This window comes from Sander vitreus, chromosome 1 (genome assembly GCF_031162955.1).
Source record: "Sander vitreus isolate 19-12246 chromosome 1, sanVit1, whole genome shotgun sequence".
Lineage (NCBI taxonomy): Eukaryota > Metazoa > Chordata > Actinopteri > Perciformes > Percidae > Sander > Sander vitreus.
The window spans coordinates 33,067,686-33,187,966 of NC_135855.1; the positions used below are offsets into that span (position 1 = coordinate 33,067,686).

The 120,281-nt window shown below is 40.7% G+C and overlaps 3 protein-coding genes across 15 annotated transcripts; all 3 read left to right on the top strand.

The window, feature by feature from the left end:
* The first annotated feature begins 1,769 nt into the window (after window positions 1–1,769).
* On the top strand, window positions 1,770–10,953 carry aktip (akt interacting protein). Its single transcript, XM_078252817.1, has 10 exons — window positions 1,770–1,920; window positions 2,875–2,999; window positions 4,179–4,387; window positions 4,636–4,700; window positions 4,823–4,923; window positions 5,251–5,339; window positions 6,570–6,668; window positions 8,931–9,038; window positions 9,172–9,232; window positions 9,422–10,953. Exons 2-10 carry the CDS (start codon window positions 2,952–2,954, stop codon window positions 9,527–9,529), a joined length of 888 nt encoding a protein of 295 aa, XP_078108943.1. The 5' UTR covers window positions 1,770–1,920; window positions 2,875–2,951; the 3' UTR covers window positions 9,530–10,953.
* Window positions 10,954–11,878: 925 nt separating this feature from the next.
* Window positions 11,879–88,531, top strand: chd9 (chromodomain helicase DNA binding protein 9). Of its 11 annotated transcripts, none has more exons than XM_078252882.1 (39): window positions 11,879–11,993; window positions 16,361–17,987; window positions 35,763–36,169; window positions 49,199–49,304; window positions 51,620–51,766; window positions 52,622–52,693; window positions 52,940–52,995; window positions 53,698–53,815; window positions 54,167–54,253; window positions 54,549–54,686; window positions 56,589–56,710; window positions 58,233–58,476; window positions 60,399–60,575; window positions 60,685–60,828; window positions 62,936–63,191; window positions 63,956–64,166; window positions 67,944–68,139; window positions 68,478–68,660; window positions 71,046–71,234; window positions 71,439–71,549; window positions 71,731–71,930; window positions 72,261–72,460; window positions 72,574–72,733; window positions 75,572–75,661; window positions 76,315–76,418; window positions 76,834–76,951; window positions 77,075–77,132; window positions 77,232–77,280; window positions 77,470–77,716; window positions 77,818–78,023; window positions 78,501–79,376; window positions 80,401–80,600; window positions 80,870–81,049; window positions 82,053–82,230; window positions 82,624–82,772; window positions 82,974–83,204; window positions 83,543–83,692; window positions 83,971–84,075; window positions 84,575–88,531. In XM_078252882.1, the coding sequence occupies exons 2-39, from the start codon at window positions 16,464–16,466 to the stop codon at window positions 85,541–85,543; spliced, it is 8,958 nt and encodes a 2,985-aa protein (XP_078109008.1). In that variant the 5' UTR covers window positions 11,879–11,993; window positions 16,361–16,463; the 3' UTR covers window positions 85,544–88,531. The 11 variants fall into 11 exon arrangements, with proteins under 11 accessions (XP_078109008.1, XP_078109017.1, XP_078108957.1 ...); XM_078252891.1 differs by having other exon boundaries at window positions 82,056–82,230; XM_078252831.1 differs by having other exon boundaries at window positions 11,880–11,993; window positions 80,870–81,100.
* A 1,319-nt stretch (window positions 88,532–89,850) lies between these two features.
* LOC144519640 (retinoblastoma-like protein 2) lies at window positions 89,851–102,793 on the top strand. Of its 3 annotated transcripts, XM_078252929.1 has the most exons (14): window positions 89,852–90,024; window positions 93,534–93,656; window positions 94,134–94,240; window positions 94,618–94,721; window positions 94,927–95,064; window positions 95,433–95,597; window positions 95,827–95,896; window positions 95,990–96,099; window positions 96,486–96,662; window positions 97,456–97,527; window positions 97,810–97,870; window positions 98,479–98,636; window positions 99,364–99,528; window positions 99,746–102,793. In XM_078252929.1, the coding sequence occupies exons 2-14, from the start codon at window positions 93,583–93,585 to the stop codon at window positions 99,995–99,997; spliced, it is 1,653 nt and encodes a 550-aa protein (XP_078109055.1). In that variant the 5' UTR covers window positions 89,852–90,024; window positions 93,534–93,582; the 3' UTR covers window positions 99,998–102,793. The 3 variants fall into 3 exon arrangements, with proteins under 3 accessions (XP_078109072.1, XP_078109055.1, XP_078109064.1); XM_078252946.1 differs by lacking the exon at window positions 98,479–98,636 and having other exon boundaries at window positions 89,851–90,024; window positions 99,746–99,839; XM_078252938.1 differs by lacking the exon at window positions 89,852–90,024 and having other exon boundaries at window positions 93,591–93,656; window positions 94,134–94,158.
* The last annotated feature ends 17,488 nt before the right edge of the window (window positions 102,794–120,281 follow it).

Here is a 120,281-nt window from a genome sequence, read left to right on the forward strand (position 1 = left end):
GGGCAATTAGCAGATTATCTGTATCTGTGTTTTATTTTACCGATTTACCGAAAGTTAATTAATTAAAAAGTGTGCAACATTGGCTCTGTAAGCAGTCTGCAACACCTGCAAACAAACTGTTAGCATGTTAAAACTTCAAGAAGCTATTTTTGTTTTTATGTTTAAAGTTTCAGTTTTATAAAATAATTGCTTAAAGCATTTAAACAAACTTCCAAAATGTTAATTTTGACTAAAAGATTTTATATTTTACTGTAAATACATATCTGTTCCAAATATCGGTTATCAGTTTCATTAACTACTATTATACAATGGTCTGGTAGATAGATAGATAGATAGATAGATAGATAGATAGATAGATAGATAGATAGATAGATAGATAGATAGATAGATAGGTTTTGATTGTAAAGCAAATTAAAATATAAATTAATGTTTTAAAAATATGTTATTTGGCAAGTGACCATGGTATAAGCGGGTCAATGCCCTTCGAGTGCATTGTCAGGTATTAATGGACGACAGTGAAGCGTGAACCGTCCGACGTGCAGCCTCCGCCGAAGTCCATTAATACCTGACAATGGACACCTCGTCGGGCATTAACCCTTACATAATCGGTATACGTCCAGAAAAAACAGTAGGCTATCGGTCAACCCCAAGTAGGCCTATATTTTTAAAAAATAATTCAACATTAAAAAAACACTCTGTACATTAAAGGTGCAGTAGTTAAGACTTATAAACTAACGTTCTGTCATATTTGCTGAAACTGACCCTATGTTCCAGTAGAACTACATAAAGCCGGTTAATTAAAAAAAAAGATCCGGCTCCTCTGGCACCACTTACAGCCTGATTTGCAAAAATCCACAGCTTCCTGTTCAGATGCTCCAATCAGGGCCAGGGGAGGGTGTCCCTAACTGCGTGTCAATCACTGCTCATGCACACACATTCATTCTCCCTTGTGGGGGGAGGGGCTTAGGAGACCGTTTTGGGCTTTAGCAGAAAGGGGGGGACTGAGAAGTTGTCACTGTTCAAATTCTTTGGCTAAGTCCTGGATCTTCACAATCCTACCTACAGCACCTTTAACATAAACTTTAAAAATAAAAGTTTTGAATGGCTCTATACTAACCATATTTCTTCAACCTTTAATGTAGCCCATACATAGGCTATGATAGACGGTAACATATGTATAGCCTAACATTAACCATTCCAAAGAAACAGCGAAGTAGGAATATTTTTTAAAGAAACGAGTCAATGCGATTTTGGGTATAATTAGCTAAAGACTTTGAATTACAACTTAACTTTTTATGAGCCAATTCATTAAAACATGTTAAACATGGGTGGCCACGGGGTGATAGACAACAAAAAGCCATCTTGACATGTGTATGAAAAGAACAGGTGTAATCAATAATATCAAAAACAACTGCATTCCATTTAAATTAGCTATCTGTAGTTCCAAGGCCCCTATATTTTGCATTCTGGCTTGATGTTATGGCTTACTGGGAAAATAAAATAAATATTTTCTTCTTTTTATTTTCTTTCTTTTTTTTCTCAAAAGAAAAACAGAGCAATGATATACTTTTTCTTTTCTTTTTCTTTTCTTTTTTGAGCAATGATGTACTTACCGTTTAGCTAATTGACAGTGAACCGTACAAGGACGCTTTCCCTTTCAAGTGACAGAAGCGCCAGCAAATCAAATGCGAGGACGTTTATCCCGTAGACCAATGACAATCCGTTCTCTTACACCGAAACGCCCTTCATTGAACTCTAGTTTCTGTGTCTGTCAAATTATTTAGCTAACCAATGTTAGCAAGTTAGCCGGGATGACACTCAAAGGAATGGCGAGCAGCTGAGCAGTTTCAGCCAAAATTATACCGGGACACACGTTAACATCTCTGTTAAAGGGACTTCTACAGCTCTTTAGCAAATACGGTGAGTTACTTCACTAAGGTGTTTTACTTGCAAGGGCTAACATAAAAGGAATAGTCAATTGACAGCCCCAAAGGTAACATTAGCATTGTAAGCTATGTTATATATAACGTTAACCTTAAATGAGTTCAGGAAAGCAGGCGAGTCAACGTCAGTGTGTGGACATTTAACATGAACTAGTCTTACGCTTCGAAAGAGTATTTAGTCACATTTCATGCTGTCAGCTAACGTGAGTTAGCTAGCTAGCTAGCTAGTTAGTTAGTTTTACGTTAACTAGCTAACGTAAGGGTAACAGTGCTAACGTTAGCACTGTTGGGGCGAAAGACGAGGTACTTCGATATCCTGTTCGAAATACCACGATATTAATAGCAGAATGTATTAAAATTAAAACACGGGTCTCTAGTGTTGCCACCCTACGACAGCCTACATTAGTTACACATCAGACTTTTAAAACGTCGACCACTGCTAGCATACTTCATCAAACAGCCAAGTCAACACCAAGCTAACCTAACGTTATCCCAAACAATCATTTCAGATCTTCGGACGGAGTTGCAGCTTTTACCGTTTTTCACTTTGTAGTCCGTCAGCACATTAGGAGATTTTAATGTGAACTGTCAAGTTGCAACGATCGATTGCTATAGTGTTAGGTAGGTGACATTAGATCAGTACTAGCTACGTACTTGATGGTGTGTTTGTTTACATGTCGTGTGATAGATAATTTATTTATCCACGGAGAAAAAAATGAACAAAGAATAGTGCAGGGAATTAATCAAATATCAATCAAAAATACAAGTACTAATATAATATAAGAGTTAAAAGTAAAAGAGTAAAATATGCCCTTTAAACGTGCATGCATACAATATGCAGATTAGATGTGCATTTGGATGTTTGTGTGTGTGTATTTGACCTCAAGTGCAGCCCCAGTCACTTGTTTCATGTGTCTATATTCCATTACAGCAGCGGATGGCCCGGACAGCACTTGTCGTGGGGCCTACATAGAAAGAGGGACATCAATCTGAACCTCTGAATGAGTAATGAACCTTAACCCCTTCTGGAGCATGTCTGCCAATACAAGTCGTAAGGTAAAGTAGAACACTTAAACTATAATACTACACATTCAACTTATTTTCATTATTAAGAATATAGTTATGATAGTTTTGCATCATAGGGCCTATGGCATCATATGTTAAATGTGTAGGTTTGTTGAAAAACCAGGGGAGATTAACCTGGTTGACATATGCCATGGAGTTTTGACTTTCTCTCTCAATGATTCGGAATACTATATCAGCATCACCAATGTGTGTGTATGTGTCTGTACTCAGCAGTCACAACTTTGTTTCAAGTTCTAGACAACAGTCATTTGATTTTGGAGACAGCTGGCAAATGGTTTCCAGTGTAAAACTTTGTTCTGTTAACAGTGTTTGTTTTGAGCAAGTCCAGTCTTTTGTTTGATATCTTCATTCCTGCACCTGTGTATTCATTTTCCTAGGAATCTCGGTAAACCGGAATTGTTAATCCTTAAATTAAAGGTGTGGTCCGCTACTCCCTTTTTTGGAAAATTCTGCCTCCTTCAAATCATTCATAATTATGACCAAAAACTATCTATTAATGCTAGAATACCAGTAAGCGTTAGCCTACTTAGGCTAGACTGAATTTCCACATACAAACAGGAAGGGAGGTACATTTTAGCATGTTGGTGCAACCCGGGTGAGGTAGGGAGGAGGCAAACGGTGTACCTTGAGAATGGGTGTGAGTTAATACTTTTCTGCCTAGTCAGAGGAACATTTTAAACATCATTTAGTGAAGTCTGACTTCAGTGAACATGCAGGCTAAATCTGTTACATTAGCACACTATTCACTGCAAACATTCCTGGAATACTTGTAGTAGTCATCAGCGGAGTGCGTTGTGGCTTCCTGATGCCTTCCTGGCATCATGCTGCTTTGTGTTCGATGTGTACAGTGACACTTATCATTCTGAACAGCATCAGTAAGATACAATGATAGTTGTACTTGAAAGTGCTTGCTCTTGTCTAGACACTTCTTCCTGATAAACTGCAAACAAATGAACAGTGTAACCTGAGAGGTCGGTCACAGCACATGGTTACTACCCTGGGCCATTTTGAGTGTGCATAATAGCTCGTAAACAGTAGCCTTCTCTAATCTGGTTCTCAAGACTTGCCTTCCGCCTGCTTTTTTTAAAACTTTTTTTTTCACAGCTGAAATGTTGAGATTCCTGTTATATTTCTCATACATAATAACAGAGATCTGACATCGAGGAACAGAGTGGGCACAGGGAGCAGAGAGCCAGCCCGGCCCGACTGCCCTTTGGCAAAAAGCAGCTTCCCCCCATTCCTAAGAATGCAGCCCCCATTACCAAGCCTGCATCAACGGGCACCCCAGCCCAGTCAGCCAATGGCACACACGCCTCCTATGGCCCTTTTTACTTGGAGTACTCTCTGCTGGCTGAGTTGTGAGTATTGGACCACTGTCAGAATTCAAAGTTCATTGTGTTTGTTCTTATAACCTTGGCACTTGTGCTTTTATTTGGAGTTCCTTTTTAAAATCTTTTGGTAGCACCTGCTTTTAAAACACAAAGCCATAGTCTGTATTAAATTGGGTTCAAAGTATCCCTTTGTTTGGTACACAAGAAATAAATTCGCTCCATGCATGTTTTTCTCTCTTTTGTATTGATCTGACTTCTTGTCATGTGACCTCCAGCACACTAGTGATTAAGCAGAAACTCCCTGGAATTTATGTGCAGCCATCTTACAAATCGGCGCTAAGTAAGGATGCCCTTTTTGAAGTTCATGCCTGTTTCATATATACACTGCTTGGTTCAGCATGATTCATACCTGTGTTGCTGGAAGTAAAAATTCTGAACTACCATATGTCTCCAACTATTTAGTGTGGTTTGGGGTCATATTCATCAGACATGGCTTGTACCAGGATGGAGTCTTCAAATTCACAGTGTATATTCCAGATAACTATCCAGATGGAGAGTGTCCTGTAAGTATAGTGTACTTATTTGTTTGTTTACAAAAAGATAAACCATGAAGTGTATTTTCTAGCAGGAAATGTTTTTGGGCATCCAATCATAGTCTGATTTTTGTGCTTAAGGTGATGATTTTTTCCAGGTCTGCTAAGATTTGGAAATGTTAACATTTAACAGTTGAACTACATTATTTTTTTTTCAAGAGACGTTAATGGGTTGACTGTCTAAAGAGAGAAATTATCTTGAAAATGACCCTTTTTGTTACAGAACACTCATAACATTTTGTTAAGCAAAATGTTGAAGCAAACCTTCAACCATCTCTTCCCTATGCTTTATCTCAGAAATTAGTGTTTGACATCCCAGTCTTCCATCCTCTTGTTGACCCTGTGTCTGGAGAGCTTGATGTCAGAAGAGCTTTCAACAAATGGAGGTAATGCTTTCTGCCTTTATGCTTATGCAATTTACTCTCCTATTTCTCTTTCAAACATGAATATTTAAGTGAAAATTAAATGATTCATATTAGGGCTGAACGATTAATTGCATTTGCGATAATAGCGCGATATGTTAAGATGCGATTTCCTAATTGCAAAGGCTGCGATTTGGTCACGTGACTCGCACGAGCAAATCAGTCTGCACTCTGCAGAGAAAGCATCAACTTAGCACGCTAACGCTACGCCGCACCTTGGGCAGATCTCTGTCATTCAAACAACTCTGAGTTGTAGTTTAAAAGTTTTACAGCCATTTTAATAAAATGAAGGGTTTTATTCGGGCTCGAGTCCATACATGCAGTTAATGGATACAGGCGCGCAGAACTGAAGGCTCGGTTAGCAACGATTAGCTGTGGTTAGCGGTTAGCTCCTGTTAGCTAGCTCCGTTATAAAGATATGGAGCGGAGGAGACTGCCACGGGGAGGGGTAACAACCAGACTCTGATAAATGACGTTCGGGGAGCTTTCACAGCAGCGTGGCCGCGTCGTTTCAACGGTTTTATTAGTACAGTTAATCCCACAGCAAGAGCACCAGCAGCATGCTACTGCTAACGTAACGATAGCCTCTCTGTCTCTGAGTGTGAGTGCAATGTTGACGCTGTCATGCACGCAGCACGCAACTTCATGAGGGGAGGGAGGGGCTGGAGACAGAGAGCTTAAATAATCGCATATTGAATCGCAATCGCAATATTTTTGAAAAAAATCGCAATTGGATTATTTTCAAAAATCGTTCAGCCCTAATTCATACTGTGTACTAAATGCCACCCCATCTACCCCCCCTGAGCCAATCTGGCTTGGCCAGTGCTTCTCTTGGACAGTCACTCAGCTGGACATTGTCTGCAAAGTCATCTTTTGGACCAAACCAAATTTTTCAAACCTATTTTTAAGTAGAACAAAATTGTCAAAACAAATTCAGTATGGTGTTTATTCAAATCAGAGTAAGAATAACTTGGAATATCTACCTAATTTAATATTTTAACATATTTCTTCACTTAGAACAAGGTCATGGAATGTAACTCCAATTCTATGATCGTATGGTGTCTTTTTTTTTTTTTTTTACATTTTCAGCCTTCTTGGTTTTCTCACATCAAACATAACGAGATTGTATGCACCCATATTCCTGGCCAAAAAGGTTTAATGATGTTGTCAACTCCTTATGTTGTGTTCTTGTAGACGAAATCACAACCACATCTGGCAAGTCTTGATGTATGCGCGTACAGTTTTCTACAAGATCAATACCACGGAACCACTCAACCCAGAGGCGGCTGTGCTGTGAGTGTCAAGGCCTCCTTTCAGTTGTTTCTATCCTGAAGTAAGAGATGAACCATGAGAAAACAGCACTTGCTCTCTAATGCTGCGATGTTGTTGAAGAATAAGAATATTTTTTTTATTCACGTTTATGTTGTGTTTAAACCCCCTACCGCTAGATGGCTATGCTGAGACGCACCACTAGTGTCCTTGCCTAACAGTGCCTAGCAGTGCCTGACTTTTTGCTAGACGCTAACAATGTAGCTATGGCTGAAATTTGGCCTACTTTAGCATATAAACATTTGCTCACTAAGGACCTGTGAAACAAAATCCCAAACTGGCAGTTTGTTTTTCTGTGTACTGAATTGTTTACCTAAAGTAAACTTCTTTGACTTTTATGAACATCATGTCTTTTTTTTAAATATTAGTTTTTCTAAAATTATACTTTTAAAACAAATCCCAATATATCTCCTTACGCACAGTATCAAAATATATTGCAATATATTGATGTATCGTGATACGTATCGTATCGCCAGATACTTGCCTATACACAGCCCTACAATATACATTAGCATTTTTTCTGAAATGCTTTTTTTATTTTACAATCGGAAGACAAACAAAATAATATATATGATAATATGATGTCTATAGACCAGTAGTTATTTTGTCTGACTATTATTACGAAATTTATATATATATATATATATATATATTTTTTTTTTTTTTTTTAGGCTAAATAGAATTAAAATGCAAATCTAGATATATTGGTTCTTCAGTCACTGACGTAACTGAGTATAAAGCAGAATTGTATGCAACCAAGTTCTGACTAAACGGCTGCATGGCGCAAGAAAGTAGTGTTACAACACTCAACTCATGGAAGTAAGTTGTTAATCAAAACATGGAGCATATCTATGAACTTGTTTTGTTTTCCTGCTTCCTCTCAAGACCTTTTTCATGGCATGACATTTTGACTTGTCATAGCAGGGAAAGCCCACGACAGATGATGGCTCAGTTAAATCAAGTGTCCCAGTGCCAGCGTGCATCAATACCAGTACCCTTGAACTAGCTCACCTAAATGGAATTTAGTCCTTTTTTATGTTCTCAATTACCCCTATTTTCCACGCGAGCGATCGCTGCCATTCAAGTCAATGCTTGATATTCCACGGCGCGTCCCAGAAGCGCGCGTGAAGCGGATCCCCGTTCCGCTAAAGATACGCCCCAGGGTCTGTTTTCACGAGAGCCATGGGCTGTTCAGACAGCCGGGCAGGAAGTGAAACAGCGAGAGTATCCAGTCAGTTTACCAAAAGACCCCACCCAATACCGTATATGTCTCCTTTACAACACCACGGACAACGAGAGATTCATCCTGGAGGTGGAAAAACATAATGGACATCACAGATCTTTTTTTATAAAGACAACGCCAGAAAAGAGAAGGTGTGGAGTTTAACTGTTGGAGTGCTTGGAATGGAAGGTAGATACTAGCTAGTAAACACCTGGTTGTTCTGTAAAGTACTTGTAGAGACAATTAATCTGCGAGTCGGGCAGCAAGATGCTCCGCTTCTGAGACGCTCCCGGTGTGGTATGGCACGTGGCAGAGGACGGAACAAAACCGGAACGCAGCACAGACATGCCCAGTGGAAAATCGGTGTTACACCTGCCAAAAATGTCTGCTGTGAAATACACTCAGTTGCCAGTTTATTAGGTACACCTAGCTCAAATTTAATGCAGTCTTATACAACACTTGTCTAATAAATTGTGCCTTCATGACCGTAATAACTGTCAGCTTTTGCTGAAACTGTTTTAGAAAGATGTTGATTCAACTGTACAGTCGTCACGGAGGCTGCAGTTTCTGTTATTTAGTTTAGCCTCATTGATATGAATGGAATGGACAATATTAGTAACACCTGTTAGTAAATGCAATACAATTCAACAGCAACATCACCATTTTATTTGTCATTGCTTTTCACCATAGAATGTGATATAAACCAGAAATATGATGGATATTGTTTACAGGCCTTTGAAACATGACATTATAAAAACATAAAATAAATGTAATATCTGTAAATTAAAAAGGAACCAGGAACTCCAATCTTTGTGTTCCTATCCAGCTGCCTGCTGTAGCTTTCTACATGTAGCTCTTTTTTCTCTTGGCAGTTATTATTGCAGAGCCATATGCAGGTCTTTTAACCTCCTCCACAATAAAAAAAGGTTTGGATTTGCTTTAGGATTTAGTTATAACCCCTGTCTCACATGTGTCATAAAGCATAACTGTTTTTTTGCTTTCAGATATGAAAAGGATGTGCAGTTGTTCAAAAGCAAAGTGGTGGATAGTGTGAAACTATGCAACAGTCATCTTTTTGACCAGCCCAAGATAGATGATCCCTATGCAATAAGGTTGGTAAACTGTCCCCATTGTTAACATTCCACAACCCTAGCCACTAGAAGTAAACAAACTGTAATTCTTTCTAAACTGTGAAGGGAAAAAAGTTGACTTGTGCTCACATTGCCACTCTTATCCATTTGATAGTTTTTCGCCATGGAACCCAGCTGTTCACGAGGAAGCAAAAGAGCGGATGTTCACATACAAAGTACGTTCTTGTGTGTGTAAATAAAACTACAGAAGTCAAACATCTGAGTTTTTTGATTGTATATGGGCAGGATAGTGCAGTCTACTGCCAAACCAAAGGGTTTGGTTAAGCTAGGGTGTGAGCTATAAGCATTTTTATTGGTTGAGCAGTTCCTGTTATGTAGCTGCTAATTTGCCTTTGTTGCTCTAGAGGCGGCCTGAGGATCACCACAAGGGAACGCAGGTGTCAGGGCTGTCTTGGGTGAAGCCTGGTTCGACGCAGCCCTTCAGCAAAGATGACAGTCCTCCCCAGAGCTGAACCTGCGCTGTTGCCGCAGCAGCCACTAGAGGGAGGCACAGCTGTTTCGTTGAACTGGATCTTTGAAACAGTTGGGAGAACTCTTATGTTAAATCTCCACCTTATTGCTCAGCTTTAAAAGCTTTGTAGGCATTTCCTCAAGCAGCTTTAGAATAAGGAAAACGTTTGTATTATATGTAAATCGACGATGACAAATGGATGTCTGCGCAACATCATTTAGGCTGTGATGCAATCAAAGAGCTTTCTCATTTAGATTTTCAGATCCATGCACATGTTGGGCTAGTTGATACATTCTGTCCCAAAAGGAGCTGAAAAGTATCAGTAAAGCATTCATACGGTAAGTATAGTGGACTACATGATCTCTACCACTTGTTAAAATTGGCTCAGGACTGTTTATTTGTCAGACTTGGAATGTTGTCAGTCCCAGCTGTGTGAATGAACCCACCCCTGCCATCACCTAATTAGCTTGACATATGTTTTATATTGGCTTCTTATTGGACAATGATTTATTTTTAATCCCAGCGTGTAAACTATTGTCTTACATAGTTCCTAAAAAATAAAATATATATATATATATATATATATATATACACATACATACACATACATACGCGCACGCAAAGCAGGCAAGGTTTTAAATGAGATGCTAAATAAGTAAGCTCGTATTTTATTTTGTCGGATTTTAAATAATTTTTGAATATTTTATGTACCTTTTGGCTGTTGGTTATTAAAGGTTTGATGTGTAAATAACTGATGCTGTGCTAAGCTTTGACTATTAGAGACCTGTCTGCATTGACGCTTGGATTTTCTAAATGATTTTTTTTTGGGGGGGGTTTTCTTTGCAAATGTTAAGTTTTCTTACAGATTTTTTATTTTTATTTTTTTTTTTTTAGACACAAGTCAAAGAAGTTACTGCAGGATTCCCTCATTAGTCTGAAGGAAAATCAGGAATGTATTTATTAAGATTCAGTTAACTAGTTTCTGACAGCACAAAATGAAATGTTGTCCAGCAACAAGAACACACCTTTTTTGGTTGTGCCAGACAAAATGTTGCGTTTTATGTAATGTCTTCATCTGAAGAGGGCTCTGGCTAATTTTAAGTAATATTGCCCAGCCACTTTCAATATTGTTAAACTAAGGGTGTGGAAAAATGTGTGGGAACCCAATAAGGAAAATACTATTTTGGAGTAGTAGAAATGGTGCTGAAACCCGTTAGATCTATTTCTAGCTACTGTGATAGGCAAGGACATAACAAAATCCCAGTGTACTTCACACACTGGCATTTGGGTTGTCGGCATCTTTAAATGTCTGAGTTTTAAGGCGTTACGTATAGACCCATTCCTGCTCCAGTTTGTGAAAGACATTACTGCGTAGATGACATGAGATTAAAATGATTTTCTCTGAAACCAATAAAATGATTTAAATTCATAAATGGAATTTTTGTTATTACACTTGTGGATCGCCATACATGGTTGTACTTACTTTAAATACCTGATGTAGGGCACAGATTATATTCAGACCTTTCTGGAATTGAGTTTCATTTCCTGTTTCCAAGTTGCATATTGCTCCTCTACAATTGACTCAGACCTGCTATGTTCATTGCAGGGGAAGGGGCAAGGGAAACAAAAAGTAACTAATATGTTCAAGGTATATTAGTATATCTACATGGGAAGTTTGTAGTTGTGGTAACATGTTCACATGTAATCATGTTCACCCATACTCAACAGTCTGTAATACATTGTTGAAGGATACTACAGACCATATTCTGTAAGTCCTTTTTACATGTATTATAAATATTGACTTGATCTATCGGAGAGTGCTTGCAAAATTTTAAGCAGGACAAAGTATTTTTTTTTTTTTTGTGCCCTTGGAGATTAAACATGTCACGAATTGTATAAAATCAACATGAACACACTATTGAGGACGACAGATAATTTTACCGTATTCCAAATTGGAACAACTTCATTTAGGCAGTATGTTGCCCCGTCAGCCACCAGAGGTCGATGTACCCACAGTGGAGAGCAGGTCTTCCACCCATGTCATGTTTGCATTAAGGAGAGACTCCGGTGCATGTGCGAATGTAAAACCTCTCCGGATTGGCTCTGGCTTGTACGCGGCCATCTTATGCACTCTTGTCAATATTGACTTTACACATGAAACCATGATTTAATCAGCCGTTTTCCGGGACTGGTTGGCGTCGGCAGCCTACCAAAAGCACTCCCACTGAGGGAACCGGTTTTTCATTTTACGCTGAAAGGCAAAAATGTTGCAAAATGTCGCTGGTCCAATCAGAGAGGAGGTCACTAATATGCAAATGCATGTTATCACAGTCACGTCAGCAGCAGCGGTAGAGCCGCTGTGCCGTGGTCGCCAGCAGGAGTACAACTAACAACACAGTCACAACTTCGCCGATAACACTCGCTCTACATTGACGTCTGGAGTTGCATTTTGGTGTTCGTATCAGGTAAGAAATATGTTCTTCATGTGATTTTTTTTGGAGAGATGTTTCGGACTCGCGCGGTTCTGTTTCATTCAGGCAAAGAGCTGTCAAATTGCTGACAGTCGGTTAGTGAGGCTCGCCTCAGCTGTCTGATGACACACAGCATTGCTGAGTGTGTATCTTCCCGGTAGAAATAAGACCGTTGACTTGCCAAACTTGTCCGCATTAGTTTCCCGCAAGTTTGCATATAAAATAACAAATGTCATCGTACTTTCTTACAGTTTGTCGAGTAATTGAAAATGCGCGTGGCTCCAAAGTAGTCTTCCGTGGTTCTTGGTCATGGTGGTCCTGAACTGACAGCGACCAGCCTCAGTCAGCACCGTACTTAGCCTATATGTAACGTTAGACCCAGTAACTGTTAGCACTAGCAGTGCCAACACGTCGGCAGTTTTGTTCTAAATAAAATAAAAAATAAAAAAAATAAAAACGAAAGTCGGTCGAAGATAACAAACAAGTGTTGTATTATGAGGGTTACCACTGTCGAACTCTCCATCTCTCCGGCCTCCTCCCCCTCCTCTTTCTCACTGTGGTCACGACACCCTTTTACCCTGTGGTATCCAAAGTGGAGGTTTGGCTAGGAGCACGTGTGACCAAATCTACGGCCCGCAGCTACCAAAATTGAAAATGTCCCACGTGCATTAATTTTGCTTCAACTTGGCGAGCAGTTGTAATTTTTTTAAGTAGCGCAACACATTGCCGCCTCGCTGGTTTATCAAACACCGCTCGGAGCAGAAGCCATTGCTGGGCTGAAGATGAAGAGGATGCTGCCGAGGCTTCAGAGGTAAACCCGGTGTCTCTTTAATGAAAGCAAGACTCCATATCAAACTTAATAAAGCTTTAAAAAACGGTACGAACGTTTGCCGAGTGTTGCATAGTACCATTGTACCAATTAAAACATTTACAGAGTCTTAAGTATGCTACTAAATGAATGCGGCTTCAGTCGCCGCAACACTTAGCTACTTTGTTCCCAAAGTGGCTAATTTGACGCATTTCAATCTTCGGTTAATATTGCTGCACTTTTTTTTTTTTTTTATGTTGTTTTAGCTACAACTTGTTTGTTTGATGTTGTTTGACTGAGGTGCGTAGAAGTGGCTACTTCCAGGATTCAATGGCGACCTCGGGACAGTTCTTGTTGATATTAGGTATGAGTTGCACGTGCCTGGATTGTGCTATAACGTCATTATTATTAAGGAAACAGCTGGAAGGCGACTAAGGCTTAGGGGAACTGGTCTGTGGCTTAGGGCAATATTGGGTGTGTTTTAAAGGTTAGCAGTGGCTTGGTTATCAAGCTCAGAAATATGCTGCATTAATTCATGGTACATGGGGAAAGATAATAAACGTGTATTGTTTTTAATTTCATATTAGCCTGTACAGTTTTGCCTCCAGTTAGCTGTTGTAAGTCCACCTTGAACGGAATTCTTACTTTGCCTCGTCTTTCAACTTGTCTCTGACTTACTGAAAGTCACCAACAAGAGGATATCTGTTGGAAATCATTTCAAATGATACACATGAGTTTAAGTTTCATCACACGTTTGTTGTGTGTTCATTAAATGAAAGGACACAAGCACACTTAATACATTGTCTTGTGTTTGGCACAAACTCATTAGTGTTATCCCAAATGATTGGTGCACATCTAAAATGAGTATCATTATCATCAGAAACCCCAAGTAGGCTACATAGAAAACACTTCTTTACTAGGGTTACAGATGGTGTAATTATCACTTGAGTATGACTGACTGGGAAAAGTTTCTTATTGTACTTAAATTGCTGAGATGTGGCAGTTACGCACATTCTCCTCTCTTAATTCTTCAGTAACCTATTTCACGTGTCACCTGTTTTGCTTGTTGGGAGAGTGTAAGACAAGTCAACCGTATGTTGCCTATGAAGATGGGCATCCAAAGAAGCTTAAAAAAAATTCCAATTAGGAATGACGATGTTCCATGCCAGGACCATCCACATGATTCCTCAATAAACAGCATAGTAAACAAAGCACTGGAGTGACCCTGAGGTTGGAGACAAAGCCCAAATTGACAGGAATGGCGTCATGCCTGTGTGAACAGATTTTTTTTATTGGGATCTGTTGACGGTGGTTGGTGGGGAGAGTGATAATATATGTGCCTGGTGGCATGACAGTGAGCCATAGAAGAAACTGCATGCGATGATATTGCTCAAGCATTTTCCCACCTGTGTTTATTTATGATTAGACTTTAGTTTAGGCTGCATTTTTGTTAGTAATTGAAATTACGTTACCACATTTTGAACAGACTGCTGGAAATAAAACTTAGTGCTACACACACACCAAGTCAAAATCACCTTGTAACAACATAGCCTAAATGTTGATGTCAATTAAAATAATATTATAGTGTAACACAGACAGGCATGTTGCTCATGTTTGTAAAATATGAGAATGTGTTTTTTTAAAGTTGCTCACAGACTATACAAATACATTAAAGGGATGGTTCGGAGTGATTTCACCCTAGGGTCCTTTGCACCCTGACCTCGAGCCAAACCCCCCCCCCCCCCAGAAGCTTTTTTTCCCTTGGTCTAACATTGGTCGAGTTAGCACTATCAGCCGAATGGCTTAGTGCGGGCGCTAATGGATCCAAAGGTGTATCACGTAAATTACCCCACTAATAATGCCCAGAATGGTACCAAACTTCTACAGTAGTACAAATAGGTTATGTACTCATAAAACGAGGCATTGGAAAGTTTGTAAGTACACCAGGAGTTTATATAAATAACATTTTCCTGATGGCTTCTACTCTCTGCTACCACCTTCCACATTTTTTAGCCAATCTGTCATTTGAAATATATGTTAGCCAATGAAACAAAACGTACCTCTACAAGTTAGACTAACATACTAGAGAAATGGCTTTGCTTGTTTGTGCTTTTGTGTGCCTGCCTGTGTGCATAGCAAGTCAGCATATAATGACTGACCTGAGTAAGCTTCTGTCATCTTCCGCTGATCTGTGGTTGCAGAACTCACACACACACACGCTCACACACCCAAAGAACCTCATCTGTCCCTAGCTGTTGAAATTCTATCAGCTGTCTGGCACCTCCCACACATTCTGCAGTAGCAGGGCAGGCCGCGTCATTGGTTTTGGGGGTGGCGGGTTGAGGTGTGTGTGTGTGTGTGTGTGTGTGTGTGTGTGCGTGTGCGTATGTGGAGGGCGTGAAGGAAGAGGCACCTGCTTATGGCTGCCGGTTGGTTTGCACCAGCTGCTTTGCTACACACATGAAAGGAAGTGCTGATGGGTAATTAACTGTACCAAATTTCTCCCAGACCCTTCTGACCTAGCCATAACCTAGCTTTTGAAAGTTTTTTTTTTTTTTTTATAAACTGGATGGGTTTTGCAATGCTACTCGCCTACAAGCATGTACACTGATGATGACATGGATAATACAAGTAGATATGGTTGGGGGAATAAAAGTATTGCAAAAGTTGTCATCTCGGCCTGAAAATGATAATGTGTGGTGGGGTTTCTGCTGGATTATTTTCATGAGTAGCTTGTTTGTATGCAAACTGATCTGATCATCATCTAGACTATACATTACTTAGTAAAACACACTAGGGATGTCACAATACCAAAAACCGATACCACGGTGCGTGTGTGTAGAAATGATAATACTTCAACATTAATTCCTTTTATTTAAACTTGGCGGGGCAGCGTCATGTCACCTACTTTTCAGTGTAGTTTCAACTTTCTGTTAAGGTGTGGAGTGGAGGGGGCAAGGAGAGCGTGATTTACGAAAACGTCAGTCTTCTGGACCCCACAGCCCGTTGCTTTGAAGTCTGGCATCGCCACACAGCCAGCATACGGTATCGTCTTTCATGAGTTCACCCGGAACTCCCAGACAGCAAGCATGTTTAGTTACATCTGTTTCTCTCTGCCGTTGTTGTTTTTCACAAAGAACCGGGCTGGTTAAAGTTAACTGATGTTATAAAGGTCCGTTAAAACAATGCTATCAGAGCACACGTTAGGTTGTGATAGACAACGGCAGAGAGAAATAGACTCACTTGTGGTTTTGGGAGTTCCATGTGAAGTCGTGAAAGCCGCGGTCAAGCCGTACAGGGAGATGAGGGGCTATTCACTGTTTTTCCGTGCTGGACGGTGTTCTTCAGCATTTAGCAGCAGTCTAGAACATTTTTAACGTATATACTGCCCCCGTCAGGTCTGGGTACCTACGGTACTGTGGAAAAATGAGTACTGGCACGTTTTCAGAATTTTGGTACCGAAGTATCGGTTCTCGTGACATCCTTAAAACACACCATCTTCATCTTCTTATATTAATGTTGTATTATTTTTTTCCCCTCTGTTTTTGGAAAGGGACACAATATAATGGCCATGCTGTAGCTCACAGTGAGGCTCATTGGGACCAGCTTGGATCCAGTGGAGTTCCAAAGGTTCCAGTTACCCTCCGGGCTCTGCCATGGACTTCTTTAATGACCCCAACCTCTTTGTTGGAGGTTTGGAAGGGCTGGACGAGGATGGCTTCCCCTCAGCACCATCACTCGTGGATGAGCTTAACCTCACTGCTGACTTTGAGCCCCTCCAAGTGGAGCCTCTAGACCCAGGGAAGCACCAAGACATGATCCCACCAGTTACTACCCAGCAAGCCATACCTGCTTACAGTCAGCAGATAGGTCACTACATTGGCATTAAGGCACATAATCCTATGGGACAGACATTTTCTGGTCCTGGAGGCACAGGTGGTGGAGGTGGTGACTTGATTGCAGATCAACATGGCCAGTACCATAATGCTGCCATGAGCCAAGTACCTCAATCCAATGGGCTGTTCTGTAACAGTAGCAGTCCAATGTGGGGCAACCAAGACCAGAATGGGAATATGTACCATCCATTATCTCAACAGCAACAACAGCTTTGTCAGCAGCAACTGCACAACCAGCAACTTCATGTCCGACAACAACAAACACAGCAGCAACAACACCACCCGTGTCATCAACAACAGGAGCAGCAGCACAGAATGCAGCAGCAGCAGCTGCAACAACAACAACAGCAAAGTCATCAGCAACAGCTGATAAACCAGCACCAACAAATTAATACACAGACTATGTCCCTGCAGCAACAGCAGCATCACAATTTCTCCTTTCAACAGGGAGGTCAATCTCAGCGCCAACAGCAAGTTCACCATACTCAACAGCAGGTTCAGCACCAACTAACTGTAGAAGGACCAAGGTTCCATTCAAGGGCAATGCCAAGTAAGTCTTATTTGGATAGTCAAAATGCTTCTCTGAGTGGGACTTGCCTGCAACCACAGCAGCAGCAGGGTAGCTACCAGTTGACGAGGGGACGACTGGAAGACCCTAACCTGCCCTTCCACATGCATTCTTCATCTATGGTTCACTCCCTGTCCACATGCTCAGTCAGTTCTGCCACTGCTTACCAAGCTGCTCAGTACCCTGCCTACCCTGGAGAGCCAGAAATACCCAGTCTCAGTCAGCAGTCGTTGTCTATGCCCACCACCACCACGACACCCCTCACTTCTACAGTGCCTGAGCTCTCAGGGACAGTATGTCAGTTTCCATCCACAGCAGTTATGAGGACCCCAGTTAACCAGGCAGAGGAATGTCCTTTCCGGGCCCTTCGTTGCTCTGGAGAAACCCAGGGAAACTGCAAGTCTTCTGAGATGTTTGGCGCGTCTATGAACTGCTACCCCAGCATGTCCAGTCAGCTGCCCTCTGAGCAGCCTCAGAGCTGCAGGGCCATCAACACTAATGGATACCAAGCATTGGGAGACACTCTCCTGCCATCAGAGGCTCAGGATGGAGACTTGGAGGGCCTGGAGCCTCCTGACCTCCTGCCTGACCTCCTGCCCCAGCTGGAGGCTGCACTCAGCCAACATGATGAATCCAACTGTTCCTGGGTCGATTCCAGCCAGGAGAGGGGACATGAGCACAGGAAACCTCCACCTGTTGACTACAAGGAAGACAAGGTAATACAACGTTAAACATATAATTCTTTTTGGTTCTTAAAAAATGTAAAGCATTCATTTGTCTGTTTTTAAGCACATAAATGCCAGTATATTTTAGCCACATTGTAGCAGAGCAAGCCTCTGAATGTAATATTATTTTTGTCCTAGTCTAATTTATATCTGTACAGTCTTTGCACTCTGTCCATTACCCCAATTTCTGCTCAGTATAGATATGATGATAATAATGAGGAGAATTTGACATGGGTAAAGGTTGATGAGTTAAAATTAATTAGATGTTACATTTGCACGTGTATCTGCTTCACTAATGGAGAACATTTCGTTGCTGCGATCATTTATGTGTGCGTCCTAGTGTGGCATGGCACAGAAACTAGCCACTCATGTAATGTTTAACTAGCTATCCCAGATAGAACGTGTGCCTGTAGGAAACCTGCAATCAGTGGTGGAACCTACATTAGGGCCATCTGAAAGCCTTCTGAAAATGATAACGGTCTGTCCAGCCTGGCCTGTCTATCTGCCCCGACAGCAGGTCAGGCCTGATTAGGCTAAGAGTGGCAGGAGTGTCTTCAGGACTTAGCTGTAAGCATACTTAGGGCTATATCAAGATGTGGGTCAGGGCAAGCTAGAGGCACTTGCACACAGCCTCGCTGGAGTGTGGGGGAGGTTGCACACTGTTGTGGTAGCTGCCACAGTTTCTGTGTGACTGTTTGTGTGTGCACATGTTAGAGAGCACATGGGAAGAAAAGAGGGTGGTGGAGAGTGGTTAGCACTTGAGTGAGGGGGAGGGGGTTTGGGAGATGGAGAGGGCAGTAGCTCATGGAAAAAGGAGAGCTTAGGAAAGAAAGGACAGGGAGGAAGAGCACGAGAGGGAGAAGAGCAGTAGAGGGGGAGGTTGGGAGAATGCATTAGCTGGCTGTAACAGGCTTCAGGCGGATCCTGGACCTCAGTTGGCTAGTAACTTAGCAGCAACCACACACCCTCCTGGCCCACGAGTGACACATGACCAGCAGCAAAAGCAACAGACGTTTCATCACACTTAAAAAAGGACACACATTTTCAACATGTATTCCTTCCATATTTTTGCTTAGATTTCAGCAATGTTATTACAAAAACAACATATGTTGTAACAATTTAACATATTTTGGTGAGTGCAGCAGAAACTGATTATCTCCAACTAGAAACATGTACATGTGGAAAATTCACACTTTTTTCACTCAACATACCCCCGTATGTTGAGTGCTGCCTTGGCTATCCAGCAATTGACAAAAAAAAAACTGGTGGCCTGTATGGATGAGCTCTGGTTAGGCAGACCTTTTGCTCTTCTGCAAAGGTCTGTGATTAAAATGGGGCCATGAACCACAGCTATACGAATGAGCATCTCCCCGTCTGTGTCAACATCCAGCCCTGTGTTGATGCTTACAGGCTGACTGTGCTATTCATGTGCACTGATGTGTGAAGAGCCTGCTGATAGTGTGTTTGCTGAACAGGCAAGGCATCAGGGGCTCGCTGCCCATTCTTCACTCCCCCGCAGTGAATGCGGCTAATTAGGATTTCCAATTGTTGTAATGGTCAGCTGCAGCTGGGATGAGCACCTACGGTTCAAGATTCAAGAACCGAAAACCGTGATAATTTTGGTCACTTTAACCACGAGGTTAAATTTTCATACCTTTTACATCCCTAGTTGCATGGCTAAAAAGCCTGGGCGTAGACCAGGGCGTCTACTGTCAAGTAAGGGAAATACCACCAGACAGGGATCACTGACCGCGTAACTCCATATGAACATACTTCAGTAACGGAACGTGGAAATTACTCAAGCATTAAGTTTATCGCAAAAGAAAGGATGCACCTCAGTACTGTGACCAAGCCTGGGCTGACGGCTTTGATAAATACACTGGATAAGCGGTACAACATGCCCTCCGCACATATTTTAGCCAGGTCGCCATACCGAAGCTAACGTTACACCAAAAATGTAAAGATGAGAGTTGCAGCGGAACTGTAAAAAGGAGTATTTTCCGCTGCTACAACCGACGTGGTCAAGCCATAGGATCACTGCAGCTGGCACTGCCATACTTACTTTAGTAAGTGTGATTTCTTACTGACTTTAATATTAATGTTTACACCAGGCTTATTTGTCAGTGCTTTATGTTATCATGGTAATTATTACATGTCATTGTATTACAAGGCTGGACGTTCAACAAATCAGTCACTGTGATTAAATTAGTTTATAAATAAATAATGTCATTCATATAAATTCATGCATCACCTAATTTAATCAATAGAATAACAGTAACGGTTTGTTTAATCCATCTAATATTGTGTTAGTCATACAATCAATTTTTTTGTCTTTGTTAAATAATACAGCAGATAATGAGCGTAAAAAATCACATTTTAAATCGCAATCGTAATATTGGTGGAAAAAAATCGCAATTAGATTATTTTCCAAAATCGTTCAGCCCTACTGGATGCCAGTTTGTAATGTTTACGTGTACTCATGTGAGTCAGCAGTCAGTCTTTATGCTGTGTGTAGTCAGGAATTTCAGACTGACGTCTGAGAAATCAAGTTTAGCAAAGGAGACCTGAGAACATTTTTAAATTAACTTCAATAACCTGGTTACTCTGAAATCTGTGCAGTTGGTCTACAGTTACATTTCTTTACTTCCATAATAAAAATAAAAATAAATTTGATTGGCATATTTTAAATGTGTTTGGTGATTTGATGCTGCAGATAAATGTAAACCTATTAAAAACAGACTAGAACTGGAAAAATTAACACTCGCATGCATAGCAGTAAACGGGGTACGGTCTTATGGTATTAAGAGAATAACTGGGTTACGCCAGTTCTCCCCGCATACGTGAGCTGGAAAGAATGTCGGGAGTAACTCTAACTCCGGCACAGTAGGTGGCGCTCTGCCAACGTACAACTGGTCAGAATAAGGTTTTGACCCTTTTCAAAATTATAACATCTTAGACAACTTGGTCTTATGCATCCATGCTTGAAAAGTGGGGAGAACATGGACGGCATTTCAGCGCTGTACTAAATGAGTTATCTAGCTATGTTAACCGGTTTGTGAGAACTCTGATTTTAACCAGGGTAAGGTGTTCACATGGCGTTTGAGAAACCGGGGTATTGCCGTAACTCAAATATAATTGTTTTTTTGAACTGCATGTAAACACACTGGTTGTTCTATGTTGCCATTTAGCCTTGCTTTCTGTTTTAGAGCCAGGTGTATATGTTATTTCAGCCTTGCTGCATTTTAATCTGTTCTGGTGAATTTGTAACCCTTTTTCCCTTGTCATGACACATGTATTCTAAATGATTGGCTTTGCAATTTTTTGCCCTGCTATTACACTCTGCTGTTTTATAATTTTGAATCAGACCTGAGGCTTCAAATATAATGGTGCCTCCTCTCTGCCTGCCTGCATTGCTGGTTTAGATTCATTATCTTACTGGGTATTGCTGCTCAACCCTCTATACCCTGCCTTGGCCTCTCAACTGTATCGCGAGTATGCAAATTAGGATATCTGTGTGCTCTTGCAAGTAGGACCGGTGTGTGTGTGTGTGTATGTATGTGTATATGTGTGATATGCAAGCTTTGTTGCTTCCTGACCTCTCTGAGGTTTATATAACTTCTAGCCAACCAGCCGGCCAGACTGGGCAGGCAATGCCATAATCGGCACTGAAACTTGACACCATGCATCACCCCAACCTTCACCCCACCACCCACATGTACCAACACACACACACGCACATTTTGCACATTTACAAACATCCTTGGGAAACCTGCTGCTTCTGTGGCCACATGGTGATAGGCTGTCTCATTCACACACTGTCCCTGATCACCTCCCCCCAACACCAATACACTATATTTTCTCTTTCTTTCTTTCTTTCTTTCTTTCTTTCTTTCTTTCTTTCTTTCTTTCTTTCTTTTTTCTTCCTCGTCCCCCACCTACTCCTCCCTCTCTGGCTTGCTCGCTATGTCAAGTGTTCTGACTGGTTGCATCCGGCCTCATCAGCCTGTCTGTCTGGAGGCCTGCCAGATAAGGGCGGGGGATAACTAAGGGTCAGAGGTAAACAGGAAGTCGGGCGGTCCTTGCTGTGGGCGGAAGGGGAGGGCTCAATGGAGGAGGAGGTGGGGGAGGAGCTGGGTGAGGAGTTTGGATTGCGTGTGTCAGGAGCATGTGGGAAAGCTGCCAGCCCAAACTGTCAGTAGGTCTGAATTTAAAGTGTGCTCTTTTATTCTGCTTGTCTATCATTCCTTCTCTCTATTGCCTCTTTCTCCTGGGATTAAATGGCTTTGAATATTTTTCTGGGGTGTTTACTCAGTGGTCAAATGTGGAGGTTTTTTGTGTGTATGTGACTGGAATACAAGGCTTTTTGGTTGTGACGTGAGGCAACTTCTTTGAACTTGTTAACCTTTGACTAGCGGAGAAGGGACAGCTGGGTGGTTAGACTACCACAGTATCTCAGGGTATAAAAGTACTTACTCTTTTGAGGAGGACTGCATGAAACTCACTTGTGAATTAGCCTCAGTGTAGTGTGCAACACAGGAAATTAGAAAAGGCATGAAGGGGTAATGACCCCTTTACCCTTGTGTTTACAACTGACACAGTGGTTGTCGTCTTGTGGTAAGAGAGAGGGATTGTCTGAGGAAATCTTGGAATAAAGCATCTTAATACGAAGGAAAGCTTGAATAAAGCTAGTTGAAGTTATTGTACCTGCAATAGGTTTGTCCTACTGTTCCTCTTGATATGTGGTTTATTTACCACAGTTTGACTTTGACAGAAGTTGGCTTACTGGTTACTGATTTGTAAGTTTAGCAAACGTGTGTGTCAGTAGGAAGTCATTTGCTAGTTGCCATGGATGCCTATGTTGCAGGTCCAGTCTTTGTCTATTGAGTGTGATGCTTGTGTTTTAAAATACTCTATTTCTTTTGACGGGGCAATTGACTGACTTAATTCACTGTCTACTTTAGAAGAAGAAAGTCCAAAGTTGACAAACTGGTACTGTATGTCATAATATGTCATCACTCACTGTGTAGTGAGTCAAGCTACAGTACCTTCTTACAGGCTCACAAAAAGGTCAATTTAAATAAACAGACGAAAAAATGATATTGATTGTAGGGTTCATCTAATCAATCGCCTGTTCAAAAAGTCCTCTTCATTATTGACACATTTCTGGTCCTCAGTTTGTCCATTTCGTCAAAAGTGTTCTATTAATTTATTTCTTCTAACTTGCTTCATAGCGCTTTGCAAAACCGTGTTTTTAATCTTGAGAATTATTCAATAAATGTCATACAGCAGTCATTTGAGAGCAGAGCCCATCTTGGTATTTCTGTGCAGGTTTCCTTGGCTTAGAGGAGAAAATGTGGCTATACTCCTACTGTATACATATCATTAGTGTTGCCACATACCACCACCCATCAAAACCAGTGTAGTCCCTGCTACCTTAATGGAGCTTTTTATCGTGCAAGCAAGCTGTAGTAGCTGAAGCTGTAGTTCAAAGTGCCTTCACTTTGCTGAATGGGAAATTATTCACAGAAATCAAAGATTTGGATGATTGTTTGTAATATCTATTTTGTTCAGCTTTTTTACGTAGTACCCTCGGTAATAAAGTACTCATAGTAGGTTTTCAAATTTGAAAGCCTCCAGATTTTTAATGTTTATTCAACCATTAAACCAACTTTAAACATTAATTTAAACAAAATTCTAAGAGAGATACAACAGATCCAAAAATAGTATCCACAATGTGCCCTGTTATCACTGCCCATTGTGTACCATTGTTGTGTAGCAGACATATTTTTGAGGGTATTATCTGTTAAGTGTTTTAAATTAAATGTGAGGAATTGCCTGTCAAAATGTTACACTATAATTGATGTACAACTGAAAATATGACATTTCAATCTCAGTTTAAGTGAAATGTAATTGAATCAGATTTGAATAAGTCTGGCTTTGATTTTAAAAAGAAGACCCATTTGAGTGCATCATTTTTGTGTTGATTTGCAGCAAATCGTCCAGAAGGTATAGATGCACACTTCCAAAACCCTTTTTAATCTGGGGTTATTGAAGCAAACCGTTGAGATAAAATCTTATCAACAGTAGAGCGTCTTCAAACTTGCAGGTGCAGTCTGAATAAAAGCCAGGAGCCGTTAAACTGGGAAAGTAAACTGAACATGAATTGGCTGACATTGTGATTAATAAGCCAGTTATGTCACCAACTGGTTTTATTTTAGCCAACCTTTTCTATTAAAACTATTGTACTTTGAGTAAGTGTTGAAAAAAGTATGCTAAAATATAAATAAAACTAATGTGCCCACTGTGTTGTAGTTTTACCCAAAGAAGACAATTTTACTCTCAAGAACTCTCTCTCTCTCTCTCTCTCTCTCTCTCTCTTTCTTCCCCCCATGAAATTAGCTAGTGTTTCTTTTCTGGTCATGTTTGTAAGTACAGTTGCTTTCATGAACAGCATTAACTTTTCTTTATTTTTTTATTTCTTTGTCATCACTTGCTCTTTGTCCTTTCTGTGTCACAGCCTGGCAGTCACTCTGATTGTCACATTGATTGGCTGTACAGAGCTGAGTTGACTTATACATGTGGACGGCCACAATTGAATGAAATACAGCAACTAGGGCTGGGCAATATATCAATATTATATCGATATCGTGATATGAGACTAGATATTGTCTTAGATTTTGGATATCGTATTAACGTGATATGACATAAGTGTCTTTTACTGGTTTTAAAGGCTGCATTACAGTAAAGTGATGTACTTTTCTGAACTTACCAGACTGTTCTAGCTGTTCTATTATTTGCCTTTTTCCCACTTTAGACATTATGTCCACATTACTGATGATTATTTATCTAAAATCTAAGTGTGAAGATATTTTGTTAAAGCATATATATCGATATGGAGGTATTTGGTCAAGAATCTAATGACATCTGATTTTCTCCATATCGCTCAGCCCTAACAGCAACTGAAGGATACTGAAGAAAATCCAGTCTATCTCTGACCGCAACAGCTGTGGAGTAGTGTCTATATTTCCTTGTGTCCACCAAATAATCAAATACTCATAATCTCATAATAATAATCTGACAGAATGGCATCTTGGCCATTTTTTAATTAATAATACATTTAACAAGGCAAATGGTGAAAAGTTTTTTGTTTTCCGTTACATTGGTGAAACATTTGTTACAGAGGGTGCGCTGTGCATTTGGCACGTTGCGTACGGTATGTGCAACGCTCTATACAATCTCCGCTCTCCTCAATGGTTCATATGTATTTTTAGATCTGTGTATGATGTATTTTTCTGCTTATTTCCTGGTTCTCCATTTCAAACACAATTTCTATTATTTTGACTTACCAGAAACCCCCAGCATTTTAACCCACAGTTTTAGAATATTTTGTAATTTTATAAAAATTCTCTATATATGAATGGGTTCATGTTGATCCTCTTCATTATGTTTTGTTTTTGGGTGGGAGAAAGCCTATCTGCCTGGCCTCTACCATTCCAACGGAGATTTATTCCACAGACACCTACCTCACACTGAACAGAAGGTAGAAATCAGACCAGGAACAAAAAAAATCCTTACTTCATCATATCCTGAAGGCTGCAGGTCGACGACGCACCCGCTCTGTCTTGCTTGTGTGCAGATGTACGTAGTTGCCTCTGTGTGTGTGTGTGTGTGTGTGTGTTCCTTTTTGTGCAGGCATTGGCCCTGCTCTCCCTTTTGCACTGCTTCAATAATGAGGCAGTTGTAAAGGTCTTGCTGTATTTCCTTCCACCTCATGCCTTCCTCTTTCCTCACCTCGCTCTCTGTCTGGCTCTCTTCACATCCTAAGGGACCTCCTCTCAGCTCCACTCTTCGGTTTGCACCGATGTTCCCATTAATGAATGGCATCATCCGCCGTGCTTGTTTTGCACAGTTCAGCTTCACTTCTCTGCCTAGTGTCTGAACTGCTGTGCTGTCTCTGAAATCCCGAAAGCACCGCGTCATTACTCGGTACAACCACAGTTAAAAAACAGCCTCAAAGAAGAAGGTTCTGGATTTTGTATGTGTGAAGTGCACACAAAAATAGAACTGTTCAATATGCAAAACACATTTAATTCCTCTGGGGTAGATGAATCATACAGCATCTGCAAACTTATCACTTCTTTAGAGGCCACCTGTCCTGCTTTCAAGTCCATGTTTGTGGTTATTGGGGAATAATCTTGTTCAAAGAAACAAATACTGTTAAATAAGTCATGATTAGTGATTAGTTTAGATTTGTGAATGAGGAGACCCCATATGTATGTCAAAGCATTATTTCAATTTATTACAACATGGATCTTATTTCCATAGGTTTGGTCATTGTTTCTATTGTTATGACATTGTATGGAGTAGTAATTTCTGAGATCTGGGAAGCGGGCAACATCTATTACTTTTATATTCTGTTTTCCATAACAATAAGGGACTGTTGCTGACATTACTGGTGTGGCCACTTTTGGTTTTACTTTCACATTTAGTGGTTTAGATAATCTGGCTAAACTGTTGGCATTTATTTTTACAACCTCCTTGATCATCTGAATGCTTGTCTCTTTCCCTGTCGGACTTCACTGTTGCTTTGTTGTCTACAAAAATAAAGTCCATGTTTTAATAAACTAGAATTATCATTTGTTTGCAAAAGCTTTTCTAAAAGGCCTGAGCAGAAATTCCAGTAAGTCACTCATCTCTGTGAGAAAATGACATGTTCTACTGATGTTTTCTATCAATTCATCATCAATGTTTATGTGAAAAGACAGAACTGACAGTAGCCAATGTGATAGCACAAGTCACCTTCCCAATACCTTGACAACCTCTGAGTCGATTCAAGTACAAATATTTTATTTAACACAAAAGAGACCTGCATTGAGAGCAGTGCGTGTTTGAACAGCAAAGGGTGCACAATGGCAGTGCTGGCATGTAAAATTCGGGAGTCGGCTACTTATTGTGAAGGGTGTCCCTCTGTGGATGGATGGCCTCTTCCTTTTCACGTTGACTCATACTCGCTAGTGCGTACACACAGTGGTAGCCCTTAAAATATCATCTTAAATTTTGCTAAGTGACTGCCCACTGAGCTGACACTTAAAGATACAAGAAGGGCAGATGCCCTAGTTAGAATCGCTGCCTGCTCTTCTCAGTCATCGGGCCTAATTGACACAGAGCTAGGCTATACTCTGTATTCTGCACAACCTCAAACCCAAGTCACAGCTGTTATTTTACAGGGGTTAGTGAGAAAGTGAACATCATGAGGATGCCAAACCAAGACACAAAACGGAGGTCAGGCTCCATAAATATCACAACTTGTCACGTTGTACTGCAAATTGTTTCTTACTTATCTAACTTCATCTTTGTATTGTCCTGATGTTAGTCAAATGCAGAAAAAAACATCCTGGCATTTTCACTAGACTGATTCAGATAGGACAGACACTTAAAGGTGATGGCCACCGTCTTCTGTCTTTACCATGCATTCCTGCCCTCTCTCTTCACAGTCACCCCCTAGTGTTCAATTCGGTCCTAGCCAGATAACTAGGAACAACATGCAGCACTTGTAACACTTCACATGTATCGGTCTGCACTCATAAACCTTGTTATTAGCAATAGGAATAGCGGTCTGTGCTGAACTTAATTAAATAAGGGAGTCAATTAGCTGACTCCATAATGGCAAACTAATAGTCTGTTTTTGTTAAAGCCTGTTGGATTGGAGTTGATTGGGAGTGAGGCGGGGCTGTAGTGGTGAGACCCTGCTATAGCTGGATCAGTTGGGTAATTGTATCCAGTGCACTAATTGCTGTATTTGCACCGAATTAACTTGTTAAGATTATTGTGTGCATTAGAGAGGGAATATATATATAAATTAATAAATGTGTGTATGAAAGGATGGATTATTTTTTTTGTCTGCATTTGTAATTATGGTCCTTTTTGAGCTTTATGTGTGTCAATGTTTACTATAAATATCTCAGACAGACAGTGTTGTATCTCCTGAGGTCATTGCAGTTGTCAGACTTGCACTTTGCTTACTACTTCTTTATACATTTTGGGCTTATGCATGGTTAACCATGAGGATGCAACAATATCAATGTACAGTAGGGCTGGGCGATATGGAGAAAATCAAATATAATATTCTTGACCAAACACCTCGATGTCGATATTGCAACGATATTGCAAGGTTGACAATTGGTACTTTCACAAAATATCTTCACATTTAGATTTTAGATAAATAACCATCATAATGTGGATATAATGACTAAGTGGTTAAAGGCAAACAATAGAACAGCTAGAACAGTCTGGTAAATTCAGAAAATGACATCACTTTATTGTAATGCAGTCTTTGAAACCAGGAAAGGACTAAACTTACCATGTAACGATATTACAATTCTTCAAAAGCTAAGACAATATCTAGTCTCATGTCGCGATATCGATATAATATTGAAATATCGCCCAGCCCTAATGTACAGTATGTATCATACTGTATGTTTTTATGTTAAATTAGGCTGACAATTTCAAAACGACCAATAGTCACTACCGGGTGCCAAATTAACGTTAGAAATTAAATCGTTGATTTTTAGTAGATGTCTTTTTCACACTCAAAAGGACGTTAGATGAGTTGAATTAGCGTTTTTCCCCCCAATAACAAAACATTTGAAGTTTTTACATTGTGCTTGTCTAGTTTGCAATCAATAATTACTTTGTTATTGTAGCCAAGAGACTACATCACAATACCATTATGTGTTCCCGCATCTCCCTGCACATCTATCTGGTCACAGTGGAGGGAGCCAACCTGTAGTAATAATGCTCTGTTAGACTTTCAGCAGCTTCTCTAAAGGGCACCATGCTCGGCCCAGCTACTGTTCTCTAAGCCCTGAATGAAGGATCATTATTGCATGGTGCTGTATTTAATTGGTTGAGGAAGCATTGCTGTGCATCTTGTCTCCTTTCATTTATCAACCCTGCCGCTGCCTAACACTCTAGTGTGGCTGCAAACTGGCCTGAAGCCTAAGGCCTAATTAGAAGGACCTAATCTTTTCGCACCTAGAGTTAACGGTGCAATCAGTGTATCATTAACAAAGCTATAGGTATGAGATCTGGTGATGTTAGGACAAGGTGTTTTTGTGAGGTTTTTATTTCTGTAAGAAACACTGAAGGCCTAGCCTATCTTTAGTTGACAGAACTGAGAAACATTATTAAGGAAGTGTCTAAGGTTCAACCAAAGTTGGAGGCAAAAGTGATCAGACTTTGTTTATTGTTTTTTGTCATCTATAGTACTTTGTTGTAGAGCTGTAGAAGAGGGCACTGGTCGTATGACATCCAACACAGTCGGCTGCAACACAGCGTAGCACTCACAAATTAACAGCTGATTAGCAAAGTCATTTTTCTGATCTGTAAGACTACGCATGAATGCTACATTCTGGGAGCGAAAAATACTATATTCATCTATACCTTTTTGAGTGGGAAGCATTCTTCTGACATTAAGATTGACCAAAATTGCTCCCAGCAAGCAGTGGTCTTGCGTAGTCTTACATATAATAAAAAATACTTTGCTAATCAGCTGTTAATATTTGAGTGATACACTGTGTTGCAGCCGACTCTCAAGTGTTGGATGTCAAACCACCACAGATCAGTTCTGAACCTGTGAGAAATGCTGCTCGCTGTCTGATGGATGTTCATTCATTTTGAATGAGATCGTATGGTGCATTATTTTGTTAACAAGGACTGTTTTTTATTTTGATTATTGATTAGTTAGATGACAGAAAATTCATTTGTGACAGTTTTGATTATCTATTATGATGCATTCATGCATCCCTTTCATATCATATAAATAAAAACGTTAGGGATTATTGGCCACTGACCAAAGAAAATAAACTGAAGACATTGGCTCAGCTTCTGGTTACCTTTTTTAAATGTGTTGACGTTTTGCAGATAATAGCAGAAAAACAAAGGTGTTGGCCAGAGAATTTGAGCTAAAATGTTATCAACCAAAAAAAAAAAAAAGAAACTAAGATTTCTAACAAGGTCAGCAGCTAGAGAACTTTATCCAGGATTTTGTGTGGATTTGATGGCTTGCTCAAGGACACTACAGCAGGGTTATTCCCCAGTGCAAGCAGCATTATGTAAACCAAGTAGGGTTTTACCCCTTAATTGCAAATGTTTAAAACTGAAATAACCAATAACCAGATCAAACATGTGCATTGTCTACAGCAGTATAGGTGCATAATAGATCAAAAGGCCTTTTTATATGATAATGTTGCTATTAACACTGGGTGACATTATATTCCAGTTGGCTTTGGGTTTCATCTCTGTGTATGGGAGTAGCAGCTAGCTGTAGACTCTGAAGCATCGCTGGGTGCTAGCCATCATGTCATTTTCATTCAGGGCATTGCTAGCGCTCAACTCTCATTTCCCTAATGGTGAGTTAGTGGAGACTCTCACGGTAGTACAGGCAAGAAATGAGAGCGGTGGCGCACTAATACAGGCCCTTTGATGAGGTTGTAATGGAGTGTTCAGAGACAGACACCTGTGCCTCTGCAGCCACCCTACCCCTCCCTCTATATCTCCCTCTGTGGACGTGCACACATATCCTTCCTTTCACCAGCTCTGCTACTCCCCTCCCCTTCCTCTACTTCTCTTCCCTCCCTCATCTGTCCTTAAAGGTAGCCACTCCCCCTCATACAGAGCCGCCAGGCTTCTTTGCATATTAACTATTTAGTGGCAAAGGAGCAGTGGCTTCATGCCATATGACCGTTGAAGCATGTGTAGTTGTTGACTATTATTCTCTTTTCCTTTGCCGTCTCTCTTTGCTCTTGCTTTGATAGACACACACAAACAAACCTTTTCCAGTGAAAAAAAAATCACTAACAGCAATGTATGGTAACTAACTATTTCTGTTTTAAATAAGATGTTATTGGATGTCTATCACATCTTACCTATTTACCCATCAAATAGTCTGTAAACAGTGATTTATTTGGATAGTAGATTTTAGAGTTTCTTTAAGCATCATTTTTCCACATTTTACAATGGAAAAGCCATTCTGCACTGTTGCAAGTGCAAGAGCTTGCATAATTATTTGCACTTAAGGCAGGTGCAGTAATGAGGGCACCGTTTTGTTGTCATTTTTTCTGTTTGTGACAGTTTAGTAGAAACCATTTCTTTGTTAAATTGTGCTTATGAGTTTTAACACCAATTGCACTGTTGATGTGCTTTTAGTACAAAGCTCATCCTCAGGGACTGTACCCTGGTGGGCATTATCTGACAGTGGATTTGTTTAGCTTGGAAAGGACACTGTTGCTCAGCTCCCGGTAAGCATGTGGTCTGCTTTAAAGTCCAAACTCCAAGGCCTGGCATGGCAGGTGGATCTGATGCCTGCAAGTGCACACACTTGGAAAAGACAGTCATTGTTATGCACACATGGTAGTCATTTCTGTCTCTGTAGGAGATATAAAGCTGTAAAATGTAAAATTACACAAACCACATAGAGATATATATATATATATATATATATAGTGAGAGATTTCCACTGTCATTCCTGTGTGTTGGCAGTTGTCATCTCACTAAACTGATAACCTCCCCTTCTCTACTTATACACACATTCACTCACAAATACACACTTTAAACAAGGCTGTCCACACCATTCCAGTTGGTCAGTTGCATATAACTTTATTTAGGTTATCAGTTTAACATGCAATGTAAAGCCATATTGTGTTGTAGCATACACACTCTCACCCACATATTTCACACCATACTTGAATAAACCTACAACAAGTACTGTAGTTTGCTTTGGGCTGTGATAGAGCAGAAAGGAACACTATGTTAAGTCATACTCTTGTCAGGCTCTTGTCATAGAAGCACACAAAAAACATTTCATATTTACCAAAATAACAACAACATTTTTGTTGTTGCTTATTAAGATTTTAGTTTTATTTACTAATCCTTTTAAGTCAAAAGCATGTAAACCTTAACTTGTCAGGAGATATGAATTGACATTGTCAAAAGCACACTTCCTAGCCCCATGTATGTGGGCAGTAGTCCTGGTAGCACTGGGCAGCTCACATGCCAATGTTTGCAGCTGCATGAAAAGTCAACAGGGTGTTGACTGGGAAAGAAGCCTGTTCAGCTGATTTTGCACTGTAAATAAAGATATAAAAGCTGGGGTGACTGTCCGTAATTCAGGCCTGACCCAGTAGTGCTGTGCACTGTTCCTGGCTTCAGGCCATCCGTGTGTCTCTGCATAATTCCCAATACCATGTGCCAGCCGGTACACATGGCCCCTGCCTGCATCATTCGGTCAGGAGTCCTCTGAAAGGCAGGCTCACTCCTCCTAGATCTGTTCTGGCGCACAGGAAGAGCTGCATTTCTTGGACACATCCCAGTTTCCCCTCTCGGAGTTTCTTTTCAAGAGTCATAGCAGAGTGACCAGGCCTTGACCTCACAAGTGCTTGAACTCACCACTGGAGAATAAATGCAGTGTAGGCTCAACTGCATGTTTCTGGTATGGTTAGGGAGTAGAAAGTCTGCTATATACTGTGTTTATTTCTTAATGGTTGCAATTTTGTGTGCGGTTTGTATTCGGAATACATTTTTAGCCTTTGGGAAATTGTTTGTTGTTTGTTCATCTAGACCTCCTGTATGATACTGTTCCATAAATAAATCAGCATGTCGTTGGCAGTAACTTACATAGGAAACAAAAAAATCTACGATGTTGACAATCTGTGGTGTGGGCGAAATCCAGTACTTTGGGGGTTAAGTTGTGAAAGTTAATGTAATAACTGCTAGCACCATCTGCTGGCCTACTTCCTTACAAAGAGAGAGAGAGTGAGCGAGCTAGTGAGTGTGTGTGTGAGAGAGAGAGAGAGAGAGAGAGAGGGGGAAAAACGAGTCTGGGTTTTAACGACATCTCTAATATTCATGCTGATGCATTTTGCTGCTTTGTGCTTTCATTTTCCGCCGCTCTGCCTGCCAGACCCTCAAGCTCGCCATACACGCCCCAGCCAGGGAGAGGGGAGGGCAGCGAGTGAGAACGAGGAGAAAGACAAGTGGGAAAAGGAAGAAAAAAACAACCGGCCAAGCAAGCAAGCAAGCTAACACAAAAGCCTTTTTGTGTGTAATAAAAGGAGGAACCTACCTTATCCTGGCTGGTGAAGAACACGAGGAGAGGCGCAAAAAGGGAAACGGCAAAGCGGAAAGAGCAGGAAAGAACAAGAAATAAGAGGCAGAAGGCTACGAGAGGCATAGAGGGCGCAAGGAAGGCGGAAAGGGGAATCAATGAGAGGGGAGGAGAGAGGAGCCAGGGGAAGGCAACTCTGACACACATGCACACAGAGAGAGAGAGAGACTTGGGTAAAGCCAGACAACAGCGAAGCAGCACGCAGCAGCAGAATGAGAGCTTCCTGGACTGCCACGCACCTCCTCTACCGCCCACAGCGCTGCTCCCTCATCACCCTGTAAAGAGACAAACGAGGGTGAGAGAGAGAGAGAGAGCTCCCATGCGCTCCTCTTGAGCCCTGCCCGCTGGGGGAGGAGGAGACGAACAGCTTCAGCGCTCTTGCACTGCCTGAGGAGAAGAGCTGACCGGGGAGGAGGAGGGGAGGCAAAAACGAGTAGAGAGGGAGGGGAGGGGGGGACACACGGCTCAAGGAAGTGAGAGAAAACGAAAAGGGAAAGAGTGAGTGTTTGTAAGAGAAAGCGTGAGCGAGCAACAGAGAGAGAAAAATTCCGGCGAAAGGGCAAGGCTTTTGTTAGCCGGTTGGAAAGGGGGAGGAAAGAGGAAGAAAAAAAAAAACCCACCATGTCTACAGTGAAGAGGCCAAGAGGAAGGGTAAGTGAGCTGCTCTGAGAGCTTGGAGGGAGGAGGGACGAGGGGGAGGAGGAGGGGCCGGCAGGAACTGAACAACCTCCTCTGCTACTGGCTCATGCTGCACTGCCGCCATCTTGAACTCATTGCTGCTTTATTTTCCTCCCCTCCATACTCATTTGCTTTGCTGTGCTAGACCGTATCAAGGCACACTAGATTTACAGGGTTTTCTTTTCCCCACCCCCACTGTCTATTCATTCCATATTCTATTTCCCACCCTCTCTCCCAGCTGCCCTGTGCTGTAGTTATGTACAGTGTATGATTTGTGTGTGTGCATTTGTGTGTGGGTATCCTCCATGAGTTGAGCCTGTCAGTCACCAGAGAGCTCACTACATGTGGAAATGAGGGGGTGAGAGTGAGGGAAAGCTGGCCGGCCCAAATGGAGCTCACTCTACCTTTTCATGGGCTGTAATGGTCCCCACCGTTTTTTTTATGGGACTACGTGCTGCTAGAGGGATTTAAATCACTGCAGTGCTGGCAGGCTGTAATTTCAGTTATTTATAGATGTATTACACAGCTGCAGTGCTCCTAGTTTTGGTGCATTTGATCGTTTCTCCCTCTCCCTCTCTCCGTCTCTCTGATGGAAGCCTGTTTTTATATTTTTCTTCCTCTTGCTGATTCTTTCATGTGCCTTCATGTTGTTCTGCTCTTAAGCATTACTTTCAACCTCCCTCCCCTTTTTACACCATTAACTTGAATGAGAACATTCCAGCATGATCCAGTAAATTTCTTCCTAATAACCTGAGCAGCGTTGCACACGTGAAAATCATAATGCAGCTCTGTGTGTGTGTGTGTGTGTGTGCGCTTCTCCCCTTCTTTCCAAATGAATCGCTAGTCATACAACTCCCTCCCCCCACTTTGTTGGCGAGGTTCAAGCTAATTCTCTTTATTTAGCTAGCAGTGTGGAAAAAAAGCAACCGGCCGCGCCTGGGCCATGTAGGCATACGCAACACATTTTTAGATTAGGTCATCCATTTATGGGTTCCCTCTCCGCTGGGCTCAAGGCCTACCACAAGGCACTTGGGTTGTGTAGGCATAACCGCAGTCACACTGTCTATTATTCACGTATTATCTATCAGCCAGGCTGGATAATTTATGTCTGAAAGGCTCACTGTAACCTGCCACATTGAGCCAGTGTTTACCGTACCTTTTGAGTAGCTTACTCCACCTAAAATAATTTTATTAGTATCAGGTTCTGAGAGTGTTCATGTCACATGGTTTCAGAGTTTCAGTCTGCTCCACCTGATCTAAGTGATTTCTTGGGGGAAACACTCATGCTGAAGGTGTGCTGGTAGAATTACATAGGAGGTGTAGAGTTTAAGTAAGCATCATGTAGAGCTAGACCGGTCCAACCCCCCCACACACAGCACCTGAGATGAGGACAGCAATGAGCTCTGCTGTCTGAGAGGTTCACACAGGTTGTGTTTTCTGAATGTGTGATAGTTGCACCATTTTCTGTAAATGTTTGCTTATATTGCTCACCTATTAGCTGAGCTGTATGACTATAATGGCCTCATACATTTGAAAATCAGATATACATAACGCACTAAATAGTTATGGCTGTTATTCTAATATCATTACATGTTGTATATTACAAAACATAAATACAAGTTTACTTTGTTAATCCTTTTTATACAGAAAAAACAAACCTAGCTAGAACATGTCTTATAAAGCATAATGCCCCTTGAGGCAAATTTGTGTTTTGTACAACATCCACTTCAGTCACTCAACTCTGCTTCAAAGGTCAGGTGTCAACTTTTTAGGTTTTTGTGTCACTTGGTCCTTCTATAGCACATATAGCACGGCATCTGAGTTTTGGTTTGTGTCATCTCCAATAGATGACATGATGTCTGTTATGTTTGTCTTAAAGAAGATTATAATTCTAAATTTGTTTACTTTTCTCCCTCTTTACTCAGCCTCGAAAGAACGCTAATGGTCCTGGTAGCCAGGTACGGGTCCTTAGTCCCCCAATAAAGAGCAGCTCATCGTCCTCCTCCTCTTCCTCATCGTCATCATCCTCATCCAGCTCCTCATCGGAGAAGAGGACGCCACGCAGGACGCATCATCAAATGGAGTCACCTACACAGGACAAGCAGGAGAAGGCCAATAGGATAATATCGGAGGCAATTGCTAAGGCCCGGCAGCGTGGGGAGAAGAACATCCCCAGAGTTATGAGCCCTGAGAGCTTCCCCAGCTCTTCCTCGCAGTACAAGCACCGTAAACGTGAGCACAAAGGAAACGGCAAGGCACGGCCTAAAGAGAAGAACTGTAGGAAGGCCTGTATTGTACCCTCCTCCAAGCCCAAGCAGAAGGCCAAGATTGGGTATGTAGTCACAGCCGTTAATACTGTTAACCACTGAAATGCACCATAATTTGTTAAAACTATCCTGTAAGTAGAGATTTGATCAGGTCCTACCCTACCCAAAGCTATGTAGAATTTCTTCAAACACAACCTGAGCTTAAACCACTGCAGCATTTAATGAGCCTGAATGAACAAGTGACATATGCCACTGCAGTAGGTAAACACCCTGTCATTGTGCTACCATACTTAAGGAGATGTATGCACATTCAACCCAGAAGCAGAGCTGCATTATTGTTTAAAACTAATACATGTATTGATCATTTTCTTCATTCAGTTTCTTTTTTGCATTCAATAGTATGCCAATAATAATGACAAATCATAGAATGAACAAATGGGACACATTTAGGTACTCAAATATTCAATTTACAGTGATAATATCCTTGTGAATGGAGGAAGAAGTAGCAAAAGAGTGATTTATTTTTTATTATCAAATAATCATCATAACATAATTTCACTAGTGTTTTGTCAGTACTGAAAAAAAGGTTTTTCTTCACTGCAAGACTTTTCCTTCGACATTCAGATTCTCTCAGATCCTCTTCACTTCATCCATTTTTTAGTTAAAATGCTTAACCTATGGCAAACTGATACCAGTTACAAAGTACTGGCAGAACCAGATATGCAGATGTGCAATGTTAAGACAATCCTATCACTTCACTTTCGTTCTGATTTAGGGGGAAACACTAAAAATAAACAAAACGATCCTATAAGCCTAAGGGAACAGCTGAGATTTATTTTACATAAGAAGGTATGACCTTTTGTGTTTTTAAATGTTTATCTTAAGAGGCTAGATTTGCTGTTGTTCGTTTGTATCTGACAAGCTGTTGAATCTCTGGGTCATCTCTCTCCATGATCTATTGATAGCCCCATGAATAACATCTGAACTCTACTTTTAAGAAAGATCTATCTTGAGTCCAAGTTAGGAGTCCATTGAGTTTGAGCTTGGAATCTTAGCTCTATTACTTAATGATACGACATTTGTGTTAGGAGGATGCTCATATTTATTTAGATTGATCACTTACACCTGCTGCCTGCACTGTTGTTGCCTTTACTGATTTAACCTGCTTGTGTACCGGTTGATTGTTTTAGTGTACATTTTCTGCCTGTGGTTGCCAAGATTAAAGTTCAACAGAATTTACAGCACGCCATAACAATAAACCAGGCTCAGTCACCAGCATAGACATGGGAGGAGCAAACAAAGGTTGCATTTACATGTGAGACAGTGGTGTCGAGTATATTCATGCAAGTAGTGCATCCCCCTGTTTAACTGCTATAAGCAGTGTGTAGCTATAAGCCACACCCAACACAAGCTATTGAAATATCAGCTGGTGCAGATGTGAGGGCCGAGGCAGGGAGCTAAAGGAAAAGGGGCAATGTTTAGATACAGTAATGTCAGATTGTGCTGGTGGAAACAACTACTGTAGTGTTATTAGTTTTAACCATGATTTGGGAAGGCTTTTTCTTTAGACTTGGCATGAGAGTGACTGACAATGGTCAACAATAATATCTGGCTGGCAGCTCTGTTGATTAATAATCAAATGAGCGAGGCGGAGGGGGAAAAGCTGTTGCAGTTAATTGATTTTGATTTGAGAAAGTTGTGGCAGCGCTGATGCTTGGGAAAATGGTGAGATGATGGAGGAATCGGTCATAGTGATACAGTTCCGCTAGCTTTCCAGCTTTAGTTGTATGTACATGTCTGGTGATGCGGACAGTAACTCAGGATTGGTCGTTTGTTTCGTAGCAGTTTTGATCATTAAATATAGGCTCAGATTAATCATGCCCTTTTTACTCTGTGACAAAACATTTTGAGATCAGAAAACTTAACTCTACCTTAGTTAGTAAGTGCACACCCAGATCCTTTGTTCCTTCTTCTTGCAGTCATGCAGACAAAGCTAATAAAACTATCGGCATTTAATTTCAATCCACGACTTGTTAGTCTTAAAGGGCAGCTGACAACTGATCTGCATTCTGTCATTCTAATCACATGTGTTACTGATAACAATCCTTGTCGTTACTAGGTAATGAGCTGTGTAACCCATTTTTTTCAGTGTAACCATACTTGGCCTACATGCAGAAAAAGCATCAGATTAGTATGCATGCAACGTAGCCTGCGTATGGAGGCTAATATTGTCTCCGTCAACCTTTTATAGCATATATTACATCATGCATTCCAGCCATTTTGAAACTTCACATTTATTCAGTCTGGTCCGATGACAGGCATAATCTTACAGAAACGTTTACACACCATGACTTTCTATACTTGTTTGATAGCTTTGTTTCTCTATTTGTTTAGTTTCTAAACCAATTCTAGTTAGGTTTCTCAACACAGACAAATGCTTTCTGTCTGTGGTGTTGGTATTAATGCTACTATGCTGCATTTTATTAACCTCTTTCAAGCATAGTAAAATCTAAAAGATGCATTTGAACTTGTGACATATTGTGTTATTTATGCGGTACTTTCAGTGTAGCCTATTTATGTTTTACATAGTTAAGTTAAATTACTACCTCCAATTTAGCAATGGCAAGTAATATTTCAAGATCTTAAGGAGTCTGCACTTGTCTGCAGAAAACAGGGAAGGTGACAATTGATAATATGCACATTATCTTGACTGAGCCTCAGACCAGTCTGAATTGTGACAATTGTATAAAGTATGCTTGATTTTGACAAAATCAATCGGGACAAATCTGAATATGTCCCTGTAGTTTGTCCTGCTTAACGAAATCTGAATGTTGTGATGCTCCTTCAGTGGTTTCATATGTGTAATGCAGAATCTATTCACAGTCCATTAGGATGTGGAATCGTTTACAGTTTTAGCACCTACTCGGTTCACTCTCCCTTTGTTTTAATTAAGAAAGAAGTTCAGATGGGTTGGGCCTTGGTGCAAATGTGGCAGTGATGCATAACTCTGTCTGTTGTTGAGAAGAGGCTTGTGGGAGTGTGAATTTTTCATCTGAGGTGTGAAGGTTTATAGCTGGCAAATGCTCATGCTAGTAGAGCTTTTAACTAAGCAGAAACTGCACAACAAAGACAAAACATACACAATTTGGAGCGGAGTTTCGAAAGAGCTGTACTTAATGATGAAGCTTGAGGCCTCAATAACCTCAATATAACAAATGGAAACAATATACTTACAGGAGTGGAACGCCCATTTCCCTTTTTTGTTTAAACCATTCCCTTTTTATTAGAAATTATGATGATGATGATCATTGTTGTTATTATAAAAAAAAAAGATTAGGATAATAAACCTTGTATTGTGTTCCGTAAAGGACCGTAACATATCCAGCCAGTTCAGTTTTACTGACGCAGGCAGGTCTAGTCCTTGTATCATAAGAAGTCAGAGCACGATCAGTCACAGGCTCATGGCACTGTAATGTAAACATGAGAACTAAAACATAAATACTACCGTATTGGCCTCTACACCGGATGACCTGATTATACTCCCTCTTTTTCAACACTTGGTTTTGGACTTCTTTATGCAGCCGTAAAAAAACTTTGGTAAAACAAAGTCGGCAGATGTACCGTTTACAACATCATTAAAATATATTGTCACGTTTTAAATAAAAATACAGTAAATGCATAAAAAAGCAGATTAACCCTGCAGGTGAAATGAAAGGAAGGAAGACAGGAATTAGACAGCTTTGGAACAGACACCATACATTGTTATAACATCATACTCCAAAAAGATTTGAGCTAATCCATTTGTATCAAGTCTGTGGGTGTGCTGCAATGTTTTGTGTTTCAAACTCTGCCTTGGACTGCACTGCACCTCCACGTTCCCTGTACCTGTCAGTCCCTCGTATCAATAACTTCAGTACTTTCGTCTGGGAGTGGGGACAAAGCCGGCAAAGTCAGTGATGGAGGCCTGGCAGTGCACATACTCATTTGGGGTTGGCTTGTAACTGAATTTGGCTTGAAACACCAAATACAGTGAGACCTGGTGTGTTTGCCCATCTGTATACATGTTGTTGGGATGTGTGTCTTTACAGCAACGGTTGGAGACAATTGTTCTGTTACTACTAATGTGGGGTGATGGAGACAGTCTGCGTATCACGATGACAAGAAGCTCTGGGGAAAGATTCGTACTTGAGAAGAGTCCTGATCATATGCATGCACCACCCAGGATCTCCCCATAAAATATTAATGCATCATGGCTGCAGACGTACTAACCTTTCGCTAAAGTCATTACTTCAGCCTCCACTCTGGTTAGGGTGTGTGCAGGCCTTGTAAAGCTTCAGGTTGTGTGTGTGTAGTTGGTGTTCAGTGTATGCTCACGTTTCCATTGCATCTGACTCTAAGCAGGGAATGGGGCCTGAGACAAGACTATTAACCCTAATTGTCTGTGTACTTAGGGGTGCTTTCTCTGAGACTACTATGCGGTCATTACTACCTGGGTTTCTAGAATCATCGATTCCATTTAATTGCTAGTAAGTGCCTTCTGGATTACTTTGCAAGTTTACTCTACCAGGCGCTTGGCAAGCAGATATCATATCAAATGGAAAATATGTCTGACTGATGAGAAACCTAAATGAATGCAGCTGATTAAAATATGGATGCACCAGCCGCTGTGGCAGGTGGACTAGCAACATGACACATATGCAAGAAAAGATGTTATCTATTTGTTGTGATCTTTTTCTTTGCTATTAAAGTGCTTTAATATCAAGTTGGGCTCCTGATCTGGGTTGTTCGAGGATAAGATAAGATAGACTTTATTAATCCCACATTGGGGAAATTCCCTTGTCACAGCAGCTCAAAAGAAAAAACAATGTACACACATCAGAATAACACAAATACACATTAAGTAGACATAGGAAAAAATATACATAAAGTATAAGAATAAAAAATAATATAAAAAACAATAGAATCGGTTATAATAATAATAATAAAACAGACATATTTACACAATAAACACCCTTATATAAACAGACTATATATATACACACACACACACAGATATACAGATGTAAGGTGCTGATGAATAGATATGACATATTGCACAGTTGGAGGTAACAAAGGGTGATAAATAAATAAATATGCATAGTGCATAATATTGTCCAGGGATGGCTCATATTGCAGAAACGGCAAGCAGTGCTACATTATGATGTTGCATTAAAGAGTCTGACTGCTGCTGTAATGAAGGACCTGCAGTAGCGCTCCTTCTTGCACTGAGGGTGCAGCAGTCTGCTGCTGAAGGAGCTGCTCAGGGAACTCACTGTCTCATGTAGGGGGTGACAGGTGTTGCCCATGATTTGAAAATGCAACCTCCATAAGAAATTTCCATTAATAAAGTGGAGAGATGGAGTCCTAACTGATGTAAAGTGGTACATTGATGTCAGCTACTGGGGAATTGTAGGAATTGCTTTAAATGTAAATTTCTTTTTTTACAAATTAAACAAAGGCCCTAGCAGATTTTTAGGTTTGGTCTGCTCTATTGGTACATATTGTGTATCAAAATATACCAACAAAAACTACTCTTTGGTGAGGCAAGGGTTATTGTAACAGGCCAGGCTTGACTGATCACAGCTCTCTGTGTGCTGGAATTTGCTTTTCCAGGCAGCCTACCTGCTGAAAAATAAGCTCATATAATCATCAGATGAAAGCACCGTGCCGCTCATTCCTTTTTTTGTTTCTCCCTCCCCATTTTTTTTTTTCCTAATATAAATTTGGTTCCTCCAGCATGCTCAAATATGTGCATCTAATGTAAGCAGGCATGTTCTAAATGTGCTGATACTACAAAGCAGCAGGGTAGCAGGAAAATATCAAACAAAATGGTGCTCGTGAGATCAATTACATGATAGAAAATGGAGGTTTAAGTCTAGCCTATATGCAGCAGTGTATAGCTGTTCATATTTCAGGGCCTGCCTGCTAGCCGTCTAATCTCTTTTCCCTCACTTTTTCATTAGGAAGGATTTCAGTTTTTTAATTGTTTTCCTAGTGAATCCCTTGCAGGGTGTGTATGTGTGCATGTTTACGTGTGTGCTTGTGTGTGATATATTAACATGTTTGTGGGTCTATGTTGCCTGCCTTTGAGTTAAAATTCATGCATATGTACATGTTCTTGTGTGTGTGAGTGTTACCCAGTTTTTAAAATGTTTGCTGAATAAAGCAGAAATCCCCTGTGTGGCCATGTGCACTGTGCTGATACAGTATTTGTCTTTGAGAGGGGGCTTGATGGTGCTGTTACTACTGTTTCTAGTTGTGTGCTGTGTGGCACTGAGATTATAGCCTTCCATTCATAAGAAGCGGGATTTCCTGACAAGGACCAGCACTACTGTCTCAATAAGCCCCTCAGGATGAGAAACAGACACACACAAACACCACACTTAACAACAGTTTTGAAGGATAGTCAGACACAATTAAAGAGAGGAAGGTCTTTCTGAGATGCTGAAGCACCACATTGCAGTCTTGGCCTGCAAAGCACTATCATATCTCGATTCTATTAAAATCAAACCATCACACATACACTCCCAGTGGCAGCATGCCAAGTAGGGCAGGACAACACTGGGGGGACAAGGGATGGAGGTTATTTGGCACAATAGGAGGATGGGTGGCAAGCAAGCCTCTAACAGCAACTAGCCTATCACTCTCAGGAAAAAGCTAGTGGTAGTTTATCATTGGGGGTCCCTCTGTAATGTCAGATCAGGGGCAGCTGTAGTCTTGTTAGAGATGCAAAATGATGTGTTAATAATAGTAAAGCAACCATGTAATTGCTTCCTAAAGTCAGAAATAACGTAATTATCACAAAGGACAACTATGGATGGCCTTAGTCATAAAGACGTAAAGAGTGCTTATTCAAATACTAAGCAATGATAATCCAGCTAATTAAACCGTATATCTAATACTTTTTACATTGTTTTAAATAAAGATTCATATGCCATGTTTGTATTCTAACACACTGTCTCTGCATTGCTATCTGGTTACTGGTTACAATTCTATTATTTTTGTATTCTTTTTATTCAACAAGAAGTACATGGCAGTTGTCGCAAAGCTTCCTGCCAACTTCTTTGGCATTTGATGTACCCCAAAATAGTTTTTAAAGCAGGCTTGCATGAAATATCCAGCCTGTTGAGAAGACTAACTTAAATATGCCCCATACTGTTGTGCAGGGCACATCAAACTGGATACTGTGTGAAGTGAAATGTTGTGAACTTACCAGATGTGTTGCAGTTAGTCCATTGGGGCTATACTGTACTTAAATACATGTCCACATAGTTTTTATATTGACTCTGACAGTTACAATTAGACAGTTTGAGAGTCACATGTTTCATTTGTTCATTTGGTGGACCAGAAGTTCTGTCTACATGGTTTAGGTTTTTCTACTACTTTGCCAGAGGGTAGGATTATAAGCGGAGACAGACACCTTCTGCGAGTAAAGGCCCAGACACACAGATCCGATAATCGCGAGGTCAGTGACTTGAGTCTGTTCGGTGTGTTCCATGCCGTCGTCCGTCCGAGGGGCTGTCGTCCTACATTTTGGCCGATTTGACATGTATAATCGGCGGGGCGGGTACTGCCGGCAGTCGGACTCAAATGACCCATCTAATTGGTAGAGTGCTAACCAGGAAACGGGGAGCGGAATGAGCGTGACTAGAGTCTCTCAAAATCTCACAAAATTCTTTTAAACTGACCTTTTGTTGATCTGAAATGAAGACGGATTCAGCAACTGCATGGCCTATTTCTCGCTTAAAATGTTTTCAGAAACACGTTTCGGTGAACTATGTTAGTACAATATGAGATCGTATTCTGAACAAGCAGCCATGATAGTCTGTCTTTGAATTTCCAGAGAAATAAGACCCACGTGACGCATTCGTCCAATCAGCTGCCGGTTTTCATTTTTGGGCGACAATACAGATTAGTGCCGCCTGCTGTTATGGAGATGTATTACGTCTCGTCGCTTTGGTGTGTTCCGAGGCACTTTTTTGACCAATTTGGGGAGACTGATCAGCCCAACTGCCTTTTTTGCCGACGATTGGCCGTCGGCTCTGTGTCCGGGCCTTAAACTGTGTTCAAATAAATAAAACGGATTTCTTTTTCCCAACTTCAAATTATGTCCCCAAAGCAAAACTTTGTCAACATCTGTTTTTTTATAAAGTCTCTGGTTCATTCATCTCACTTAAATTTTTCATCTAGTGGACTGAAAAAGCAATTTATCTTATTATTCTAGTACCAAAAGGTTACATTCTCATGTGCAATTTATATAATAAAAGATTGATACTTGGCATCTGTGTATTGATACGGTATTACCACAGAAAATATCACGATAATAAGCTGTATCGATTCCCTGAACTGCCTGTGCAAAAGCTCTATAGCCAGTTCTTCACATCAGGGAGACTTGACCGTGACCCTGAAGAGTAGAACTGACTGCTTTCATACCTCTTTTTCTCAGTAAAAGGTTAATTTGAAAGTCCTCCCTGTCATTTGAGTTAATACATCTCAGCTTGTGGGGAGGCGATCTAGTCAAAGGGAGTGTGAGCGTTATCACTGGTGCTGCTGGTAAACCCCTGGGTGGTCCTGTGTATCAGCCACAGCAGGGTGGAACAGGCTGTAACCATCACTAAGATGTGGTGTGTGTGTGTGTGTGTGTGTGTGTGTGTGTGTGTAGAATATATACTTATTATCACATTAAGCTCTTACTATGCCATATTGTTCTTGTATATGTATATGCCATGCTTAGATACAGTATGTGGCAGTACCCAGGAGCCACCATCAATGTTATCTTTCTGTACTGGCTCAGTCGGTGATATCACAGTATCTCGTTTCACAGTTCAGGTTTTCAGAGAGTTGTTTAGCCCTGTTACAGTATATGCTGTTAGCTGCTGCCTGGTGATGTGACACTGTTATTTTGCTAGGCTCCTATGTCCTATGCCAGCTTTTATTTGGTAGAGGGAGAACATTGTGTTTTGTCCCATTCAGCTGCTTTGTCTTTTCTTCTTCTATTCTTCTGGGTGTGACAGCTGGGTTTTCATTGTGTCAATCTGACTTGGCACATTGCTCAACCATTCATAGTGTCAGTGGACATGTGCTGGTGTTGTTTTTCACAGGAAGTGATGTCACCATGAACATTGCCAAATATACGCCCAAGTGCATGTTGCATGGCAACCATAAAGTGTCATTGTGAAGACGATTTGTTAAAATGTAATATCATCCGGAAGGGGGAAGGGCCACCAGAAAGAAGGGACAGCTCTTCAGCACAGTGCTATTGGATGAATCTGCTGTTTTCTACTTTTATACATTCAGATATTACAATATGTGAGGTTTGTGAGCATTTGTGGGTCCTGAAATGTCTTTGACCCCATTTTCACCTGGCATTGACATCCGTCCTGAGTGATCAGATCACAGGTGGACAGCTCTAAGTATAGGTGAAAACACTCTTAGGACGCGTTGAGGATGCATTGAGATCAGATCGCAAAAAAACGCATTTGGAGGTGGTTTGAGCCACATGTGTCCACATACTAATAACGGTGAGAATGGGAACGTGTCCTGTGTCCACATAAAAGATTGTCTACTCAACTGTGAGCTGAAATACGTAGGCTAGCCTACTCCATTCAAAGTATTTCTCATGTCACAGAAACCACTTAGTGAATTGTGTTCACTCTATTTCTATTAGCAGTGTGTCGGTGTTTTTGTTCCTGCATGCTGCTGCTCCTATATCCTCGGCTGTCTCAAGCTCTCTGCAGTGCTGTTGCCTTGAAAATAACGTTCTTTTTTTGTATCCTAAAACGTCCCTGAATTCACCAATGTAGGACATTAGGCTACTACAAAACTTCCTGCTCTTATGTCCTCTCCTTCTGTTATTTATTAGTCCTGTATTACCAGAGCTACAGCGCTGTCTGGAGTTGACGGTAAAATGCGTGGTCAAAGCAGCGGCTTTGAAACGGTTTCATTTCTTATAAGTTCTTCGCAATTAAAGTCCTCCGTTACTTTGGTATTTGAATGCTTTCATTATGAAGCAGCAAAATCAGGAAATGTTGGGGCTTCATCAGCAGTAACGTAACGCAACTCCTATAAGCGAACATGAAACGTAAAATAAAGCAGTTATAATAAACTAAACTTCAAACCACAGAGATTCAATTAGAAGCTACAAACGTACTGAGAGCAGAAGACACAGACTTTTAAAAACCTCTTTCTCTCCTGCACAGGTCCTGCCACCTGTCAGTAGATCTCCTTATGTCGGCACACACACACACACACACACACACACACACACACACACACACACACACACACAAAATGGAAATTATGTATGTGTTTATTTGCATGTTATAGTGCAGCTGTCCACTTGCGATCGGATCACTCAGATTGGATTTTAATACCAGGTCAGAACGGGCCCAGTGATATGAATTACTACTACCCATACTGTGGGTGGTAGTAATTCATATCACTGGGCACTGTATACATAAGTCACTTAGTACATGGATTAGGGTAAGTGCAAACTGTAACCGCTTCAAAGCCATTCAATCAGACTAAGAAATTGTCTTCATCTCTGAATTGAATGGGAAGCCAATCAACACCAGTCATTTGAGTTGAAAAGATCTTAAAGTTGGACAAAAGCTGGATTTAAAAAAATGTTTTTAAATTGTGCTGTATTAAACAATATACAGTTTAGTGGTTGCTGTTGTGTTGTTGTGGTTATTGATTTGTTGTATCTCCACACTGTGTGAAGATTAATGAGAGACATGCACATCTAATACATGGAATTGATATTTAAAAAAAAGTCATGTAGAACAAGCTATTATGCTGTCTTAACAGGTTTGCATGCTGTCCCTTACAGGACTTGCATGTTTTTCAGCAGGCTGTCCTCCTGTCCAGTGGGCCCACTTGGCATCTTAAGAACTGACTTGCTGTCTCAGAGAATAAATGTTTTCTAACAATAGAAGATATAGGCAAGTCGGAACCTTTGTTCACACTCAATACAAGTCTCTAATGTAATCTCATATGAAAAAGCCCCGCAGGGACACCCTCTCACTAGAGACATACCTGCTCATGCAACAGTCTGAGTAGGCCTTTGATTTAGTGTGTGTGGAGCACAGAGCATGTTTGCCTTTGTGGGAACGGAAGGCTTTGTGGGTTTGTTATGTATATGCAAACCTATTGGAGAGTGAGAGAGTGAAGATGCCATTGTGTGTAAGTATGATAGCAGTGTTTTTTATTTTTATTTATCCCCACTAACACCACACTAAGCCAGAGATTTGGCGCCTGTGGCTTCCAAGAGATAATACATGTGGAAAGGCGCAAGATAGAAAGTGTGTGCATATGTGGTGAGAGAATATATGGGAAGAGGTCACAGAAATAATGTGTTTGTGTGTGAAAGAAAGAAGAGAGAGTTGGAGGAAGAAGCACTGGCGAAAAGGAGAAGCTTGTTGTGTCTATTCATCACGCAATCTGCTGCTATCTCGGCTCCTGATATCATCACATCCCAGCAGTCTGTCTTTAACTACAACTGTACATTAGGCCATGGTGAAAATAGCAACACTCACAAATCAGCAATGATGGCTTCAACGGAAAAATATTTACCGAATGAATTTGGGCTGAATCCGCAGACTAGGTTAGAGCTTTAGCAAAGCGCTGAAATCCTTTCTCCATGAACTCATGCAGCAGCTCCCATTGTGAAGATGTTAATACGTCTAAGCATTTCCTACCATACCTCAGCCGGTTCCCAAACTGTTGTTGTATGTATGTTGGGGACAAAAAATAGCATGCTGACAGCTATACATAGATTCTTATAGAATATAGGCTGCTGTTGTAAATGTATGTATTGTATATGAACTGCAGTACAGCAGACGGAAATTTATGAACTCTTGTTTCACTCCCATCTTGCATACTGGTGCAAACATGCAGGAGGCTATGCAATTGTAGTCTACAATGGGGAAAAAAAAAAAAAAAAATGATTTTCAATCTTTTTTTTTTCTTCTGCAAGACATGTCAGTGACGTGCTACCTATTAGATTCTCTGGCATGGTCTCTCAGCGACTAAGAACTCACATATTCGAATCAGAATCGTCAAATCTGGACTATCGTCGAATCATGGGGGGGGGCTGACTACAGCGATGAAATATTCAGCTGTGATAAGGTTGTGTGTAAAGCTCATTTTGTATGAAAACATTCAACTGATTAGGACACAGACATAAAAAGAGGAGCTTCTTATTTATTATTGCATAAGTGGTGCAGGGGTGGAGAAGATTAATTGAAAGTGGTTTGGAGCGTGCGCTCGTGTGTCACTCAGTCGAGAAGCGGAGCGCATGGAGCAGCTGTCCTGCTGGTGCGCTCTATACTTCTTTTACAGTCATCTTGTCATCATGTTTTTCTGTCACAAAATGCAACCGTTGTCTCGGCTTCACCCGGCATACGTTGCCACGGCTTGCTGTTCTAGGGTGCAGGATTTGGTGATCATCGGGGCGGACAGATCATGCCGCGGGCTGCGCACTGGATCACGGCTGTGCTCCTGTAAGCGGGCGGTGGCACACACCTTGCATCTTACTTTGGATCATGTGTTACTATTTCAAAGTGAACCCACCCTTTAGATTTTCTTTTCCAAGACATTTTCAGTTAAAGGTTTAAATCCCTGCCGCCAAGATGCTCCTCCATTGGTCACGGATCATGGAAAGTGAAACTTAAATCTGTCATGCGGCGGTTGGATTTAATTCACACACTTTCTAAAAGCTTCTTTCTTTTCACATTTTTATTTAGAGCATTTATGTTGATACTTGTATCATAATAATTAACTTATCGGGAGAAAACGGGTAGTTCTATATAAAATCAGACATTGAGCACCCCCATATAGCCAAAATGACAAGATCCTCGTTTCGCCTCTGCAGTCGAATCCGGCTCCTTTGATCGAAGCATCGAATATTCAACTATTTGGCTCTATTCTTAGGGCATTTGTCAACAAAAAATACTCTGATTAACAACAATGCAGTTAACATTTTTTTTTTTTATTAATCTAACCTTTATCTTATCATATTCATGGTTTGCTTCTCTCTCTCCCCCCCCCCACAGGAAAATTGTTATCAAGTTTGGGAAGAAGAAAAAGCGAAAGCCTGAGTCTTCAGAGGAGTCGGATGATGACCCTCCCACTCGACACACTTCTAAAGATGACGACTCTGTAAGATCCAGCATATACACACACTCACAACCTACAATACAAGTTACTGTTATTGTAATCAGGGCTTTAATGCTTGGGGATCCTTGGGGTGTATTACATCCCACTTTATCTTATTAAAATATTAATCCTAAAATGTGAGACAAAACTTTTTTGTGAGAGTTCGCCTTCATTTTTTTTGTAATGCCCACCTTATTCAGATGAGGTGTCGATGTTATTTAATGTCTTTTTTTCAGTTTACATTGCGGTTTAAGGCATCGGGTAAAGTGATGTCCTTGGTCTGACTGTTGACACTGCTGCTGAGCCTAGAGGAAGGCTTCGCAACTTTTAGAGGGAGCCTGGGAGGATTGACTCTGTGGTTCGTGTGGGGGTCATTCAGTGGGCGGTATGATATCTCAAGTACACATGCTTATCTATGTTGATGATGGAGATATGATGGAGACGTCAACACTGCATTATCTAGGTCAACACACCAACAATAGCACCTTCATGTGCACATGCACACACCTAAATTGAACAGTTTTTCTTTTAAAAAGAAAGGTTGCCACAGCAGTCAGTGAAATAGAAATCCTCCAGGGATCTTATGTTTGTTTGATATCAGAACACTTTGCTAAATTAAATTATCACATCGTTTTTTGTTTTATTTTGAATCCAGAGTAATGATTCTATTTTTCACTTATCACAAGGTACCGCTGTGAAAAATTAGTGATTGCACACGTAAGGTTGAGATTTATTTTTAAGGTACAAAAAAAGTACCAGCAGCAGTGTCAACAGTCAGACCAAGGACATCACTTTACCCGATGCCTTAAACCGCAATGTAAACTGAAAAAAGCAAACATTTTCCAGTCCAATACATCCTAAAGAATTCTCTAAGATGTATGTTGGCTATTTTCTGTGTGATCTGATCCAATATGACAATTGAAGTAGGTGAGACATCTTTTTATTCTAAGTCATGATGGATATCTGCTATGTTACGAGTGACATGTCTGAATGAGTGGACAAGACTAAATGACTTGTCTAATGAAATGTCTCCTCCTTCGCCCCATCACCTCTCTCTCCTTTTTGCCTCTGATCCGGACTCTTGCCTATGATATAATTATGCTCGTTAAATGGCACCCCTGGCCTTAATTAAAACAGTCAGTTGATGACTCATTTAGGATGATCCTGTGGAAGTAGCATGGTTGACAGCTAGACAAGAAGCATGGCCACCTCAGGGGTTCGTCCCTATTGTCATGGCATGTGGTACAGTGGCTTTTCCAGCTTCTGGTCAGCTTGGGTTTGGGGATGTGAGGGTATATCTACATGGGGATATTATACTCCACACCTAATTAACTTTGGCTCAGTGGCATTTATTCCTAATTAACTACATATTATCATTAGGAGGGTCTTGTGTATTGATGGAGGATACAGCAGCCCACGCATATGATAATTATAAAGGCTTGACAGAAGGAATAGAAAGAAGCTGGATTTTAAAGCACTCTTCTGAGCATAATGTTTTTCACAGTTTCTTTCTTGGTTTATTGAAATTTAATTTATGGTCATTTATGGGTTATGTTTTTTTCATGAACTTCAGGGGGATGGGGAACCTATATTACCCTTTTCAATATGGGTTAGTGTGAATATTCAATGTTTTTGTGATTCATGTTTTACATCCATCTCCGAGAAAAATAAAATGAATACAGCAGGTCTGTTGATATAGTGATATTGGAGAAAATACAGTAGAATGTAGACTAGAATGTTGTTTTATAAATGTAAGAATAGCTACAGTTATCTTTTGTATCACAATTATAGATCATATCTTGGATCAATGGATCAATAGTAACCACAATGTCTGGGCATTGTTTTCTTTGATTAAAATGAACTGCAAATGTGAAACGGCAAGATAATTTAGCTTAGCTAAGCAAGAAGTAGCCTCACACAGTCGGATAGTAGATCAGTCCTGAATCATAATTGAGGGAACAGTGTGCACTGTGTGGTTTACCGCTGAGCTCTGGTAACTTCAAGTACAGTGGCACTAATAAGTTTATGAACCCATGCTAAAGTTGACTAAAAACAGGAATAAAAAAAAATCATTTGGAAATTGATCTTAATGTCTTAATTAAAAAAAATGGAAAAAATTCAACCTTTAAGGACACCAATTTTCTTTGTGACTGAATAATGTATTGTAAATAAATAAATGTTCTTCCTTAAAATCCTAATTTTTTTAACTAAGGCATTAAGATCAATTTCCAAAAGATGATTATTTTTTTTTATTCCTCTTTTTAGTCTGTTGGATCTTTTTGTAAATGTGTTTCTTTTACCTCGTCTTGCTTTTCTAGAAGAGGCGATCAGGTCGGCAGGTGAAAAGAAAGAAATACGCTGAAGAGCTGGAGGCCAGGTTGTCAGATGACGAGGTCAAAGTTATTGTCAAAGCCAAGAAAACCAATACTGGAGCATCCAAGCAGCCTGCTGTTCAACTCTTTGTTGTAAGTAGTTCTGCCTTAAACTCCCTAGAAGCTAAGAAGTAGAGCTTAAATCCATTCATTTTTTTAAAAAAGAATGTAAAAAATTCTGCACCAGAGAGCAGAGTAGAGCCAACTTATTTTCATTACTGATGAATCTTAAAATTATTTTAGGTATTTTTTGGCTTACAAACAAAAATCCATGCAAAGAATATTTTTTTTATTTATTTTTTTTGTGGCAATGATGCACATGAATATTGTTGAAAGAACTTATTTATATACCGAAAAACAAGAACAAATTTCATAGAAGAACAACATGCTCAGTGAAGTGCAGCACAGTCTGTTCTTTTCACCAGCACATTGTGAAGTACAAACCAGGACCCCTGCAGTATGCCTGCACAAACAGGGAAGATACAGATTTAGTGCCCATTTTTAATAATTTAGATGCAAAAGCAGAGCAATCAGGATGGGATTATTGTGACGACAGCTCTGCTCACAAACATTTTTCTACATTTTAAATTGCCCAAAAGTTCCACCCTGGTTTCTGTCGTGTAAATCAGGCATGCTTTTTCAGTTGCTGTGCACAGGTGGAGGCAGTGCTGAAGTAGAAAACTTTACCTCTCAAGTCAGTTTTATTCACGTGATACAAAATCACAAATACGCCTGATGGCTTTACAATCCATACGACAGCCTCGAACCATAGTTCCTCTGTTCAGATAAGTAGAAAAAAAGAGTAGACACCGTTCTTGTTATTATTACACACTATGGTGTGTTTGGTTTTTGTATGATGAAGTGTTAATAGCCTTATACACATGTATGCTGTAGGAGACTATAAAGTAACACTTGACATTAAATGTTTCATGTCCACTGCATTTATAGGAGAATCCCAGTGAAGAGGATGCTGCTGTTGTTGACAAAATCATGTCTTCTCGTATCGTTAAGAAGGAGGTAGTGAGTTGCTGCTGTTTCTTTTCCTACTTTTAGTGATCATAAAAGATGCAGTAACTCTCTGCACAATTGGGATGAAAGTTGCTTTTGCAATTATTTTGCCAGATATTGCCATCTGATTACATTATTTTAACTTACATTACCTTATGATATAGCATAATACAGCTATTAGCCAAGTGAAAAAAAAGAACTCAATTTGAAGTTTGTCTGTAATGAAAAACTGTTCTGTCATTTTAAACCTCTCTCTAGGTTTCTCCAGGAGTGGTGGTCGAAGGGGAGGAGTTTTTTGTCAAATACAAAAACTAGTAAGTTAATTTGCGGTTCATTTAAGTTAGTTTTTATATTAACTACTCCATGAACCATAACAGAAATATTCAAAATAATATTGTGTGATTATTTATGTGTATCATTCCTGTATAATCCTCCCAGTTTAAGTAAGTATGTGGTCTAGTTTACTGTTCCAGACATTACTGTTGCACTTCTTAAATTAGAACACAAATTCTCAAAACAAAAATTAGATTAAAATGTAAGCAGATGTCCTGAAGGCTTTGCGGGATGCTGAATAAGAACTACATGATTACACAAGCATAAAAGCATCTTAGGCATCCGTGGGACAGCTTTCAGTATTGCCATGTAAATGTTGCAGCAGTGATTCAATTTCTCTTCTATGAACTCCTCATAAGTTTCCACAGCCTCCCAGAGAAATAATTTCTTTTCACTTGCCAGATAATCTGTCATCAGCCAGATCGCATTCATTATGTTTTCAGCCTAATGATGAAAAGGACTGAAAAATGAATGTCACACTAGGAATTTGATGAAAGCAAATATGATAGAGAAAATCAGCGACTTTTTGAACAGCATGTCGGTAAATAAACCTCTGTCACCACATCTGGAATTTGTGATCACACCTACTGGCCTCAGCAGTTGACCCAGATGCTGTTTAGAAGGTGTATTTCAGGGTTTCTCACGTGTGTGTGTGTGTGTGTGTGTGTGTGTGTGTGTGTCAGCTCCTACCTACACTGTGAGTGGGCCACAGAGCAGCAGCTGGTGAAGGACAAGAGGATTCAGCAGAAGATCAAACGTTTCAAGATTAAACAAGCACAGAGGGCACTCTTCTTTGCAGATGTAAGGCTGTGTGGTTGTGTTTGTATCTGTATACTGTCTTTATGTCATATTTGGGCATTTGCTATGAGCAGGTGTGTGTTTTCACAATGTTTTGTTTCTTAGGACATGTTTGTGTGGGTGTGATTTGTGTATATGCATATGAATGTTGTGTGTCTGGATGTTTCATTTAATTTTTGTGTTTTGTCTGTGTGGGCTGGCACATATGTGTGCATATATTTGTATCGCTTTGCTCGCTCAGTCGATACAGTAGTGGTACTCGTCTCAGATTCCAGATGGTGAGTGGGCATTTAGGTTTGTGCTCTTATTGTCTCTCGCTTTCTTCCCTCCTTGTCTTTTTTCTATCTCTCTCAGATGGAAGAGGACCCCTTTAACCCTGACTATGTAGAGGTAGACAGAGTGCTGGAGGTATCGTATTGTGAGGACAAAGACACAGGAGAGGTAAAGTGAATCCTTTTTCGTGTGTTAATCATATCCATGAGTAGTGTGTGTGTGTGTGTGCGTGTGTGTGTGTTTATTTGTGTCTACGTGCATCAGCATGTTTTACTCTTTTTCAATTTTTTTGTGTTTTTTTGTTCCTTTCAGTATATACTCCACTCTAGTGATGTCTTTGTATCTCAGAAGTGCCCAAGGCCATCCTAACGGGTTTCCCCCACAGCCTTTGTTAATATTATAAAAGCAGACCTTGGCCTTGCTCCAGTCTTTTGCAGTGATAATTCCCCTCTGCTTGCTGCAGGAGGTGGTGTACTACCTGGTGAAGTGGTGCTCTCTGCCTTATGAGGACAGCACCTGGGAGCTAAAGGACGACGTAGATCAGAGCAAGATTGAAGAGTTTGAGCAGCTGCAGGCAGTCAAGCCAGACTCGCGGAGGATGGTAAGCCATGCCCACTGACATTCCTGACTTATCACTGTATTTCCATTTTCCTCTATGGCTTTATATATATATATATATATATATATATATATATATATATATATATATTCAATTACATTTTCGATTCTCGATTTTTACATTAATTTTTTTTAAAGCACAGGTTGCTATGCCATTTTTAGACTAGACTTTTATGCAATATAATATCTGACCTTTATTCTTAATGTACCACACTACATTGTCAAATTTAAAACATTTATTAACAACATAATGTTACAATAACTTATATTTATAACCTGCCATCTAGTTTCTCTTTTGTAACTGCAGTCTTCTTCACAGACATTCAAGTTCACAACAAAACAAACAAAAAACAATAAAACAGCCATGTCCATAGTCTTCTCTGAACAATTAAGTGTCTTAACAAACTATTTCCGAACATTTGAACATATACCACACAGATTAACTGCCATGTTAGTCGTGCTGCCAGTGGAAGAATATGGTACACCTACATAGCAGAGCTTGCAAACTGTGGCTTTTTTGTCGACATCGCGAACATTGTCAACATAACTCACTGGAAATCCAAAATACTTCCACAGCGGCGACTTCAGTGAAAGAGGAGGTTGGTTCAAGTTCTGTTGATGGGTCTGACTGGTTGACTGACTCGCACTTCAACACGTGTGTTGACGAACTGACCGAAGAGCCGGTTAATTAACCCGAGTAGTGTCACTGAACCGGGAGAATGAACCGAATCACTCCTGTTTTTTTTACCTCATTCGTGCCGGCAGCGCTTCGTCCAAGCTGAGTGCGAACGGTGTATGCCCTGTTGTGTGTAGCTGGTCTTCTTCTGCTACTGTGTGTGTGTGTGTGTGTGTGTGTGGTAATCTAGCTCATTAGCGCCTCCACTGGAGTGGTGGTAGAATCAATCAGGAAATGGACTACCTCAAGCAGGCTATACCTTATATATTGTCTATGGGCTACACGTGTGTGTTTTTTTTTCTTCTGCTTGGCAAGCAGACCGGATGTGACATGGGGGCGTGGCAGCATCGACGATTCCATTTTTTTATTCGAAATTCGAGATTGTGACTTAATTTCGGTCGATTTCGATTTAAAATTAAACAGTGTGTGTGAGAGAGAGAGAAAGGGTTTAAACTGCACCCACCAAACATGCTGAATGGTGAAATTGAATAGGCATCATTAGCTAAAAGACCACACTCACACAGCAAAGTGAACAAACTGAGGAGACTCAGAAACACCTGCTGCCAGTCACTTTAAGAGCAATGATGTTTCTGCCGTAAAAGTAAAATTAGGACTTTGTTTTTTCTCAGAAGACATTTCCTAGTTAAGAAGCTAACTTTTGAAGGGGTAGAAAAAAGCAAATGGGCTTAAAGAGAACCTTGTTTTCAACTGTAACCTATATATTCTGCTCTATAAAGCAAAAACATGGTTGTATTTACATTATAGTATAGTAACCAGACTACACACAGATTAGTCATGTAATTTGTACTGTCCAATCATTGTTTTTCAAGTTATCTTTCCTCTTGCCATAGTCACCTCCCTTTTTAACTGAACACCTGTTTTAACTGCAGGTCCACCATTTCCCAGTATTGATACAAATGGATAAATGGTTTTGGCCGTGCACCTACAATATGACGGGAGTGATTCCAGAGAGAGTTTTTGAGAATACAAACACCACCACAGCAATGTTTTCTGTGTTTTTCCTACTTGTCTTACCTTTTAAAAACATCAGCACTCGGAGGCTTGCTTCATATCTGTCACTTTTCCTAAGATTGCCCTTTGTCTTTCATTGCCATCATAATGTATGAAATGCTTTTATTCCACAACTAAAATGTAAATTAGATGTAATTTAAAAACACTAATTCTAACTCTTTATATAAACTTACTTAGGAGCGGCCACCGGCAAATCTGTGGAAGAAGAGGGAACATTCAAGAGAATACAGGAATGGCAACAGCCTCAGGGACTACCAACTAGAGGGGGTCAACTGGCTCCTCTTCAACTGGTACAACAGGTCAGTTTTAAATACTGTATATATGCACACATCTACAGCAGAGTACACACTGAACCCAGTTTGCCATTGGTGTGAAGCGGTCATTGTGGGTTATCTGACCAATACTCACAACCCTGATCTTGACCAGGGTTTTGTGGGTGTGCTTAGCTGTGGTATGAAAGGGTGAACATAGTTAGTTAGTGATTATTGAACGATCATTCCAATAAAGTTGCTAGCTAAAGTTAGGACCCCTGCACATTGTCTGCTTTTGCAAGTAACTTTAATAACATTTCAATTTATTGCAGAACCACACACATTGTGCAATGTATAGAGCTGTAGGTTATTGTAAATCTGGACTACATGGTCAAATTTGATACACATATAATACAATGAGGACAAATAATGGAAGAAATATTTAAAATCAAAATGTCCTAGATTATTTTGCTTTTCAAGCAAATACCTTGGCATAGGGACATGCTGCCACTTTGCATAGGTAAGCTAGCTTCAACAGCTTTTTAGCTTATCTCACACCTCAAGCTAAAAAGCATCACTTAACATACTGTATTACTATAACCTTCAGCAATCCCATGCCGATAGAATCCAGTATATGTATTGATTCAGAGATTTACATAGGCATTGTGTATTTCAAGATGAATCCTCTTGAGCTTTGGGACTGCAGAAAATGAATAATGAATCACTGTTCTTGGTGTGTGTGTGTGTGTGTGTGTGTGTGTGTGTGTGTGTGTGTGTGTGTGTGTGTGTGTGTGTGTGTGGAACACGCTGTAATTTGGCTGTATTCACATTATTTGGTTGGGCTTGCAAGGAGAGTCACATTTCCTGTCAAGGTGCACACTGCTGCAAGAACAATTGCTTTTCTTCTCCCACGATCACAAAAGAAATGCTGCACAGTTGGACATCTGGAGTGCGGAGTGTCAGTGTGCTTGCATTAACCCTGAGAATTGGCTTTATGTGTGAGCATGCAGGAGTGTGTGTATGCCTACACAGAAAGATTCATCAAAAGTAGAGAGCTGCTTAAGAGCCGGTGGGAATATCTGCACGTTGCAATTAGCATCAAGACATAATACCCCCACCCACTGGACAGCTGAATAAATGGTTTGCTGGAGTACACCACGCAGCAGAGGCAGTTGCATTTGCCATTATGTTGCATCTCATGTCTTTGGTCTGTTATTACTGCTGATGATGTTGTTTTCTCTTCCATTGTTCGCTGTTTATTCTTTTAGTATCATGGGACTTCTGCATTTTCCTCGTTTTTTCTTTTTCTTGTATTTCTTTATCTTGTATTTCTATTATCACACAACTTTGTCTTTATGGAGACATAACACCTCATGCATCAACATAGTCAGACTTTTAAAATCCACATCCTGGCACATACTGCTGTACACACCAGGGATACAATATTGATTTGTAAATGGTACATCACCTTTTGCTACACTATTGCCTTCACTTTCCTCTGATGCTTTTATGCAACCCCAATTGTGTCTCCAGTTTTTCTCTACTAACCCTTGTTATCTCCACCTGTCAGACGAAACTGCATCCTGGCAGACGAGATGGGCCTGGGAAAGACCATCCAGTCCATCACATTCCTAGAGGAGATCTATCGTGTGGGCATTAAAGGGCCATTCCTCATCATTGCACCGCTCTCCACCATTGCCAACTGGGAGCGCGAGTTCCGTACTTGGACCCATCTCAATGTCATTGTCTACCATGGAAGCATGGTCAGCAGGCAGATGCTCCAACAGTATGAGATGTATTTCAGGGATGCACAGGTAAATGGACAAATATCTTGTTGCCTTTTTATATTTACAGTACGTTTTGTGCTCAGGATGTTAGTTTTCTAAGCACAAATACCCTTATTACACAAGCATAAATAAAGTTCAAATAAAATAAATACATACATTGAAGTCCCACAACGAAGTCAGACCTTCAACATATTATACAGTTGTAGTGCAACAAATATAGTATTTTGCATACCATTTTCATTCATTATATCAATTTTAAGTGTTGAAAGGTGCCAAAATTGAAAGTCTAAAGTTGCACCTGCTAGTGGCCCCTAGATAATGCACGGTACATAATACATTATACATTTCTTGTACATTTTAGGTTTACAGTCGTTATAGAAGTGTAGCTATTGCTGTTGTATGTTTAAAGAAAAGACACTGGTGTGTTTTGTCACCACAGTGGTTGTTTTGGCCTGAGTAAAGCCTTAAGTAGCCGGGCAAGAATCAGTCATGGATACACAGCCGGGCATTCAGCTTGTCTCACATACCTAACACAAATAGAATTGGAGGATTGAGAGGCCGTTTAGTTCATCCTGACATACCTAATCTTTCCCTTTTTAAAGACAGACGAGCAGAAAGCATCATCGCTGTGCTTACTTTCAGACTGGAAAGCAGTGATTCAGTTTGATTAAAATAATCATTGTGCTTTTTTTAAAACCACAGCACTGTCAGCAAGATGACGTCCTCTGAGTAATATAATGATATGTTTGAAAACAGGAGGCCTGTAAACAATGATAGGAGTCGGAAACTGAAAAGCCAGGCAGAATGCGATTACCATGTGTAACACAAAGCCTGGGACTCTGTAACTAATGCAGCAAACTCACTTACCACAATGTTTCGGAGGCAAACATCACCTGTAGAGAGAGAAAAGCGAGCAGTTGAAGGATAGTGAATATCTCAGAAAAATGTTTCCTGTAAGGAAAAAGGTCTGTGTTAAAATAACGGCAGGAAATGTTTAAGTGTACATCTGTACACTTAAATATTGCCACAGATTTTACATCGTTTTATGAAGCCCATGATTTCTTACTGTGTTGGGTAAGGGAACATTTTTATGAATAAACGGTTCATAGTACTAACATAGCATATAACAGGATTCAAAGAAGGGCACATGAACAACAGTGAGTAGGCTGCTAGGTAGTTAGTGAGCCTTAGGCAGAGGCTTTCTATGGTTGGCAGGCCATGTGATGTGTCACAACAGGCAGTTAGAAGCTCTTAGTATTCAGACGAACCGTAGGAAGAATTAAGGCAAACAAGAGCAGAGCGGAGCTGCCACCAGGCTGTCTCCCAGGCAGCCAGTGATGTCATAGCAGCCCCCAAGGGGAGCTCTCTGTCAGCACTGCTCAGGCATATCAGAGAGAGAGGCTCCTCTACAGCAGTCAGTTGGTTGGCTGGCTGGCTGTAGGAGGGGGTTATTTGATAACCGAGTATCCCTTGAGAACTGTTGTCAAGGCAATAGATACAAATGGAGAGGCGGGATGAAGAAAAGCTTCCCCAGACAAACAAACAAACGGCAAAGACTCAATAGCAGGTGTGCACTCATGTCCTGGTTATATTGTAGATAGCTTCATCTCACGAGGTGCGTTTTAAGATTTTAAGCAAAATAATAAAGTAAGTCATGTGTTTGCTGTCCACAGCATGAGGCTGCAAGTTAGTAGGTTTCTAATGTTAAGTTACATTCTCATTATATTCTCTCAGAAAACGGCTATTTTTTAATGACAGTACAGTACACATTCTGCATCATTCAAATTCAAGATTACGAAGCCAATATTTTACACTCCTCCACTTGTAGAACAGACACAATTTCTTGTGCATACAACTACAAATGTCATCTCTTAAAAATGTGAATATTTGTTTCATAAATAAACCAATTTGACAGTTTGTCTTACATCTCTCCCCTTTTTTGTCTTAAGGGCCGTGTAATGCGAGGTGCCTACAGGTTCCAAGCCGTTATCACAACATTTGAGATGATCCTGGGAGGCTGTCCCGAACTCAACGCCATAGAGTGGCGCTGTGTTATCATCGATGAGGCCCACCGCCTCAAGAACAAGAACTGCAAACTGCTAGAGGGCTTTAAGCTCATGAACCTGGTACATATACCATCAACTTACAGAGAGATGCGTAAATAAAAACTAATCAATGGCTAATCAATAAATGAGACTAAATCATTTTCATCTTGTGCTTATTGTTCTCTTTCAGGAGCACAAGGTCCTGCTGACAGGTACTCCTCTTCAGAACACAGTGGAGGAGCTCTTCAGCCTGCTCCATTTCCTGGAGCCGGCACGCTTCCCCTCAGAAATCACCTTCATGCAGGAGTTTGGAGACCTCAAGACTGAGGAGCAGGTAAGTCCGCGAATCGAAAACTACATCGAAAAATGTGTTGCGACATTGTTATTTTTTGTGAATATTCTGATTTGATAATACAAGTCAGCAATCTTCATGTCACACGATCAGGTCAGACAATGTTGTTAGAGCTTCTATTGCCATGTTTTGTCACCTTAAGGTTTACAATTGTACAGATAAAAAACAATAGTGTTTTAGTGTTGGTGAATGTTGTGACTTGTCTCCTCAACACACATTGTTGCTCAGATACAGTATAAAGATCCAGTGAGTACAGATGGAACCCTTGAAGTGGGGCTTTTTCTAACCAGGCCACAGTGACATTTTGTACAACACACACACACACACACAAAACCCCACATATGGTGGATAACAAGCACAGATAATGGGGTATTATGCTACTTGTTGTTGGACTGTGTTGACACGATTGCTTACAAGAAAAAGGCCTTCGACAATACATATTCCGTTTTAGTCAGAAGCGATAAAGAGACACTTGAGGAAAGACAATTAAAATTGGTTTGAAGTGTGGTACTTGTGCTAAAAATTTAAATATTTGAAACAGCTAGTACTCAACACGCGATACTAAATCGAGAAGCTCTTTGTGCCAGTGGGAATGTGAAATCCTTTTTATAATAAAAGTTGCTGCTGTTAAGAGGTACATTTTGAACACATAACTGATGTTATACAATGGCCAATATGTGTAATAAAAAAAAAAAATTAAAACTGGTTGGGTAAAGCTGGCCCACTCATGGGGGTCAAGTAGTAATAAGCTGTGATGCTGTACTGTTCACACAAACTCATGATTTGGGAAATGTGGTTCTGCATCAAATGAGAAAAAAAATACAATCTTAACACTGGTTTTAAAACTAAATATATTGATATAAAATAAAGACATTCTACACAACTCTACAGTCAGATATCAATAACATACAGAATATGACACCATTAGACTTTAATATAAAATAGTATAGATGCGTCTGGTCTTGTGACTCCTACTTTGATGGAGGGCCAGGTTATATGTATAAGCAGATAGTAGGCATCTGCTGTAGCTAACAGCGCAGTCATGATTAACATAATGTATGTTCTGTATTTTAATGTTTTTTTTATTCATTACAGTCATGAAACACAGATTTCACATGTGGTGAAACCTGTTGATTTGAAAGTTGGATAGGAAACTTTGCCTGATGTTGCATTTTAATCAAATTTTGAATACAATAAATTATTCTGAACTTGGGAATGGAAAATTCTTGCCTGGGAAAAGCCTGATGAACTTCCAGCAAATTTAAGATTTGCTCTTCAAGTCTGTCTGGCCAAGAGCCCATTCAAGCCCATTTCCAATTTTTCCAAATCGAGTCACCAATCACAACCGTTGAGGCGGGCTTTACACGATGACGATAGCGCTGCGACGGCAAGCAGCTTTTTGTTTACATTCAACATGACAGCCACCGAAGCGCAGCTACCCGTTGATGCCGCTGTTGCTGCCACGTCACCCGGATCGTTGGTCTGATTGGTTGAAGGACTATCCAATTGCGCCCAGAGGCATTTAAGTGGGGGTCCGTTGGTGATGCCCCTTTGGAAATAGGCTGTGAATGAACCTTCCCCAGACCCACTCTCATTTACAACTGAGAAGGGTCTGGTGTCAACCAGGCTAGGAAAATTCACTGGAGCAAACAAAAAAAAATGTAATGTCATCTATGATACGGCTGTTTTACATTTTAATCAGAACCAGCACAAACTCAGCATGTGTAAACCCATACCTTTGTGGACCATACCTACGGGTGGTGATGGCGCAGTGGATAAGACGCATGCCTTTGGTGTGGGAGACCTTGGTTCGAGTCCCACTGCGATACATCAACCATTGTGTCCCTGAGTAAGACACTTAACCAATAGTTGCTCCAGAGGCATTGACCTCTGAAGCCATCGAAGAAGCAACTTACAATTGCTATATATGTTATATAGCAATTGTAAGTCGCTTCTTCGATAAAAGCGTCAGCTAAATGACATGTCATGTAATGTGTAGTGTACAATATCCCGCAGCAGTTACTGAATGTGATAACTATATTCTACGGTAATCGCATTCTAAATTCTCTTCTCTTCTTTGGGCCCACAGGTACAGAAGCTTCAGGGGATCCTGAAGCCCATGATGTTGCGTCGGTTAAAGGAGGACGTGGAGAAGAAGTTGGCTCCTAAAGAGGAAACCATCATCGAGGTTGAACTCACCAACATTCAAAAGAAATACTACCGTGCCATCCTAGAGAAGAACTTCTCTTTCCTGGCTAAAGGAGCTGGCCAGGCAAATATGCCCAACCTGGTCAACACCATGATGGAGCTGAGAAAGTGCTGCAACCACCCCTACCTCATCAAAGGTAGGATGGTACCTTTTTAAGGCTAATTATAGGTTAACATAGTTAAATATAGTCCAAATGTATAGTTGTGCTCTTGGCAGGCAAAGCAGCAAAAGGTCTCCACAATTTCCTGTTTAGTCTTCAGGAGGTGTCGTTGACTTAAGATTTAGGTGTTCACTATAATTTCATACCTCAAGTGATTGTTACATCAGACCCTGTATACTGGTAGCGTTGCCTTAAGACAGCCATGAAAATCTCCACAGATTTTTGAAGATATTGCATATGCACTGAATCTGTCAAGTGTATTGTTTTTAATTAAACCACAGTGTCAGTGGTGGAAAACTTCAGGACCCCTTTTTTAGTATATTATCTTGAAATTATAACGTATAACCTTAATATTTTATATGCTACACAGGTATCTAAGTTGACAATCGGAGATAGATTGTTAAAGATGCACTTCGAAAGTTATTTTTCGTGCACTTTCACAAAAAATGAAAAAATGATCTGATCTTAATTAATGGACATTGGACATTAAGGGAAATATTGTAGAAAAAGCATAAAAGGCCGGAGGGCACAGGGTGCCTATCTTTTATTTAGTATTTTATTGTCCATGCTATTCATGTGGATTAGCTTTTTTATCATCCTGTTTGTGATGTATGTGAATGTTGTGTGTGATGTCTTAAGCTACTGGGACCTTGAATTTCCCTTTGGGGATCAATAAAGTATCTATCTATCTATCTAAATGACATGGTTTTGCTGATGTATCCATGTTTTTGCGATGTCAGGGGCAGAAGAGAAGATCCTAGAGGACTTCAGGGAGGTGTATAGCCCCACTGCCATCGACTTTCACCTGCAAGCTATGGTGCAGTCTGCCGGGAAGCTGGTCCTTATTGACAAACTGCTGCCCAAGATGAAGGCCGGAGGGCACAGGGTGCTTATCTTCTCCCAAATGGTGCGCTGCCTGGACATCTTGGAAGACTACCTCATTCAGAGAAGGTAATGGTGACAGCTAATTACGAGTTGGTTAGTTAAAGCTTAGACTTAAGAAGTCTGAAAAAGTGGTTTTAATAATGTTAATCTCTCGAAGACATCATGCATTTCAAAAAACAGACAAAATCAGCTGCAGTCAGTATCAGCCTACAGTCCCTGACAAAAGTCTTGTCGCTTATCTAAGTTGTACGAACAACAAATGATAACTTGACTTGTAGTTGATCAATTGGAATCAGAAATGGCTTATATGAAAGGCAAAGGCTTCTGGATTATGCTTATTATACCAAAATAAAGTATTGTATCATTCATTGAGTTTTATCATTGAATTAGAATAGAAAGGTCAGATTTGGCTTGGACAAAAGTCTTGTCGCATACAAAAATACAGTAATGTACGGTAGAAATTATACTTTTATTTTGAGTACACAAACATGCTACAATAACATCAGAGCATAGGTAAAGTCATGGTGCATTGGGAAAAAGAATTAATACCATGTATGACTCCCATGAGCTTGGAGGACTACGTCCATATGTCTCGGCAATGACTCAAATAACTTATTGATGAATAGCAAAGAAAGCAATCTTGCAGGACTCCCAGAGTTCATCAAGATTCTTTGGTTTCATCTTCCAAGCCTCCTCCTTCGTCTTTACCCCCAGACATGCTCAATAATGTTCATGTCTGGTGACTGGGCTGGCCAATCCTGGAACACCTTGACCTTCTTCGCTATCAGGAACTTTGATGTGGAGGCTGAAGGAGCGCCATCCTGCTGAAGAATTTGCCCTTCTTGTGGTTTGGAATGTAATGGGCAGCAAGAATTTGTTGATACTTCAGGCTGTTAATGTTGCCATCCACTCTGCAGATCTCTCGAACACCCCCATACTGGATGTAACCCCAAACCATTATTTTTCCTCCACCAAACTTGACTGTTTTCTGGGTGAATCTTGGGTCCATGCGGGTTCCAACAGGACTTCTGCACTTCAGATTCATCAGAAAAATCAACCTTCTGCCACTTTTCCACTATCCATCCTTTCACCAAGCTGTGGGCCTTTTCAAATGCAACACAATTTTTTAGTTGTCTTCTGTTGGTGCTGGTTTGTGAGCACTAATTTGGCCATGGAGACCACTGCGTGAGAGAATTCGACAAACTGTTCTTATAGATACAGGGGTTTCTGGTGACCAGTTCTCATGTAGCTCTGCTGCAGGTGAAAAAGGGCTGGCCCTGGACTGTCGAAGCAACAAACGGTCCTCTCAAACAGTTGTCTTGCAGGGTCTGCCTGACCTGGGCTTGTCATGAACTTCACCAGTTTCTTAAAATCTTTTTCTTATCCTCTCCACTTGACGTTTGGATACGTTGAAGATGTCTGCCACCTCAGCAGCAGACTTGGTCTTCAGGCTCTTGATGATCAGCACTTTGGTCTGTGGTTGGATCTTTGGCATGTTGTGAGAGGTCAGGTTGCACTGGTGTGCTGGAGTTCTTTTTATACACACTTGGGAATGTGTTACTTACAGTATTTGTCACAGGTGAAGCTCTAATCTGTGATTAGTTGAATCATTTAAAGACACGATAAGACTTTTGTCCAAGCCAAATCTGACCTTTCTGTCCTAATTCAATGATAAAACTCAATGAATGATACAATACTTTATTTTGGTATAATAAGCATAATCCAGAAGCCTTTGCCTTTCTTATAAGCCATTTCTGATTCCAATTGATCAACTACAAGTCAAGTTATTATTTGTTGTTCCTACATTTGTTGTTAGCGACAAGACTTTTGTCACGGGCTGTACATATAAAACACCATGCACATGAAATGCAGGAATTAATGTCTGGAAAAACATGTAGGCAGTGTGTAGTATGTAGTTACATTGTTCACTAAATGTCACCTTCTGTCATAGTCCATATTGAAAGGAAAATCAACAAGTCTTTTTTTTTTTTTCTTGTCTTTATGAAACATTTCATTGTTAACTTAGTGCTGCTGCTCGAAAATGTAAAGTCACTCTCATCCTCTGGCTTTATTAGGTCCGTTATGATGCAAAGGAAGCACCAAGTCGTGTGCACATGACAGGCAGGATTTAGTGGTACAGTATACTGGGGACACTCAGTAGCTGCTAAGTTCCGGCTATGTTGTAAAGGATGATCTGACTCCTCTGGCTGCAACTGGTTAGGGGCAATATGTCTATAGTGGTGTGTTTTAGCATTCAATACATAATGGCCAATTGCCAGTGAGATTTAGCAGCAGCCTTAGTGATTAAAGGTATGGAGCCTGGTGTTTCATCACATCAAATGAGTCAAAACAACCCACTCATTCATCCATATCCTGTTCAGGGCTAAAATAGGCTGTGACATATCATAGCATGCACTAGTCAATAGGAAGCATACAAACAAACATAATATACACATAACGCATAAACAGGCAAACACAAATTCCCCATAGGTGTGAGAATGAAAGTGTCTGGGACTGTTGGAGGAAACTGTAAATTGACCTAAGCAGTTGCTCCTATTGGAACATTGGAAGTAGTATTTTCTCTCTCTCTTCTTTCATTACCGTTGTATGGCCAAACATCTGAGAAAATCACACCATTTTGACCAAATTTCCTTTAGCATTCTAACTATATAACATCTAAGCTTCACAAAGGGTAATAAATACAGTAATATCAGTCTTTAAAAAGATAAGTCACAGGATTTTAGGTATTTATTTACCTAGGAAGAATCTTTTGTTTGTTTCTTTGCAAAATGTATGATTTGTAGGCTTGTAATTACAGCGAATGGGGGGGGAAATCAAGCCCTTGTTTCCTCAATTACAGAGCATAGGGGCAGCTGATTAAGATGATGGACAATAATTTGGACTTATGGGCAAAGAGCTTCTATATACAACCTAAGGCTCTGCCAAAGTACAACATTGCTTTGAGAATCAAAGCTTTCTCACCTTGTTTCCCTCTGTGTGTGTCTGGTTCTAGCTGTGTCTTAGCTAATGCCCAAAAGTCTTCTCAAAAGCTGAAATGGGGTGAGTGGTCAGGAACATTTAGCAAGACAATTACGGGGAAAGATTTACAACTAGCTAGAAGGGTTAGAATTTAATGGCATTTAGGAATTTAATAATTAAAGATACAACTTTGGGTTTCTGGTTTTCATCTTTGTCTTTATTTTTGTTCTTACGTCTCCCAACTCTCATTCCACAGTCTTTTTCGGTTTCATTTTCCTGACTTTTTTTGTCTCTTTGTCCACCTACATCCTTTCGTTGCTCTCATGTTTCTGTTTCTTCCTTTCTCTCTCTCTTTGGTCTGGCTTCCCACCAGCAGCTGGAGCAGACCCTGAACTATTGTAAACATGTGAGGTGCTGCGTAGCACAGACCTCAGACAGGGTTCAGCAGCAGGTTATAGAAGCCCTCAGGGCTCCTCTACATTAGACAAGCAGGAGTTTCTGAGGCTTCTCCTGACGAAGTGGATTACCCCTGGGAGGGCAAGGGGTCAGATTGTGGGAGGGAATGAGAATGGACACAAGGTGCTGTTGTATCTATCTATCTAGGATACAGTGTCCCAGAAAGCAAAATAAAAGTTGGTAAATATTTAAAGACCCAGTCCATAAGTACTTTGGTTGAGTTAAAATTTGTTATTAAAAGCTCACGTCACTAAATCAAACTCTTCAGGAAAACACAAACATCAACACAATTTTGCTGTTTAAATAAACTTTACCTAAAGCTGAAGGTGAATATCTTGCAGAATGAGCCATGTATTTAATGAGTGCATATACTGTACATGCATCATGGGTAATTTTTTTGTGTTGCAGGTACTTGTATGAGCGAATAGATGGACGTGTTCGCGGGAACTTGCGGCAGGCAGCTATCGACCGCTTCAGTAAGCCTGACTCGGAACGCTTTGTTTTCCTTCTGTGCACAAGAGCTGGTGGCCTGGGAATCAACCTCACAGCAGCAGACACATGCATCATCTTTGACTCAGACTGGAACCCACAGAACGACCTGCAGGTACGATACAACCACACACACAAACTCACTTAGCGGTAGATGCAAAATAATGCTGTAGATTTGTACCATTAGTGCAGGCATTAAAGCATTTTGGCACTCTGATAGTTATCTCTTGTCTGACATCTGCTCGTGTAAACGCCTGCCAACAAGATTCATCGCCACGAAAAGTGCTTTACACCACTTTTGGTGTCCAAATCAAGAACACGTATACATTTCACAACGAATTAATCATTAAAGATCAGATGATATTTGGGTCAAACCAAAGATATCAAAAGCTCCTATTTGTACGTGTAGTACATTTTACTCCGTTTTTTTTCTTCCTATTCTTCCCTTCACAGGCCCAGGCTCGCTGCCATCGGATCGGTCAGAACAAGGCAGTGAAGGTGTACCGTCTGATCACCAGGAACTCGTACGAGCGAGAGATGTTTGATCGCGCCAGCCTCAAGCTGGGCCTGGACAAAGCAGTGCTGCAGAGCATGAGTGGCCGAGATAACAGCCTGGGAGGAGGCGCCGGGGGAGGGGTATGTTTGAGAATTGTCCAAATGGTCTTGAATAAAAATGGGGAATGAAATCATTTAGTCATGTAAACTATGTTCAGTTAATTTTCAAAGAGTTTGTTTTAAAACAGTGCTTGTGATGAATACCATCCGTTTTATGAGTCATGACATTTTTCATCTCATCAAATTATTACACAAATGAGCAGTATACGGAAAAAGCCGGGTGTGGCAATGTGCACATACAAACATACAACAGTGTTTACACTTTTATTTTATTGTGACAAAACTTGTCATCCTTTTTGTTATTCATGTAATAGTTTTAATGTACCTCTACCACACCCACTAAAATCGTGTAACAACCATTTTTTCCAGTTAATTTTTGGAGTGAAATTTGGAACTTGACTCTAGTTTAAGCAACTCATTTGACTCAACATGTCATAACACAATTGCAGACACGTTTCTTACACTCACTGATTCAGACTTTCCTGTTGTCACTGGGCAAGAATGAGTGACGTTAAAAGTCAAAAGTGCTTCCGGTGTCTTTCCAACAATAATAAAAGTCAACAGTTTTTAATATCAGTTCTGAATGACATCAGGGGAACACAGTAACAGATGGCAGACAACAACAAGATGCCAAGCAATGAAAAAGAACTGTTCACTAACCCTAAAACTTGAAACTTGGTCTTACAATTTCCACTTGAAGTGTAACCGATCCTATTACTCTAATCTTGTTGCGAGGGGGTGTGTCAACAGTGTGTAGGTGGATGTTTTGCTGCAGTTGGTGTCCTCTTGAGAATTAACAGAAGTATAAGGAGGTTGAGCTATTAGCAGGTCTCCACATCTGGCCTGACTGAACATATTTGCATAATAAACATCTGCTTGGGTTAGATACAGGGCTGCTGATGTTGTCTGTTACACGATTCATTGATTTCCGTTTTAAAATTGTATGGTTTTGCAGGTATTTATGTTTGTATTGTGCATTGTACTGTATATTACTAGCGCAATGCCGGTTTGTAGCGCGTGCCTGGTTCCCAATATTTTTTTCAGAACTTTTATCGTGTAAATTCTCACAAACATCTGACCCAAAATGCAGTTCTAAAACGCTTGGTTCCCAGTATTGCTTGTTACACCTTCCCTGATTCAGGCTCCCAGATTGGGGAGCACAGGGGAGACGTTCCCTCCAGGGCCGATACTCTTTCAGGGGTTACCCCCTTCACTTCACGGCAGTATTGACAAAGGATGAAGCAACTGTGTCTTGATAAGCTTGTTTAGTGTTCACTGTTAACTCACTTTACATCGTCTTTGCCATATTTTTCCTCTCGTTTTCCTCACAGCCGCACTCATATGCTGCTCTTACTATGGCACCGCTTGCTCTCCTTGCTCGACCACACATGCACTGACGTCACTCAACACACCTGCAATTCTCGCTCTTACGCTACTCTTGTAACATGCTGCTTGCAGCGTTGTCGGGTGGCGTGCCCGTTTGAAGAGTTCTCGAGAACAACTCATCCGATGGTATTGCATTTTTGTAGTATCTTTCTACCTTACCAGACAAAGTGCTTTACATTTGTACAGAGGCTTGTAGGCTCTCTGTTGGTAGCAGAGCCGGTGAACCGCAATCAATGAGCCGTCTAGGAGATGTAGCAACTCCCCACCCCCGCTGCTCTGGGGAGTCCTTATGTTTCTTTATTCGCCCAAAATATTCCCTTGGATTAGGGTGGCACCAAGATCTTGGTTGCAGCTGTCACTGTGGTCCTACGCTCTGCGATGCCCTGCAGTGTCCGGCTGCGTCCTGCTGCGTCCACCTATGCTGCTGTGCCACGCTACATCCTGTAATGCCCTGCAGTGCCCTGCTATGACATGAACTACTATGACTACCATTTGTAGTCACGGTTCCATTATCTTTATTGTGACTATTATTGCCACTGTTCATCACACCCCCAACCGGCACTGTCAGACACCGCCTACCAAGCGCCTGGGTCTGCCGAGGTTTCTTCCTAAAAGGGAGTTTTTCCTCGACACTGTCGCGTTAGCCACTGCTAATGCTTGCTCTTGGGGGAATTACTGGAATTGTTGGGGCTTTGTAAATTATAGTGTGTGGTCTAGACCTACTCTATCTGTCAAGTGTCTCGAGATAACTCTTGTTATGAATTGATACTATAAATTGAATTGCTGTACAGAGTCTTGTGACAGCGTGCTGCGTGTGACGTCTTTTGCGCATGCGGGGATCGTTTGAAACACATGTACACATACGCACAGAGAGTCGTCGATTTATAGTTGGATAATGTTCCAATACTGTTTCATTTTGCTCCTCGAGGCCATTTGATATTCAGTTTGGTCTTGGTCATTTATTTCTATTTGTTGTGTATAGTTTGTTGACTCTAAATACCTTTCTCCTTCTCATCTCAGGCAGTGCAGCAGCAGCAGCTGTCTAAGAAGGAGATTGAAGATCTGTTGAGACGTGGTGCATACGGGGCCATCATGGATGAGGAGGATGAAGGGGCCAAATTCTGTGAGGAGGATATCGATCAGATCCTCCAGCGCAGGACAAAGACCATCACCATCGAGTCTGAGGGACGAGGATCCACCTTTGCTAAGGTGAATAAAATGGATAAACACAACTGCTCTAACACAAGATGTAAATGTCTTTACCAGTCCTCACCATGTAATTAGGTGGACAGCTACAATTAAAATTTTACAGGTCACTGGCAGTCTTTGATTTTAAGGAGCAGCTCATAATACAGCATACAGGAAATGGCAAATAAGATTATGGTTTGATATGATTCAAATGTCTGCTTTCAGGCCAGTTTTGTGGCATCCGGAAACCGCACAGACATCTCTCTGGATGACCCCAACTTTTGGGATAAATGGGCCAAAAAAGCTGACATTGATATGGAGATGGCCAACGGCAGAGTATGTACTTCACCACAAATAATAAAGGGCATAATTAGGACCTAACTTATAAAAACATTTTGCATATCACAAATATATAATTGCTGGACATCCAGTAGGGTTGCAGCCTTACTTTATCTGTGTTATAGACCTTGAAAGCCCTTTGCTAAAATTTAGTGTGCCCTCCATTCCCTCACTACAGAACAGCTTGGTGATTGACACTCCTCGTGTCAGAAAGCAGACAAGGCCATTCAGTGCCACCAAGGATGAGTTGGCAGAGCTTTCAGAGGGCAACAGTGACAGTGACGACACCAAACCTAAGCTCAGGCGAAACCAAGACCGCCTCAACAGCTATGGACGCACAGAGTGCTTCAGAGTAGAGAAGAACCTGCTTGTTTATGGGTAAGATGATTAAAATAGTTTAAGCCATTAAACCATAGCAACTGTCTTGATCTTGTCCATAGGTAGGATTGAACTGGTGTTTTTAAACGGAAACAGAAACCTAACTAAAAAAATTGTAATAGGATACAGGAACCATAAATCTATTTGTCCTAAGATCCCTAACTGTATGAAACTAATGCCAGTTATATACAAACAAACAAGGCTGTCATCACTGTGATAGTAAAGCCATGCACATGTTGAGTTTCACAATAAAGGTGTCCTCCAAGTAGTATAGCTTGACTAGTGTGATACTTTTAATCTTAAATTTGGCTGTTCTCTTTCGTTGTCCAGGTGGGGTCGTTGGAAGGATATTCTCAACCATGGGCGTTTTAAGAAGCAACTGACAGAGAGGGATGTGGAGTCCATCTGCAGGGCCCTGCTGTCTTACTGCCTGGTCCATTACCGTGGAGATGACAAAATTAAAAGCTTCATGTGGGACCTGATCGCCCCTACTGAGGATGGACGCACCAAGGAGCTGCAGAATCACCTGGGTGAGTGGACTTCCAGCCTACATTTAACTGGCCTTATCACAACACGTAGTGGGATTTAGGAAACAATTGAATTGTACTGCATCATGACTCTCAACCTACTCTTGTTCCACTAGGTCTGTCTGCTCCAGTCCCTCGGGGCAGAAAGGGTAAGAAAATGAAGATCCAGTCCAGCTCTTTTGACATCCACAAAGCTGAGTGGCTTAGGAAGCACAATCCAGAGCACATGCTTCAGGATGACGGCTACAAGAAACACCTCAAACACCACTGCAACAAGTAGGTGTTTCCTTATTCCACTTTACATTATATATGCAACATTTAAAAAAAATGTAGCTTACACTTTAATCCAGTTCAGTTTACATGTAGTATGACACTTGAGAGAGAGAGATATATATATATATATATATACATAATACTGTTATAAGATGAAAGAGACATTTATAATATCTTATATTCATGCATTTAACTTAATTACTAACTAATAGTCTGTGTTTAAACCTTAATGCTATTATAGCAACCGGCGAGTGGTCATTGTTCTCTTCTAGCACAGATTGTATTAATTTATTTTTAATAGAATGAAGTCTAAGTGTTTGAAAATACAACTTGCACATGTCTTAAACTTAAACTGTGGCATTTCCAAGCCACAGTAATTAGCAGGCACTAAAACATCTATTGGAGCCGACAGTTAACTGATTCGTTAACGGGCATGCATCACATTGACACCAGCTGACTGATATGATTCCTAATGAGACTTCAACCCAACTAATGGCCGTCATAGATCTCTCTTATTTACAGACCGAGGGAAAAAGATGGCTGCTAATAAAACATGGGCCGTTGAGATATAAAGCCAAATAGCTGGCTGCTTCTTTTTAAAAGGGGGGCTTGTGTCCATAGGGCTTTAGACGCAGAGCGTCCACAGCTTCCATAGAAAGTTCTCCATTGTTTCCCGGTCCAGTTGTGCTGAATCCAGGGATTGTCTGATATGTGACATGCCAGGCAAATGGGGACACAGTCAGCAGGGTTTGCTGACTTCTGCGTTTTCACTCCGAGGACCTGGAATGTGACTGGTGTGGGTGGGTGGGGGGGGGGGGGTTGACTGCCTTCCTTAACAGGACCGTAAATGTAGGACTTCTACACAGGAATAGAAAGTATCAGAAGTAGAGGGAAATGTCTGACAGTTTCCAAAAGTCTTCATAAATTTGAAAGACCGACATGTCAGATAATCTGATCACCTTGGATTCTTGGTCCTCAGCAAGCAGTGTGCTTGTGCTTTTTACTGTATCAATATCAGATATCCTTTACTGCATACTGTAGTAAAGATGTGAAACTCATCAAATCTGCTTTGACATCAAGTACACATGCTTGAGAAGGCACATAGACATGTCATAGTGTTTGTGTGTTTTGAATCAGAATTACATCTGTTACTCAGTAGCTCCCCTTTACGCTGGGTTTTGATGGATTATTTTCTGTGAACACACCATGAGGGATTGTTGTCATGCCACTCATGTCATGCATACTTTGCTTATTTGGTTATGAAAGACTGTGTATGACTGTTCTGAGGTACTCTGCAGCCTCTCTGAGTAAACCACATCACACGCACTGACTAACAAAGGCATAGAAGGAGAGTGATGAAGGGCTGTGCTGACAGGCAGAGGAAGCGACAGCTGCTCCTGGGCGGGTCCAGTCACACAGGAGGATGGAGGGTGGAGGAGGAAAAGGGAAGAACTTCAAGGCTTTGATTTACCAGAGCTACAAGTCCAGACTGGTCATCACAAACATCAATCACTCCAACAGAAAGACAGACAGACCTGGGAACCCTACAGTTTTTCATTGTCCTTTTAGTATAGAGGGAATGATTTGGTGTTCATTTATAACAATATTTAGCTGAATTACAGTGTAAAAAGATGGAATGCCTGGCATGCTACCTATGTTTCAGAGCAGCGGTTCACAACTCTTTTGGTGCTCTTGAAAGAGGAGCAGCACTGTAGAGAAGCCTTGGCAGGAGACAAGGCCACAGGTTTACGATTAAGTGGCTACAAATACAAAGATGTAGAAAGTGTCACAGTTTACTTAGAGGGATATTTGCACTCTCCTTGTTCTTATTCTTATTTGTGAAACTTTCAGATTTTATCAGTAATCTGGCATAAGGTGCCAGACAATTGTGCTCTATGCTGCTAATTGAGAATGAGTTAAATGGTGACAATTTACAGGTACTTGGCAAATTGATTATTTTCCTTATCTAATTTGGTTTGAATAGTAGTTTTAATAGGGAGGTTTTAGGGGCTTCATTGAGATGTTACCATTCTGTAAATAGTAAGACCGCTAATAACTCCACGGTAATAATGCCCCACAGAGAATTTTGCTCTCATGCCAGAAATCCTTAAAACCTCTGTTTCGCATTTTTTAAACAGCCAGCATTACATGATGAAGTAATGAAATAATTGTGTGTTCAGCCAAATTGATTACACAGAACGCATTCTACATCAAGCTAAATCTTAAGGCATGCCAGACGTTCCAGCCTGGCACACCAGTGCACCACAGTTCCCACCACTTCACTGTGTCTTCGCTCAAAGCATGCTGGCTGTGATGTGTGATCATGCATCACAGAGCTAATGTTTTCCCTGTGAGTCAGCCTCTCGCTACCTTGTCAGCCTCGACTTCCCAGCCTTCATCTACTGCCAGAGCACGACCACATGACGACTGGAGAGAGACTGTTGTCTGTTCATTCGGCCCTCAGAGCCTGGCTGTGGAGCTGCCCAGGACTCCCTGTGTGGTCTATACAATAATGTTGAGCTCAGTAAAGCTATAATTCGCCAAGTTGATTAATCAGGCTTAAACCTGCTCTGTGTAAGGCATGTAGCTGTACACACACTAAAATAAAATCCTAGAAAACCGGCATATGTATTTGCATGAAGTTATTGAGTAATGTTTGTGTGAAATGATAGGACAAGGACTATACAGTACAATTTTAGGATTACAGCTGAATTGTCACACATTTCACTCATTTGCATTGTGTTCAACAGGTTGCTGCGTGCGTGTGTGTTTTGGTTCTGCTCGCTCAGCGTTTGTGCGTGGTCAGGGCTTTGTTGTGACCAGTGGGTTTTCTCTGTGCAGGGTGCTGCTCAGGGTCAGAATGCTCTACTACCTGAAACAAGAGGTCATAGGAAGCCAGGCCCAGAGGGTGCTAGACGGCGTGGACTTCAGGTGAGCAGACGTTACCTTGTCTTACATACCCTTCCTGCCCTATGTTTTGTCAATGTTAGCTTTTTTACAACTGTCCCGACTGCTTAAGACTCTTGAAACACTATATTTAAAAAATATAATACTGTGGATGGTAGTGTGGTTGTGTAATTTATGCCCTGCTCAGCTAACAGTATAGCTGAATTCATGATGTATACAGAAGGTCAACTGGATTTAGCAGCATTAATACACTGTAGACCCGGGCAGAGTGTTCCATTGGCAACAGCAGAGTTTCCGTATCAAGGTGAAATAGCGGCCTCATAGATTTTTCTCCGAGTGGCAAGTGTGGACATTAGCATATGGTATCAACCTGTTGAAAGAAGAAACAACTGATTAGCCAAATGAATAAGATGTCTGTAGAGCTCCACCTGCTGGTGAAAGATGGTAATGTTTCTTTCTGTTTTCTATTATACAAACCACTGTTAACAAGGAAATTACCATAGGAAGTTAAATGACGAGTCGTGATATGTTGGACCTCCTGAACAGTGGGAAGTGTTTGCATTAACACCAAATTAATAAAGCAAATGTGAGCAGATTAAACAAATTCAGTCAATGAATTAAATCAATAAAGATTCCCCCACCTAATATCCATCTAAATCTTCTCCTCCTCCTCTTAGTGAGATAAAGATCTGGGTGCCAGACCCTGATCATTCGGAGCTGCCAGCCTTGTGGTGGGATACCATTTCTGACAAGTGTCTGCTGCTGGGTGTCTATAAGCATGGTAAGAAACCCCAGCTCTTACTGTCACTTTTGTTTATTTAATAAGGTAATCCAATTGAGAAACAACTTGTGCCATAAATTTAAAATGAAACTCAACTAGTCTCATCTTTATTTACAAAGCAGCTATGGTCACTTTACAGAAGAGGGAAAAGTCAGCACCTGACATGAAACAACGATCTGCTATGTAACAGTACCAGTATTTAAAGTTATTCTAAGATGAATTGTTTTAAAAAAGTAAAACATTATTTTAACTAATACTTTATTCTTCACTTTTTTTAGTGTTTAGTTTTCTGTTGATACCAGGTGATTGTGGGAAATCATCCCGTTTGTGTATATTGCCTGGTTCCTATCTTCGAGTTTCCACACATTATCCTTTGCTAACTTTGGTGTTTGCTTATCTTCCTGTACCCTCCCAGGTTATGAGAAGTACAACACTGTTCGTGCAGATCCTACCCTGTGCTTCCTAGAGCGTGTAGGACGACCAGATGAGAAGGCCATCGCTGCTGAACAGAGAGGCAACGATTTCATGGATGGGTCAGTACAAACATTACGTGGTCTAAGTTTAAATATATTTTTTTTAAATTGTGTCAGGTTGCCAACTGCAAAAGTAAAAAAAACTTTATTTGTGTGTGTGTGTGTGTGTGTGTGTGTGTATAGGGATGTGGATGACCCAGAGTACAAGCCTGCTCCAGCCCTGCTGAAGGACGATATGGAGGTAAGGCTACCTGAACCAAAGGTGCATGTGGTGCAAGACTGCATCACAGTTGGGTAACTTTATATTCCTGCTATAAACACACACTGTCTTCTCATGCAGGATGACGCCTCTTCTCCTGGAGACTTGGTTGTCACTGACAGCGCTGGAGGTGAGTGTTAGATGCTTATAATCCACAGTGGATTATCATTACTATGATGATTATAAATACAGGCTTCCCACAGGCGATGGAAATCTGGAAAAGTTGTGGAATTTGAAGTTAGGATAAAGATGACACATGCATGACACAAAGCAAAACATGGAATGACACTCTCTGTACTTGTATATTACTCTGATCCAGATGCAGTCCCAGTGACAGAAGGTGAAACTTCCTACTGGCCCTCACCCTCGGTGCTGACAGCCAGACTAAGGCGACTAATCACAGCCTCTCAACGCTACACCAAGAGCCGGCAGATCCTCCAGATCCACCAGACCCAGACTCCCTCTCCGTCGTCCATGATACTGTCGGCTCCACTCTGCCCGCTGCCCCCTACACTCAACGACACGCTCAACCCCAAGATGGTTGCTAAGATTGAACGGCAACAAAGGTTAGAACGGAGAGCGGATTAATGTGTGGTTGATAAATAAAATGCATCTTGGAGGTTTTGATCAGTGATAAGGAATATCAATATATTTTCACTTTCCTCAGGTGGACAAGGCGAGAAGAGGCTGACTTTTACCGTGTGGTCTCCACTTTTGGTGTTGTTTTCGACCCAAACCTTGGCCGGTTTGACTGGACCAAGTTCAGGGCCATGGCTCGGCTGCACAAGAAGACTGACGAGAGCCTGCAGAAATACCTGTGTGCTTTTACAGCCATGTGCCGGAGGGTGTGTCGCCTGCCACCCAAAGAGGGAGGTCAGACATCTACTTGCTTATTCACACACGTACACACACACACACACAGACAGACCGTCTTTTTTTTATACACACCTTAAGTGAAGAAGGCTGGACACACGGAAGATCACACAAAATAATTGCCATATTAGAATATATTATGTATTTATACTTTTAATAAACCATGCCCTGATGTAACATATACACTTTTCTCAGCATAATGTCAGTTAGTTGCCAGTTGCTTTAGGTTAGTGCAGTATGACCTAAATTTATTCCTGGCTGTAAATGGTTTTATGCTGGAGAGAGGTCAGTATCACCTTAATAAAAAGGTGGCTGAGGTAGACTGGCTGATAAGGTTAATCATTTGTGGAAAGACAAACATAGTAATGTTTAAGCTCCAGGCACAAACAGGTCTTTGGGTTGTCCTGTACCTGTGGAGCAGCCTTAATTTTGTCTTACACACTCTCTCTCACACCTCCTCCTTCGTCTTTGTTCCAGACTCTGCAGTGGACCCGTCTCTGACCATCCAGCCCATCACAGAGGAGCGAGCATCTCGTACACTGTACAGAGTAGAGTTGCTTCGCCAGGTGAGGGAACAAGTAATCCGCCATCAGTTACTCTATGAGCGCCTGCCGCTGTGCCAGATGAGCTCTGACTTGCCCGTCTGGTGGGAGGCTGGTACCCATGACCACGACCTGCTAATTGGAGCTGCCAAGCATGGCGTCAGCCGCACAGATTACCACATTCTGAGAGACCCTGAGCTCAGCTTCATGGCTGCCCAACGCAACTACAGCCAAACAAAAGCTGCACAGCAGCAATCGCACACATCCACCCTGCTTCTACACCCTCAGTGCCAGGCCTCTAGCTCAGTGTTGACAGGTTCTCCGCTGCCTCCACCCACGCCGAGAGATGCAGAGTCCAGTGGGGTTGTACCTAAAGTGGAACTAGCCTCAGAGGGGGAGGACGGCCGGGAAAAGCAGGGGGAGAGTTGGAGCCCTCCTCTAGCACCAGCTACTCCCACAGGTCTGGAGGAGAAGCCGGTGTCTGAGATGAGGGATAAAGAGAGGCAGATGGTGGCGGCACGAACCAAACCCCTGACACCCAACTCCTCTGAGAGGAAACCTAAGAAGGCCAGCAAGAGGAGCCGCAGGGAGGCTAGGCATGGCTCAGAGTCTGACTCAGATGGCTCTTCCTCAAGCTCTTCATCACGCTCCTCTTCCTCCTCCTCATCATCCTCTTCTTCCTCGTCACATTCCGGGTCCAGCTCATCCTCCTCTTCATCATCTTGCTCTTCTGGCTCTTCGTCATCCTCGTCCTCCTCCTCATCCTCTTCCGAGGACAGTGAAAGTGAGGGAAGGGAAGGGAAGAAGAAAGGTGAGAACCTCAAACCCAAACTCTTTCTAATGTGTAGGTGACCAAAAAAAAATTATGATTTAGGGCATTTTCACACCTGAAAGTCTGAACCAAGGTCTGGACCAAGGTTCATGTTTTTGTTACATTGTATACATTTGATCCGGAAAGTTTTGGTTTCACACCGCAGTTATGCAAGCGCACTAAAGAACTATCCGTGACAAACCTACGTCCTGTCGTCATCACATACGTGCGCTGCGTCTCCCGACAGTTGTAACTGATTGGTTTGTAGACGGGCTTCCCCGTCCTCTCGTATCCTCTCTCTGTCGGAGTTTTTGGCAGCTCTTTTTGTTTTGTTGCGTTGTTGAGAAGCAAGACACGGGAACTTTACTTGGGGTTTGAGGAGCTGCAGCATTTATTCAGAGACAAACTGAAACCTATGCTGTACATTTACTACCATTTAACAAGTAAACTGCTGATTTATTCTCTGCTCTGATAGCCGACAGCTGTCTGCTCTGAGCACATTCACCGTCTCTCTCTCACATACACGTAAGCGCTGAGCTATTCCTTAAGGAGCTTCCCCGGTCTTATAAAACAATGATAGCCTGCCAGAGCTTCCTGTAATTGGTCCTAAAGTCAAGCCATCCAAAAAGTGTTTTCATAAGGCAAACAAACCGAACCATGGTTCAGTTTGGTCCGGACCGAGACCACCTCTTTTGATCGGACCTAAATTTGGTCTTTTGATCCGGACCATGGTCCAAGGCACCTTTCGCACCTGCAATTTTGGTTCGGACCAAACTGAAAAGTCCGAAAGTCCGGACCAAATGAGGTAGGTGTGAAAACGCCCTTAATGTTTTGTTTGGAGCAAAGACACGTTTCACTCAATTACTAACTATCTAGATTGTTTAAAATAAATATACTATCCACTTTTTTTTTTCTTTAGTTATTCTGCTGCTGACTCTAGAGGACCGTGTTTAATAATAAGAGATATATAAAAATGTGTCCAAAGAAGTGAGCATACTTTAAAATGTTTAGGTGTGTTTCTCAGGTCTGTCTCTGTGTCCTGTAACATTCTCAGTGCCGGCAGCAACAACTGTAAAGGGCTTTGATGAGGATAGTGTGGCATCTCTGAGCACTACACAGGATGAAACCCAAGACACCCATGCGGCCGAGAACGGCATCGCTAACAACTCCTCGCATCCTTTCCAGGGAGGAGGGTACATGCTCGCTGCATCCTACTGGCCAAAGGTGAACTACTGTACATGTGTGCAATCCAGTTCCTGTTACTGATACTGTACATAACAACAAAACTGCATGGCTTACAAAGCATCAAATTGAGTATTAAGCTAAGGGGAATATTTGATCATTGAATATAATAAGTATTTGTCTCTGATTACTTTTAGTGATGGAAGTCCTAAAAACTTATCAATATTAAAAACATGCAGCATAGTGGGGAGAAGGGAAATCAAACCGATACAAGAGTTTGAGTGGGCTGATTGTCTGTGCTGTTTATTCAGGATCGTGTGATCATCAACCGCCTGGACAGCATCTGCCAGGCAGTGCTGAAGGGCAAGTGGTCAGGAACACGTCGGGTCTACGAGCCTGGAGGTGCAGTGGCCTCCTTCTACACCACTAAGCTGCTGGACAACGCCAACAGCCTGTGCGAGGACCCCTCTTCCTCACCACAGGGGTCAAAGGTGACCAAGCATGTTGCAGAAAACAAGGAGTTCTCAGTAAAACTCAACGATGTATGTTGATTTCTCCCTTCCTCCCCTCCTTCCTCCGCTTCGCCCTAATCGTAGGACCCTACCACTTCTGCTGCCATGACCGGTGCTAGCTGCCGTGTTCAGCATGTTTCTCTGGTTCTCTTCCTTCTTTCCTTTGGGTGTGATTAGTGGTTTTGACTGCCTGGCAGGAGGCAAGATTAATTTAATAGCAGCCTTCCTCGGTTTTCCCACACACTCAATTTGAATTGGGCTCCGAGGCTGTGATTACATGAGCACAAATCATTCAGTCATGAGAATATAATAAGGTTCAGTTTGAAGCCTCTCTAGACTGAAGGAGTCTTGCTTATAATCTGATTGAAATGGAGACCTTGGCTGTGGGTGTTCTCTAATATGCTTCTAGGCAATGTGGCTATTAACTTGGCAGGCCTCTGACTTGCTTCCATTTATTTTTTGCTTTTTATGTTGCTTTTTGACAAGGATCTTTTCCCAAATTGTATGTTTATTTTTACAAAGCAGACCTTCAGACACCTGCTGCTTCTTACCTGTACAATATGTATATACTGACAGCAGCTATCTCTTTGGCATGGCTTTCCACTACAGTCCAAACTATGAATAGATTGTCCCACTGCCCTAATAGCCACTACCCTCTGTGTCCATTTGTCCCAGTACTACTAACAAGAAAATACCTTGAACATATTTGCCTTCATTGTAAGACATTCTTATAAATGAGATAATTTGACATAAATAGAAATTCAACATACCTAGAAATGTGGAAATAACACAAGACAAATTTACTTTGAGCCTTAAATAGCAGGATAGACAAACGGACAGAGAAAGCTCCCTAAACAGTCTGAGAAGAATTAGAAAAGCACAAATTAAGCTTAAGTTTCTCCTTGTTTATAATTCTTTTTTTTTTCTGTGATTATAAATCTTCCTAGGCGTATCCAACACCTTTGTTTGTCTGTGTGCATAGCAGGAGGGAGGTCTGAAGTTGACCTTCCAGAAACAAGGTCTACCTCTGAAGAGGCCCCTGGAGTCGGAAGAGGGCCCCCAGGCCCAGCAGCAGTACCTGGCACGGCTTCATGAGCTGCAGAGCGCCTCGGACACAGGCCTGGCAGACATCACCAAGCCTCAGTGCAGCTTCCAGACTGGTGTGTTTATTTAAAATACAGCAAATAGAGTGAGACCTGTGCATACGGAATGTGTTGAGACGAGCCATCCTGTTTTCCTTTACCCCCACTAGATGGCAGCAAAGTATATATGTGGTGACTTGAAGACCACATAGACACTAGCCAACTTCTGTAGCCCTACTCGCTTTGTTTACACAGATATTTAAGTAGAAAATGTTCAGTCTGAAATATATCTGGACTTTTTCATAAACTACAGTAACTAGAGTTGAAAGTCCTAAAAAGTTTATTTAAATCTGAGAGTGAATGTGCCTAAAATTTAAGATAATTTCCAGATGTATCTCAAAGCTTCATCATTACTCTTTAAATTAAAACTTGACACAGTAGTTCACAGCTAACCGGGTGCGTCTTCTGCAGTGCCTCCAGGTCTTACTGGTCAGATGAGGCTCAACGGAGTACTGGATGGCCAGCCAGTGGTTAAGAGGCGGAGGGGGAGGAGGAAGAACGTGGAGGGGATGGACCTGCTCTTCATGAACAGGAGTAGAGTCCCTGCTGTTCCTGATCAGGTAAGCAGTTAACTTAGGAGCTTGTGTGCCATAATAGATATATATGGTACCACAAAGCTTCACATTTGAAATTATGGTTGGTGCTATGGTTATTTGTACAGATTACAATGTAAAATAATAAAGTTTGTTTGCTAAACTTTGCTGTATATGATGTAATGTAAATGATGTAAAACACTTTTTTTTTTGCTCGCGTATCTCCAGGTGCCTCCAGGGTGGGGTGGTATTGGCCAGGTGGGCATGGCTGTGGCCCCTGTGCCGGGCTTCAGCCAGAGCTCCAGTCAGGTCCCAGCGGACACTGACAGCAGGGTCCCTGTCATCAACCTCAAAGATGGCACTCGGCTCGCTGGGGACGACGCTCCCAGGAGGAAAGATCTGGAACAGTGGCTAATGGAGCACCCTGGCTTTGTGGCAGACACAGGAGCCTTTATACCTGTGAGTCCATTTTTTCCTATATATTTTTTTGTGGTGTTACAGGAAAGAGAGATTTCTTTCTGGTTATGTTAAAGGTAAATACGTGCACTGAGTTAACATGCAGTTGAAGGTCATGATAAGATATCAAAAATGTTCAGATAGTTGAAATGAGGATTTCATGGAATAATCAATATGTTGTACATACTGTGTTGCTGTCACATAAACCCACCCACAGGGGCAGAGTTTTTCTAATGCAATTGATGCAATACCTTGTAAACTAATAGCTAGCTCGTGCAGAAAAGTCACTGCAGTTAGACATTTTCTGTCAACATGACATATTTTTTTCATTTCATGTCTAGGGGGTAAACAAGATGCAAATGCAGTTCCACTTCCAGGACGGTCGGCCCAAGCAGAAGAGGCACCGCTGTAGGAACCCCAACAAGATTGATGTGAACAGCCTGACGGGAGAGGAAAGGGTCCAGATCATCAACAGGAGAAATGCACGCAAGGTGTGTTTGTGTTATTATATGTGGGTTTGAGAACATCCTCAACACTTTCAAAAATTCTTCAAAAATAATGCCATTAATGGTCAATAATGTCACTTTAAAATGAGATCCTACTACTACTTATCCCTTTTAAACAAGGTTGTTAAGTAAGTGATATTTGAATGATTTGCAGTATGATTGACAGAGTGGTGTTTACGCACCTGAGATGATGTTTCCTAAATGTAAAATGTGTATCTTGCCTGTTGTGCGTTTGTTCATGTTGCCTGTAATCCTTCCTGTAGGTTGGTGGAGCCTTTGCGCCTCCTCTGAAGGATCTGTGCCGGTTCCTTCAGGAGAACCCTGAGTACGGAGTCCCACCTGAATGGGCTGATGTTGTCAAACAGTCGGTGAGTCACAAAGTAACACGTTCATCCTCACTGACTTTGTATATTGGCACTTTTGTTAAAGGTTCTTGATGTAACAGTCATTTTATAAGGTACTTCTAGCCAAATGTAATGCAGCCAACTGCTCAGCAACAAATCCTTTCATGAAGGCCTTGACTTCTTCTGGGCGATTCAACTTTATGAACATTTTAAAGGCTCTATTTTGTGGTTCTATTGAATTGCATTGTGTTATACTGAGATGTGTTAATAATATTGTACATGAATGAGGACAGGCTAAGGTTATATAACAAAGTTATGTAACCTTCATGAATGTAGGATTAGCTGCATGGCTGTTGTAGTAGACTGCATTAGTTTTAGCCAGCTGTACCTAATAAACTAGCAATGAATGTGTTTGTTTACCCTACTGTTATTACTTGTACTATGATATTTGTAATGAAAAATCATCTTTAGCTGTGCTGTGTAAAACTGCTAATCCTGCATGTATCTTCCACGTTTTCTCCAGGGTTACCTCCCAGAGAGCATGTTTGACAGGATCCTGACGGGACCCATCGTTCCCGAGGAGGTGAGCCGGCGTGGACGCCGACCTAAGAATCCTTTGGCTAAGGTAGCGGCGGCAGCAGCCGCTGCTGCACCCAACCCAGCAGCCTCTGCCCTGGCTCTGAACCCCCTGCTGGCCAACGGCCTCCTCTCTGGAATGGACCTGAGCAGCCTGCAGGCCTTCCAGCAAAACCTCCAGAACTTACAGTCCCTGCAGCTCACCGCAGGCCTGATGGGGCTGCCGTCTGACGCTAGCAACCTGGCTGCAAGTAACTTAGCTGCCATGTTTCCCATGATGCTGTCTGGTATGGCTGGATTGCCAAACCTGCTTGGCATGAGCAACTTGCTCGGGAAGCCTGCTCAGGAAGGCACAGCAGGCTCTGAGGAGAAGACAAAGGGAATCAGCAGCGCTGTGACAGGAGAGCTGTCTGCCTCTAAAGCCCCCTCTCACACCTCAGACACCAAAGGAGAAAGGACAGAGGCCTCAAACTCGACTCCTTCTTCCACTTCCAGCTCCGCTTCCTCTGCTACCGCCCCACAAAGTGCTTCAGCTGCCTCTGCAGCCTCCGGTCACCCACTGTCTCTTAACCCCTTGTTACTCTCCAGTATGCTTTACCCAGGGATGCTTCTCACTCCAGGCCTTAACCTTCCTGTGTCTGCCACACAGCCGCAGAGCTCAAACAGTGACCCCACCCTACCTCCTGCTCGTCCTCCGCCACCTGCAGTCTCCCAGTCATCGCCACAGGAGATAGCTCGGCGAGCGGCAGAAAGGGACGGAGGCGAGGATGACGAGGCATTAGAAGACGAAGAAGAAGAAGATGACTCTGTAGAACAAAAGGAAAACAGTGGTCCTGAGGGTTCGGGGAAAGCTGAGTCATCTTCATCAGAGTCTGGGAGCTCTTCTTCATCAGATGATTCAGACTCCAGTGATTAGGAATGATCCTATGAATATATAATTATAAATTTATTTATGTATCGCCTAGAAATGTATACATATATTCACATATATATGGATTTTCCAGCACTTAATGTTGCGATTTCTTTACATGTAAATACAAGAAGTAACTAAAATGTTGTGTAATAAAGACTACAAAAACCTTTAAAAAAAACAGGAAAAACTGACTTAAAATGAACTGAAATAAAATTTCAGTGTTTGTTCACAAGGTACAGTCTTGTTTTGAGACATTTTGCATGTCAGACTTTAGTAGATTTCTGAACTTTGTGAACTTGTACCACAATTATGTACAATTGCAACAAAAAAAAACGGCATTATTGTAATTATGTCAGGATTTAATTTTATTAAAAAAGTGAAACCACATCAACATGCTCGTTGAGCTGTACTATTAATATATTTTGATTGTTGGGGGTTGGGGGAATGACACTTGACAAACACTTTGGTTTCTCTTGTAAATAGTCGGTACTTTTACAGGTTCGTTGACACTTATGCTTTGCAGATCATACGTTGGATATGTCAGCAATAACTTGGGCAGCTAATGAATGTCACTGAAGCTGTAGATTATATCTGCCATGTTCCACCCCAGTGCACAACTCACGCAGCCTCACTTACCTGTCCCTTACCTTCATATCATTTTGAGTTTGTTCCTGCATTAGTTCACTTAACTTTTTAGAAACCCAAATTACCTGCAGCTCCCGCTTTAATATCCAATTTGGGGGGAAACCTGGGGAATTTTTTTATTTATTTTTTTTTTTTTTTTAAATAAAACCCATAAGCCTAAAGCTGTCAAATGGATTCTAATTAAATTGTCGTAATTTCTTTTTGAGGTTTCATTTTTCACGTTATCTGATTTTAGAAACTCATTTTCACCATCACCTTACAAACATGTCACAACATGTCCCTGGTGCACTTTAGCTACTCCCAGTAGGCATACACGTTCACTTGCACATCTGTTGATTTTGACTACAGTATCTGAGTCTAACTCCTCGAGCTGTGAGGAACAGAAAACAACCTTTTACTGTGTGCCAAAAAAACTGCCCTTTGACCCTTTTGAGGTTTTGACTTAGTTTTGTGGTCTCTGTGTAGAAGACAAATTCAGGATTACTGATGATATGGATATTTCAACAACAACCCCGGCATATTTGACTGTATTTTACCTCAACTGTGCTAGATGGATTGGCTTCACTGTGCAGATGTACATTTGCATGGGTGTGTTATTTTGCTGTCCATGTACATAATGTCCTCGTTTCTGCTGGAATGTGTGTGTGTCAGAGGCCCTTTTTTTACTGTGAGCTTCCACTGTGTTTTCTTTGGCTGGACTCCTCTCACCTGGTATCTCCTGCTTCCATAACTTTCCAGTTTGATTGTTGTGTATTAAGGAGGGTGCCTTGCAAGGCTACAACCAGTAGAAAACTACTACCGTTACAAGTGTTTTTGACTTTCAAACATGCCATAAGAAATTTGAAGGAAATTACAGTCCTTTGGACTCTGTGTTACACGAGCACCTGTCTACCAAAGTCTTACACAACATGCACGGCACAAGCACAAAATAGTTCAAATCCTCTCTTAAGATTGTAGTAATTGTCATCGTCTGAGTATTACATTTAACACTGTGCCAGACAGGTTTGCTTCAGGAAGGGCTAAACAATCGCAGCGTGTGTTGGTGGGAGTTTGCAGCTTGGTTGTGTCTATTTCACTTTGTCTCGACTCTGTTCTGCTGATTAATGGAGCTTCAGCTAGATGTAGAAGTGCCCTTATCCTGTACCTCACGCTCTCGTTTGACGTCTGTCTGACAAACTAACAGCTCAGATTTGTGCTCCGCGTCCATGCCTATGCATTTCGTTCATCGTCCCTGCACATTTTTCGCATTCATCTGTAACCAGGATACACATAAACACTGGAATTCACTCAAGCCGAAGTACCTTTTGTAATTTTCTCTGGCTCTAGGACTGCTGTTAGACAGTGGACTGTTAGATACACATTTCAAAATTATTTCTGAGGTGAGGTTTTTGTCCGCCCCCCCCCCCCCTGAATTAACTCAGTCTGATTAGTTCTTAAGTGTTGCTGTAGCATTGTTCTGTAGTGGGTGAAACCATGAGCAGCCCCGCGGTCTGAACACAAAGACTGAAGACACCTTTTGATTTCCGATGTTGCTTTAAAGTGATTTCCTTGTATGCCTGTTATATATATATATATACACACCTCGTCATGGGTTTTGCTTGCAATGCAATTTTTTTTTTATTACTAACATTACAGTATTTTTCTATGTCTGAGCAATGAACTTAAACATGCCACTGTCATTTTGTATATCTGCACCTCTGCTCTCTTTAAACTTGTAGTGCCCTTATGCAAACACCCAGCCATTGCTTCTTCTGCTGTAGGTGATTGATCTAACGACTTGTTAATTTTTGTTGTTGCCCCACAGCGATGGGTTGATGGATTGATGACTGTGCTAAACCTCTTTAGGCCACATATGGAAAAAATGGTAGACTAAAGATTGGACTTTTTGCTTGTCTTTAAATTATTTTTTTTCGAGGTTGTAACTGTACAAGGACTCCCAAAGCACTGTTGCTGCTAGAGAGGCAGTGTTGTGCGTTAAACACAAGTAAACAATGACCAATATGCAAGAGGAATTACAAAACACACTACTGCTGTACAATGAGGTTTACTTTCCGTTTTCATACATGTTATCACTGAGATGACAAAACGAGCATCATTGGTTTTGTATTTTGATTTTCAAGCTTGATGATATCCTAAATGTCACCCTGGTCAGTTTTTTTTTTTCTTCTTCGTTGGACAGTTGTAATATTTGCAAGTTGTGGTCTGTGTAGTCAAATAATTCTTTATGTAGTGCAGGAAAATGCGTCTTAAAAGTCATTTGTAATTTATTGGATTACTTTCTATGAAGTTCTATAGAGGAAATTGAGGTTTAATTATTTTTATTAAACATATTCTTCTGACTATCAATTATGCGTGCCTTGCCTGTTGCTTTGACTCGGCGCCTTATTCAAGAAATCATTAGTGTCGGGATCTTTATGGCACATGAAGTGTACCCTTTATTACTGTTCTGCTCCAATCCGTTTTCCACACTGGCACTCACTGTAGAAAGCAGATTCAGTGGGAAGGCACAGGAAATAATGATCTTCTGATCCTGGATGAAAGCACTTTGTAAGCTTTTCTATGCATTAAAACTGCAGTGACAGAAAATAAACTGTACTTAAATTGAGGTAACTGAACCCTAATGTAGAATTGTCTACATTAGAACATTTTAAATTAACTTTAAGTTAAAAGAAGTAAGTATAAAGGGGTTCCTTTTTTAATCAACGTGCTAGAGTAACAAATCAGAAAACAGGTGTTACTAACAACATCAATATTCAGAGTGCAAGTAGAAAAAAAGGAGCACCATTGGGTTCTCTCAGTGCTAATTATAGCTATTGTAATGCAGCATGCGGTACATAGCCTAAGTATTGCATAAACGTTTTGAAAACTGTTTCAATGTTGGTGGTTCACTTAATCTTAAAGTGCTCATATTGTGCTTTTTGGCTTTTCCCCTTCCCTTTATTGTGTTATATATCTTTTTTGTGCACGTTATAGGTTTACAGAGTGAAAAAGCCCAAACTCCATCCCAAAGGCACTTAACATCTCCACAAACTGCTCCAAACAGCTGTGTTGTAGTCCAGCCTTTACTTCCGTGACGAACGTGCGTTTGTAACACACGTTATAATGCTCGCCTAGCTGCTAGCATGGCACTCCCTCATGCTCTGCTTCTGACCTGTGTAGTAGTCCTTACATAGTTACTGCGCATGTGTGACTCCCAGCAAAGATGGTACAGAAGTGAGATGTCTCACTCTGTAGCTAAAACAGAGAGCTCAACACACAGGGGGAAAAGAGGGACCGCAGCAATGTGCAGCACAACAAAATGTTTTATTTTTAATAGTAAACCTATTCTGATATAACCTATAAATACAATTATGAACCTGAAAATGAGCATATGAGCACTATATCTAGAAATATGTCATTGGTTGATGTTACCAACATTCTTTGCGTGTTATATTGGTAGCTTTTATGATTCATAATAAACAGTGCTGCTGTTTGTCCATCAAACTGTTTTCTAATTCTCTTCTTAACCAATACCACATGCAGGGTTTAACACATCAGTGGGTAAACAGTTAAACTGCTGAACATCAGCAAAGGGTTAACACATTTTCCTCTCTACTGTAAGTCCTCCACTCCTCCTCTTGGTGGTGCACAGTGGCCTGTGTATGTTACTTCAACAACTGTTCATTGCTTCTCATAGCAACAAGACCCAAGTGACAAGTTGGGGCATGTCTGAGAAAGGCCAATGATCTGAACTTCCTCAACCTACTGTGAACCATGCTGCACCACTTCTGTGCTACCAGCCGGACATATAAGAGTCATACAGGGGATTCTTGGATCAAAAGACTCTCAATCTGGCTCTGGTAAGTGACTTTTACCATCTATATGACTTTAGTTTTCTAGGTCAAAAGTTCAATTTAGATGACATGACTGATATATTGCATGAAAAGTCAGCTGACAAGCAAAATGTAACACTGTCATCATCCACTTCTACATTAGTTATAATAACTAAATGCTGTAGCACAGACTGAACCTCTACGGTTTACAATTGACTATTTTAAATGGGTCAATTGCAGCCAGGCCTAATGCACTTACAATACCGTTTTATTGATAATCAAAAACGACATTAATTCAGTTAACTAAAGTAACATTTAAATGCTTAGCACATGTCTGAAAGTGGAAGTAACTTATGTCAGTGAAGAAAACAGGAAAAGGGTGTAACCCATAAAAATTGGCAGCAGATTTTACATTTCTCAGAGTGTAAATTGATTTCTGATTTTATTACAGACTTTCCAGGAAAATAAAAACACCAACAAAACATGTTGGATGTTGCTTTTAGCCATATGTCTATTTCTGTGTACTTTGAGAGCAACAAAAAGACAGAGTCGAATTCTCTGTATGTGTTTTACATGATTCTGACATTATATGGAAAGCTGTCTGGGACTACCCTTGGTAATGGCACATTAACCCATCGGTTGTCAAAGGTCCATGAACAAAGATTTCTTCACAAATCTGGGCATTGTTAATCAGATAATGGTCAGGGCCTGGAGGTCATATTGTATGTACAGTATGACTCAAAGTCTCATACAGTGTGTATGAGCAGCTGTGTGCCTACTAATGCGGATACAGTCAGTCTGTATTAGTTTTGCGTGTTTTCTTGCAACAAATATCTTGTCTTAAACCTGCAGCTGTCGAAATTGACTGATGAAGACATAACGTGTCATAAATACACGGTCTACTCTCCTGATTTCAGTATTTGAAAGTGTTGCATCTGAGAATAAAGTGAATCAAGTGAAAGCTTTTGTTAGTCCATTAACCTGCAGTGCTGTGAAGACTATGCTCATTCAGAGGAAAGACAGTCTTTGAGGTCTCTGGTCCCTCCACACAGAATACACTGCAGACACACCGGACAATGCTTTATGGAAATATGCTTTGGTGAAGAAGTATCTTTTATATAAGTCTCTCTGTTCCTTACACTGATTATTACTGTTATGTCCTAGTTTACACTCTCACAGAGACAAACATTACAGGCATTACACAATAGTAAAAACATCTTAACCTTATTTGACCCCAAATAATTAAATTCTCAAACAATACAGAATGGGAAGATGTAGAGATTTTTTTCTCTCCGTAATAAGGATGCCTGCTCTTAACATACGTAACCTGGTCATTTAAACAAAATTAACAAATGAGCTGCAATAATGACCAATCATTAATGTCATTAACAACTTCATTAAGATCACCACAGGATAAAAGGGACCTTATCTTGGAGATGTGTGAAGACAGACAAATAAAGCAAGAGTGAAGAAGCGTCTTGCGTGAGCGTTGAAGCAAATGTCAGAATCAAATACTATTAATAACAAAGCTGTGTGACATTAGTGGAGGAAACGGTTGCAGACTGAAACAAAGGTAGCTTGTAATGAAAGTTACAGCTGTAAAGCCACTGGCATTGTCAAAAAAAGGGTCATTAAGAAAGTGTTATTTAGAATACCAGCCTGTGTGAGTGGACAAGCAATGTTTTAAGGAAGAAAGTCCAGAGAGCTTTTTACAACAGGCAGCTAGACTGACTGTGACTATTTATATATAGTATCTCCAAAAGAAAGCAAATAACGTTTTTAACTAAATCTGATAAAGTGATGGGCTCAAAATGGCTCCATGAAGAGGAAATATTAGGTTCATTACCACAATAAAAGTTGATGAGTATGGTTATATTTGATTTGTATATAGCTCGAGGATTTGTATTAGTGTCCTGCACACATGGTGCCCGGCCTGTATAGACTTACAAGACCGATGAAGAAACACAATCACAGTTCAGTATCGTACAACCTCTCCAAGCTTTCTTAGTTTCTCAGCTTGTTTCCTTCTCTGTATCTCGCACACACACACACACACACACACACACACGTGTATCACCACATGCCGTCTGCAGGTCTGTCTGACTCATTGAGGACAGTAGCTCAGAATGATAAACTGCACATGTGGGAATGATCAGAGGAACAGAGTGTCCATTGAGGCCGGACGTGGAGGGGAACAAACACACACAGAAACTGAAATGGGTGAGATAGAGAAGAGGGCTTTTTCCAGTGGAGAAAGGAATTTAGTAAAAGTAAGAAGTAAAAGTACCAATAGTACTACAACTATGTAAAAATACCCCGATACAAGTGGTGTTGGATAAGACCCATGGCCTCCAATCACCTGTGATCATTGTTCACATTATACAGCCTGGGACTAAAGCTCCTGTAATGGAAGCTGACAAAGAACATAACAGTCGGTTAAACTGAAAATAATCTTGTTTGTCTGGTGGCCTGTTGTCTGGAGATTACCATATCCTCAAACCATCTACCATATGACTTCCCCCTTATCCTTCAGATCTTAAAACTGGCACCATATCACTTCCTGAAGGTGTGCCCAAGCTTGCTTTTATTGCTTGCTTTATTGTATACTTACTGAAGCTGTTTACATTTTATACATTTGCATGTCATTTAATAAATGTCCATGAAATAAGAGAATGTGCACAGACAGGATTTTACAAATATTTGTCAGGGTTTGCATTAGCCAATATAGCTGACAAAGAACATAACAGTCGGTTAAACTGAAAATAATCTTGTTTGCCAAGCCGTCTAACAGACACAAGTCTTCTCTGGCTTCTAAAATAGTCCTCTTGTTACACACTCAACCCATCAGTCGACATTTATGTATGATGTACAGTAACACATATGACTCATCACAAATGAGAAGATTGATACCACTTTCTGCTAAATATGAAGCTCCAACCAGCAGGGGATTAGCTTAGTTTAGCATACAAACTGGAAGCAGGAGGAAACAGCTAGCCTAGCTCTGTCCAAAGTTCAAAAATCCACCTACTAGCACCTCTAAAATGTACTAAGTAATATTCGTACACATTACTAATTTATTTGTACACAAGTTGTTGAGTTACATGCTATAACTATTGGTTGGCTTTATTGGCTGGGCCACTGACTTGGTTACAGGAAGTAACAACCACTAGCCTAAATGGTAGGTACATTTGTGTTTGTGTTCAAACAAGATGTAATGTTTACATTTGTGAGATACTGGTAGTCAGATTATTTAGCTTCGGAAAGGCTGGCCATTTGACTTAATAGAAACCCTGTCCATGTTTATCCTGTCTATCACTTTAATAAGTACAATATGTGAGTGTTGTCATTATGCCTAGCTTCTTAAAAAAAAGTAGTGTCAGACTGATATAAAGCTAAAGATACATGAAAATAGTAAATATAAATTAAGCAATGACATTTAACCATTTTTACAAATTGTATTAATTTAGTGGTTGACTGATGATGCCAGATTGTACTGCACTGAAAGGTTTGTTTCTAATGTTCTTTTCCTTGTTTAGGTGCCCATTCCTGTGCTGACTCTCATCCTGTGTGAGTGTGGATTTCACCATGGCAACCGGGCCTCAGGGTAACCGAGGACGGCCAAGGTTTGGCCCTAGTGACTGTCTGATTGCTGTGTTCAGGTTAGCACTACCGTCTTACAGTATTACTCACACAGCGGCCATTTTGTCGGTATGGAATCTCAGAATTACGACATTATCTCTGTGTGTTATGTTAGTACACAACAAGTAGTGTAACAAAACACTATACCAGTTGCAATAAACCACAAAAGACCTTAAATAATTAATCAGTGCCACAGAGAGAATGATGTCTCTGTAGTGTTACTGCAATATCTCTCCATATAGCTTTGGTTTTGACACTATATAACAAGGGCTACTTAGGCACACAGGTTTGCATTAAGACAAAGGTTTGTATCACTATGTGTAAACATTATGTTTAGTTTAGGAGGTTCCTGTATACTCTTTAAATTATTTTACAGTTGCATTGAGGACTTTGAGAAACCTTGTGTGGCCTTTTAAATAATTTAAATGTTTTCTAACAACTCCCATTCATTTAATCACTATGCTACTATACTAACTAATATGATTCCTCTGATTCAGGGCCTGCTCCAGAGATCCAACCAAGGTGATTGAAACGAGACTGACATCTATGCTACGCACATTTCTGCAACACCACAGGGACAATGCAGGAAATGAGAATGCCAATGGTATACTTAAATGATGAATGATCCTACAATAATGGGACGAGGGGATGTGATAGTAACTTCAATGTTGGCGATAAATGCATTCACATTTAAAGAACTCTGTTACCTTATGTTCAATATTTCGGGAGGACAGACAATTAGAGGCTTCACAGTGTTACTGGTTTTTAGCCTAGAATTTTTATGGTTGATTTTATGATCACTGTTTCTATCAGAAGCAACAACGTCTCTTTGAGCAGAGCAGGGAACCACTCTCTGCTCACCTACAGTATTTTAAATCCCCACATGGCTAGAGAGTGTTTTTTAATGACATGTATCAGATTCTGAAAGAAATGTTTGTTGTTGATACATGTCACATACAATCCATGTGATACTTTTCACAGATTTGGCAGTAAAGTGCTGCTGTGAAGCCATGATCTGGTATTACAGGACCCTCGAGTGCCTTGCCAGTCAAGAGAGGAAGAGGCTGGGCATCAGTGACATCTCGGTGAGTGTACTGCCCTCATGTGGCCACAGGTGGAACTGCTGTTTAACAAAACTCTTTCCGCACACTGGGGGCACTGCATGTCACTGAGTGATGCAGAATGGGCTATACTTACTATGTGTATGTCCTTCCTGAGCCTTCCTGAAAAGTTTTGATCTCTAAATTTCATTTACATTTTCGTTTTGTGATGTGCATGTGTTTGTCGCAGGTCATCTTGGAGAATGATCTTTTCCAGTGCTGTCTGGTGGCCTGTTGTCTGGAGATTACCATATCCTCAAACCATCTACCATATGACTTCCCCCTTATCCTTCAGATCTTAAAACTGGCACCATATCACTTCCTGAAGGTGTGCCCAAGCTTGCTTTTATTGCTTGCTTTATTGTATACTTACTGAAGCTGTTTACATTTTATACATTTGCATGTCATTTAATAAATGTCCATGAAATAAGAGAATGTGCACAGACAGGATTTTACAAATATTTGTCAGGGTTTGCATTAGCCAATATAGATGCCAATTCAGCGTTTGTTACTTTAAAACGGACACATTCCTGTCTCGTGTGAATCTTAACAGTGGTTTCTGAGGGAGTAGAGATCCAGTTTTTTTTACCAGATAGTTTCCCATCTGGTTTGAGATTTGAACCAAAGCAACATCCATGCCACCTTCAGTTTTGAGGATACCTCCGTCCTCCATTTTGATTTCCTATGGTCTGACAGGTGATTGAGTTGGTGTTGCGGGCTGAAGTGGGCCTGCCTCGTGCTGTAGTGAGACACCTCGCCCAAGTTCAAGAGAAAGTTCTGGAGAGCTTGGCCTGGACCAGCGACTCACCGCTGTGGGAAGACATCAGAGCCAACGAGGGCCATCTGCCTACCTGCAAACAGGTTGGCAATAACACGCAAAAAACACTTTACCTGGCACCAGGAGTTATCTAAGATTTAATAATCAAGGTTCTTCCAAGGTGATGCTGGTGACAATTTCTGATTAAATTAGAAATACGATTCAAATGTTTCTTTCTACTGACCGAATGACAGACCTTTATCAGAACAGCAGAAGCAGTAGTGTTTTTTCACACATACGTGGCTTTAATGAGGGTTTTTGTGTCATATGCAGGTGATGCTTCCTACACAGCTTGAAGATTCAAAGAGAACAGACTTTCAACCTGACAGAAACCGACCAGGAGGTATACACGTAGTGTCAAAGCTCCCTTTTTTGACAAATTTTAATTGAAAACGGACTACAGTATTTTTATTATGGATTTGACTGTTTTTGTCAGTGGATCTCAATTTGGGAGCTGAACTGTCTGACAGCACTGACCAACAGAGTTCCCCATCAGCTGGAAACAGGCCTCAGAGAAGCAACCCCCTCCATCTGTTTGCTCGCAAGGTCAGTTAATCTACCACACCATAACATTCTGCTGGAGTGTGACGATAACTGTTATTTGGAGCCACAATTACAATAACCATTTAAAAATTCAATCAAGAGAGAAAAAAAAACAGCTAATCTACATCTAATAATAATAATAATAATAATAATAATAATCATCTACATTAAAGTTGATTCAAATGATGCAGGAGTTAGTGACAGACCACACTGTATTCTGTACTGTTTAGCTCATGTCCAGCTGATCAAATGGCCAAACTTTACTTTTACTATATATTATACACTATGTTTGTATGTTATAACGGTGACACAAGGTAATATGGGAATGTAATCATTTGTTTGGAATATTTTGAGATGTTTAGTATGGTCATGTTTTCTCTTTGGTTCAGGTTTACAGCTTGATGGGTAAACATCTGAGGGAGATGTGTTCCACACTGAACATTAGTGATGAGCTGCGGCTGAAGATCTGGACTGGTTTTGAGTACTCTCTGGTCCACTCCACTGACCTCATGGTAGACCGTCACCTGGACCAACTGCTCCTGTGCGCTATCTACATTATACCTAAGGTGGGCTTTGATTAGTCTACAGTATATCCACAACATTCCACTTCCGGGATTGCTCCGGTGCCGCCGGAAATTCCGCCAGATGTCCCTCTTTTCGGCCGGATGTCCGGTACCTTTCGCTTTCTTTGTGTTGTAATATTACTATCTATGGTTAACTGCTCCTCAGATCTCTGCAGGATACATCCAGACAGCTAGCTAGACTATCTGTCCAATCTAAGTTTTCTGTTGCACGACTAAAACAACTTTTGAACGTACACATGTACAAAATGCAGCGGCACCGTGGCTCCGTCCGTCACTTAGCACCGCCCAAGACGATTGTGATTGGTTTAAAGAAATGCCAATAAACCAGACCACGTTTTTCTCCCATTCCAGAATGCTGTGTGGACTTGCCAGACCCTCCTCCACAGCGCTGCGGCGGAGGGTCTGGTGAAGCGAGACTAGGCTTTGATAGCTCTGAGAGTACTCTCTCAGCACCTTTTATGGTCATTTGTTGATTTGGTAAACATGCTGATATACAGAATATGCAACTGGATGTCTGGGTCTAGGGGATATTATAACTGTAGGTCAAGAAGTGAAGTGAAGTGAAGTTTTTTTAATATGGTTAGGCTAACCTAGTTTACCATTTTATACTTAAGTTTTGTCCATTTGTGGTGTGTTGTCCTGATGCAGCTTATGTCACCTGCTTAATAGTTTTTTCCAGGAAAGGTTTATGGTTTGACTCCATTCAGATTCCGGCATGTACTGTAACAACACATATTACATAATCAATTATTTATTTATGGCATTGCTTTTACAGATTACAAAGCTGGAGATACCCTTCAAACGCATAATGAAGTGCTACAAAACTCAGCCACTTGCCAGCAAAAGTGTAAGTTATTTTTTATTCATTTTTTTGATCATTCTGCTTGTCATTGTGACCCATAAAGAAAACAGTGTGGCTGATGCATAGTCTCTATCACTGTCATATCAAGAAGCTAAATTGCTTACAAAATTGGATAGTTAAAATATAAGATGTGTGACTTGGATGTTACTGAATATCAAAACTGTGTCATCAAATTGACAGATTGTGTGATTAACATACTGAAAGTGTGATTAAGGTTTCAGCTTTATTAGTTCAAAAGTTATGAACACAGACATTTTCTGTTCTCAGGTCTGCAAAAATGTGCTGATGTCCAGAAGAGAGACAGAAAATGATCTCACTGGAAACAACAGTAAGAAAACCTTTAGTAAGAAAATATGTAAACTGCATGCAGGAAAATACAGTATGGAATTATTATTTCCTCTCATTACCTAGAGGTGACGAATACAAGCTGAGTTACACAGATTAAGAAATACATCAGTGTATACTAACTCAACTTTTCTTTCTTCATACTCATATTACTATAAATGTGTTTGTTTAGCCACTTTGTTTAGCCTTTTACTTACTAAATGATTTTTACTTGCAACTTTTTATTTATTGTTTTGGGCAAAGTTGCTAAAACAATGCTAATTTAATTAAAAGATTACACATGCTTTGATTTTGCTATTGCAATGACAGACACATCCTGTTAGCCCAAATAAAACACTACATCTAACATCTACAGCTGGACTCACAACATGTTACCTTTAACTGAAGCCCTTTAGGCAGCACATCTATGTCAGCCATAAGTCATGTATTATGTTGCTGGAGAGCAATGACTCATTGTACAAAAAATTAAACACATCAAGTTACCACAATAACTCACACTATATTACCTTCATTATATCATTAATGGAACGGGAGACAATGTACTGTAATTCCACGGTGAGAGGCGACTATTTATTACATTGTTGATTACAGATAATGGAAACCACGGCATCAGTATTCCAACCCCCAACACACTGTCAACACATTACCCAGAACCTAGCCAGGAGAGGGGAAATCTTATTTACTTTTACAACCAGATCTACACGACAAAGATGCAGCACTTTGCCAAGCAGTTTGCCCCAACCTCTGCAGTAAGTGAACCATTTTAAGTCTCAGAATTTTGACAACTGAACAAGAACAGAAAGTAACAAGCTGAGGTCACAAAAACCCAAAAGCCCATTAATGTATATGTAAAATATCATAATACTGTATAGGGCTGCACGATACGAGGAAAATATGTGATATGCGATGACGTTGTTGAATATCACGATAATGATATTACTTTCCATAAATAAACTATATAAAAGTGTAGTCAGTTCTGCATTTCTGCCGCTTTCAGTATTGTGCTTAAATACAAAGAATTGCTTGTTGAATTTAAAACAAACCAAAGGAAATCATATCTAACATTCGTTATTGAACAAATTAAACATTAAATTGTATACAAAAGTGGCCGTTTAGCTCAGTTGGTAGAGCAGGCGCATATATACAGAGGCTTCTTCCTCAACGCACTGGGTCCAGGGTTTGAATGTGACCGTTTTCCTGCATGTCTTCCCACTCTCTCTCCCCTTTCATATCTCTGTCTAATAAAGGCAGAAATGCCCCAAAAAAAATTCTCTGCTGATATTTTCTTTGTACTAACACAAAAAATCTCTGAGTGTCTTTTGCGATATGTTGCAGCATTTTGCGATGTGTTTATTGCGGCAGTTGATATTGCGATGACAATAAAAAAACAATATATTGCGCAGCCCTAATACTGTATCACTACATCACTTAAGATGGGATTTTTTTTTAACACAATGCTGTGTCACTCTTGTGTAGGGAGACACTCCTCCTTTGTCTCCATACCCCAGACAGTGGAAAGCATCTCCTCACAGACAGCGGCTGTCCAGCAGCCACTCCATCTACATTTCACCACACAACACAGAAACCACTCCCCCCCGTACACCCGGACTCTCGTACTACTTCAACTCAAGCCCCCGAGAGGTCTGTAGATATAATGTTGGTAACCTTTTTCTGTGATGAAATTGTTCAAAATTCAATTTGTTCACAGTGTAGAAGGTATGGGATATACATTTTTATTAGTAAACCTTTTTAACGGAGATAAAGTATTAATTTCATGATGATTCAGTGATTAAGTCACAGCTAAGTAAATAAGTTATGGTTGAATATTGCTACAAATATCCCTTCCGTCTCTCCACAGTGTCTGCGTGAGATCAATAACATGATCAGGACGGGCAGGTCACCCAACAGGCGATGCTATGTGGTATCACTGGATAGAGAAGAGGAAAAGGAGGAGGAAGGGGAGGAGGAGGAAGATGGTCCTTCAGCGAAGAGGCTTTGCTTGGAGGGTCAGTCAGCCTGGCAGAGGCGACTAAGGAATGTGGTGAATGATCGCGTGACAAGAAGAGACCAGCACCAACCATCTCCAGTTACAAGGCCTAAGCTGCACTAGAGCAGAGAGGAGCACGAAGTCTCACTGCTCCGGTTTCTGAGGCTGTAACTACAATGGCAGGTGTTCCTTTACAGATATCTGTTGAAGGAACACTTTGCCAATATTTAAAAAAGGGAACATCGGGTGCCCGGATAGCTCAGTTGGTAGAGCGGGTGCCCATTTATAGAGGTTCACTTCTCGACACAGCGGGCCTGGGTTTGACTCTGACCTGCGGCCCTTTGCTGCATGACATTCCCCCTCTCTCTCCCCTTTCATTTCTGAAAAAAAGAATCTTAAAAAAAAGGGAATATAACAGTTTCTTTTCTCTGTTTTCTCTGGTCATTTAACACCAATTTCAAAAATGTTTTCCAGCGGTAAGATAATTCTTTAGGAATTCCTTTGGGCCATATTCGTTATCAGCTCTACATCTCGTCTGCAGTCTGTCCTTTTTGGGTTTTTTTTGCCCTGCACTATTTCTGACACTTACGGTCCTTGAAAAAGGCACTAAACCCTCAGCTCAGTGGCAGATCGTAGATGATTGTGGTCGTCCTGAGCAGCTTACTGGTGGACGTGTACGAATCATAAAGTTAAACCAAGTACTGCAGTTGAAACTGTATGACAAGCTTGCCTGCTCATGTGGGTGAGCGAATGTCAAGCTTCATCAGTGTCTATGGCTTTAATAAATACTTGATTCTAACTGGCTCGATTCTGATTAACTGAGGGATGATGAAGTGTTCAGTGCGTTTTTATCCTGTAATGATACATTCTTGAATATACTCAAACATTATAAAAGTCCTGCTAATTTGGGACTGTTGAAAACATCAGGGGTGATTCTAGGATCAGACCTTTAGGGGGGCTCAGCCCCTAATTAGAATGTGACACGGATACAGTGCCTTCCAAAAGTGTTAAACCCCCCCCGCTAAATCAGTAATTTCATTAGCCGATAATCTCTAAACTAGCTACTGAACAACAACGTCAGGTAGCGTTTTTTGACACTATTAACACTATGATGGAACTAAACCTGACACTTCACAAGTCACAACCAATTTGACACAATGTTCTAACATTCAGCAATTTTAGTTGCTTACGTTTTAATTTGGGTTCTAATCTGCACCATGAAATGACCAACTTCTTCTCTGGGGACTACCAACATTAAACTTGACAACTGCTCCTGCTCTCCCTGTGACAAATTAGATAGAGACTCAGGCAAAGGTGGGAGTCTGGCACAACCACCTCCGATTGGCCAACATTACGTTTCTGTTAACCCTTTCCGTGCCTGGGTTACAAGTGCATAGCATTGGCAATAGCGACACAGGATATCAAATCAGTTTCAAGCCCTTTGAACCTGGCTTGAGCCCCCTAAAAAGGGTCTAAAATCGCCATTGGAAAACATGATGAAACGTGATTTTTCAATTCTTTGCAGGAATGAAGGGAAAGTGCAGAAGTTGGAGCAGCATGAAACTTTATTCAGATTTTGATGATTAGAACTGACAACTAATGAAAACACCAAATTCAGTATCTCAGAAAATTTGAGTGGTCCAAAGTTATGTTCTCTGATGAAAGTAAATTTTGCATTTCCTTTGGAAATCAAGGTCCCAGAGTCTGGAGGAAGAGAGGAGAGGCACAGAATCCACGTTGCTTGAAGTCCAGTGTAAAGTTTCCACAGTCAGTGATGTTTTGGAGTGCCATGTCATCTGCTGGTGTTGGTCCACTGTGTTTTCTGAGGTCAAGGGTCAATGCAGCCGTCTACCAGGAAGTTTTAGAGCACTTCATGCTTCCTGCTGCTGACCAACTTTCATGGAGATGCAGATTTAATTTTCCAACAGGACTTGGCACCTGCACACAGTGCCAAAGCTACCAGTACCTGGTTTAAGGACCATGGTATCCCTGTTCTTAATTGGCCAGCAAACTCGCCTGACCTTAACCCTATAGAAAATCTATGGGGTATTGTGAAGAGGAAGATGCGATGCACCAGACCCAACAATGCAGAAGAGCTGAAGGCCACTATCAGAGCAACCTGGGCTCTCATAACACCTGAGCAGTGCCACAGACTGATCGACTCCATGCCACGCCGCATTGCTGCAGTAATTCAGACAAAAGGAGCCCCAACTAAGTATTGAGTGCTGTACATGATCATACTTGTCATGTTCATACTTTTCAGTTGGCCAACATTTCTAAAAATCCTCTTTTTTTTGTATTGGTCTTAAGTAATATTCAAATTTTCTGAGATACTGAATTTGGGGTTTTCATTAGTTGTCAGTTATAATCATCACAATATTGATTGATTGATTACAATATCATGGGTGATTTAATACTATATTGAAGAAAAGTGTTTTACTTATTGTTACATCATTTGGTTATTTGAACGTGCAGAATATTTGTTTGCTGTTTCACTTTCATCTGCTGAAGGGACCAAGTTTCTCTAAATTCAATCTGAGTTTTAGATGTGTACAAGGATTTTGTTTGAAAAATAATCACGGTCCAGTATTCAACCTACACAGATATGATGTGGAAACTGGAGGAAGTTTGAACCTCCAGTGCACATAGCCAACAGTGAGAATTAACTTTATAGTAAAGTAGGAGACATCTTCTTTTCTAAATAGGCCTAGACAATAATAAAAATGTGTGAAGTAAACATAAAGCAGAGTATGTTTGATTCATGTCTGAAACCATGTCTTTAATTGTTGTTAAAAGATGCTGCTAAATTGAAATGCTTTTCATGTAATCTTCCAAGTGTCACCATGAACTCCAGTTTTTGAAAAGCAATCAGTGTTAAAAAAAAAGATACATACAAAATAAACATACATTTTTTGACAATATGTGTCCTATTCCTGTCTTTGTATAACAGTCTTATTCAATAAACTATTATTCAATAAATTATTCTCTTCATTCTTTAACAAAATTGTCAGACTTTAACAGCAAATACTGTTTGGATTCTGTTGAATTTCCACTTTAAAAAGTTAAACAGTCACTCTGCTGTGGTTCCTGTTTTTACTTGGCAGAGCAGTACTACCTAATGACCAACCAGCAAGGGACCCACTTTCATAATTTATAGTATAGACTGTAATTGTATTATTTAATATAATTGATTTTCAGTTTTCACACTCACACTCCACCTTCATACAAAGCGGTCTGTAGTAATGATCTACACATTTTGTTTCCTAAGACCCAGTAGACCTGTAAATACAGATCTGCTCTGACATTAACTGACTGGTGATAAATAAAAATTATAAATTCCTATTGTATGACGGAATAAAAGCAGAAACTCCCAGCACATCCATTGTTGGAAACCATGGCTGCCCTGTGATTGACACACAATCCCCTTCAGTGTTTATCAGTAACCATGTTTTGGCATGCTACGGAGTTAATTCTCAACCAGTGTTGCTTAGGAGGTAATTACAAAAAGGCAGTACAAACGGCAGACAAAGGCTCATAAAATGAAACCAACACAGTCAGGTGCCCAAAATTAACAGGAAGTCTTGAGGTTGCCATAGAGAACAAAGGCACCTGAGCCCACAACACTTATACGGGTCTTAGGGTTATGACCAGTAGTTCAACACTCCATACGCCTCTGCCTCCCATCAGCTGAACAGCACACTGTAGAAACTAAGATTTTGCCAAATCATGGGTTGCAACACAAGCCGGGGCACCACAGTGCTGGAACCTTCTGAAATGCCAGAGGAGAGGCCGAAGACAGCAACTTCCACCAAGGAGGCGTCTACAGAGGGAACCAATGGAACAACAGACAAAGACAAGGATAAAAAAATGGAGAAATCCAGCTGAGTGCCATATTTACACCTCATCACTCTTCTCAAGGTAAGAAATATGATTTTTTTTAAACTGAAAGCTGTATTTTTCCACTACTTCCTTTTCATCAAATCTCAAATATTATACACAATCTACATTTTACTTATCAGCTGACTATGACCTTACATTGTTTTCAAATCTATCAATGGAACAAGATTATAGTACCTCACCATAAAGAAAGCAATTTATGACCATCGCATTGGGGTCACTTTGATACAATCACCTCTATAACTTGACCGCCGTGTCTCTCTGAGGCTATTTGACATGACAAATGTGCTGTGTGGTGACTGAGATGGGCTCAGTGTGTCTGTGTTGCTGTGTGTACAGATTGGCCTGTCCGGGGTGAAGGAGGGCCTGTCAGCAGGAGGAGGCGACGCTGCACTACTGTCCATCAACCTCTGTGTCATCTGGGCCAGCCACACACATACACACACCAATACACGCACTAAAGATAAAATTCAGTTCTTATGTTCATATTCCAGAAATTATTTTGTGATAAATACGCTGATCCAAATACTGTGTTGTGTTGTTGTGTACCTGTGTTGCCTTTATATTCTTTTCTAGCCTGCGGCGTGCTTTGCATCGCCTTTTTTGTTTTTTCAAAGCCGTTATATGTTCATTCTCCGCTCCTCCTCCTCTGAAGCGCTCACACACCTCTGGTCAGGGCTGATAGATACAACACACTCTTTCAAATGCTTCCAATTTTGCTGCAGGCTAAAGCAGCAACCCAGATAGTCAGCTTGTGTTTCAGCTGTGGGTACCTTGCAGCCCTCCAACTAGATAGCATGCTCTGCATATCAGAGACAGTGAGTGTTTTACACTGCAAATAATGAAATGCTGCCAAGAGTTGGGTTACAAAAATGTTCACGCACTTTCCAGTCTATGCCACCAGGGGGCATGGACAAACGCTGAGGTAGTTCTCTGTGCCGCCACCAGGGAGCAGAAGTGATCTTTCCTCAATACTATGAGACATCTGAAGCTGGCTCCATTTGCTGAAGACATTTAATCTGAAATATAGGTTGTAAGTTTATTACCAGCTAGTGAATGGAGCTGGAATGAAATAGCCATTTCACAAAGCCATATCAAAAATACCCATCTCACAGGCAGCGGGAAATTACATGAAAATATTACCATTATACAAATGGAAAGTGTGATTGAATAATGTGCTGGAAAAGATAAATGAAAAGCACTTTGTTGGAAAACGTGGTACTAAATAGGTTTTTAATTTCAGTAGTGGGATAAAAGAAGCACATTTTACCCCATTTCAGTACCAATTGATTAGTGGTTCCACATCTGCAGATAGAGAGGGGGCCTTATCGTCTCATTATCAGTTAATTAATATGCATGCACACATGCCAATTATCTTTCCTCTGCCATTTAGCAGAAATGAGACATTGATGTTTTAATGGATGAATGAATGGATAACTCCTTTGTTGCTTTAAAGACAAGGCAAGCACATTGATTGACATAGCCGGGAAATGTTAAGAGGCACAATTGAATTAAGAGCAACCTGAAACACTTGATTATTATATTAATACTTCTCAGCAGCTAAGCCTTTCTCTGTCCCTTTATATGTGTTTTTTTTACTTTCGCATTAAAAATACAAAAGGGGCAAGAGATTTACAGTGCATTATATATGCATGTATGTACTGTATGTGTGTGTGTGTGTGTGTATATATATATATATATATATATATATATATATATATATATATATATATATATATATATATATATATATATACCAATGAGAATCCATTATGGAAACATTTTATTTGAAGGACATGCAGAATAGCAAGCTATTACATTTTCCACTGTGCCATGACTATTAAAGATTAAAGGACCCAAGGCCACACCAAGTGAAGCAAACCCAATATGAAAGTTATATTAATCATTATTCGGTTTACTGTACTGTGTGCGCTGAATTTATGTTCATGAGTCACAGGCCAGTGTTATGTGCCAGTGAAATAGGCAATATTATGGAAGGAAGCACTATTGACATTTTTCATTTCTGCATAAATGCTCCTGGTTGCACATTATGCCCAAGGGTGTTAGTTTTTTTTCTTTTATCGGTGCTCTTTGAGTTCAATGCCACAATGCTATAATATTGGAGTGATTCTGTATAATAATAAAAAATAAAAAAAAACTAGATATAGCTCTCCTGGCTAAATCCAAACCTAGGATCCATGATGTTTCCACACAAACATCATAGAGGACAAACCCGTGCCACTGGAGGCAGCTGTTCACAGGATTGTGCCAAAAAAAAGAGGGCAAACAGAAAATGAGAAGGGTAACTAAAAAAAACTCTCTGGGGTGTAATCTCCTTACTCAGTAATGGACCATTTATATGATATGTATAATGGGGCTGCCACATATATTCACAAGTAGTGGTCTTATTTTCAGCCAGCCTCTCTTTAAAGATGTGTTCTTCATAGGGTATCTTTTGTGAATATATGATCAGAGGCACGACAGCCCTGGTCTTTAATCTTACACTGGCCTTGAAGAATGTCACTGAGCCCCCCCTCCCCTCCTCCTCTACCCCCAACATCACCACAACTGCAGGCTACAGACACCATCCTGTTCACACTGCGGTGCAGCAACGCATCTCTGGTTGTTTAGAGCGGTATGGGTTTTTTTATTTTGAGTTTAAAAAAACCCTCAGATATTCATAAAAACTTGTCACAACCATCTGATCCTGCAAAGCCACTAAGGCCTTTGAAGTGCTGGTTCATAAACAGTTGATTGAACACAAATTGCTAAGGCTCTCTCAGTGAGCTACCCACTTTGAAATTTGTTTTGTTGACCTCTCTGGAAGACATGGGTTTCAGTGTCTGGGCAATTTGTACACAGACATCTTCTCTCTGTTGTGAGATGATCTGCAGGCTGGGCGCTGGAGTTGTAGCAGTCAAATAATATGATTTTGGTATTCTTTATTCCTGGAACCGAACAATTTTGCATGACATACCTCCTTACAAGTTTTGTACTTTTGTTTTTCTGCAGGATTAATTATCCTCTTCAGCCATGAAACAGAAAAAAGGAGGTCTAATAGCATAATAATATGGTATACAGCACTTGATCAACACAATGTCATATGATTATAATCCCCAGGTAATGACAGAGGACATTGATTTGAAGAAATACTGAAGGTTTGAAGACAGCTACCACAGGTTACCCTAATTGACCTCCTGCGTTTCAACAAGGAAACGCTGTGAAAGGATTTGTCCACATTGCACCTGCACGTTTGCAAATATCTGTGGTTTTCTAATGTGTACAGTATATAAACTTTATTAGGTACACCTGTACAATCTAATGCAATCCAATACAACAGCCATGTCATATTATCTATCTTTTATTCGATGCTCAAACAAGGAACAGTGGTGATTCGTTATATAGTCCATTACACTCTCCTTTTAGTGGACAGTAAACAATTGCAACTCTACAAAGTTTTTCTTTGGGACTGGAGTATTTTTATGATTTGAGGAGCTGCTTAATGGAGCACACAGTCAAAAAGGTAATCTCCTTGAACTATGGGGAAAATGTCCCTAGAGCAAAGCTGCTCACAATCCATCTACCCACTGCTTCCAAAAGGATTGGCTCAAAGTCGGCCGCAAATGAATACAGGGACTGAAATATCTTACCATTAAGTTTTTTTGTCAAATGTCATAGCAATGAAAATTCTGTAGGACACTGCAAATAGATTATGAACGAGTGGAAAACCCTATAAATTCCTGAAGGCAAATAAGATTTAGTTGAAGATAAAGGTCAGGGCGCTGGAGGAGAGATACAGGGAGGCATGTGGACAAGGATGACTTGATTATCCTGGATGGGAGCACAAAGAGACGTGTCCTTTTGCAACCGGGTTAGAGGAAATACCATCTTCTAATAACAAGAGCAAAAGAGCCATCTATAAATGGTTGAAAATTCATATAAGTAAGTGAATTCCTACAAAAAGTACTGAATGATGGAAGAATTCTGATGATGTAAACCACACTCATACGGGAACTTAGTCAACTTAAACAAATGTTTCTTTAAATTATTGATAAATGTTCGAGCAGTCATTCCAGTTTGTAGTGTTTCTGTATCTAATGTGTTCCAAAGAGAAAGGAGAGTGACTGTGGGACCCGCTAAGTCATTTCTGTATGTAGAACTCATTGCAGTAAAATACAAGAGCTTTGTAAAAGCTGAAAGCATTCAATGTGTGTGTGTGTGTATGTGTGTGTGTGTGTGTGTGTGTGTGTGTGTGTGTGTGTGTGTGTGTGTGTGTGTGTGTGTGTGTGTGTATGTGTGTGTGTGTGTGTGTGTGTGTGTGTGCATGCGTGCATGGTGCGTACATGTAGAGTAATGCCTTTCAAAGAACATGGGGAAAAATAGGAAATTGTACTCTAAATGTCATTCATTCAGCTCGGATGTCAGGCTGACCTTCAGCAGAATCAACTCTTCCTATTGTGAACATGGACGAGTGGGCTCTGTAAAATATCACATGTGATAAGAAAAAAAGTCTGCATGAAAGCAAACGTGTGATGTTAGCCATGCACTGTATGGTCAGTATGAGTCCAGATGTGATCTGTGATATGTTATCGACATGGAAGGGTACTATTGTGTATTATAGGTGTTGTTGCTTTGTTTTGTTCATTAAATAACCTTTGTGAATACATGGACAATCCATTCACTACATATATTTTGTCTAATTCTGATTAGGTGGCATGTTACAGCTAGAACAATGGATCTAACTTAGCTCAAAACCAAGCACCATGAAGCAAACAGGGGTAAAGTGTAACATTTTACAATCTTTGCAATCTTCTTTGCAATTGTCCAATTACAGCTTAACAACTGTAACGGCAGGCATTTCATGTGTTAGATTTTTCAACATGCTAAAGCGTGCTAAAAAGAGACACTCCTAGACAGTAAGTGTCTGGAGGCTGATGTCTTTCTTTAATTGCCTTTATGTAACCAAAAACACAAGAGCAAAAGTGTAAGGAATGGGAATGTTCACATGTCGAAGCCTCCTTGGGCAAGACACTGAACCCCAAATTGCTCCTGATGGTTCACCAGCACCTTGCATGCTAGCTTGCTGCCATCGGTGTGTAAGTGTGTGTGTGAATGGTTGAATTAAAGGCAAAACAGTAAAGCGCTTTTGATTAAAAGAGCTATATGAATGCAGTCCATTTACAAATTAGCTAACTCCATTGTCTCCATTTGTCAGCTCAAGATGCTATATCAAAGAGCCATGAAGTGGCTCTGTCCTGATTTGGGGATGTTTACATTTCAGCAATGCCAGCTTAACGTGTTACCCAAGATAGAGTTATGTTTCTATCTGCTGAGTCCCAGCTCTCTGTAACGCACTTTGGTCCACATTTGTTGTGGATAAATCTACCATTGTTATCATTGTTATGCGCATACTAGCCAAGCTTGACAGGGGTAGAACAGTAACTAAGGGGGGCAGGGTTTAGCGAAGGGTCACTTGCTTCCTGTTGATTACTTTCAAGCTCTCGTTTGTCACCATCTACTGAAATGTCTTTGAGGAAGACATGAGTCCATAACAACTCTACGGACCCTATTTTAACGATCTAAGCGCACGGCGTGAAACACCTGGCGCAGGTGCGTTTAGAGCGTGTACGAACCCACTTTTGCTAGTTTAACAGCGGAAAAAAGCTTGATGGTGTTTTAAGCCTCCAACGTCTCCTTCCAGGCAGTGCTGTGACCGTTGACTTCAAGGCACCTAACCCTAACCTTAACCCTAACCATAACCATTGCCTAATCCTCAGTGGCGCAACTACCCAGTGTCAGAGGGGAATGCAGTGACAATTTTGGTGCCCCCCCCCCCAAAAAAAATGTCTCATGTCTGTCTCATTGACTCCTTGACCGTGTTCTTCTCCACTAAGACGTCTTGTCAAACAAACATTATGTAATAGATTTTTCATTTGTTTTTCCATATCAATAATATTAAGAAATGAATCTGTTGGTATCAAGTGTCTCCCCCTAAACTCCCACCTAATGTAAGACCTACCTGTTGCCTTCCCCTGTCTTTCCTGATCCACCATTCTCACACCTGAATGAAATGAACTCACTGTTAAATATAGCAGCCTAAATTCAATTCTTAAATCAGCCTAGTGATGGCATCAGATCAGACAACTATTATGCAGTAAGGTTGTGCTGCTGTTGAAATTACATTCACATTTTGTAATTTGTATTTTAAATATTTATATATTTTTTCATATTTATTTATTTTTCTTCTTGTCATTTATTGTGCATGCTACCTTATATTTACCAGTTGTAATTTGACCTTAATAAAATTGAGATATGTCATGCATGGGATTGGCTCCATAGGGTTTAACCAAAATCTAAATGTAGCTATCAGCAACATTGGTTTGCATTAAGCTAGCAAACACTAGCCAGTCTGTTAACATGAATATTTGCAAGCCTCCAAGTTTGGTAGCAAATCTATGCATGATTCCATGGTAAACCAGAGTTATAGCATTAGTTATGTTTTCCAGATTGTCATTTATTGTACATGCTACCTTATATTTATCAGTTTTCAGCTCAGCAACCTCAGTTTTGCATATTGTAAGCTAGCTGTAAACCCCTATTTGGCTGCTACATTCCCAGTGTTAGCAAACGCTAGCTAGTCTGTTAACATATAACTTTGCTGTTTTTCCATACACGACAACTCACTACTCGTACGCTCGTACCTGCTCACTCAGCGCTCACAGCGCACCCCCTCCCTCTTCTATGTCAACATTCTATGACGGAATCTTATGAGACAGGGCATTGAGGAAATGCAAAAATGATTTAGAAACGCACAACAGCAGCTACATATTGAAAATACAAAAAAAGATTTTTATTTTTTTATTTTTTTATTTTTTTATTTTTTTATTTTTTTAACCATCGCTTTGGAGCTCCCCATGGTGCTGCGCCCCTATGTGCCGCATATAGTGCATACTCACTTTTTGCGCCACTGCTAATCCTAGTGCCTTCCAGGCAGCGCTGCCTAGAAGGACGTTGAGGGCTTAAAACTCCGATAAACCGGAAGGCTCAAAAGGGTCCGTGTGCCAGGCGAATGGTTCAAAAGGGTTGTCTCTTAATTAATCATAGGTGTGTTTTGGACGTAACATGCAATAAACCAATCAGAGTGTCATATCCTGTGCACCTTTGTACCTTGGCACATTGCTATTATGATGGCAGATTTGCTAAGCAGGAAGGAGAGATTTTCAGGAGAAGAAAGTGATCTGCTCGTGTGTGAAGTGAGAGCGTGCGAGCAGATCATATATAGCAAGAGCACTATGCCACCAAAACTCCACGAGGTGAAGCAGGCGTAAAATAACAATGAAATGCTGCGTTATTGACATTAGACCAGGTTTTTGTTGGTCAATGGCACGATTACTTTCCGCTGCCTTAAGATATCAATATGTCTAGAATGCACCTGAACACAACTCCCTGTAAGACCAGCACGCCCACGCAGATGGGCGCAGGTGTATTTGCTATTTAAACAACGTGGGTGCTGGACGGGAAATTGACAACTACGTCGGTCTTAAACTAGCAAAGACACTTGCGTCAGGCTTTGCGCTGCGCTGCACTGGGTGCAAGATAGGGCCCTAGAACTGTTCTGCAGCTGAGCCTGATAACATTATGTCAAAAGGAACTAAGCAAATGTGTACATTTTATCTGTCTGTTTGGTTTACCACGTGCTTTGGCTTGGTTTGTTCATCTTTTATCATCATGAGAAACAAATCCATTAGGATAAGAAAGGATTATAATAACAACAATTTTCCCAAACAGCCTTTGTTTTCACCATGACAACAGGCCTAATACCCCTGAACATTACTAAGCCATCTGTAGAAGGGTTGCTTAATGCACATCAAATAACAATAATAGTCTGCTAATGGCACTGTTGCCCGCTGTGTCATCATGCCATAGTCCTGCATGCCTCGAGGGAAAAGAGACAAATCAGTTCTATTGTTCCAAGTTAAAACTCTCATGGCCAAAATGTTAAGATTATTTTTTATTATATGTGTTTACCTTTCCTGTGTTTCTACATTTGTTTGTTTGAATTTGATCATTATGACTAGAGCAAAACACTCTAAGGACTTATGTTAAATGGATGCCTTTAGCTCTCATGTTTGTTTGTCTGCAGATTGTTAATAACAAGCTCTCCTCTAGCCATGATTGGGCCATGAAGAATGTGACCTCATGTCTGGGACAAATAATTAGGACGGCCGCTCAGAGCATACTGAGAAACTCCTCAGTCTCTCCCAGAAGCAACACTATACAAAGACGGCCCTCTGTTCTTGATGCTAGCCCCGTCTTGATGTTTCTCTCTCGGCTCTGGTTAAATAATCTTAATACGGGTGCTAAGTAGAACGAAGTTTGTGGCCTGCAAAAGGGCAGCTGCAATTAGAGTAAGATTAGCCAGAAGAGGGGCAAGTTTCAGATTGAATGCAAAGGCTGATTACAGGTTCCACAGAAATAAAGGCTACATGTCAGGGTGGATCGCTTTTCCGCTCATAAAAATGTATCTCATTGTTGTCGCATGTTATTAGTGTCCAATTATAAATAAATATTACAAGCTGCTTAAGGATGCGTCATAAACAATACAACTAAGGCCAGGAGAACATTTGTATTTAATTGCATACAAAACAAAAGAATGCTTTGAATTCACAATATACAGTATGAGCTTTTAGATAGCTACATGAGCAAATATTTCCATTGTTACACTGCAGCTATCATTACTGGATAATAATGAGATATGTGCAGCTGCTGTTTTTCATATGGTGCCATTATGTCACATAATTACTGCCTGCATTGTGTCTCCTTTAGGCCTATTTAAGTTAATAAATATTCATATGAAAACAAACCGCATGCCCCTTGAGAGCACACCATTACTAGAATATCTTTAATGTTGCTTGTGCAGTTGAACAATTTGCTTAGCATGTAAACATAGGTAAAGGTTTCTGTTTCGACAAATGACTGGCACACAGAAATGGCATATTTGATGTTGGCTGCTTTCATCTTGTGCCCATTTCATGATGAGATATACATCTCTGCCTTTTTTGCATTCGAGCCAAATGATTCCTAATGGTCATTTGGAGGCTACGTTAGTCTTTTAATTAGCTGGAAAGCCTACTCTCATCCTTTACCATCCTTCAATCTCCACATGCCTGCTGTTAGGGGAGCCTGTTGTAAATGGTAAATTGCCAAGGTCCTCAAAGTTATCCTCTGTGAGGCTGTGACACGGATAGGCTGTGTGCCTGTTTAATGTGTAATGTAAGAGTACTTGTGTGTGTCTATGCATGTGTGTGTGTATAAGCATCCATTTTCATGTGCATCTGTGTTCATGTGCATATCTGTATGTACAGAAGTTCTCGTATGTTGGTGTTAACATGGGTATTGTTTTCCACCATACGAACAAAGAACACCATCAGGTTTGAGTTCCAATACACTGTAGTGAGTCTTGATATAATCACTTTTATTTTTTTGTTTAATGGTTTTAATGACCAGTTTAATGATTTAATTAGGCTTTTGGGCAGACTTGGCTGTGCGTGTGGTTTTGTGTATGGAAATAGTTTGTGTTACGGCGTTCTCTCGGTTTCTGGACGTCCACCAATTGTTCACTCCAGTGACTGCTAAATCTTGTGTATGCACCAATAGATGTGCCCATTTGTGTGTGCCTGTGTTCAGAAAGTCCTTCTCTGTTTGCATGTTTATATGTAGCATCTGTTCATTGTTGGCTGAGTAGTGCAGTGTGTGTCGGCGCTCAGGTGCAGCTGCTCTTGTCTCCTGTTGCTGTGATCCCTGAGCTGAGAGGCATTATTAGCAGCCTGCAGCTCTCATAGCCTTTTCCACTCTAATTACATACCCATCATTAAAATGCTAATTCATACTGTTAAAGGAGCAATTAAAAGGGTAATTAAAAAGGCTTTGTTCCACCAGGCTACCTGCATGAAGAGTCTGACCGTTGCTGGTCCTTTTTTGATCTTTAGTATTTCCATAATGCCTCAGGTCTAATCCCCTTATCCAGGTTCAACTAGGTGTCACTGGCTACTGGTGGAGGCAGCTTTGTGGGGCTAACAGATTACAATGTTAAGGACTCAAAATGCAAAGCAATTGATCTGAATACAGTTATTGAACTAAAAAGGCATTGACTAACAGCACAAAATTACCAGACATCACGTTCACGTTAGTTTTGCCTTTTGTAAAGACTGAGAAGATACTAAATGCAAGTACATCTGAAGTGATGGAAAGCACATGCAGTGATTTTACAGATTTTTACTGACTATAATCTCAATGTATTTTCAAGCAATATTTAAAGTTACCTTCCCCGTGCTCAGGGAGGTCAGTGGATGGATGGCAAGCATCTTATTTCTTCTTTTTATACTTTGTTCTTTGAATTCATACAGTATGTTGAACGACGTTACAGCCTATTTCAGGTTGAAATTAATCACATTTCTAAAACTAAAGCAAACACAAAGATCAAACAACCAAACAAGAACTTTTTTTTTGGATCCTGTTACTAAGAGCAACAAATCATTTCTGGGACGTTGGCTTATTATAAAACTCAAATGAGTCATTTAGGAAATCTTTTTATCCATCTGTACCATTCAAAGCCAGAAATATCTGATTCAAACTGGAGCGCACACATTTTGGACAGAGTTGTTTTTCTGGCAAGACAGAGTCTAACTGTGGCACACGCTAATGTAAATAATTATTGCTGCTTTGTACATAATGAAATCAGATGATGTTAGCATTAAACCCACATGGGGTTTTACTAATCCTATACACTCTGTATGTTTCCATGTGATATCAAACACAATGGGCCCTGGTAAATAAGTAGTGCGGTGTTTATCTATTATAAAGCAATTCAGTGCAGATACAGCCAGTGTTAATGAAAGTTAGCACAGATGGAACCCTTTAAAAATGAGAAATGATGGATTCGCTCCAGCTTGCTGATGCTGTGGGCCCTATTTGGTTTCAGGGCCGGTGAAGTGTCAGTGGTTTAATTTTATAGTGCGTAGTTTTCCCTGATTTCCCCCCGGAACGGAGTGCTGCTGGAGAATGCGGAACATCTGCCGCCACTCAGAAAGCGATACATATAAAAACCATCATTCCTATCAGTGCTAGTTGCAGTCAAGGAAGAGAGCCAAGCACACATTAGAAAAGCTGCCTTTTTTCCTCCCCTGTCTCATGTTGGCTCCTGGGGATTGGCAGCCAGAAACCTATTAAATTATCCTGTGTTGCTACAGCATATGTAGCATTTCAAATATGAGCCCCGAAGCAAGGCTGGCTAAAAGTACAATATCAACCATCATACATATAAACACCAAAGCCTGCAAACTCTGTACACGCAGCATGATGTTATCATTTGGGGTAAAGTAATACTTTTATCTCGCATCAATGTTTTATAGAGCATTAAAACATCCTTCCATCTTTGTAGGAGCTTAAATATGTTTAAATATTATATCACAGGCTAAACTGTGACATTGCTAAACTGAGTCTCCTTAAGATCATAAAATAAGAATCAAAACAACTTAATTTGCCAAGAAAAAGAAATGGAAAAGCATTTATCTTTAGAGCCCTGATTCAGTTACATAAGACGGTTGTAAAATGCTAACACATTTACTGTGGAAAAGATTTGAAAACAATGACTATTTCCAAAGGAGTTGCTTCCACTTTGAAAAGGGCTAACTTTATAACCAATTGTGAAGAAAGAAATTCATTTTTGCATTCTGTCTGCTTCACCACATTTGTTTCTTTTTAATCATGATCTATCTCAAAATTGAATTAATTGTTTTAATTAGTAAGTTAGTTGCCACTTCCAAATAACAATCTAACCGAGAAAATTTGCAGTTGACACTTCAATATGAACGACCTTATACATGAACGATCTTATACAGTGAAGAAAAACCTTAAAAACAATGTGTGGCATTATGTTTCCACCTAAATGTAATTTTCCAATGCAAAACACTTGCATTTGAACATAATTTGTTGGAGATAACATTGCACAGAGACAGTATTTTATAATCATGTACAATCCTTGACAAAATGCACTTGAGGATGCAATTTTATAAAAGCACAATTCATCAATATAATTCTAACTGCTTCCATTTTGATTCCATAAACAACTGTAATGATGTATTTTCTGTTGTTGTGCAGCTTTATTGCATCATGATTGTATTTCTTGATAGTCCTGCCTGCTTCTTTATTTGTTATTTATCTGGTGTGTTTTATTTTCCACTGAGGGTATGTAGTTCCACTCCAGAGCAGAATTGAAGTCACTTAGTCTGTCATGTCTGCTTTCATTTCTGGCAAATCAGACAGAGGAGCTTGCAAGTCATCAGACGAGATGAAGCAATAGACTGTGAAATGTAATGTATACATCAAGAGGAAAGCAAACAATGACCTTCACAAAGAAAACAGAATGTTTGCACGACTGTGTGGAACATCTTTTCTTGAATGGTAAACACCCAGAAAATGAGTACCAAAATTTCATGTGGTGGTACGGTTACATGCTGGTGTTTTTACTCCAGCGACAATATACTTTATCAATGTAAGATGCACTAAAAATAATATTGACAGAAATACTAATCATCTTTAAGAATGACTTAAGTTCTGCAGGTACTGTTACTATGTTTAAGCAGATGTTTCTGAACAGACCAGCGTTTTCTTTATTGCCATTCTCTAACAAAATGAGCAGAGCAGAATAGTAGGAGCACATCTTAGTATAAAGCAATCCAAAAGCACGCCACCACTAACTACTCCATCAAAAAATAACTTTTTATCTTACACCTCTATAGTTAAGGGATTAGGCAAATTAAACTCCTTAGTTAGGATCCATTGAAAGAAACCAACATTGACTGCTGGTTTCATTGCTGTTTAGAGAAATAGATCCAGGACATGTTTCTTCACAAACACACTGTATCCAGTTCTTATTAAAAGTGTCTATAATTTTCTCTACATAATGTCAGTTAACTTTAACCTGCCCGGTTGTAATAAACAATGGTATATCTCCCTTTAAGCATGCCCATCTGTCTGATCATCAATTTCATGTTTCTTTCAGCCAGGTCTGTTGTTTGGCTTGTTCTACAGCTGGACCTCATGTCTGACTCATACTTAGCCAAACACTGTGCCCTGTGGAATCATGGGATATTTGAGACAAGGTTGCCATACTTGATGGTGCTCTCCCTTCTCTGGCTCTTGGTTCTGGACAAATGTAATCTTGAGCAAACTGTCCCCACTTGTTAAAAAAAATAGGCTTATTGGAGGTCCAGAGATGCATTTGCAAATGTAAAATTGGTCATGGTGCAGATTGGGAAAGGAAAAGACAAAACAAATAGACAGCTGGTTCCAATTATGGTTTTACTAGGCGCTGATGGGCCAGTAATTACAGGATTAGAGACGTGTAACTGCACACAGCTTTGGGTGCTGCTCTCTGAGTTTGGAGAGGCAGAGAGACTATGCAGGCCAAAGCCAGAACAGCTCAAACAGTGATGTTAGCACATTACAGCAGCAAAGGCCCTGTACGTCAGTCATTGTGTCCGTTGGCCAAAGATCTGCTGAGGCTGCTGCGGCTGTGACATTTCAGGGTTGTCTCTGTGAGGGTTCATTCAACGCTGCAAAAATATCTCTCGATATGAAGACTTAAACTCTTTCCCCTTCATGGCCAATTAAGCTACAACCTTAAACCACTTTAAGTGCACCTGGATTATTTTATAAGTTAAATGACAATAATTAGAAACATGGGCATCCCGCTGAGAATTTAATCTATGAATAGTTATCAAGTCCCTACTAAAACTATTTGAATCAATGACTGTCTAAATGATACAAATGCATTTGAGAGCAGACTCCTTGCCACTATGTTAATTTATCTATTGATGAATTTCAGGATATCAGAATTCACACACTGAGCACATAATAAACTATGGGCCAGGTGGACATGGTAGTTAAAGTGCTCATAATCGGAGAATATGCAGGACACCTTATTACAGACGGAATACTCAACACACCATACACGTGAGTTTGCAAGTTCAGAGACTGCTGTGTTTTTGTTGTTGTGGAAACATGGCTGAACAACAGTGTTTCGGACTATCTAGCTACCAGGCCTTCTGCTCTGTCGCGGTCGGTAAGACTAGTAAGACTAGTGGAGGTGGGCTGTGTTAACACAGACTTGTGCAGAAATGGGGTGATTTGTATCCAACTAACTGCTAACTGCTGGTGGAGTGTGTGACTGTTAAATGCCAACCATTCTACATTCCACGCAAATTTACGGCTGTGTTTATACTCGGTGTTTACAGCCCACCAAGTGCTAATGCTAGAATGCGTTAGCTGAACTTTACGGAGCCTAATGCGTGTGCACCAAATGTAGCCTGTTTCGTTTGTTTTTATATAATGTCGTTTTTATATATTTTAAATGTGTAACACCACTTGAGCCATGGTGAAACGTTGTTTTGTGTATATGGTTGAAATGACAATAAAACACACTTGAGTTGAGTTGAATGCTGCCTCACTGTCTGTCTGTCTGTCTGTAAATGGTAGGTGTGGCTTGGGAGTGGACCCTAAGCAGCGAAGCAAGTGCATTCTGGGATTTGGTGTCTTTCATCCATATGAGCCAAAAACACATTTTCTGTCTTATCTCGGCCAAGAAGGCACCAATTTCTAAAAGAAATTCACATTTCTACTACATAAGTGACCCAATTTAAAGATATATTCATCTTTCCAACGGTGAAATATCCCTTTAATATCGGTGGATGCAAGATATGGGTAGGGAGCCTGATCACCAATGAGTTGAATTGTCACTGATAATGGTGCCACTGTTAATGTTTCTACCAGTTATGTATTACATTTTTTGGCTCTGGAAAGCTGTGGTGAGAATTGTATCTATTTTTCTGACATTACAAAGTCAAAACAATACATTGATTCACTGAGAAAACACGTTTCAGCTGAATCAATAATGAAACTTGATTATTTGCAGCCCTTAATCCAATTAATGCATCAATGTATAATGGGGAATATACCATACATGCATGTGCAGAACACATGTGCATGTTTGCTTGTGTATGTGGCTGTAAGCATGTTAATATGCATTTGTAAACACGTGCAATTATACTTGTGTGTAGGTATACATTCATTTTTAGTTTGTGTGTGTAGTGTGTATGAACTTGCTGAGAATTCACACTTTGATGAAATGCATTTCTAAGCTAACATTTCTAAACTAAACATTTGATACTGTATACAAAGTACAAAAACTGTACTTTTTATATTATTAACCCAAGAAACATTCATTATAGAAGTAAGATTCATAAATAAGGTCATAAATATGCAGATAAGGCCAATTTTGGCAATCATGTCAGATAGCTCACCATATGTGCATGTGCATTTAGAGTGTGTATACATTTCATTATGTAGGAATGTACTAAAGATTGTATGTGTCCATATGTGTAGTGTAGTCCATCTCCATGCTCACACAGGCGGTGAGCAGACAAGATGGTGACAGTGAGGACACAGACAGATCTTGAGCCTTCCGAAGGTCCCCGGCTGAGCACTTTGGCCCCCGGGACCGTGCTCCATGTTGTCCCCCTGGATCATGTCAGGGAAAGTCCTGCTATGTGCTACAGCTCAGCCCCCCCTCCGAAGGATGAGCTGCTGGGGAGCATATGTTGCATGTGACACATGGTCGAACTGACACACTTGTGCTTGGCCATGCATTTATACAAACAGCAACCCCCTACCTCCCAAACTACATTCACATACTCTCTCTCTAAACCACCTGGAAATGACCACTAACACACATACATGCACATGCATGCACCGCAACATTAAATACACTGTTACAAATCTATACCTGCCCACAAACATTACAGCCACATAGACCAGAGACTCGCTCACTCCCATCTAGATCTCCAGTTAAACAAATCACTGTTTGCCCAGCAGCACACATTCTCCCAGCCCCCCTCCACTGCAGAGGCAACAATACCATAGCAACCAGCTGGATTACATCCAGCATAATATGTATTAGATTTGATGGAGTCAAAGCACCGGCCACAATCTAATTAAAGCTAATGTGTTTATATTTGTGTTGTTGCAGTCTCGGTGGACTGGAGTAGGGCTAACGCGGACATGATGAGGCCAGTGTTTTGGCTGCTCAGACATTCCCTGTAATTGAGGCCGCTGAGTTAGCTTACTCTGATTGGTTGGCTTTTGGTTGTTCTTGTAAAACAGACGCTGTGTAAATATGAAGGCCTGTGTCCACCAGGCGCATTTTTGATCCAGTATTTGACGTGCATATGTTGGAGCCGACATGGGGTCATTTTGTTCAGCTGTGCTGAGTTGTTCTGGTGTCCACCAGGCGTGGATGTGGCATGACAGCCAGACTGGAGCCTTACGGCAATCTCTGCTGTCCTTTGTCCACTTCTGATTCAGTTATCTTCTCAGTACACTTGTGCCTATTGTGGCAATATAGTGTGTATCTCTGTAACTGTATGTACAGTATATATAATATATATATATA

What these genes read in the sequence shown, in the direction of transcription:
- aktip (XM_078252817.1), top strand. Translation starts at nt 2,952, where the DNA reads ATGAACCTTAACCCCTTCTGGAGCATGTCTGCCAATACAAGTCGTAAG. An exon ending in AGAGCTTTCAACAAATGGAG is followed by an intron (nt 5,340 to 6,569) that starts GTAATGCTTTCT and finishes GTGTTCTTGTAG; the next exon opens with ACGAAATCACAACCACATCT. An exon ending in AGCGGATGTTCACATACAAA is followed by an intron (nt 9,233 to 9,421) that starts GTACGTTCTTGT and finishes TTGTTGCTCTAG; the next exon opens with AGGCGGCCTGAGGATCACCA.
- chd9 (XM_078252831.1), top strand. Translation starts at nt 16,464, where the DNA reads ATGGACTTCTTTAATGACCCCAACCTCTTTGTTGGAGGTTTGGAAGGG. An exon ending in ACCTCAAGACTGAGGAGCAG is followed by an intron (nt 60,829 to 62,935) that starts GTAAGTCCGCGA and finishes TTGGGCCCACAG; the next exon opens with GTACAGAAGCTTCAGGGGAT. An exon ending in TGCTGAAGGACGATATGGAG is followed by an intron (nt 77,133 to 77,231) that starts GTAAGGCTACCT and finishes CTTCTCATGCAG; the next exon opens with GATGACGCCTCTTCTCCTGG.
- LOC144519640 (XM_078252929.1), top strand. Translation starts at nt 93,583, where the DNA reads ATGGCAACCGGGCCTCAGGGTAACCGAGGACGGCCAAGGTTTGGCCCT. An exon ending in TGTCTGATTGCTGTGTTCAG is followed by an intron (nt 93,657 to 94,133) that starts GTTAGCACTACC and finishes CCTCTGATTCAG; the next exon opens with GGCCTGCTCCAGAGATCCAA. An exon ending in AGCCACTTGCCAGCAAAAGT is followed by an intron (nt 97,528 to 97,809) that starts GTAAGTTATTTT and finishes TTCTGTTCTCAG; the next exon opens with GTCTGCAAAAATGTGCTGAT.